This window comes from Centroberyx gerrardi, chromosome 7 (genome assembly GCF_048128805.1).
Source record: "Centroberyx gerrardi isolate f3 chromosome 7, fCenGer3.hap1.cur.20231027, whole genome shotgun sequence".
Taxonomy (NCBI): Eukaryota; Metazoa; Chordata; class Actinopteri; order Beryciformes; family Berycidae; genus Centroberyx; species Centroberyx gerrardi.
Genome location: NC_136003.1, coordinates 22,526,331 through 22,670,509, shown reverse-complemented (window position 1 = coordinate 22,670,509; position 144,179 = coordinate 22,526,331). Strand labels below are relative to the sequence as shown.

The 144,179-nt window shown below is 39.3% G+C and overlaps 1 protein-coding gene across 1 annotated transcript; it reads right to left on the bottom strand.

Annotated features, from left to right (window-relative positions):
* Positions 1–34,881: 34,881 nt before the first annotated feature.
* Positions 34,882–123,549, bottom strand: hs3st4 (heparan sulfate (glucosamine) 3-O-sulfotransferase 4). Its single transcript, XM_071920671.1, has 2 exons — positions 122,933–123,549; positions 34,882–35,536 (listed from the first exon to the last, which is right to left on the bottom strand). The coding sequence occupies exons 1-2, from the start codon at positions 123,547–123,549 to the stop codon at positions 34,882–34,884; spliced, it is 1,272 nt and encodes a 423-aa protein (XP_071776772.1).
* Between the last annotated feature and the right edge of the window lie 20,630 nt (positions 123,550–144,179).

Below are 144,179 nucleotides of genomic sequence, written 5' to 3'. Positions count from 1 at the left end.
CCCCAGCAAATTGATGATGTTTCATTTACAAGAAGTGAACACCATTAGAGAATGTAGAACAATGACTGTTTTGATCATAGTTTCACTGTTATCTCTCTATCTACAATACAGATAGTCATGGAATTCTGGACAAAATCATATCTGACAATAAAAATATTCTCAGATTTGGGTCTGAGAGACAAAATCTCATCAAATGGGGATCTGTGGCTCTAATGTGTATAAATTAGGGGTCCTTGATATGAAAAAGGTTGAGAATCACTGGCCTAAACAACAACCAGATAACCATCATAAGCACACAGACATAAATTAGCATTGCAGAAGTTAACTTAAGATAGTGCTGCATTGATGGTGTCCTTGTTGCAGCATCAGTCTGTTTTTTGTGTTGTCTAAATATCTTTTCAAGAGGGTTGAGGTGCAGAGCATTTTCTGTGATTACTGTTGTATGAATTGAGAAGTTGTGATTGTGATATAGCATTTTTATATTTTTCTTATGTTTATTGTGTCTCATGTTTGTCGCTGCTGTGACAATTGAATTTCCCTCTGGGATAAATAAAGTTCCTGTCTACCTACCTACTTACAGGACATCTATTGTTCTCTAATCCTAAGTGATTATTGACTTTGTTTATAATTCTATAATGAAGTTAACATCAATTGAAGGGGAACTCTAGCTTCACAGTAGTGTCTTTTCATACATATACATGAGGCTCAAAGAACATTACATTACATTTTGAATTTGTCACTGAAAGGTGATCATTATAGACTTTGTCTTATAACCCTGAGAAACTGACTAAATGACCTGCCTGCCTGTCATTATGGATCTGAGCACCGTAATCAACCAATCATTTTACAACTAGTTATTTTAAATTATGATGTACATTGTTTCAACGCAATATATAATCTTATACTGGAATGGTAGTCTCAATTCAACTATTTTACTTCAGAAAACGTCAGAAACTGTCAGCTGAACATTAGAGCTGAAATCGAACGGTGCAAATAAGAGGAGAGTCTGTAAAAAGCACCACATTGACGCTTTGTTTCATTTCCAGTCATCAGCAAAGATAGCTGATGGTCTTTGACATGAGTATTTCAGGAATAGTGTTCAGTGGATCACTTATTTATTTAAATTGCTCTACATCTAAGTTTTCATCAAGAGCCATGTGAGAATGGGTTATGTGAAGATGTGAGACACAGAATAGCAAAGCAGTTGTCCAAACCCTTGAATTATTCAAAACCCTACATCTAGTGATTATGTGTCCCAAAATTGTATGAATAAGCACAGAATTTTTTTAAACTTGTACCACTACCACTGTTTCTCCTCTATAAACTCACAAATTCCAAGATCCACCCTGGATCATGACCCTGAATCTGAAAGCTCTTTGACAGTGCAAAAGGCGGGGCCCATCAAGGCTGCGGTGCACATATTGTATCATTTTTTTCTCCCTTCAAATCTCCCATCCCTCTACCAGGGAATCTGCTACCCTAAGGCAATTAGAGTAGCTGTCAATGCAACAAACGGGACGGCTGATACCATTCATTTGGAGAGAGCTAAAAAAGAGAGTGAACGAATTGGAGCAGAGAAGGATACAGAGCCTTCCCAACACCAATACTGTAGTTTTACAGCATAATTTACTGTTTACTAGCAATAAGGCCTTTTTTTCTTTTTGTTTAATGTTTGTGTGCTTAGTCTTAACTACTGTATTTTGCTGCCAGAAAGAAGCTTAAAACAGTAGTTACTGCAGTCATTTACAATCAATACTGTTGCTAGCAAAGTATTACAGATCCACAAAACATTCAAATATTTAAATAAATACAACTGTTTAAAATCCTCCAAGTGAGTACTGTATGAAATCATATCACCTTATTTTCAATTCTTCCATCTACAAAGTGACATGTATTTCGTGAAGGTATTATTGCTTGTGCCATTATGGCGATTCATTCACCTTTTTTCTTTCTTTCTAAACCTTTATTCATCCAGGAAAAGTTTCATGTATGCTCATTTTCAGCAGCACCCTGCTTCATAACCTCAATCGTAGTTACACATCTACTCCTGGGAGCTGCAGTACAACCACAGTCTGCTATTGTTGACCTGTGAGCAGTTTGGGATTAACCATGTGTTCACACTGCGAGCAACTTGGTTCATGGGTTGCTCTGTTCTGACTGATTATAATCTCTAATTACAGAATAAAAGAACGTTAATCAGTCTTTAACTGAAATAGCATCTACAACATATTTCTTTACATTATTCCTTTCTTCTTTCTATGCCTTTATGGTATGTAATAATTTGAGAAAAACTAGGCATAAGTTCAAAGCAGTCTATTTACTGTCCAATTTCATCAATAAAAGTGAAAGACTTGACCTGTGCACTACACACGCTTTACACATGCTCTGAGTCTTGTACATTTTTTTAGGACGTACAAACAATTCAGACGTACGTAAACTTTGATGAATCCTGATTTTCATCTGTAAACGTTTGCAACGTTTAATGTGTAAATGATTATTTTTGTCAGCTCTATGCAAAGTGAAACCTAAATTCTAGAAATTCATTCCCAACTATGAAATTCTAATAACATAAACCTCTTTGTTTCCTTTGGACAAGGTTTCCACACTGGCAAAACATTGTTCAACAATACCTACCCAGACTCAAAATCGAATCAAATGTCTTTTATTACAAAACATCCTGACATCAGGTCCCTTTGATGCATCTTAATTGGACTTATGGTGGATTTTGCTTCAGAAGACTAGAGAATGTGTTTTTTTCCCCCCTCATGGACAGGGCCTCTGCACAAGACACTACATGCCCACTATCACCACCAGCAGCAGGCACTGCTCAGCGAACTCTCAGGCCTGGATCTAGGGCAAAAACCATTACCATGTGCAAGGGAAAAAATGAGGTCAGCACAATTTAGGCACTATCTGGGGCTTGAAACATGACATCAGGTGGAGGGGAAAAGAATATTTTTTGCAGATGAATTAAAGGTACACCTGTTTAATAGCATATCTACTGTGACAGTAACAAAAGCAGCATTCCTGACTCCCTATTCTTACACATGTTCATGTAATTTCAATGTCTTTTTTTTTTTTTTTTTTTTTTCAGATAGTAACGTTTTGTTTGTTCTGTTTCACTTCAGCCTGAAAATTAACAGCAAGGCTTTTTCATGACTTCTGTCATGAATATTGGTGATATAATAAATAGATGCCCTAAGTTTCATTGAGTTAAGTTGTGAAGATACTGTATGCCTAACATGCTTCATAAAAAATAACTTGCAGTGGTAAAAGTTAAAAGCTATAGACTAAATCTACTGCAGTGAAAAATGGGCAACCATTCTCTGTGTATAGGCATATTACTCCATTAATCGTTGAATTAAATATGAAACTTTAAGAGCCTGTCTATTTCTGTGTTGAGGATGAGAGGAACAGATTTTTTTTCTTCTACTTTTCATTTTAGGTCTTTTTCAAAAAGTGGTCAAGATAAGAAAACCGTCTCGCTGTCTGGGCCCATCCCCAGTCCGGAGAGAGATACATGATCCTCTTCATCTTTTTCCTCCTCCTCACCATCCTGTACATTTTCTTCAGCCATCGGCATCCCTGCAAACAGTAGAGCATGCAGCAGATAGCAGCAGGCATATGTGGTGCACAATGAAAAGTTAATAGATTTGTTTTATTGTCTCTAAATAGCAAATGCATCGCAAGGTTAGCGCTCTCTGGGTTATCACGAGTGATTTGATAATGTCCTCCTCCATTTTCGTGCCTTGCAACTGATGTGCTCAGTGTAAGGTTAAAGCTACAATATGCATCTTCTTGAGGCAGGAAGTGTATTGTTAATCCCACCCTCCTCTCCCTCAGTTTGTCAAGTTCATGCACCAACACTTGTCACTCATCTTGATGAGCTGTCTACTTTAAAACGGCATGTAACCTGAGCCTGAGGTAACTGGCATCCGTAAAGCTCAACAGAGGCGTTAAAGAAGCAGACAAGGAACACAGGCAATCTGTAATAAAAACACAAAACACAAGAATAATGCCCGCGTTAACACATTTTTTCGAACAGGCCTTTTCCGCCTCATGTTTAGCTTAGCTGCTCTTGTGTTTCTTACTGCTTTATGCCATTGTTGCTATGACTTTCCTGTGCTTGATGGGCACAACCCGGCTCCCCACCGGCTGCAAGCATTCAACACGCCCACAGTAAATGATTTACGCCCCAAAATGTCCCAAACATGATGGAAAAGCCAGTTTCGGCATGTACACACCAGGTCACAGACAGACACAGACTGATAATGTATATTCAGTCTATCACAGGGCAAACACAGATAGACAGACACTCACATTTCTACCTACAGGCAATTTAGAGCCTGCAATCCACCTGACTTGCATGTCTTTGGACTGTGGGAGGAAACCGGAGCATAGCTTTAAAAGCATACAAAGTCCTCACAATCTTCCATTTTGAAAAGAAAAGGATTAGCATTCAAGCAGCAAATGTTTGGTAGATCCAGGCCTCAGAGTTTATAAATGTATAAGTAGTTTGTCTCAATTTGATGTGAATACCCATTAATAAAACTTCAGGAGAACTCTTGATACAATGCCTGTAGCATTATTATACACACTCTGATGTATGTGTTGTGATGTTCTCAGATTTAAAGTAATTACAGCCAAGCTGAAAAGTAAAACAGACAAGAGAAAGACATCAGTTACTGGTTCAGTCTTTGAGAGTAGTTATTTATCTATTCACTCAACAACAAACACGATACATGTTTAGTTGTTGAAATGGCGTGCTAGTGATTCTTGAGGGGCGGATTTGACTGACTTCTGTTCCCACATAGCCTCTCCGAGAAACTCTGTCAGTTTCAATCAGTGGCGGTTCTGGCATTTTTGGTGCCCTAGGCAAAATCTTGAAATGACGCCCCTGGAAGACATCTTCCAAGACAACTTAAAAGTGCATCACAATGTGTTACTGCCACATGTCATTATATCACACATACAAGTTGATAACAGCAGAAATCTAGTTAGGCCTAATTAACATCAAAAATAAATGCATACAATGCTTTAACCTATCTATAAAACCTAAGCATTAGCCTGGGTCAAAACTTACCATGCAGTGTACAAAGATGACAATATAACAAAAAATAAAACATTTTCACACAATTTTTGCAGGTGGAAAGCACTAAAGGCTAGTATACTAATGTAGTAATGCTAGCTAACTATCAATCTCTTATCAAGTTTTCTACTTATTTTGATTTTACCATTTGAAAATATTACATTGGTTATTAAACTTAAAAAAATATTATTGACTTGCCTTGGTGGTAATTCATTAGATTATATTCAGCAAGGGTCATGTAGATTCACAGATCCCTCTCACAGCACAGCAAGGGGAGGTGGGGGAGGATTGTGTGTGTGTGTGTGTGTGTGTGTGTGTGTGGGGGGGGGGGTGTCGGGGGTGCTGCTATAGGGGTGTCGGGGCAGTTATTTTTGTAGGTAGGTGAAGGCTCATGATACATTGCAAACTTGAGCAAGCACAGCACAGGGATCTTCCCTCTTGCCTTCACCCACCTAAGAATGCTGTGTTGTTGACACTGCTGCTTTCAATTATGCAATTTTGGTTTAACCTGGGAAAAGAAACAGTATCTCAATACTAGAAGGAATGGATTCCAAAGGTCTAAGAGGAAAAGGCCAAGAAGCTGCCAATTGATGACAAGCCATACTCTATAATGTTAACTATGCAATCCCCAATAAGGATAGGGAGAAAATGTCAGGTCTTAATTTGAAATGCATTTTGTACCAACCTAAGCAAACCACTTAAACTATTCTACTTCACAAGACTCCATATACCTCATATAACCCAGGTCTCTAAGATAAGGATACATTATGTTCATGAGAAGTCGAAGAATACTGAATACTGCTTTCTCTGTTTCAAATAATGCACTGACTGTTCCTCTGAGCTTACAATACAATCTCTCATTCATCCCAAAATTCTATATTTGACAATTGCATCATCCCAACCTCTCCAGGGTACCGCCCTTACTGTGAAGGACCGGGTTGCGTGCTCGGCTTATGTTCTGAATGAATGAATCCTCTAATTGAACTCTTTGTCAACACATGTTGAGATGAAGTCCTGTAACTGAGGTGCTTGCCCAAGGCCACTGACCACTGGTCATGTCCTCTGGTCATGATGGATGGATTATAAAGAGCCTTAACCAAAAGAGATATTTTTATTGGAGTACAAGGCCAAGCTTGATAAGTGGATGTTAACCGCTAACCCAGGAGCAACACCACTTAAAATGCGCTCTGGATCCAGGTCTCCTTTGTTTGGGAAGCACAGATGACATGTTTCATGCCCTAGGGTTGATCACCTTATCACAAATAGTCTCCATAAACAGCTAGATGATTTTACAATTTGAATAGTTTATTGTATATTTAATGGGATATTAAGTAATAATAATGGGATATTTAGTAATCTATTACCTCTGTCGACAACCAATTGTATTCCTACACTCTACATCTGTGGCACAGCCCCCACCCCCCTCCCTCTCAGTCCTTCCTTCCCCTTGTGCTAAGGTGGCCTGTAATTGACACAAACTATGAAGTCACAGAAATGTCTAGTGAAGAGGTAATATACCATGATTTGTGACTGCTGTCTTGGCTTGAGAACAAGACTTTTTAACCTTCGTAGTTGATGTTCTTCTAGTGATGTTTGCCTGTAGCATGTTGCACCGTCCATCATGGCTGAACAGTTGAAAATCTGTGGAGAAAGCAATGTGTGGGGAGCAGGTGGGGCAGGAGACTGGGTCTGGGAGCAGTGAGAAGGAGTTTTAAAAACCCAGTGAGTGCGGGAGTTCGGGTCAAAAAATAGAGTGAGTTTTGAAACCAGAAATCTCAGCACCTGGTGAAGTTGTTGAGGCATCAACCCTCCGCAGATACATTTCCAGATATTTCCCCTTTTAGAATTGACCATGGGTCAATGCACACTACAAGATTTTGACAAGATTATACCCTAAATAAGCCCTTTCACAATTTAGACCAGTCAAAATCAAATGCCATTGTGTTATAACAGACAATGTAATAGACAATATTATCACTCACCCAATTCAACCTGATGGTTAAAGTCAAAATTCCTCCAACTTCAAATCTCATTCTAAGCTGGAATGGCTTTCTAAAATGTAGAATTGTATTTAACATGGGAACAAGTTTGAGCAATGTAAAATTAGCTTGGATGAAAGACTTGAGTGAATGTGTATAGCGTTAATTTCAGAAATGACAAATTGTCCAATTGTGGATATAGCTTCTCTAAAAAAAACACAAACCTACATGCACCTCCTCACACACAGCAACACACACACATACAAACACTCACTGTTTGAAGCTGTTCCTGTATCGCATAACACTCCAGTTGTTAGGATCTCCACTCACGCCACTGTAAGAATGAGTTCATTCTTTTCAAGGAGGTCAATATGAAGACAATTTTAGCCAATGATATATCCTCACCGGCGTTACCCCCGCATTTCTCAACTGTCATCACCATCCAGGCTCAATAACTTTGAAAGATTGTCCTGGGCAAGGTCAGTTCTCAGTCACTGTGTCCCAGTAGCTTCCAGCTGATCTTACTGCGATCACAGGGAGCCTAAAGGACCTAATGAGGCTAAAATGATCTAACACCTGCTCAGCATATTTTCATAGCAAGAAAACATGATTTGAACAAACAAAGCAGTTCTCTGCAGCATGTGTAGCAATACAGTATGCACAGACAATCCTCTTGTAGATGGGGAGGAATAAACAGAATATATTACTTTACTACCGTGGAAAGCCTTAATTTTTAATGAAACCATAATTGTAAACTAGCTGTAATGGTTAATCAGTAATGGGTTGTGGGCAAGTTCAGGCCCCATTTAAAAAGCTATATCATTATAATGTACCATGATATGCTCCTGTACTGTAATGATATTGTCCTTTTATTTTTACCTCTATATTAACAACAAAGTTGTACAGTGTGTCATGCTTTTTATACAATATGTTCTGCATGACGGTGCTTTATTTTGATATGACGTAAGTGTTCTTTGTTGAAAAATATAAAACCACACTAAGGACATGCAGATATTTCATTTTCCCTGAAGGACATAACATTGTAATATTTTGAAAATGTCTGTATGACCAACAGAAAACTGCTGGAAACAGATGTAACTTGGAATGTAAAATGGAATCACAACACAGCTACCAAAGTGGGATGTGGCCCTGAATACATTTCCTCCTTAAAAATGACAAAATACAACTGAAAACAGTGATTTGTGCTGGGTTTCCAAGAGGGAAATACCACTGAGTTTCAGCTCAGACTCACAGCCGCACAGGGCGGTCTGTATTCGGAAACGTTTAGTTCTATCTCCTTTAGCCAGAAACAAAAAAGATGACTTTGTCCCCTCCTTGTTAAATGAAAAGATAGCATTTGTCAAAAGCCTCAAAAGAGGGGAAGTTCAAGTGACCACCACAATTGCTAACTTCAGCCATTTCCCTTCAAAGCTGCTCTAGTCGCAATATTTGGCAACAACAATCCTGTAGCTGTACCTACTGTACCTCAAATATGTATTCCCCACCACTGGATTTATTGCTTTGGAATTGAAGAGCTACAGTGCAGCATACAGTACTATAGACTACTGGGGAAAAAAAATCATATTTCAAGAGAAATTTATAGGCAAACTTGCAACCTTGCAAATCTTTTTTGTGTATATCTTACAGTATAGAAGGTGACTCTCCATCAGAATACTCAAACACAACATGGGATTTTTGGTTCACATATAGATAGCATTCAAGTAGTCCCTGAGGTTTTAAAGAAAAAAATAATAATTATCATGCTCCTGTGATAATAAAAAAGATAAACAAAGTAGAGTATGACATTTCAGTGAGTGTTTCCTTTCTTATTTCACAATGAAAGTCAATGGAGAAATTGGACAGAAAATACCACTGAAATGGCACTCGCACTCTGTATTTCCACATGTATTGAAAAGAGGGTGGTGATTTATTTTTCTACAAGTCATCTCAGTTTGTGTATTTTTTGTTTTATATTCAGGAAACTTTTTTTTTACTTTTCACAACAACAGAGATGGTGAAAATGTCCTTGGTGTGCATTGCTAAAAGTTATTTCCTGATTCCTAAATACAAGAAATGTTCCAAATAAAACATATCTGCTAAACATCAGTAACCATGTTTCAGAGATTTTTCTGTGCTTCAGCGGCAGACAATGTGGAGCTGATCCATCACTGAACCACACCCTGAACAGGTCATGTACTGTACTTGCCGCTTAGTAACTAGGTTTCTCAATTGCCAGATTTTTTTACTCTTTTTTTTTTTTTTTTTTTTAAGTTCAACCATATTAAAATCATTTATGTTTTCATACCAGAAATGCTAGGCCACCAAAATATAAAAATGGTAGGGATATGAACAATTATAAATCCATTATTGGGGGAAAAAAAATCTTTTCCCACAGGGAAACACAAAATGGGCCTGTCAATCCAGTCTGATAATACCAAATGCGGATGGGCTACATGAAGAAATAACACAGTGCATAACAGAAACTGCCTTTAAACACAAAAAGGTTCCAGAGTTCAGCTCAGTGGGTTTGTGAAAAAGCACTTTTTCATTGGCAGGGATTACATTGATGGGACTTTAAACATGATTAACACACTAAGCCTCCAGTACAAAGCAAAACACTCAATTTCTCAGCAGTGGCTTGATGTGGCTTGTGTGTAGTGTGAATGTGACAATACTAAAGCCTGATGATACTGCCTATTGCTCTATTAGATGGATCCATAGATCACATACAATGATTTTCATCTGCATGATCAGCATGTCTTCTGCATATTACACTGGCAAATTAGCCTGCAAAACGGCCATACCTCGCCATACCATAATGATGCCCAAAGCGCCTCCTTTTCCTGCACAATTGGTCTCAAGAATTTGCATTGCTTAGAACGACCACAATGCTCTTTCTCTAATTTATAGACTGCAGGTTGAATGATTAATGCTCGATCATTAACGTTTTTCATGATGTTGTCGTCACCACAAGTAGGAATAGCATCCAAGATATTAGATTAGACTAATAGCTAATAGTCTAATCTAATAGCATTTATGAAGAGTTGGATTTAGTGTTGTAGGTTGTCATTTCATGTTTTCCTCTCACATCAAGGATTGCATTGGAAGTTGTATAACCTTTTTTGCCGTGCACCCTGATCTCTCTCTCTCTCTCTCTCTCTCTCTCTCTCTCTCTCTCTCTCTCTCTCTCTCTCTCTCTCTCCTATTTATTTAGAAAAGACTTGTTGATATATCTGACCACAGACTCAGTAAAACAATATTAATTTGGGAAACCTAATATTTATCGATGGGCCTGTGACATAATGTCTTTATGTTCCCTGAGTGATTTGCAATGTATTGATCAAAATATATTACAGTGGTATATACAGAACATTAAATACAAATTATCCCTTATTTGTAAAAGAAAAATTGTGTGTTGATATTTGGTATAAACTCAAACTAAGGACACATTTTCTTAGTTTGAGAATAGCTATAAGCTGGAACTGTATGTCACGCAAAACCCATTCAAAAGGCATGTGCAAAAATACGATCATAAGCATTACCAATAGCTACTTTATAAAAACAGGTAGGTTCAGTGGTATACCAGAGGAGGACAGACTTTTATTTGCTATGTGATCTGGGAGAAATTGAGAATGAAATTTAATTTAATGTTCTATTACACCTTATTTTATGAGCTGAGAAGTGCGTTTTATAGTAAAATCACTCCTATTTCTACTCATTTATTTTGGTCAGATGATCTTGAAAGACCTGAAATACGTTTATATGTGGCATACTTGATTTGTAAAGCCAGGATAAAGGAAATGCCAGTATACTTGAGCTGCGTATGTTTGTTACACACATGATGTATGGATTCAGAATCTCTATCAAGTCCAATGGCCTGGACACCCAGAGGACATGGCACTTAAATATAACTAAATGTCCATGCCAGTATACTTTTACTATATTGGTACTGTTTATATGGTACTGGTCCCCTATAATAGCTCCGGTCACCCCATGGCAATCTCTTTGTCGATACCAAAATGCTGGAATACACAACTGGATTGTTTCAGCTTAAAAAAAATGTTCACTAGACAAATACATCATTGCAAATAACAGTGGTGTGGCGAGCATTGTTTTGATAGACAATTGTCCAGCTGAATCTATTAAACTCATTTCTCTCCATTGGTACACTATACAGCACAAGCTTTTCTCTATGTGGTTCCCCATAATGTGAATGAGTGCACTCCTGGGATGAGCAGCGGTGATTTCCAACATATTGCGAGTACTTTTTTTTCCTGACATTGTGGGCAAAACGCAGGTGCATTCATTATCCTGTAATTACCCTGCTGTTAGTCTTCTGGTATATTATTCATTACATGCATTCTCCACACAGTGTTGTGACAGGAAGGGTAAAATGAATGAGCACCATAGATAGGATCAACTACACCAGCCTGCACTCCCATCATTAATACTGTGCCATAGCTAAGAAATAACCCGCTTTCAAGGCCGCTGCTAAGTGACCCCACACACATACACACATACACACACACACCCAGACACACACACACATACACACAAATTCGCACCCACACAACACACTGACTAAACCTTGGCAATTCAATACTGAAAGCACAAGAGGGGTTGTACAATATTGGTCTATGATAAAAATCTCTAAAACTTTTGGTTCACGTCAGTTCACACTAAGAAGATAAAACTCCAGGCTGCCTGTTACTGTGGATACAGGTGGCACTCCAGGCTTGGAACTTTTTCATTTTTGTGCAGGAAAGGGCCAACAGCTGGAAAATGTAATGTTTCCAGAAATGATGCTTTTCTCTTGATGGTGAACACGACGCTCACTGACTGATAATGTTTCAGGGGTTGAAAGCAGGCCAACTTAGCAGGATTTGGGAGGATGCAGGAGCGAGGACACTGAATCACTCCGCGGGGATCACTGCACAAGAAGAGCACTTACTCACATAGTAGCAAGGAAAACAAGGGAAGCTGGATCTCTGTGACTAAGGGAAGAATAAATTGAGATTGTATCGATCCTCTAGTGAGCGCAGCAGTGAGCAGCGCTAGCACAGCACCAGGAGGGGTCTCATCAGCTGTGGCGATGCGACACACTGTATGTAAGCAGGAAAAAGAGATGGCTTGAATGCAATAGCAAATGCTTTGCTAAATTCCTAAGCTTTCCTTTCCTTCATGAAAATGTTTCAGAACCGGTTTCCACAGAGTAGCCATGGGCCTGGTTCCTTGTTCCTACGATTCTAGTTTGTTGCCTATCCCATTGCAATAGACACATTCTCAATGCTGTAGACATTGCCTAGGTGCAGACTGCTGCCTATCCTACCATGTGGATGGTTGTACATACACTGTAAAATATTTGACTTGTATATTACTGGCTGATAGCAGGATGACTTTCACAGTATTTTACCATAAATATTTCACAGTAAATAACGTGACAACTGTATATTGTGACTTCATGGTCAACATAACCATGAAATTACCGATATATAGTAGTATGCTTCTGTGGAATTAGAGTAATCAGTTGTATTTAAATCACAATAATCACCTGTATTTTTTTAGATATCTACTGTAATAGTACTGCAACTCAGTAGCCAGTAATTTACTGTAAATTTACACTAATATTGTAAAATATTGTGAATTTGACTTGTTACCTGTCAATTTACCGCACCTACAAAAACATACATATTTTGCATCAAGTCAGTAAAAAAAAACGATCGATTTTATCTTTTTAATTCAGCAGTGTTCAGTATTTCAACTGCAAATACAAACACATTTCATGTAAGCAATAAACCAGGGCAGCATCTTCTAAAGCCCTACTCCAGGGATCATACACCATGCATTTCCATAGAAACATATTGGTAACAAGATGTGCACCAGTGTGATGTGTACTGTGTACCAAAACAATGAGACGTGGCTGCTTATAAGTGTTGCCATTACACCTGCAGTGGTCATGACAAAACTGTATTCCTACCAACATTCCTGCCAAACCAGTGGCTGCGACATTCACATTGCCGTCAATGCAGGGGACCCACCATGGCTCTTTGTACATGTCGCTGTTGCACAAGATATAGTTACATCAGATCCTGTGTATTGGTTAAATGTCACGAACCAGTTGTAACTACTGTGAAATAGATTTTATGGTTAGTGGTTAGAAACTGTGCCCTGTATTGAATTTGAATCTTGCACTCTCATAACACCATTCCTTTGCTGAAAGCCATATAGTTCAATAAGCTACTTCATATGTCAATAGTGTTTGGATTTTTGTTTGGTGTCTCCTAAGGCCAGGATTGCTATCTTTTTTTTTTATGGCGAGACAAAACTCACAATATTTTGTGCAATTCTTTGTCCTGGGCATCTCTGTATTCCGGGAAGATCCTTCTCCGCTTTTTCCGACATCCCAAATTTCAACAGCAATATTTTTCTTCATCAAAATGCAAAGCTTGAATAATTGAAAGAAATTAAGGAACTTGGGGGGGGGGGGGGGGGGCGGACTGCTCATCAGCGGAGTCATCCTGACAATAAGAAAATGAGTAGAGCATATTTCAGTGTTGGAAGCGTTTTTATGAATTACTCATGTGAATTGAATATCTTTGTGGTGCACGGCGTTATCACTGACTTGAGATCTTCTGCGTAGAATAATCTGAATGAGAAAACGTATCACATAATGACCAATTACAAAGACCATCTATGTTTACCAGTTCAGCGTGTGTCTGAGGATAACATTCAAAATTGATTTTGCTGCAGGCGATCCAGAACTGTCAAAAGGACTCCTCACCCTTGCCTTATTCCTTGAACCTGAACTCCCACTTGGGGTTTGATTCTGGCCCTCATCTTGTGCCTTGGTCTACCAGAGTTTCTGCAACACAGCAACATTTATATTTCAACGGGTGAATATGAATTATGCACAATAAGCAGTGAGAAGGAATTTAATGATGCCTCGCTGGTACAGTCTGCCTCGACAAACGAAGAGTGATTCCCCCTATCTTAGCTGGGGGGATGGAGGTGCTGATTTGAACAAATCATTGACCTCATCCTTCGTGTTGCTTGGTGTTTGCAGTCAATGCACAGGTTTGGAGTGGGAGATGGGAATGAGGGTACCTCACCCTGTCAGAATATTGATCCGCTCTGACGTCTAATGTAATGATTCTTTGTCAGTAATGAAATGACTGGACAGCCTGAATTTGGGTCGTATCACCAATGACTTTTAATTAAGACTCCTCTGCCATCTCCTTTTGACCTCGTCATCTATAGCGAACGCCAGCCGAAGCGAGTTGATCTTTTTGTCATCCAAACAGCAAGCGCTTCCTCCACAAAAATTGGATGAGTTATCCTCTGTCTCTCGGCGTGACCTTGGTTCGTTAGGCAGATGAAACCTCCGCCTTGAAATAAGATATTTCATTGTAACAGCAAAGAGTACAAACAAATTCTTGTCTGTACAATATGGTTTATTCACTCTCCCTTGAAAAGCTCTGCGCTCATGTGCGTCTCTAAGCTTCATAAATAACAGAACTGAAGATCAGCGGGATTGTTTGAGCCTCTTACACAAACAATCCCTTTAAGCTTTGGGACAAAACTTAAAGATTTAAAAGCCTACATTCATGTACGCCGATTCAAATCTATTTTCGTCTCTCACAGGGTATTTATGTAACATATTTTTTTTAAAAAGAGGTGGAATGGTGTGCTGACCAGTGAGACAAAAATGTCAAAGATACAGTTGTTCCTTTGACCAATACTTTGTAACTTCAAATCCACAGAAGTTACTTCATGTTCACCTTAGCTGCCATGGCCCTAACCCTATTTAGTCCATTATTTAATCTAAATCAAATATGTAACATTTTTTGATTCTTAGATTTATTTTTGATCCAATTACTATGACTTAAATAGAATATTATTACATTGTGGCCCATTGCTGGTTTCTGCTTGGTCAATTAGATATTTGAGGTTCTAATAAGTTTTAAGCAGGTCGACCACAGACAGCATCCTCAAGTCAGTTGTATTTTTAAGCAGGCAAAAATGGCCAAAGTTGTCCTAAAATTTTCAGAATGCCGTCAGTATCTTTTTGAAATGTTCTCAAGAGTTTTCCATGTAGTCATGAAATCCGGTGTAGTGGTGAAACTCATTCTGCATCATAGTGGTAAAAATAGATGGCACATTGTGGGTGACTAACTTCAGGCCCACTTCCTTTTGTCATACAAGTGCAAATGTGTTAGTCCTATTCATTACCCCGGGATGTGGAATGACTTCTCATTGCTTATGTTGAACTTGTTCATATTTATTTTTCAGCTATTAACATTTTGACCTTCACAGTTCTATGAAGGCCGTTTTGCTTGGCCTTGCTACTTAGAGAAACTAACCTGTTGACAGTTGTCTTTGCTAATTGAAATAGCTTGGCCAATATTTATGCTCATAAAATGCTTTCCTTCATATATTCCTAATTAAGTTATCTTTTCTGTGTGACATGGATGAATGAACACATTGCCCCCAGAAGACAACGCACCTCTTCTCTTCCATCTGAGCTCTCCTGCCAAAACTGACTGACTGAAAATAGTGCAAAGACATGACGTTTACTGAGACCTGAAACCACCTCTTTTCCACTGATATCTCAATTGTCAGGTTTGCATGCTATGAGGTTAATATATGAGATCTATCACCTCTTTCGCATGAGCAGTTATTGACATATATTAATAGTATACTATAGTGACATGGTGTTTTATCTACTGATAGCTGAAAATGACCCTTTTCTAATGATATCTCAATTATCAAGGTGGAAATTCCATATCACTCCATCTTCAACTAAAAATAAACACTAACTATATGGTTGAATTAAAGCATGTTACTATACATTATCAATAGGCCTATTACAAAGTCAAGTTTGTGATTAAATGTCAGGATTTTGTTTGTAATATTGAAAACGTGCTCAACAAATAGATACAGTATCAAATATCGTTAAGATTCAGTAACAGATTGTGTCTCTGATTTAATATATCTGTGGTCTGATTTTTAATTAGTCTATATGTGGTTTGTGTTACTTGACAGAAAATATATATTTCATCTCTAGTCATTAGGCCTTTACCACCCCAAAACCAGAAGACTGTAAGTTTTTGCTTACTTAAAGACACTTATAATACATGCATGATCAGCTTACCAAGAAATGTAATATTTCACTAGGACAACAAAATCAAATAATAATTATTATAATAAGAGACAATAAGAGAATCATTATTATAATGATTTGTTTATTTATATATATCAATTTTCAAAAACAAATTTACAAAGTGCTTCACAGCCAAGGGAAGTAAAAATGGACAATTGACATCAATAAAATAGAACACTGAGATAAAACAGGGAATCAATGAATAAATAAATAAATAAGCCTATTGCAAAAATACAGTTATTGCATTAAATCCTTTGACACTCCAGTTAACTCTCAGTTGGAAGTGGTCTCTCCATAAGGGGCTTTAAACAAAGATTAGTTAAGTGCTACTTTATTTTCTAGCTCCACTGTATTTTTCTCTGCTATAGGTGGAGAATGCCGCCTGCTGCTTTCACTGGTCTGAAGATTGCAGTATTTTTATCCTGAGCAGTTCTTGGAATTATGTATGAGCTATGTAAACAATAAATGTGTGGATCTTAATGTATTTGGATGCATAATTCATTGCTCCTTTAAGTTAATTTCCTGACATAGTGTATGATACTCGTATAAAACACATCTCATAAAACAAAAAAGGAACATGTAGGACCATACTGTAGTATGCATGGGTCTGTGCAGGTTCTGTACTTGTTAAAAGGTGAATACATGGGGTTTGATTTCTGGCCAAGTCAAACCATATAGGCTTAAAAATTGGATCCAATGCCTCTGCCTGGCATTCAGCGTTAGAATAGATAGGTTTGTTGGACTGGTGTCTTCTTAAAGGTCCCATATTGTGGAAAACGGCATTTCCCTTGCCTCTTTGATTATAAAGGAGTTGGATGTGCTATCTAAACATCGTGACTAAATCCACACAATCCATATTAGAAAACCAAGCCTCTAAACTGTTTGGACTTCCATAACTTTGTGGCGTCACAAAGGTTCGCTCATTATCATTTTTGTAAGAAATAATACTAACAAAGTGTTTTTTTCAAAGCGGTTGAGTGGTTGCCATTGTTTATTTACCGGAGAGTTTTCCCTACCTGTCGCTGCCGGGCTGTGGTGTCTCACGTTTTCACTCTTGAAACGGTTAGCCAATCAGAACAGAGGGTCGTTAATATTAATGAGCCTTAAAAACACAGCAACAGAACCAGCCTGTTCTTGGTAAGGCTCAGAGAGATGCTGGAAAATGAACATGTAAAAATGGATTGAGAGTGTTTTTGGTACATGACACCACGCAAACAGCTTTTAATGGACCTAAAGACAATAAAAAAAGAAGAAAATCAAGAAAATAAAACACTGGAAAGTGTAGAATATGGGACCTTTAATTTTGCAGTTCATAATTCCTATTTCAGATTTATTTTTTGGGCCACACCTTGTAAAAGGCTTTGTCATGCAATAAGCATGTATTCCTAATTCAGTGTTTTTATGATTTTTGTGTTTCATGATAATTACCCGCAATGGAGGTGAGCAGTTTTTTTTTTTGGTGCCTATTGTGTGATGTCTTAAGGTCACCCAATGAAAAATAGGGCTGTGATTTGATAGCTTAAAATAGATACATAAAAACCTCATTTATGTATTTTCTCACAGAATTGTTTAACTGCCTGTGCAAGTACACATGATGTGATACACACAATACTGTTTTCCTTGTACATCCATCCATCTATCCATTTTCTATACCCGCTTATTACTATGCATGGTCATTGGGGTAACCATTTCCAAAAATAGATCCTAGGCAGTTAAAAGTAAAACACCACAACAACATTTGGAGGGGTAAGTAAGGTTAACGTTTTTTTAAGGAGCTGAAATGGTTTCCAAAATGTTTTAATTTGTGAGTGTGTACATGGCCTAAGGGCTCCACTCAAATCAAGTCACAACACTGTACATGCCTTTGGACATTTGGAGTGGTGTGCTAAATTCACTGCAATGCCGACTGACTTTCTGAAAATGAACTTTGTCTCAATTTAGGGACAAATTTCTCCCTGCTGTATGTCTTGTCTGCATATCACTGGAACATCAAAGAATGTTTATGCTCAGAATGAGATTTTTTAGCCTGCTACCCTATGCATAGCAGATTTCCTCCTGAATCAGATCAGTGACTTTACCACTGAAAGCTATGCATGTAAATTATAATTGGGAGATGCACACAGTGTATCCCTGAAAACAATCTGCCCAATTGTCCACTTATTCCAGTGATAAATGAATCTGCTGTAGTGGAGTTTTCACCAGCCGCCTTTACATGCATCCCATGGATCGCACAACTTGACTTCATTCCCCTACCAGTTTTCTCCATTTGCATTGTCTTACTATCAGACCTTTATGGGACGCGGTTATTTTGTGTCTTTGCCACAGCATGCCTCATCGTACTATCTCCGGTGATTTCATATGCTGTCAATTTTCTACGCAATTAAATGATAAGCCTTTCTTGGCACCATTCAGACGATGGTAGGGTCCAATCAATTTTCCGGAATAGAACACGGTGGTGACTCTCACGGTTATTCTACTATAATTTAGGATCTTTTGCTCAGAACATCTACCTTTTAAACCCGAAACTTTTATTAGCACATTCAAGTGAAGAACATTGTGACTTCTTCTTACCCGTGATGAAAGGTATCGTGTCAAATCTGTGGTACTGTTTGTCTCGAGAAAAAGTTGAATTCCTATGTTTGTTAATTCTATACAGTAAATATCTCGGAGCACTCCATACGGGATCTCTGGTATTACAAATACACTTTATCTTTCTTTTCTGACCTTTTGGTTGATTAGAAAGTCAGTTTTTGAGTACTGGCTTCCACTGTAAAATATACAAATTGGTATATCCAGTAGACAGGAGATGGTCTTATTTGTTGAAGACATTAACATATTGCAGGTTGTTTGACAGCATGGACAGCAGGCTGGGAATACTGGCACATCGCAGTGTAATCCCAAGAAGGTTCATTACACTAAATCTACACAAGCCTTATTCCCAAGAGGACTCGCCTGAGGAACACACACACACACACACACACAGCTACTGGATATTTCAAGTTGTGGTGTCTTTAGATTTCTCCGTGTTTATACTAGAAATTTTTGTTGACTGTGTATAGTCTCTTTCTTAGTGTCATTCATTCTGTACCTCACATTGCAATCCATGACGGTTGGCAGAGAAAACTGAAATGTATTTTATAAAGTAGGATGCTGGATACGGTTTAAAAAAAAAAAAAAAAAGCAAGTCTAAAGATAAGCCAGCATCACTGTTGATGTGGGAGTCACTGATGACGTTGTTGTTGTTCACTGACCATACTTTTCACCTTGGTGTTGGTCTGTTTTTCTTTGCAGTTGGATTGCTTCAGGCACAAACCTGACGTGACTTTGACTACTGCATCATTTATGCATTGTCAGCATCGGGGTGAAATGGTTGCAACAGACTCAGTCCAGTGAACAAACGTATTGACAAATTGCCACCAACTAAAAGATTCAATCAGGGCCATGATTGCTCTATAACATTCCAATAAAATCAAATCCTATTTATTTAAAGTGCATTCCACACAGAAGTGTTTCAGCACATTTTAACCAGAGAATGAAAACAATAAAGAAAGCAAAGTGACGTTAAAGTAATATCATAAAACCATAAAAAAAAGACCCAAAAAAGGAGTAATACAAGCAGAATATAGAACAGAAAACAGGAAAAAAAAACAGCAACATCCAGGCACAAAAATAGCAGTGTAGTGGGGGAGTCTGTGTGTGCACATGAATGCATCTGTGCATGCTTATAAGTGATTGAGGCATATGTAGTGGTGGCGGTTGTGTATGTGTGTGTGTGTGTATAATTGACCATAGTCCACACAATGCATTGGATCATGTTTGTAGCAGTGATTACATGGAGAAATTGATCTCAGGGAAAAGAAACAACAATGCAAACAGACCAGACTTTCACCCCAGCGTGTTCTGTAGGAAAAAGTCCAGGTGAGTCTTTTTTTAAAACCCCGGAACAGCTAATAGACCAGTATTCTATGACTATAGAGTACGAACGGGCTGTCATTTATGTATAATGATGCAAGGCCAGTATACATAATAGGTTAGATAGGTATAGAAATACCTTGTCGTCGAACAGGAAGCCAGTGTAGAGATGATGAGGGTAAAATGTGGCAAAAACTTCCTTTGAGTCTGGTGGATGCATTCTGAACCAATTGCAGCTTTCGAGAGCAGAGAGTGGAGCATTACAATAAAAAGTCTTAGTCTAACAAAGGCATGTATAACTTTTTTGAAACCATCGAAGGAGAAAGAGCTCCTAAGCACGGGATGTCACTGCAGTTATGTGCACTAAGAAATACGTCAGGCGTTGAGTTTCTGCACTTTTTGTACTATAGTCTTATTTGCATTCAAGAGCGAGAAGCTTTTTGTCATAATACCAATGGGTAGTTTACAGTCGCTACATTTACATTTCTTGGCCATACGCCGCTTATGGTCTTATTCGGTTTAAGCTGTTTACATGCTCCTTTGATAGCCTGCGATTGAGGATCCGTGTTTCCATAAATAAACCAGGTGCCAGAATATTCCTGTCTACCTGAGGTGTCCGCCCACAGAGAGAACAGTCCGCCAGCAAAAAAATATGTATGCAATATGAAAAGATGCGGCCGTCAGCTCCTCCCTCCCTCTTTGACTGAGCGTACTTATAATACAGGGGAAATAAATGAATAGTAACAGTGATAGTAGCAATAGTAAGTACGGTTCGCCGCCGTGTTTTCAAAATGTAATGTTGTGCGAGTGTGAGTTTGCGAAGATGGTGAGGAGCAAAAGTGAAAGGAATAAGATGTTCACATGCTAAAATAACCCATTTAATACCGTAATTTGGAATATGAGCTTAACTGAGTTACTGTGACATTTACATGCATTGACCCAAAACAAGAAAGAAGAGAAAGAAGAAACAGGGGGGACGGCATGCAACAATCTCTAGAAGTTTTCATTCATATATTATTACATTAGCTTTCCTTCTGCCTTTTATATTTTTGCCAGTGTAAACAGGCTTCCCCTCCCTTTGGCTATTCCTGGAGCTCCACTCTACCACATAGCCATCATTCTCCTCCAAGTAATTATCGACATCAAAGTTTTACCCCCACTATACTATACTTCCCCTGGTCCTCCCCTATGGTATGCTATTCATGAATATATTTACTTTTATTTTGAAATTCATGAGATAATTCCAGGACACATTATTCATTAATATTTTACCATTATTAAATATATTAATTCATATTAAAATATATGAATATTTTACTAATCCCAGGATAAATCTACATAATATAATCTAATCTATAATCTACATAAGTATGTTTACTTGTAGTTAAAAATATAGACTCTGTGGTGTGTGTACATATAAGCAGAATATATATATATATATACAGTATATACAGTATACATATAGCACATGGGAATTTCAATTACACTCATTCTTCCATGACTTTTCTTAAATATTTAATATTTGGGCTTTGCATTCCTACATTTTTAGAATTTAAAAAAATCTACTTGGAAAATAAATGCGGACAGTTTTGACAATTTTTTCCACATAAAGTACCCTCATTAGTGCCACACAATGGGCCGCTGGGTGTTGGTTCCCCGAAGTGTGAAAGTCTCTGCCTCCCTTAGCGTTCTTGTAAAGCAACACACTTTGGTTTTACCTCCACAAATTATTCTTCCACCAACCAAACTCTGTCATCTGATTTCCATTACAACTTTTAACTGTGCAAATTATTTGGGACACGTGATATTATTCATCTCCTCAGTGCTTTGCATAGTTTGTGATATTTTTTATTGCTTATTATTCCACATACACATGAATGGTTGAATGTTCAGGTGAACTACAGTGGAGGAGGTTGATGACGTCACAATTCAGTCATTATGGAGGTCAATGTTCTTCATACAATTCCATTCTAAAGATGATAGAGCCTTTGAAATTGTGATGTAAGTAGATCTGTAACTGCAGATTAAACAATAATTCATTTAGGACAGTGTTTTACACTCCAGTCCTCACATATTCGTGCTAGCCCGGTTCAGGTAGATTTGTTTCTACTGCTCAACCAATCAGCATTAAGACCTTAATTGGATCAGGTGTGCAAAAGCAGAACTGGAACCAAAACTTGCAGGACAGGAGTTGGGAAACACTGATTTAGGATAATGATACTGAAGTTTACGACATTAAAGTTATGTTCTACAATTACTTACAGTGACATTAGTCGCTTATAATAGAGTGATTTCTATGACTGCTCAGCCTACTTTTCACAAACCTGCTAGCAACCTGCCTTAGGTGATATCAGATATTATGTAGCAAGCAGCCTAACACAGTATAGACTACCTACATTTTGAAGGATTTACCTCTCCACCGCCCACTCCAGTGGAAAAAACAGTGTTTTTTGTAATAAATAGAAGAAGAACTGGGTAGTTAGCATGAGCAGCGATAGCCACCATGGCTGAACAGACAAGGAAAAGAGCACCACCTACAGAAACTCAAACTTCGTCAACAGAAAAATCCAAAGAAAAACATATAACAGTACTGGACACACTGTTTGATTGACAGGTGATCTCTGGGAAGTGCAGTGTAGAAACATCACAGCAATGAACCAAAGATGTTGCCAAAATAAGAAATAAAAATACACAGATTTTGCAGATTAGCACGTCAAGCCTACTTTATACTTGTATACATTTTAACTACACTACTTTTTACACTAGATAGAACTCCATCATATATATACTATGAGTGCAAATCATTTGGAGCTCTTTAAAATTTCAGATTTGAAAATCCATTCCAATTACATGTTGCTACGTATCTAAAACATATTAAATTATAATATAACTCTATTCAGTTCCACTGATTTTAAAATGCCTCTCTTTAATTCTTTTCACTTTTTCAAATAGATTTTTTCCTCAAATCATACCTGATACTTGCATACTATGCCAACGCTTACTAAACTTGACAACAACAGCTACAAAGGCCCTACCATCCTGAGCACACAAATATACACATTTTCTTCTGGAAATTCACCATCGTCTCGTTTGTTTTTGCATTCCAGTCGTCTTGTTGTCGTTCCTTATGTCTTGTTTCTGTAAAACTCCCTTTTTGGTTGTGGATTTAGTGGCCCCCATAGTGGGTGTCTTTCAGAAAAGCCAGTAAAAATGAATGAGTGGGATGTTCTGGTGTGAAGGCCTATCCACTGAAGTGGGGATCTTGTGAGGAGCGCTGACAGGCAAAGACAGGCGGATGTGATTCACAGTGCATGTATTCACAGTTATTGTATACTATGTTTTAATATTATTTTCAATTGCAGGTGGCTACAGCAGAATGATTTCACAATTCCACTTGATTGATGACTGATTTGCAGTGAAGTATGGTTTGTGAGCAAAGATGCACACTGCAAGCACTTATTCACTCGGGTATGCAGACATAGAGGATTAGCCTTTGCCCAAGCTTGCTTGGTGTGGCAGCCATTCTTATCTAGCAGCGTGACACCGTGGCTGTTACACACAGGCCACGCACACTTGGGCTCTTTATAGAGTGAAATGAGTTGGCAGGGAGAGAGAATGGGAATAGATGTGGACAGAAGGGGAATTTCACGGAAGTCACTGTAGTGACTTTGGCAACTGTAATTACTATTATTCTCAAAATCACTTGCAAACCATTCTGTATCCAGAATATTGATGTAGTGACAGTAAGCAAAAGTAATAGCATAGTTTGAAAGAACTTGTATACAATTTTGAGAGTAAGGGATGTTTATTGAATTACATTATTGACTTGCAGCAGCATTGCTGACAAGTGCTAAGAGGAGGCTGGTGGCAATTTTTCAGAGAAACAGAAACTCTGGTGTGAAACTTTTTGTAACGTCCTGAGATGGAGCTTTCTGAAAGATGAGTAGGCTCGGCCTCTAAAAATCCTGATCCGTCCCTTTAAAGCATTTCCTATTTCCATATAAATTTACTGTGGATTAGAGGAAAGTTGTTTTCTGAGGAGATGAATAATCACTTGAAAAACTGGTCTGTATAATTCTCTTTAGAGATGAGGAATGAACCTGGGAAAACAATTTGGATGGACCTGATGGAAACAGATGAGCTAATAGCACGAGATTGATATGTGAAACCATGAAGATCATATGTCCAGTAGAGAGTAGAGTTTTGTGGAGATGAAGAAAGGAAAATCAAAACTTTTTCTTTTTGAGTTCTATCTTGAAAACAGCCCTTAGTGGGAGTTCATTCAGTCTATGTGGCACGCTGGGAAGCAGTGACCAGGTGCTACACAGTAATCCCTGATTGCCTGCTATAAAGTTATCAGTATTCAGAGCATGATAATTGCCCTCAAAATGCATGCATGACTAAACAAAACAACACAAATAATCCCCTTTGCCACTTTTGGGGCAAAACATAGTTTGTGTGAGGTGAGAGATTAGAATCGTTCTGGGGGAGATCAATGAATTGATTATTTGAGTGTAAGAAGTCAGCTGGACATCATGAAGGACCTCTAATGTCAGGAGTGTATTAATTGTTTTGTTTATGTAGCTCCAATCACAACATACACATGCCACACCTCTCTCACAGGAAAATTAATGATTACTGGCAAAAGGTTAATATCCACTCAGCTGAAAATGAATCAACAGTGAATTAATGAGACCATTACCTGCATGGATTGATAACGAAATTAGTCTTCTTTAGAAGCGGGACTTACTTGGATGTCAAGGTATTGATTGGAAAAATCCTGCATCTTTTATTGAAGTCCTTGACCAGATGGCCTTTGTTGGGTGATCCTTGACTGTGAGGGTCACATCCAAGGTAAGTAATGTTGTCAGGTTGGAATCAAAGGGAATCAAAAGTAAGACTCCACGCAATAGTTAATATGAAATGTGCATACCTCTTGTAAAGATATATTAAAAGTAACATGCTTTGCATTCTGATGTACTTGGATGAGCTTTTACCTCAGTAAACAAAATGGTAATGCAGTGTTATATCCAGTCATGTCTAGATTTGAATGAAATTGTTCTGTTTTCTGTAATGTTAGAATATAAATAGTATGTGACTTGTTTTGAAGAAATAAATTATAGCCTCATAGTAATTCATATCGTGGTTTATAAACATGGAAAACTGTCTCCATGGACTGGAGACTGTACTGGATTATTGATTCTTAGGGAATGGGACACTATCTGAGTATTTAAGTCCAGACTCTAGTGATGGGCCAAGTCACGTATCAATCGTTTATTTGAACGACTCTTTCAGGTGAACAAGTCGAAGCGGTTCGCCAACAGAACTGAATTGAAATTTCAAATGGGTTCAGTGTCTGTGGTTGGACTGAGTTCTGTATAGTTCTAAGTGAGCCGACACGCCTGTAAACCCAAAGCACGCGCCACAAATGCGTTGTGTTCATTTGGTCATCCTTACCTGTGCACAGTTACTGGGAGTCACTGTTTTCTTAGAGCAAGGTGAGACCCGTTAGCTAGCACTAGCTCATGCTCCTGCCGATCAGAATTGAGTTTACTTGTCCTGTTTTCCAGGTCTGTGTGCACCTGTTCATTCGTGTTGGCCATGTCTGTTTGGGCGAGAGAGAGTGAACAAATGAGTTCATCTGCTGTGTGTACGGGTGCGTCTCCTATCTGTTTCGGGCTGCGGCTGGGCAGCGCTGGCGTCCTTGTGAAATAAACAAAGACATAGCACAACAAATTCACCATGGTTGTCTGGTGCAGTACCAAACAGATCTTGTCTTCACAAGTCTTTCTCTCTCTGCGATGTATGAGTGTGTGTACATTTTCTCAAGACCTGGGGAAACTAGACACTCCACTGTCTTACATAGGTCTGCCCCACTTTCAAGGTGAAGAATTCAAGGTGACAGAGGACCGGCTTGTAGGAGCTTTGCTCTTGCCGCCAGTCATTCTTGTCGAGCGCTGGGAGCGCTGGGCTTTGTAACCATTTACCCTTGAGTATCACATAAAACAATTATTCTTAATTTCTCCCTGAAGAGTATGCACTTCATTATTGATAGGTTTCCGTTAACAAAAAAATGTGGCCCACTGGCCCTGTGCTGTTAATTGTTTTAAATCAAAATATTTAGGTATTCTATTTACATGTTTTTTAATCCAACAGAGAAAGCAGGATTAGGGCAGAAGACAATATATTACATTCATTCATTCAAGATCTTTTCTCCTTATTATGAGATCTTTTCTCGTTTGTATAAGACAAGAATCACAAGGCTGACATTGGTTTCCAATTCACAGCTTCTTATTTGCAAGTAGGGGCAGTGAGGGAGATTACTGCGGCCCCATAGCACAAAATGACCATAATATATCTGCGGGCTTGATAAGGTTGTTGATCAGGATTTCTGGCTTGAAAACTCTTTTCTGGCCCGTACTTTGTTTTGGAGCAAAAACTCTCCACTTATTGGAATTTCAAGACACTGGCCTTCCCCACCACACCTACTTGTATTTTAACCTGCTCAACAATGGACGGTGCTACAGGTGAGCGACTAGCATCGCAAACCTGCCAGATACCTGTAGATGTTGTTGCAGTTTCTACTAGTTGTCAGTCGAGGTCCATAGAAGTCATACATTAGCCTACTTAATGTACCTTGAAGGAAAAATTTAAGGGACACCTAAATCCACCTCTATCGTCACACATTTTTAAACTTTGTCTATGTAGAATATCATTGCCATTAATGCCCATGAGAAGTCTAAACCCACCAATATATTTGCCACAGTCAGAAGCTGCTGCTGTCTGTTCTGCTGCAGGTTTGCTTGACCTCCTGGAAGTCAAAGGCTCCCATTGTTTTCATAAATCCATTAAAAACAACTTGCAGAGACATACTGCTACCTTGACTAATAATACGTCAAGTTAAAAAGCATGTATTTTGCAGTTTTTCCAAACATGACTTTATCACAGAGCTAATTATCAAGTTTAATGGGGACTATTTTTACTTTTTCCATTACTGCACACTGTTACTTATTTCTGGTGGCAGTGAAAAGGCAAAACGAAACTAGGAAGCAATATGCACAACGATGATGCTAGTTTGATCAGGAGAGACACAACTTGTGATGCAAGAAATAATTCTTAATTTAGAAAATTGACTGAAAATATTGATTCGATTGTGGTGACTACCTATGTTACAGTTATTGATATACAGTATAACATAATCATGAACTGAATCATGTTAGAATATGTTGTCATGGCTGAAAAATTTGTATATTGGCATGTTTTACTGGGTTAGAAATGGATTTACGTTTCCCCATTTAAGTTTTCCCTTACCTTGCAAATAAGAAGCTTGAATGCAGTATGCTTATGTACATTCACAGTAAGTGGATGGTGAAGCCTTTTTGTGCAAGGAGGGGAGACAGAGATGCCTACAATCCTCTCACTAGGTCAAAGATATGGTGGAAGGTGAATCGTCCCCCGTTTGGTTTGTTGTGGTCCCCCGTGTTCAATGGATTTTTGCTGGGCCGCGAAAAATCTCCTCTCCTTCGTAGCTGGAGCCCCTCCCACCCCTTATAACTATTCAGACAAATATGACTACATTTGTCGTTCATATTTGCACCTGCAGAGGGTACTATTTCACACAAATCTTACATAGTATACCTTTAACATTGTTATAATACATTTTGTAGGCTTTTACATTTACACTGTGGCAGCAAGTATTGAATATGGTTGTTTTCTTTAGACTCAGACCAAGCCTTTTGTGGCTTTAAAAGAGATTCTGAATTTATGACAGCAAATACTGGATTGATAAACTATTTTGACTATTCTTGAACTGTCTGTTAGGACGTGCTATGTGGCAGTTACTACAAGATTTTCTTAAAAAAAACAGAACATTGTTATTTTTCTGGACTTCACAGCCCAAAATGTTTTCTCATGGGAATGTCTTACCTTGGCTAAAACCTAGGAAACATTTTTTATTAACAATGATGTTAAAAAAACACGGTTTATGTATACCAAGCAAAAGCACCCAGTCCCTGACCTGTAGGCTCACACAGTGATGTGGAAGAGGTGTGTGGTGTTCTGGCACACTGCAAGACACATATTGTTCTTTTTCCTGTAATATTCATTCTGATTCTTCTTTAGGACCAATCTGTGGCAGACACCTATTATTTTTTATACTTCTTCCAATGTCTTCTTCTTCTTCTTCTTTTTCTTAATAAATCAGCCTTCATAAGAATACAAATGCAGTGGTCCTGCCTCAGCCCATATTCCTGATGATAGAGGCAATGGTTGAAAGTTCAAAATATATATTTAAAAAAAGCAGAAAAAACAGTGTATGTACAGGTCTGTAATTTTCAGAGCATAAAGAAACTGTCTTGCACTTATACCTATGGGTAATATACGTCCACCAATCTGTCAGTTAAAAACAGCTAATCCAATTAAGATCAATTCCTTCCGGACTATAAGTTCAATCGCCATAAAAATCCATTCAAAGTTGCTGTTATGTTCTATTTTTCCTATTTCAAAAGTTGGACCCACACTGTTTATGAATGTTACTGCAATCTGAATGAAAATAACAGTTCTTTTGTGGATGAAGGGTGATTTTTTTTTCAGAATGTTATCTGAAAATATTAAACTGATAAATCTCAAACTTCACACCACATTGGAGATGTGAAATAATGTGCATTTCATGCCAAAACCTAAGGCTCTTCAAAGGCTGAGCAGATACAGTGCTACATTTTTGTTTTAAGCATTTAGCTGCTGCTGTTATCCAGCTAATAATAATTCTTGTGTCCCTAGTAAGTGATTATGCAGAGAAACACTGGCTAAAGAAATAAGAGCCAAAGAAAAAGGGTGGAAAGTACTGTATGTATTTTTTTCTTTCAACAAGAGAGAGGTGGAATAAGGTGAGAGCAGAGGAGGAACATAGGTGAGAGGGGCAGTGTGATTTAAGGGGGAGAGAAAGGCAGGGGGGGAAAGGGGGGAACATGAAGTACAGGATTTCTTGGAGAGAAGAGTTTTTAGGTTACAACAGACGACAGCATCCGACTCTGCTGTCCTGACTGGAATGGGAAGGTGATTCCACCGCTGGGCGACCGGGAGGGAGACGAGTCAAGGTTGGCTGGAGTGATGGCCATGTTGCTGCAGGGAGAGGAGAGCTAAGCACTCGGTAGTAGCAGATCACAGAGCTGGAGTGAAGGGCTAGACCGGGGCCTGGGGACATGGGGGTGCAGCTCCCTTAGCGCCGACACCCGGGTTTTACACCATTAAAAATTGAGCTGTTTATATGATTTATTAAGAGTCAACCTCCAACATTAGCTGCCCTCTTAATCTGTAGTTACAACAGGAATTCTGTTTTTAGTGTTCTTGGTGTTCTCACTTATTACAGGCTCATAGTTTGTCTATTTGACTAGGCTATGAAAATGAAAGCAAGTGAATGACACCACCATCGAACTAATATAGGTGGGTGACCAAACTCATAAAGGTGCATTTGTGCAAAAAAAAAAAAGAAAATCTTGAGCAGAAGTAACAACAGTTTTTTTCATGTAGGGATGAAAACATTCACAAAATCAGCCTCAATCACCTCGGAAATGGAATCTGAGAGGTTTTTGACAGACTAAACATAGTGAGTGAATGAAATATTAATTGCAATGTGCTAATCTATTGTGGACCGGTTCCTGTAGTTTTAACACACCTTAACCAATCATGCATGAGAATTGTCTGAATGGCTGATTCACATCCCGGGATCAACTCTTCCTTCCCACGCAACAAAAGTAGGCGTACTCACAGCAGCAGAATCAGTTCCTCTGTGTGTGTGTGTGTGTGTGTGTGTGTGTGTGTGTGTGTGTGCGTGTGTGTGTGTTGGTGGTGGGGGTGAGGGGGAGGTAGGGGGGGGGACTAGTAGTGTAATATTTGGCAGTTGCAACTGGATGTAACTGCACATTATCATAGCATAGTTTGGGTAGCCTATGTGATTTTCTGCCGATTTCATTACACACATTTACTGCTTTAATTATGTATGCCTAATGTATTGTTGTACATTATCAGCATGTTTATCTTTCAGTGATTACTGTTTAATTGGTTATTAGATGGTAATTGTGAGCACTGACACTGATTGACTTTTTTTGTGTTTAAAATAATCTTTGTCGAACTGGCCCTTTTAATATTGCACAGTCCCTGCATTTAACACACAGTTTCTCATAACCAAAATGGAGACAAGCGAATTGAGAGTAAACAGCCACAAGCAGGCTAAAAATAGCATAAAAATGCAAATACTTAGAGAGCTTGATTTTTCTGTGGCAACATTCACTTTCATTAACGATCCAACTTGTATTTCAGCAAAATTGTTGGCAATCAAACTGGTATGTCTTACTCATTTAGCTATTTTAATCTGAACACTTCCCTCTTCATTGCTAACATCAACAACAACAGTAATTATAATAATACTAATACATTTGTAGAGTGCTCTTAAAGTGGCACCTCAAAACACTCATGCCATGGCAAGGGGTTAGCAAAAACAAACACAAAACTACTTAAAGCTTCCTCACTGCACAGACTAAAGAGGTGTGCACAGGACTGTATGATGGAGAAGGCAGGATCCAGCGGGGCAGGGGAAATGGAGAGTCACGCTAAAAGCACAGAAGATACAGCGGGCTTTGAGTCGAGATTTATAAGGAGATGCTTTGCCTTTCCGGAGGTGGTTGGGGAGGAAGCTCCAGATTCAGGAGGGAGTGGCAGAGAGGGAATGATTGCTCGTGGTACTGAGTCTGGTGTGTGGGATGAGGAAATGGTTAGAAATGGTAATACTGAACTAGTACTGAGGTTACAGTAAAACTTTTTTGATCACAGTGTTTTTTAAGTAGGTAGTGGAGTCTTTACGGAGTTTGTAATATTTATAATAGCAACTTTTGTGATATTTGCATTCGTCGATTGGCAGCCAGCGAAGAAATGTTAGGTTGGGTGTGATGTGATCCTGTTTCTGTGCTTTAGTCTGTGGTCTGCTGCTCTTGTTTGCTACTGCAACCCTAGTTTCAACATCTTACAGGACACTGAAATTGAGTGGAATATCATTTCTACTCCGCAAAGCAGGGCAACACTTGAATGAATTGAAGATTCATGGAAAAGGTGGAGAATGTGAAAATGAGGGTGTCGGTGAAGAACCAGAGGCGATAGTGTTTATGTTTGGGCTTAGAGTCTCAATATGTTCAGTCACCAATGTACGTGTTGTCCTGGGCAACCAGGGGATGCATTGTCCTCAGCGGCTGACCCCCCCCCCCCCCCCCCCCAGTTGACTTGGAGACAAAGATATTGGAAAATAGAGAAAAAAGGATTGCAGACAGGGAGGAGAGGATTGTGACTGCAAAGGATCCTGAAACCTATTGGAGCATATTGTGAATTTGGTGATTAATGAGGTAGAGATAGGCAGCAGCTGGGTTCAATGAGTGACTAAGTTGCAGTCGCATTGGGTTCATTTACATGCACACAGTATTGAGATTATTGTGAATAAGGGGATTATGGCAATAGTTTGATTAAAGCATTTACATTGTTGGAAGTAAAACCAGTTTACATGCATTTATTTGATAGTCTGATTAGTTTACAGAGAAGGATGTGATGCAGTGAGATCCAGCCAGAGCCATCAGTGTTACCAAATAAACTGAAAGGTTGATGTAGGTGATATAGGTGTGTTCATTGGGTTATAGTTACACTGATTATGACCTTACTCTGAGTAAGGTAATCAGACTAAGGCGTTTACATGATATTTACTGTAATCTGAGTATCGCCTTAATCAGGTTAAGATTGGATTATTGGCTTGTAAAAGTATTGAATGTAGTAGTATCACTTACAAATGCCCAATCCATTATTGCAGTATGGCGATCCAAAATCACTGTTTACACAGTAATTTTGTAATTTTCCACGAGGATTTACAGTATGAGACTGTTAAATATGAGTTCTACATACAGTATATTTAGAAGCTGAAGAATTTAGAAGCGTCTCCTTGCACAGACTCTACCCCACCAACCAATATGAAAAACCTAGGCTGCAATTGCACGTTGCCAATTCTAGGTAAATTCAGACGTCTCTTGCCAGTGATTAGACATGAATCACTGTTTCAAATCCTTGCCAGTAATGAGTGACAAACATGAATTTGTACATGAAAGTAAAACGATGGCAGTTCACTAATGATAGTTGTTGAGTGGGTGATCCTCTTTTGTCATTTGAATTTTCTTTTCTGTACGCTGAAACACTGATGAACTGCATAACACCGTGTGACCCCCACTGGGAGACACATGTGGAGGACAGCTTAGCATGTCTTTCATGCGCTGAAACTCTCGCAGGATGTATCAAAGGACTCCACCTATACCGGTGTGTACCTGAAACAAGCAGGAGGTACAAAAGAAAAGGTGTGTGAATCTGTTAATGAGGTTGAATACAAGGTTTAACTTTGGCAAGGAATTCCCTCATGCGTGTGTTCTTGGAAATGCAAATGATGCCACTTTGGTGCACAAAGTGCATATTCATAGACGTTTGGCACAGTGGAAAATGGAGTCTTCAGCTGTCCTAATAACATTATAAGGTGTCTTCTGTGAATTCCTCTCAGCGTCTAAGCACAGAGTAGGAAGGATTGTGTGTTTCAGAGGTGATTATTATGCATATACTAAAGCTTTGAAACTTATAAAAATTAGTAAAAAACAAAATAAATAAATAAATGTAAACAAAAGACTTATCTTGGATGACTGGTAAGTTTTTTTTCTTGAATGTATGATTAGTATTTCTTGTTTGCAATTCAGACATCTTTTTAAAGAGCACTGTACTGTTTCATGTTGTTGTGAAACGGCCTCTCAAGCACACCGCATCAGCTCAGAGGATGAAATGAAGTGTGATGTAGAGAGAGAGAGAGAGGGAGAGAGAGGGGAGAGGGGGGGATAGGGTAGAGAGAAACAGAGAGAGAGAGATTGTCAAGAAGACACCATGGGATGGCTGCACACAACCGCCTCAAAGTGGAAGTTGTGACTCTGGGATGGTGAAACTCAGCGGTAAGTGTTCAGGCTTGGTGCTACAAAGGGCAGCATAGTGCTTACTTTGATTGAATCAATTGCTCTGTGTAAGTAGCTGCTGGTGCCGGCTTCCCCAGGGTGACAGAGAGGTCTGTAGAAAGTGAACCAATCCAGCCTTCTGTGGCCAGAAAACAGGGAAGATTAACAGTGCAATGCATCATAGCTGTAGCAACCACTGATGTGTAGCAGACTGTGTTTATTGACTCATTGACTGTATTGATTGTCTCAATTGATGAAAAGTCCAGAGACAACAGACAGACGCACAGCGAGTTATGCAAAAAGATGATCGGTCATGTTACTCTTGTCATTTCATTGGATGAAACATGAATAAAGTAGGATTTCTAGAAAGGAGCATTTAACTGCAAAACCCTGTTATTTTCAACTATGCTGTAGCATGTGTATCAACCCAGTCAGCACTGCTGGTCACAAGTAGCAGGTAATAAACCACAGGTACAGCACATTTCCCTGGCAGACATCAACTGATTCAAGTTAAGGACATACAGTAATGGCTTGGCAATTTACCTGGGCATGTATGTAGCTTTCCTTGACAAATTTTCACTATGACATTGACATTGTTCCAGCGGCAGGTTTCCTCAACAAGCCATTAATCTCTAACGACAGAAGACTGCGTCGCAGCAGATGTTTGTTAACAAACTTCTGCTCGGCCCTTCTGCGTATTCTTCACCCCCATTGACATGTATTACTCTGACAAGAGGAGGGTCGCATGGCAAACAGTTGAGGACTGTAAGATTTATCTAATCTGATATTTTGGGTGTGTTTTGGCAATTAGAAAATTGTTTTTGTCAGGATACAAAATTATTAAATGCACAACTAACCTTTGATATTTGCAGTAAATGGATTCATTTGTCATATTATGCCAAAACCACTGATACTGTATGTACCGCATCTGACTGCTTGGTCATCAGTATGCTAATTTAAACTATGCAGTGAAACAATCCAATTGTCGAAGTTGATTGATGGTCACTGTACATCCATTTTGTTATTGAATGTGTGTGCAATTAATGAGCGCAGAACAACTGAAATATTGATACTGAGTAAATTAACACTTTGGTAAACTTGACTGACTGACAAAAAAAAGGATTGTCTCCACTGAGAATACAAACACTGACAACTTAAAAGATGAGTGCATGTCAAGGGATTACTGTACTATATGTCTATCATTTTTCTCTTTTCTTTCTACAGCAGCAGGACAGTGTTAAAATAAATAATACATAGCACTTCATGGCCTTAGCCATTTGAATAGAATGTCTTTTTGTACTGTATGCTGGTGAGTGGGTGTGAGGGCAACAAACTGCAAGGAAAGTAAAGGGAGAAGAAACAGGCAGAGTTTACCCTTAGGGCTCATGAGGTAAGGACACTTAACTCATCGCATGCATTGCCATAGTCAACATGATTTTTATATCAGCTCTATGCTTTGAAAACAAAAGGAATAAATCATCTCCTTTTCACAAATATAAATATATTTTATGTATAATATATACAATAATGTTTTGCCATCATCAACAACATTAGTATTGAAGGAGAGAAAAAGCATGTCAGTAAACTCTTGCTTATGGGTACAGACACTGCAAAGACAGCCATGATTGATTGGCGTGCTCAAGCACTCTCTCTGAAGATGAAGCGAGACGATAGTTGTTTTATTGAGAAGGCTGGTGGTGTGGCTGTGCTGTGCCATGCCGCAGTCTACTAGTCCTGAGAGCTACGAGATTCACTGCCCTCCTCCAGCTCCCATTCAAAGTTCTGGCCAGTCATTTGGTAGAACATCATGTTAAAGGGTTTGTAGAACTTGTGCAGTCGCCGAATCACGTCGGGGTCAATTTTAGGATGAGTTCTCCCTTTCGACTTGCCGAGGCATCGGGGAGTGCTGCTGTCCTCTGGCTTCTTCAGACAAGGAAATCCCTTTGTTTTATTAAAGTAAAAGTGTTTATCTGTGACGATCCGCTTGAGTCCCAGGAAGTCCTGCACTTTGGCCATCTCACCTGCAGGATCAACAATAAGCCTCTCCCCGCTGACAAAGTGCATTTGGGAGAGAGGGAAGTACTGCATCCAGCTCTCCAAGTGGAGCGCATATATTCCGATACGCAGAGCGCTCCACGAGGCGTCTATAAGACCCAGCGTCCGGTTCTTAAAAGCCAGCACCTCGAAGGTCGGGATCTCAGGTTTCTTGGACAAAGTCTGCGTATAGTCTGAAATGGCTCTAGTGACAGGATTACGCACCACAATAATAAGCTTGATGTCCCTGGCCATGGAGTGGATGCGCTTTGGGGCATGGTTAGTCACAAAGTAGCTGGGTGTCTTCTCCATGGTGATCTGTCCCTCCAGCGTTGAAGGCATCAGGTCTCTGTGAACAGAAGCAAGCAGAAACAGCAGCTTAGCACGGCATTGTGCTCAACACCTATTGCAGCGCGGATTAAATACCCAAGGACACGGTACAAGCAAATTCGGTACATTTATTAAGCAGTACATTATTTGAAATTACAAGTGAAAATAACTGTTATTATCACTGGACATTATGTTGCGAGGAGAAACATACAGCTAATTACATCCGTGGAGTAATATGCAAGAGATAAAAGAAAGAAGATGAAACGGCAGGCAAGCAAGTATGCTCATTGCTTAATTGACTCCATCTGTGTTACTCCAGGAGCTGTTTTGGAACTTTAATAATGAGTTCACTGCATATCATTAATACTGGGGTGCCTGGGGTATTGTTTTGTCATACATTTATTATGTGCGCTAGGCTCCACACTCAGTGCAGGCAGTTTTTATTTCTTAGTATTCGCATGCTCTTCCCCAGCATTGTGTACAGGCACCTCTTTTCTCCTCCTGTCTGTCCTACGTTTAAGGTTAGAAGCTGTTCATTGAAGGGGGCAGTGATTAATTATGAGATTCAAGGTAATAATTTGTAGTAGAATAGAAATGTCCCCGTCTTGAGAAATTTATCTCAGGGATAACAGGAAGCCATTTGCCATTGCCACAAATATTATGTTCAACTCGGTCTCTGAGAATGAGTTGTGGGATAAATCAATGCAGTGGCAAGTATAATTCATACGCACAGAAGCGAGTCTTGTTTCTACAGTTTCTATTTTTTGTATCGATAATAAAGCATAGCATTTGCCTGAAGCAAATCCTTATCAAATGCTTACACTGATGTTCATTCCAATCCGTGCTGTTTTCTTTGTTTATAGGCTATGTGATTCTGTGCTAAATTGGTACATTAAATCCTCTGTGAGACACGACATTTATTTACTTACTGGCACAGGAACTCTAAGATATAATGTAAAAAGGAGTAGAATCCAAGCATGCAGAGTGTTTTTCCAAAATTAAGTAATCTTTGCTTGGAAATAAAGTTATCATTTAGAAACAAACAACCAAGTCCAAAATTATTCCATTCCCAGGCTTACACAGTTAGTGCGCAAAATTCCCTATAATTCTATGATAAAAGCAATTTCCTTCCCTTTCCAATATTTTTTCCATTAAGATGGCCGGCACAACAAACCTACAGTTGTAACAATATAGTCACATCAATCATTTGCATCTTGGACATATTCTAAATTAACTGTTCTCCAGCAAAGAATCCAATTTAGTCTGCAAAACTGTTACGCACGTTATCGACCACCCTCACACACATGCACCCATGGATACTGGGCTGCAAGTCTCACAAGTGGCCTGGTAATTGCATCTCAGTAACAGTATTGCATTCCTGATGGGTAATTTCCCTCCGGATTATGTTTGTCTCTAGACGCTATAGAACTGTGGTTACTTCTTGGTCTGTAATGGGATATTAAACATATCTACAGATAGCATAGTGACTGGAAAGAGTATTAGTTTTCATTATATTCCATCACTCTCCACACTTCCTCACTTACAGTAATGAATGGCTAAAGATTTTTCTAACCTTTCAAGGTCTTCAGCTGTTTGCGATTTAAGCCCAAATCTAAAGTATGGTAGATGGTACAAGGGTGTAACATCGGCGTGTATGGGAATAAAACAAGTCAGAGGGCGATCTCGAAAACATACCACGACAAATCACCTTGAAACAACCCATGCAGCGCCTCTTCAGTGCAGACCTACTGTACGAGCAGGAGCTGGAGTGTCTCAGTGGTAATGTGCTGTGCATCTTTGGAGCATATCCAATTGACAGGACAGATGAACAATGTTCAAGGTTACCTTTTTGAAGGCTTGCACATAACAAGCTATTGTCCTCATCAGGCTCAATGCTGCTCATTATATGTTTAATTATAAAAAAATGGAAATTGCACAAGCCAGATACTTTCCTATGTGATTGAGGTCCCATTTTGATTGGGAATCAGTCATGGATCACGTACATCTAAAATGTCAGAGGGACAGAGAGGCGGAACAAAAATCAAAATGCTGATAAACAAGCTAATTTCCCTGTGCATGGCAAATGACTCCTCTGGCCTTGCAGTCTAGTGGAACTGGAGTAAACAAGAGCAAACGGTTAACTCTCGCTCCTCTCCGCATCAGCTGTTCAGCTCAACACAGGTCATTCAGGTGGGTAGGTAAATAAAATGCATAGCGCTAAAGAGGCCCTGCTTACCATCTGCTGTTTACTGGCTCAAACCGACAAATACACCACATAACATCTACTTCCTGTATTTTAACACGCATCCAACCGTTTATTTACCTAGAAAACCAGAAAAACAGTGTGGAAATAAAGTTGCCTTGTACTTCTTTCAACTGTAGTACGGAGTAAGTCATAATGACCACTACTATGAAAAGCATGCTAAACTACGCTTGAATGAGAACTAACTTTGTTGTATGGAGAGACATAAATGAGTAAATAACATAGACTAATATAGCGACTCTTTTTCATGCAGAATGTGACTCTATGGAGCAGCCTATGCTGCACAGAGAACAGTTATAATGTGTTCTATGTAAAGACAAACATAATCGGATATATTCATTTGAATCATTTAAATTTCTTTGGGATGCTTTGAAGCAATGCAAGCTAATTGGCTCTATGATTTACACAAAAGACGACAATAATCCCTTTCAACCACATGTTTAGAACTTAAAGCTAAAATGTTATCCAAGCCTTCCAAATAAATAATAACAGTACAGATTCAGCCTCTAAATCTACCTTTTATCCAGTTGTATTTAGGTCATTTACAATTGGGCATCATTCAGAAGGTGCAGTATACCAAATCAGAGTGAATTTTGTGTTTGTTGTGAGAGAAAATAATCTTTGCAGATAATCACAATTCTTCATGCCACTGCATCCTAAATGCCCACTGCAAAAGTGCTCTGAAACATGCCCAAGCATTTAACTCAATGTTTCATTATGTTCTGACAAACTAGTGAAAGGGGAATATTTTGAGGCATGATGAGGTGAGGGATCATGGTAATTTACATCCCAGATACTAATAGGTCTGAGCTGTTTTTTGAAGCATAGAGAGAGCCTCTCCAGAGAAGCTTAGTTGTTTCTAATAAACACTGGCAGAGAAATAAAACTTCCCGCAATCTCTCATTTGGATTGATCATGGCTCTGTTGCAGAGTGATAATGCATTCAGCTTCCTCCACGTCATTTCAAATCCAATCAATTATTCTGGAGGAGACGGCATACAAAAAGCTCCTGTGTCCAGGGAAGACAACTTTTGGAGACACTGGCAGTGATGGGGGCACTGGGCACTGTGCCCCTCTAAATAATGTAGTTATAAATAAAATAATATTATGTTAATAATGTGAAAATGATGTGAAAAAGACTAATTTTTTGTTCTCTGTCAATATTGACTCAGTGACACAGAGCAATCCTACTGTCTTGGAGGTGTAGGTAATCTTTTCCCTTTGCGGCTGAAAGGGGAAATTCAGTTTAAATATAATTAATTGTTGTAGCAGACTCTTTCAATTCTATAAAACAAACACCGAACAATGCAAGCCTACAGTATAGGGACTAATGTGCTTCTTTCAGGGAATGTTTTTCACTGATCCTTTTCACTAATCACTGTAATGTCATGGAAATATATATTAAATGCCTACAATGTTACATACAGGTAAAACTGAAGATTGAAATTAAAAGTAGAACCCTATAGCAGGTTTTTTAACAGCTTTTTGACATTGTCGTGTTCGTGACATTTTGGGTAACAGCTACATAGTCACTGGAATTGTCTTAAATGAGTGCCTTAACTGCCAGTATGGACAGACAATGGCAACTGAAAAGTAATTGTACTGAGGTGTTTATTTGTAATCCAACAGCAAATATCAATCGAGGGCGTAAGCAGCTAGTTTCAGCAGCAACGATTCGTCAAGACATTTTTAGTGAAAGATACTGGGATCAGTTTGCAGTGAATAATCCCCCTTATTACACCTAGAATGACATGTTTGTGATTACAGTGGGTGCAAAGAACACAGGCAGCGGTTTACTGAGAAGTGGAGAAAAGTCACTTGGTCAAATGAGTCATTCTTCACTCTGCTCACAACAAGTGGATGCGTATATATGTTTGGCACACATGAAAATCAAGCCTAGAGGCCAGAGCAAAGGGTCCTGGTGGGTCTGTTATGGTGTGGGATGCATTGTTCTGTCAGGGTTTAGGTGCACCTCTTACAAGGAGCGCAAACACAAACACAAACACAAACAAATAAATTTCCATCGTATGATGAGCAGAAAAATGGTATGAACTCTGCCAGAGGACACACATCCAGTGATTGACTGGTTGATGTTGATGTAGGAATATTTGCCTAAAGGCATGTCTGAATGCTACAGATTCACCCATCAGTGTACAAGGGTATTCTTTTTTTTTTTTTTTTTTTGACTGCATCACACTTTACCATGGAGAGCCATCTTCCCTGCCTTCCATGTGTATTGATAGGATCTATCGCCTAACCTAGGTCAAATAGTCATTTTTGTAGTGTTTATTTTAACCTTCATGGACTACAAGATGGGTGGATTTTACTGCACAGACAATTCATATAGTGTATATAGAGTAGAAAACTGAATTGAATTTCAGGTACTTTCCTGTGATTGTCCTCTGGTAGTAGAAGGTTAAAGCAAATGCTAAGAATTATTTTCAAATGCTATATGACTGAGATCTGGCTGGTCGCCGGTTAAAGCCGATCTTTTTTCTTTAGCTTAAGTGGGTGATGGCATGGAAAGGAGCAAGGACACCAAGCAAACACATTTAATCGTGATTCTTCCTGACACTTTTCTATCTTTGGAATCTCAGATTAGATATTTCAGATTTAGATAGAGTTTAATGACGAGCTAAACATGACTGTTGAATGGCAAGTAGAATAAGATGGCGAGTTTAATTAAAACATAACACAGTCTCCCCACTGCAAACAAGCCTATTATACTTCTGCAGAACAGTGGGTTTCAACAGAATAGTTGAGGACAGAGCTGACAGCTGGTCCTGATCAAAACCCTATTCCCCGCTCTCTCCCTGAGATCCCCTAAAGACCATTCCACTTCCAACAGTGGGCGAGCCAGGTACTTCTCTACCCACATCACCAGACTGCAGTGCTGAGATCTGAAGCTATGTTCATATGCCCTTTAGACATAGAACATCATGAAATAAAGCAAAGGCAAGGGGGAAAACTATGAGCATGTTTGGAATGCCATACTACACTGCAGCGTTAGTCTATAACAGTGTAGATCGACTGGAAAATTAGTCTATTATTAACTGTATTAAAGCCCAGGGAGAAAATAGAGGCAATCTTATCTCAAATCAAAGATTCAAAGGATATTACCTGCTATTTTGAAGTTCAACAACTCTGTCAGTGTTTTAGACATTATTGGCTATAAAAAGGGAAAGTATCCCTCCTCACAACCTAGAAATAAACATACAAGCCCCATACCAAAAATAATAATCTTATATAATGGCTCATCTGTGCTCAAATAAAGAGAACAGCAGTAGCAATCTGCCACTCCTTTAAATAATGATTTTGGTATTTTTAATGTTCTATGCTTGTTTGTTTATTTGCCTTTGGATGAGCTGATGAGAGTGCTTCAGGCTACACTCACACAATTTGATCACAATTGCCTTCAATATTCTGTTATTGATGTTGCCACTACAAAAACAAGCAATCATGATGCGCTGTGCTCTCCTCTACTCAGCAATGGCGAACAGACTCGTAAAAATGATCACTCACCTCCATGTCTTTCAGTGTCATTTATTTGCAAAGTTGGAACTCTGTCAAAAAACTATTACCTTAAACAGAACATATAAACCGCGCGGCAAAAATGTTCTGATGCCACGTTCCATCAGCGTTCAAATAGATAGGATAGCAGTAGTAACAGGCTACTCTTTGGAATATTATCACTAATGCTCTGTGCTTTTGCTTATGTGCGTTTGGATGAGCTGATGAGAACATTTCAGACTACACATAAAATTTGATTACAATTGCCCTCAATATCCTATTATTGGTGTTTCAGTAAAAAAACAACAACAAAAAAACAAGTGCTGCGCTGTACTCGCCTCTATAAAACAATGAAATAATTGTCATTCACCTCTGCATCTTTCAATATTATTTACTCTGTGTTAAAGCACTATCAAAAATGTATTAGCTTAAAGAAAAGCACAAACAGTAATTGGAAGTCACACCTGAATACATCAGAGGCAAAGGCTAAAATTTACATCCAGGAAATGTTGCAGATTCAGTTCAGTTAAGCAGAACCAATTAATATGACAGTTTGAACATGATAGATTTCCTAGGCTGAGAAAAATGCCCAGCACTTATCCAATCACTTCAGGAGATTTTACTGAAGTTGACCACAGATACTCCACACTGACTGTAGTGCATGAAGCAGCACTTTACATGAATCCTGTTTTACTGCACATTCATAATGGTTACATGGCATATTCATGAATACTGATTCACTCCATATGTAGTTTTTATTAGGTGTTCATGTAATAGTTATGTTGTTTGAGACATAGCAGTGCAACAGTGTGCAATTTATTGAATACAATTTTCAAAATGAAAGCCTGCCTGGCAGTTGCCATTTCTAATTGAAAAATATGCTGTATGCACCAACCCTGCGGTAATACCACATCTGAGAAGATGACAAGAGTGAAGGGCATCTATTATTATGTGAATAAACATGTGGGTATGGAAGACATAAACTGCTTTACATCAGAGAAAGCCCATATGGCCAAAGCCATCCTCGGAAACAAGTGGCATAAAACCAGCCATTAAAAACATCGAATTAAAGAGCATCTGTGTCTGAATTCATTCTCTACAACAGGGTAGCAAGAATGGCTGTTTAGTTTTGGATATTTTGATTCTTTGTAGATATAGAATGTATAGAATGGACCTCTGATAGTGTGTCTGACCCTTTGTGTATGTCGTACTTAGGTATGCTGAACTGGTTGCATTGTGGCAGCATATACGTTATGTTTTGGCAGCACTATCAGTTAAACACCTGAACATGAACATTTCCAGAAAATTACCTATCACAGTCATTTTTTCGCCCCCATTTTTTCCAATTCATTATGGAGCTGTAGGTCAGTGTGACACCACAAAGAAGGAGGCTGCACAAACTCTCGCCTTTGTCTATGAGAGACATTAGTGGATATTCAGTAATACAGACAGAACCTGACACTGAGAATGAGCTGAAATTCAGTGATATTCTCCTTTGAGAGAAATTTAGGGTAACTCGCAAAATGTCAGGATGAATATAAGGGGGGAATTACAGGAGGCAAACTTGTTATTGTTGCCATTTCTCATATAGTAAAAACTGGACTGTGTGCCATAAAAACTGCTTAGAAATGTCAATGCCTGTCTCCCTCTGCCTAAAGCACATGACGGCTGCTGCTGGCTGTACATATTGTATCAACCTTTGGGCATTTACAATTTCCACTAAGGGAGGCCAACCATTGCATTTTTTTTTAACATTTACTGGTTATATTCATTGGCTTTCATTGTACTGTAAATGCACTTAAGTGGCTACTGACATTATTTAAAGCTTTCTTAACATAGAATACTACAAATCAACAATGCAACACATATAGCTGGCTAGCTGCCGTAAATGGAAAAAATAAATCAATGTCAATGAAACATAAAATACAGCAACACCACAAATGTACTTACTGTACCTTGCCAAATGGATAATAAATATCCCAGTATAGGTTTTGAATAATACAGAATGTGCTTGCTGGGGTTTATTAGCCAAATGGTGACATTGAAGTTCAAGTCCAATCTTGGAAGTCTGTATATGGTGTTTGTCTCATTGATGATGTTAGTCAGCAGCTAGCTAGCTTAGCTAACTTGCTAACCCACAACTTTGCCCTCCAGCTAATCCTCAGCACATGTTGCTTCCAGAGTCTCTAGCTACTGTCTCCCCAAGACACGTGTCCCATTTACTGTATATAGCTACATAATAGGTTGTGTAGCCCAGTGGTTCTCCATGTGAGGCCCAGGAGTCTGCAGGTTTTCATTCCAACCAATCAATACAACAGCTGATTTCAGTGATTAGCACACCTTCAACCAGAGAGGAGGAACTGATCGGTGAAACCAGCTCCTGCAGTGTTCGGTTGGAATGAAAACCTGCAGACTCTTGGGCCTGAGTGGCACATGGTTGAGATCCGCTGGTCTAGCCATTAGTTTTAAAAGTCTGCCTCCTTCAGTGGATGTGACTAACAGCCACGGTGTTAAATGACCATCCTCAGCACTGATGAGAACTTGCCTCTAGCATGTAACTCTTCTCTCCTGAGCCAGTGAGGAAGAGGTCAAAAGGTAACAACAGCTTTGGCCTTGATCAGCTGCAGATTCCACCACTGCAGGCAAAGGAAAGTCCTGGATAAATTTCATAATGACTTGTCTGTTACCTTGTTGTTATGCATACATTGCAGTCATTAAAAGATGGGCCTATATCTATATCGCTGCTGTTTTTAATATTCTACATTTTAATTTTAATTTTCTTTCTATTATGAATCGATGAGGTGATTTAATGGAGAAGAGTAGTAGACTACAAACGAAGTAAAACATTTTATGGAATTGTATTTCCTCTGTAATTCCACTGCAATAACAGCCCATCACCAAAAGTGCTACCAGTGCGTTATGATTCATGTTTGACCCCTTGTTATAATGGGTGCATCTGCAGAAGCCCACTGACATGGAATAGCAGTGGAATATATAATGATCCTGCTGGTGAAAAAGTGGTGGAACTCGATGCCGCATGCGGAGAGATGATGTTGGAGATGAGCTTTAAAAAGCAAAACGTGAAAAAATGATGTGATGGAAAGGTAGGTAAGCCACAGTGTTTGGTCAGCAATTAATGGCTGCAACTGGCCACAAACTAAAGTCAACGTGACAAAAGAAAATGATTTTCTCTCTGGAGGAGGGCTGTACTTATCTTTTCTAGAAGGTGAGTGTGGCAGCCTACTGGTGTGTGTAATCTTAGTCAGCTGATTTCATGCTATTCAAATTTTCTCAGTCATCATCATATTTTTTATGATGCTGAGATGATAGTTCATTCTAAACAGAGTATTACAATTCAAACACGGTGTAAATCATGTATGATAAGTTTTATCTAGAGTATTGGTGCCGTCAATGAATTGCTGGACTGTTATTATTATTGCTGATGCCATCCTCAGTATTGCAGTGTGAATATACTGTATGTAAATCAGGTGCTTTTCATATACAGTCCTAGCTGTATATGAGGAATGTGTGTCCTCCACATGTGCATGATTGAGAATATGTAGGTATGTGTGTATGTAGGCTGTGGGTCTTTGCATTTGGAGGTGGTGCAACATTTTTGTTCCTAACAGTAAAAAACAATTATGGGGAAATGCATGAAATGAAAAATTACATTAAAATTAATGAAAATGAGATGCTTGAACTTCAAATGAACACTAAAGTGGTTCAAAACGTTTTCCGATGAAGAGACTAAAGTAGAGACTAATGGGCAGTCAATAAATAGTGTATTTTTTGCCTTTATGTGAGGGAATATGAGCAAATTTTCTAGCTCTGTCTCCACCTACTTGATGAATATGTCTCACATACTGTGTGATACACACACAGGCAAACTCCTCCAACTGCAGTGTTTTTCCCAGAGTTTGTTCTTGGCACCTTAAATACCAATCAGACACTGTGGCAAAAGTTTATGTTTTTTTTTAGCTGGTGTGGCAGGTCATCTGGGCAGGTTGGCCCACTATTCACTATAAAATATTGATGATGGCTGTAGCAATAGAAGAGATAAAAGGATAAGCAAAACTGGAAATTGATGATGAAATGACAAAAACGTGACCAAAATAATTAACTTGAAATATTAACACTACAACAAAATCTGACAGTGCTAACAGACTCAGAGTTAACACATTTAACACAAATGTTAACGAATTAGCCTGAAATGCAATTCATCCGTCAGTCAGCATGAAACATTCGGCATTAAAGTATAAACTGCAGACTGTGGCGTTTCTTGTCTTCCAGCAAGGAAAACATTACCTCCTCTCTGGACAACATGCCAATAAAACTGATCAGCTATGCTTTGGGGCCATTGAGGAGGTGATGCTGAATCTGAGATGTGGTGGCTCTCCTCCTGTCTGATGCACCACATTCGCCTAATTCCATATTTTTATTTATACCTCATTTTGTTGGCAAAAAGGCTAACAGTGATTCATTTGTCATGAAAAGGTTAGCTAGCTGTTTAGCTCAGCCTTGAATACAGACAAAAACTCTTCAAGTAAATCTTCATTCCCTAGAAGGTCTTACTGTAATAACACGTATGGTGTTAACAAACAAACATACAAAAACAAACTACATATAGAAGTAAATATATACATTATTTTGTTATCAATTTTGTTTGGCATAGATTGAGTAAATTAACAGCCTATAAGGTAGCTAGGAAGTAGGTGATAGATTTCATGCAATTTGATCTATCAAGCACCTTGCAATGTGAGGGCAAACTCCTTTGACTATCATCATATTTCCATACTAAGATCAAATGAATCCAACCAGGCTTTATGTCTCAAACAGGCCAGCAAAGTTTCAAATGTAAACTGACTACTGCAGGGGTCTTTAAACATTTTTATGTCACAGAGCCCCACATAGAGGAAGGTTTTTGTTCGTTTAGTATTGAATTGTATAACTGTCTGCACTGCATGTGGTGAGAGTGAAACCTGAGATCAGAATACTCATATCTCTCTACTTTCTATTAAATTAAATCATAGTGAAATTAAAAATGTTTCTGAGGTCCCCCTGGAGCCCCTTCAGGTCGCACTTGGAGAATCACTGTACAACAGAGCAGCTGCTGAATCTCAAACTGGAGTTTTCATTTGCAGGAAAAAAATCTGAAAATATAACTGATAAATGGATTTTTATGGTAATCTACTTATTAACTAATTTCCCTCATTGACATTAACACTGCGGTCAATAACTTTTTCTTGACCTATAGCACATGTTTATTGATTGATTCTCTGAGAATTATGCCATGTACAATTATTGACGATTCTTAAAGTGATCACACTGAAGTTTACACGCACACAATCACACAAACATCAGTAATATCCGTGAAGTGGGAGGATAATTCATTTAATGATCAATGTGTTTCATTAGAACAGCTGGAACAGTCTAGAGGGAGCTCTAATTCACAGTGCAGCAATGAAACTGTTGAAAATGAATTGCCATTGAAAGGTTTGGGAAATACTCTAGTTTTGAAGTAGTATTTATGGCAATTTACATGCACACAGTGTGCAGAATGACTGAGCCGCTAAATGTCAATTAACTAATAGTCATTCTTTATATGCCAACATCTCACCATAAAGTGGCAGCGCGGAAATGTCTGGTGTATTCTGAAGTGGATAAGTATGTTTTTGGAGTAGGCCTTGGGGCGCTCTGATTCAGCGAACAAATGAAACATAATAAAATCATGTTTGAGGTAATAACATTTACAAAAGATTAAATGTGGCAAACAAATGAGCAATCAATAATATTGCTGAAATTACTAAGCATTATGTTTCCTCTCAAAACATATTTTATAAATGCAAAAAATAAGTAAATAAAAAAATAAAATGGTGCATCATTTTATTTTCATGTCATAAAAAGACTAAACTGGTATCGGGTTTAAAGGGGGGAGGCACTGATGTTTATACTGGAACATCTGGACACAAGGAAATAGGCTGCTAAGAATGTTATAATCATGCAGACAAGGCCTATAAGCTGCTCCATTAACGGCTAAGCTGACCTATCAGTGGAGCTTTTGCTAATCCAAATTGTGCTTTAGCTGGCAGAGATTGCTCAATTCAGACAGTCTGCTGGAAAAAAAACCCGCTAAAATAGTTCACCTGGCTTGTGAGCAGCTATCATTTATAGAGATATTTATCTCTCAATATCATGTGTGCACAAAAGCCGAGCTTTTAGTTTTTTCATTTAGAAAAGCTTATTTTTATAGCGGATATTCCATTTGCTTGCCATATAAATGCCAGCTATGACCAGTTTAGAATGCCTTAAGCATGCTTTCATTTGACACAAGCTTAATAGCCCCAGCTGCCGCACTTACATCATGCTCAAATGTGCTGAGTGACAGTTATATTTACAATTGTAGACGAGGGCAAGCACAGAAAAAGTTCTCTTATGTAAGAATGATTATGTTTACTTGTATAAGCACATGAATGCTTTATGTCAGACAAAGAGCTCTTTGAGGGTCCTGCTTTTTAAGCGTGTTGTTTCAAAGAATGCAGATGTACAGTTAGGCTGCTCAAATTTCTTGGAGTAGCCTCATTTCTGTGACTGCTGTATATGGACTAGAGCACAGAATGTAGCTCTATGGCTGGTATGAATATGGCTAATATCAGCGCCACAGAGTTGACTCCACAGATACAGATGCTGTTTTGGAAGGTTCTGACATGACACGGGGAATTCATTTGCTTCGGCCATATAATGGTCGGTTATGTGAACGCTGTTAGATCCGATCCAACACCAACATCCCAAAAGGTTGCTTCTCATTGCTTCTGGAATTCCATAACTGCAAAAGACTAAAGGGATTAGATAGAGTATACTAAGAAAAGGGCCCTTGTTCCATAACATGAGGACAAGTGGGCTGACAGCATTGTCAAAAAAGAAAACTGGAAAATGACTACAACACAACCACTCCATTTAATGTCTCTGTACTGCAGAGGCTTTACATAACTGCATCTGAGCTTTGTTCGATGTGGTTTCTATTGTCATGTATATTTGATGATTCTCAGGATCAAAGCATGGCATGTGCCTTTCCACTTTCACTGTCCCAAAGAACGCTACTTGCAGCCATGATACTGGAAGAACTCCAGCCAATGATCTCAACCCTAACCCTCACTGCATCGAACGCTTTCACAGGACCCTCTAAACTGTTTACTGTGGATGCTCAGCATTATTTCTGCTGGTTGCAGTGCCAAACCAATACAAAGATATTCTTTATCTTTGAGAAAATGGACAGACAACACCTCCGCAGTGAAATGGCTGTCCCAAGTCATTGAACAACTCACTGGTTTTCAATACTCAAGATGGGTGGAGATATGAGTGTAATCCTTGAATGGATCTTGGTGTAGCCCTTAGAGGCCTTGGAGCAGCTTGTTTAAGCACTTGCAGTAAACCCCTGTACACACCGTTAATCTCCCCAGCAGAGGTAGTCTGACACCGCAAGTGAATCTGCCGTAAACACACATCACAAATGCAGGATAATGTTTCAGAGATATACAGATTAACTTGTGTAATCCAAGCTGCCAAAGGGAGAGCTTAAAGAGAAATGTGTCAAATGTTTATGGGTGGAATAAAACCAAATATTAAACCTTCATCTCCAAAGGCTTCTTCTATTGTTGTACTCGCAAATTCTGCTCTCTTCGAGGGGCATATGAAAGATCAGTCACAATTATTCTCCCTCTCAACAGGTCACGATCTTTCTTGTTGATAACAGGATAGAAAAACAGAGATATCTGAGGAATTTTACTGACACAAAGTACACAATGTCCGCTGTGAAAAAGTTACGGCGAAAAATGAGACAGTGAGTAAAATCACTCCTCTCAAGCCAATTTGACTTAAGCTACCATTCATTCATCAGTACACTGCTGAACCACAGAATATTCTTCATTCTCATCATCAGTCTCATGGACTTGATGGATTTCAATTTAAATCCGCACAAATAGACAAAATGAATCTTTTTGAATGAATGCCGGCGATAAAAGGACGTTCCGTGAATAAAGCTACGTCACCCAAGTGATTTTTCCAAACCATTTTGTGCTCCAGTATCACACAACATTTCTTAATTAATTTAGCAGGCAATGGGGGGTTTAAAAAATGCCTGCTAATCAACACCGCCAACACTGCCCTAAACGCATAAACAGAAGATATTCTATTGGGAGATGTATTGCCTCTTCACAGCAGAGTCTGCTGCACGACTACTCAGTTGCAAGGATCGCGGTCATCCCATGTAATCCTCATGTAGCTGCAGCCAAAACACATAATAACTTAATATGGAAATAGTTTGCATGGCATGACTATCACAAGCCCCATGTTAGGCTATCTGTGCTCCGAGCTCAGTTCTTGGTCTAGGCCAGGTGTAATGTGGATGGGCAATGGGAGGGAGTGACTGACCTGGTAAAATGTGACCAATTGTTCACAGTCCTGTTGCTGAACCAATTCAAGTATAACAAGAGGCACATACTGCAATGTAATGTGACAATGGGCCTCATGCAGCAACATTCTCTTAAATTTCTCTTATATATTCTCTTAATTTTCTGTTAAGAGAAAAAATAAGAGAAGTCAACTCCAGATGCACCAAACGTTCTTAACCATCCAAATCTGCTCTTACCGAGGTGTGCTGAATGATGAATCCCACTTGATCATAAATTGGAGGCGCGTGGCCGATTGTTTGTTATTAGCATAGGTAACGCCCCCTAAACACCATATAAGGGCAGGTGTTGTGCCGTGTGCAAATACTCTGGCACATGGCCAAGAATTGGAGAGGTGCTCTTGGCAATCTGAAACGGCTCAGCAGCCATTCATCCGTCTCATCAAATAGATCTGTGCCATCTCTAAAAACGCGTTCTCTGCATAAGGCCTGGATGGCCAAAGCATCTAAGAGCAGTATGTAAGCCATTCAGAAGCTGAACGCACGCAATATCATCCAAGGGTTTTTATAGTCTTAATTGGGATGGACCAATAGTATTTCTTTAGCCCACGAATTTAATAATCCAATCATTATAATTACTCTAAAACATATAATAATCTAAATTTGATTATATGATATTCATGCGTTTTTTTATGTTCCTCAAATTTAAAACTTATGTTTCCTTGCGTTGGACAAACAATTTGTGGACTGTGAAAACGAGATGTTTTTTTCTTATCTTGGTAAGAGTGCTCTCGACCACTCGTAAAATGTTCTCTTACCTAAGAGAAGAGCAAAAATAACAAAACATTGGTGAATCCCAGAAATCAAATTTGTTCGTATATCGCTTCCTGCATGAGGCCCATTGTTTGTTTCATATTCTGTGGTATTTTAGGTGTTTAGTATTTTAGTATTTAGTATTCTGCATAGACCATTTGGGACAGGGCATGGGGCGGGGAGGGAGGGATGAATTCCAAAATATAACCGATGATTAACTCCTTGGCTGAAACGGTCACACTTCATTGATCCCACAAACTGTTTTGAGCAGTCATGAGGTTCCATTTCTCTGACAGCAAGTCAGAGGAATAAAACTCTGACTAAAAAGATTACTAATGTGTTCTGTGATGTTTTGTCTAAAAATATTAATCATAGCTGAGACCGGACACATTTTTCGTTTTCTCTCTTCTGAGGTATAACTTACTTTTGATACTCTGGTCCAAGTGATGTGTATAGTCTATTGTTTATTGCATGTCTTTCACTGCCCTATTGTACTGACTGTGAGGTCCTGTAGTACCATGTGTGCCTATATTTACTGTGTTAAAATGTAAGATGACAATATTTCTCTGTACCAAAGCCACCAGACAAATTCCTGTACATTTATAGTGCTTGGATAATAAAGTGGCTCTGATTTTGATGTAATGTACCTGGCTTAAATTGCTCTCTGTTGTAGTAAATGATTCACTTTATTCACACCCTCTGCCACATTGGTTGACTCAACCAGGGTGGTAGGAAGTGGAAGCACCCATGCACTACAGTGTTATAAAAATACCACTCCAAGAACTGAAGTAATCAAAACAGCAGCCAGACCACATTACTGTAATTATAGCGCAGGGTTTTTAACCATCGTAGTTTTCATGTTTTGGTTTTATGGTCAGTGATTTCATACCAAAGGGGGAAAACACCAACGAAATATTTGACTCGTGACTAAATGAAACGGTGACCAGTCTGCATGTAACCAGTCAGGTGTCATCAGCCCCATCAATATGGATCAGTAGGGGCCTACTGCACCTACTAGTAGATTCAGAGGGCTGCCATCATCCATTTGTATGCTCGTCTATGGTTGATGTCTATGGTCTATAGTTTTAAGTTTAATATTGGCTGGAACTTTTTAGCTTCCATCCTCAATAGCGTTGTGGTTGAAATCTCAGAAAACTAGTCAACGATTCAGCCAGCTGAATGTTGTGTGCAAAACCTCAAATTTAATTCATTCAGCTGGCATCTTCAAATGCTATTTTCTCTTTATGCTATTTGCATCAGTCTTTAGACCAGGGACGGGCAACCATGTGCCATGGAGGGCTGAGAGTCTGCAGGTTTTCATTCCAACCAAACACTACACCAGGTGATTTCACTGAGCAGCAGAACTTCAATCAGAGAGGAGGAACTAACCAGTTAAATCACCTGCCCTGTTTTCAGAACCGGATACTAACCTACTACACATACTAATCAGTATGTACTGCATCCTGTACACTCAAGTGATGGTTGAATATACTATTACCAGCTGAGTGTTCAGATTGCAGTATACTCAAACAGTACATCACATGACCAGGCCATGCAAAAAAAAACAACAGATGAAAATCTAAGTTTGCCTACTATCCAGTAATATGGTATGTGATTTAGAATGAGTATGAGTATGACCACTTAATTTTCCATATTTAAGTCCATATTTGGGCAAGGCTGACACACTAACCTACATCAGACTTATGAGGTCTATGCTATACACCTAACCATACATTTATATTTTTTTCGGAAATACTTGTTTGCAAATTCCACATTAATGGTGAATATAAACTACTAGTATACGAAAAGAACGGCAGGCTAACTAATCGCTAATCTCTATGGTGAATTACCACAAACAGGCTAAAAAGCTAGCAAGCCTGTGTAGCCTGTTCTGAAAAAACTGTGAGCGTTTTAATAATATCTGATGACACACAAACCATCTTAGTGAATTAAATATTGTTTACTTACATTTGTAGTCCTTTGAAACTGGACTGTCACCAGCAGCAAGCACTTTCTTGTCCGCTGCTGAAAGTGGCGCACAGCCACAGAGGTTACGCAGCAGCTGTGCATTATGGGACATCTCAGTACGTCTAGTAACACCGGGCAGCATACTCAGAAATCTTGCCAATGTAGTACATTCAGGCATCTTTCATGTGCACAAAATCAACATACTATGCAGTGAAAGCACACTACTTAGTATGTTAAGTACGAGTAGTACCTGGTTTCGAACACAGCACTGGTGTAGAGTTTGGTTGGAATGAAAACCATGACACTTAGTTGCCTTTACCTGATTTAGACAATTTGCAGGTTAGTGAAAAACTAGTTTCTATCTCACTAGGTCACATGGTATGGGGACAGGGAAACTACTAATAGTCAATCAGAAGTCAAGTGTATGACGTTTACCTTTCTTGAAACTCTAGCTATATTTAATCACTACCATTACGGAGAAAAGTTAACATCCCAGTCAACTGTTAGAAAATGAAACTGAGCATTTCCTCAATATTTAGTTGTTTGCAATGAAGGAGATCTACATGATGGCGTCAACCTACCAAAAACATCTCAGAAAACAAGAAAAAAGAAATCTGTTGTATTCAAACCGTTAGAAGGCACACAGTGACTGCGACCGATGCAGGAGCTGCTGTGAGTTACCTGAAAGTAATTAAGCGGGAAGTGCAGCACTCATCACTTTGTCACCAAGTCTACCCCCTTAACCATAGCTCACTGTCATCTGCATTGCTGCATAATTCTGTAGGCTGACAGGTGTGGATTTGTGTTCCGAGACGGTTTAACAATAGTTAAACACAAACGTATCTCTGACTATGAAAATGCCTTATCAATAAGCAACACACAACAGGTGCACTTTCAACAGGATAAATGAGTAAAAGCAAATGATTCATACTGGCTGAGTAGTATGTTTTAATTACTTGTGAAACCTGCCTCACTATCTCTAGCTGTCTGCCTTTCACATCAGTATTCAATTAGGCACTGTGATCAGATGATTTGGCACAGCAAACTGCATTGCGGCTTTCTGGTGCCTCTCCTAGTGTAATGTGAGGAATCTTACACTGATGCTATTTCAAAGACAGCACTTTTTATAATGAATTCGGAGGGAGGGACCTGATATGTGGGTACTTTACCCCCACCTGAACCCAAAAATCTGTTTCTTTTTGAAACATGCCCTTATCTATAATGCACGGCATAGGCTGTATTTATGGTTAACATGATGGTTTTGATTCTTTTTCTGTCTGTTTTAACCAGAACTATAAAAACATGAAATAGAAATACTAAAATCTCCCATAAAGAAAGAAACAGAGAAGCTTTTCTCTTATCTCTGTCAGTAACCAGGCCTACTTCAGCATTGTAGTAACTCTATACATCATTAACCACTATGAGGTCTTTACTGATTTATCATCCGCGGAAATCAGTCTTTAGTCTGTACACAAGCGGAGCTGACCAGTCTTTGAACTAGCAGACTGCATGCTACGGTGCTGTGGACTTGGACCCACCCCTTACATGAAAGAAATGGTTAGTTCATTGGAAGAATATAATTTCACTATCAATCCGCCCTCATAAATCCAATTGGACACCGGGGTGTGTAACGTTATACAATAAATTAATTGCCTAATGACTCTTGCACATACAAGCAATATATTCTGATGAGTGCAGCAGCAGCATAGAGGGCTTCTGAAAAGCCTTGCAGATGCTTTAGTAGAGGACTTACAAAAGACGTGAGCAAAAAGCCCTTAGTAGCTCCCAGTTAACAAGCATGTCTTGTAATCTTGCAATGACGGATCTGATATCAATCATGACAACTAGTGACGACTTCTTTTCATCAGTAAGGATGTGTTGAGGCAATAACTGCGTAAAGAAACCCCAGAAGAACCTAGCCGGAGGCCCTCTCCAGTGACTTCATCAACCCATTCGAATGTCTTAGCACCTCGCAAAACAGTTTGTCTCATAAAGTGATGTATGATTATCTCCACCAGTCAAAAATTCAATCAAAATGAGGCTCTGGTGTGAAGTAGAAGAGTCGGGGCAGGAATACACAGCTGTGCCTGTTTCCCTTGGCTGTGATAAAATGCTACTGCTATTTTTCTTTGGAAACCAATTTCCAGGAAGGCTTACATCAAAATTTTTGAATTGTTGGCGTAATCATGAAGAGTACTTTTGACTTATTTCCTATGTATTTATTTATTTGCTGAATCAGAAAATATTATTGTGCATGTACATGTATTAGTGTGTCAGGTACTGCGGTATATTCAAAAACGTTGCGTACACAACCCTACCAGTAACTACTATTGATACTGCTGTCTGCTGTTAATACTTACTCTTTAGAAATATTACGCAGTATATGGAAAAAGTGTTACATGAAAATTTCAACAGGCTACATTCCTTTCTGAAGCCCAAACTGATGCATGTCTACATCACTTTTGTTCTTTCACTGCCATAATTGTTGAACTTTACTGTTAGTCATCATGTTGCAAATGTTGGACTTTAATCTCCATCCTACATATGTAAGGGGTTCTGTTCCAAAACGCTTTTCAATTATTCATTTTGGAAAATAAATAATACATTTACCATTACATATCTCAAAAATATAGAGGATCCAGCTTTGTCAACTGAATTAGTAACAAGTATCACACTAAGTTTAGTTTGTCTTAAATTTGCAAGATCAATCATTTTGTAAGATTAGGTGTCACTTTCTTTCACACAGTGGCTATCTCATTTTGGAACAAAAGTCTCACTTAATGCATAATTAATACAAATTGTATAGACATATCTGGACATGCCTCTCACCTGAAATGAATGCCAGTTATTGTTATAAAAAAAGAAACATTGACTTTGGTTAAGATTCGGGGTAACAGGTAATATCACAGTTTATTCAAGTCACAGGTAGGCATTTAAATATTACAAAGCAACTCTCCCTGCACTTTTGATACATGCAAAATATCTTGACTGACATACAAATTGAGCCTGTTGTATTTAGAGCCACAGACAAAATTTGATACCATACAGCGTCTCCAGCCAGCCTGCCTCTAGGTGCTTCACACCATCATTATACATCTAACATGGTTGTAGTTGTTCCATTTTTAGCAGGAGGTTTCTAAAATCACGGTGCCTTCGTTTTTGCGAGTTCCGGCAGTTTCTTAGAACAGATGGTATGGTGATGAATACGATCGCATCATCCTCCACACAACAAGGATCTATGTTTCATCGTTTCAATCGGAAATATCAAATTGTTGGTCTTTCCAACCTCTTGGATCTTGAAGAAATTACACAACGAAAACAGGTTTCAACAGGGATAATCTCAGATGAACTGAACTGGTTATAGTTATTAATGTTTTTAATGGACAGATTTTATATCTGAGCACAGCAGTTAAAAGCCTGTTGCAGGGAATTTTCTACTCAATTAATCCTCCGCTCGGTTTTTCACGTGATCGCATTTCAAATATGCGTATTCAAGTCACCGGGCAAAACTAATCTATACACGCCAGCTGAATGTCGTATGCAAAACCTTCGTCAATGTGCATGATTTGTGTTAATATCCACACACTGCATAAGCATGTAATGTGCTGTTGGTTTTTCCAAGAGGTGCAGTGCAAAATGAGGTTAGGAAGAGTTCTGGTGCATGTCAGGGCAAGGTTTGTGAGCAAACAGTTTTACAGGGCATATTATGAGTAACAATATTATCACGAGGCCCAGCTTATGATTGCCTCATTATAAATGGTCTCCACATCGACTTTTACCTCACGGAGGCAGCAGGCTATTAAAAGATGCTTATTTCTCCTCCTGGTTGTTCATTATTTCTCACAGCAAAGGATGTTGACATCTCAAACAAAAACCCTGAAGTGACCAGCCTCAGGCCTGTCGGAGCGAGTTGAGATAAGCCTCATATACTTACAATTTTTTCCATGTCTATATTTCATACAAATGGGCAGTAATGGTGAGGTACCATTCATTAAAATATCATTTTCAAAAGCAAGAATACTGTGCTGCAACTCATCACACCTTCTAGATTACAGTATAGAGGTATCTTTCCATTTCATCAAGCTGACCTTTGATAGTCTAACCTGGCAGTGAAGAGGGAACAAAGTTCTCTATACAGCTGCTTCAGACATTTCTAGGACAATATGATGCAGTCATTTTGGTAAGTCAGAGAGGGACTTTTTATTATTGATAAAGATATGGCACAAGTCCCATTTGGACATCTCTGTAGTCAAGAGGACTTAATGCGCAGCTTGTGACAAGCACACACAATCTCGTGCCCATGTTGTCAGACCATCCCAACAAAGCCTGTAATTATTCATGTTGCTTAAGTGCTTCAAACCAGACATTGGAATAATTTGGTAGGTGAAACTTGCTTTAGTGAGAGAAGCAGGGACTGTTAGAAAAGGAATTGGGTTTTTTTCTCTTTGCAGTCAGAATCCTGATACATTTGAAATTGCTACTTGAGACAAGACCCAAAGAGACGCACTGGCAAGTTCAAGATGTCTAGAAAGGCATGAGGCGACGCCCCCTTTCCACTGAGGGCCAAACCTGTTGCTTGAACATAGTTCCAGAGCTCCTGATCCCTTTCCACTGGGTCGGCCTCGGCCAAAACCAGGCCAAAAAATGTAAAGATTGTAATTGTATTAAATTGGATAGCATTTTTAAACATTAGACCCGTCTGTCTCTCTGCGATTTTGCGACTTTTTCTATCGGCCATCTATCCGTCACAGGGTTGAAAGGGTGTTTGATTGATTCATACTGGATAGCCAATAATGAGAGTATGGTAGCGAAAACGGGTCCGATGTTTAAAAAAACATACTCAACTACCTTCGGGGTCAGGTGAGCTTTTATAGATATACGGTATGTGCAGGTTAATTCTGCCCTGTGTCTCAAATGAGGCTGGTCTGCCACACACTTTTGCTTATATAAGACTGTTATGAGTTTGAAACAACTTTTGTTTTAACCTGATACTGTATATTAAGACCGATATTGGCCTTATTTAGCTGTCTATAAAATGCCCCAATTACTATCACTCACTTTGCAAGTTTGACACACACAGTAGCAAAGGAACAAACGTTAAAGGAAAAAAGTGCCTTTGCCTGCGTGCCTTCAGTAGGCGTTTAAATCGTTGCCCAGCGATGACACTTTGTTTTCTTGATGTTGGCCTCATCCTGGAACCTTCTTCTCTTTTTTAAAACTTCCCACAAAGTAATTAAAACTAGTGTTAACGCATATACTGTACAGTTGACAGCAGCCTTGTCTGCCATGTTTGATGACAAGCACTTGTGTAAGTTAGTTGTCATGGTTACGCGGGGACGAGGGTGTTCAGTGGAAACACTTTAACAAGTTTAGCCCAAGTGCTTAAATTCCAGAGTTCCTGGGCCAAAGTGCTTGGGCTTTTGGTCTTCAGTGGAAAGGGGCTATTAGCCTCCTTTGTGGGGCAAAGACCCCTTTTAAGGGGAGCATGGTATATGACGTACTCCAAATGTTCCCAGGCAATTAAAATTTCTAAATACTGTGTTTGTACACATTAAAGGTTAATTTTATTAACCTTGGCTGTGTTTTTGATGTCCCTGACATTGCTAGTAATCAAATCCGACACTTATTATGTTGATTGGATTAGTATTTAGCAACTTAGTGCACCCATGATAGTTCCCTGTTATTTTCAGACCAGATGTTCAGTGCAATCTGATGTGGCAACCACAACAGAGTGAACAAAGCCTCTAAAACAAATGTCTTTTTTTTTTTTAAATGAAAGAGCTGTTCGTTTAAATGTCTGTAGAGGGTGTGCTGTGCATATGAAATACTGACAAACTATATCCTTTGCATGGAACTTTTATCAATCTATGAATCTATGAAGATCTGTGCAGCTTTTCCCCATGAAACTACAACGCCTAAGAGAATCAGACGTGACTTGTCAGCATTTTATAAAATGTTCAAGATCTAAAGGGATGGATTATTAAAATGCAAGCTCAAAACGAACAGATATAGTGGTTTTTGAGGCTTTCTATTCGAATTTGATTGCGCTTTTAATTTGCCCTGTCAAATTTCATTATTGCCATATTATTTTTACAGGCAGAATATGAGCTACATATTTTCCGTTGTAATGCTGAGACGCATTGCATACAGTGGATGTCAAAATTAGGTACAAGAAGATTCACAAGTTTCATTCATAAGGTCTCTGGCTCTAGTCCAAATTTATGTGATCTCACACTTAGGTTCAGAGTCAAGCCCGTTTTGTCTTGGCCATGTGTCCGTCTCAGCCACTGCTCAGTGTTGTTCAGTTAATTTCCAAATTGTATTTATTACATGGAATTAATACATCTTTTATAAAAAAAAAAAATAAAGTATATCCATATCCATCCAGTGTATTAGGTTATCATCCTAAATATTTTAATTGGAATGCAACGTAATAATGTATCACGCCGAATAAATACCGTCTCAAATCTCATCACAGACTCAACTAGACTTGTCTAAACTTAACCTGACCCTAACTAAATAGCCATTTTACTTGCCTAACCTCAAATTAAATAATTAGATGTTTCAAGTTGTCCATAAGGCCAAAGCAGCAAAAACCGGCACTTTACCATGCAATGTTTTGCGATGTTTTGATGATATGACTCCCTCCTGCAGTGTCTTCAAGTGCGTGTTTCTTGGCCTCAGACGTATCTCCACTGCAAGCTGAGTGACAGAGAGTCCCGTCTGGCTGTCATTCGGCCTGACCATGACAGAGAGGCACATGGCTGGGGGCTGCGCACACATTCCTCTGCACCGAATCTGCCTAAAACACTGACACTCTATCTCAGCTGGAATGAGCTGTGTTTGAAGGCCCTGAGAGCCAGTGCTGCTGTCTGTAATAGAGGTACTTTTGAGGAGGCTCTGAATACCTGTCAAGCCATATCATTGTTGTTCCTTTTGGCAATTTTAGGTGACTCTTAACTAAACCAGCTACAAAAAGCACACAAGGCTAACAATGAAAACTCATACAGCCCAGAAAGACCCCCCCCCCCCCCCCCCCCCCGCCCCACAACTGACAGACTCAACAGCTAGAAGTTTGATGGTTGTATTTTTTTTTGCTTATAGCAATAACAGTCACCTTCATGCCAATTATCTATATGTCACTAGAATTGTGCACATCTGAAATATGCTGGACATCATGCTGCACAAATCCACCTTAAAAACTTTCAAAGCAAATTGTCAGATGAAGTGCAAACAAATGTCATTCCCTTGCTTGCGTAATAAAAGGTGATAATCATTCTGGACCACAATATCTTTATGTTTGCCAGAAGGACAAGCATCCACAGTTCTGATGTCTCTAAGAGCCTGTAGTATTTTCATTAGGTCCTCGATGAACTGCGCATGTCTGACATGCCTGCGGTAGTAACCTTTATTGGCCCGTAAGATACTGCTCCTGGTGCGGAGTCTATTTTTCCGTTCAGCTGCATTGGAAGATTGCTTTTTCTGTTTCAAATTACTCTACAATTCAAATTGCTTGTGGAAGTGTTGTGGAAACTTGCCAGTAGAAGATTCATTTCAAGTTCCCTGGTTTCCTCACAAGGAAATCAGACAATAGATTGTCTGATTTAGGTTTGCATGTTGTTTGTTGGACCTCTTCAGTGTAAATGGGCTTAATCCTTTGTTGATGATGTGACGTTATCATAGTAGACATTGCTAAGTGTATGTTAGCAGTAATATTAGTTAAGTTGTAGTAGTAAGCTATTATTGGTGATTTGATTTGAATACATTATTTGCCAAGACGCCTTGCAGTTGGCAAGCAACTACTGCTAAGCTAGTTGTCACTTTTTTTGTTTCAATTAACATAAACTGGCCTAAATATGCTGAACAGTAGCCTTCTTCAATACCACCCCAGGGGCAATGCCTTAGAGAACAAAATAATTAACAGCTGTGCTGACACTGATATCTGTGGTGTTTTACTCTTTTCATTATCTGTGTCAAAAACATTTAGCTGTGTCATCTCCACTGAGAAAGAACAGGAGATTGTAAACATTTGACTATTTTGAAATGGCATATATTATTTTGAAGATATCTATCTTGACACCGTAGTTTGTCTCCTCGTTATCAGTAAGCTGAAAGGCCTTTGTCATAAATGAAACAAATGAAATGAATCCACAGCACAAGATATGATTGGGCTTGGGATTTTTGTCTCAAAAGTGAAAATATAACACCTGAAAGACACACACTGCTTGAACAGTTAGAACATAGATCACCGCATAGACATGACCTCTTGGTATGGAAACACATTGATTGTCTTTAGCATGTTACACCCAATACTAAACTACTTTTGCCTAATATCTCTCACAAATAATTAACACACAAGGTAAAACAGAATAAATTGTATTTGGGTCTAAAGTCAAATTGAGAAAAAATACTGGTTTTAACATTATGGCCCATGGAACAAAAACTGACAAAACATTTGCAAACTACTATTACTGCAGTACAGGTTATTAAGAAAGTATACCAAGAAATATGTGTATTGCCACGCTCTCCAAATACATTAGTGTCAATATTATGAAAGCCCTTGCAGTGGCCTCTGTCCAGTGTCATTTTGATTACACATGCATGTTTCGGTATAGCAATTAAAAAGACCTCCCAAACCAATTTCATCAGTTGTACTTAAATAGCCAACTGGCACTCATTCAGAGGCTAAACGTTGTAAACATCTTCCCTGGTTAATTGTAGAAGAGAGAGTTGTCATGCCACAGCTAAGAGTTGTGCACAGCATCATTTTCCCTGCTCCTATAGTTATTTCAGAGGATGGACTGCACCTGTCGAGGAGTCTCATAATCATAGAAGAAGAGCCAGCGAGACAGATCCACAAATTCAGGATCTCTGTAGGGAATAGTACTATAAAGTCGTGTAAAGGTATCTGAAATAGCCTTGCTGTTCCACTTAAAAAAAATTAATCCATGAATATTTTTAAATCTGTCAAAATCTGTCTGGTTAAAGGAAAAAATGCCCATTGTTATTCTTTTGTTTTAAAACCATGTGTTTAAGTGTATTGACCGTTGTTTTGCTTGTCCTGTACATGTTGTCTCGTGTTTTGTCTCTCTTGTGTATTAGAGGAACACAGCGGAAAAAAAAGTCTGACTTTTCTGTCTTCTTATTCTGGAAAGTTATGTACCACAATTTCATCCTGTGGGTCTGTTCTTCCCTGCACTTGCATGAACGACTTGTTGTATTTTAACTTAAGAATAAATCTTATCTAAATGGCTGTCATTCCCTCGGAGCAGAGCTATTTCAAAGGTTGCACAAAGGAGACGGTGGGGCTATTACCCACATAGGCAGCAGTGTTTTGATAGCTGTCTTGATAGGGTGGCCTTGTGAAATCTTGTGAATAAAAATGTGAAGAAAATGTCAGTCAAAGCAGTTAAATGTCATCTAAAATATGGCACAGATCAGGGCCTACAACTTCATTGCACCCAATTAAAGATAAATATGCCATGGGTTGATATGAGAGGCGTTAGGTTATCAGGTCACTTCCATTTTACAGCAATTAGTCTGCTAGAGAGTCAAAGTTGCTCTGAAGGCTGAGCTGCACAGCGCAGTGTGAACAGTTCTGCGGACCTGGCACATGACATCAGTTAGCTGGAATCAAAGTGTCTGACCTTTGCTGCCTCAAAGATTGTTGAGTTTTCTGTGGAGTACTTCCTCGAATTGTAGTGATTACATATCACAGCTAGGGGTGAACCGGTGACCTCTAGGCCAATGCGTGGGCCACTTTATCCCTTGCTTATTGATGCCCTTCATGCCCTACATCACATGCCCTTTATAAACAAGAAAAATAAAGAAATGCTTCGTATGACCTTTTGGATGTTCTACCATTACTATTAAAATTGACCTGCAGGCCTGTTATTCCCCTCCTTGTCTTCCGGCACATAAACAATTCCATTGTCTGGGATGATAACAGGTTTGGGCATAAAACAGCAGGTTGGGGTTGCTTATTGTGTCAATTGAGGTACAATAATTACAATAATTGTGCATTTCACAATAAAAGCAGCAAATTTAGCACAATTGTTATTTTACATAAAAATATCCAGACATCACAACTTTTTCCAATATGGTTATGCACTGATTTCAATAGTAATATGACATGTTAGGCATATTTTTTATCAAAGCACATTCAATTTCACCTTGTAGTTGTGCTGTCGCCTGTGCCAGTGCATATGATTAACCTCTGTTCCTGTTAAAAATATAATGTTAACATTGCTAATATAGATACAGCTTTACCAACACTGAATGAAAACAGTACTGAGTAGCAAGTAACACTTCTTTCATGCATAATTTGTTCCTAATAGTTCTCACATAACTTATAGAACTGAATGCCATAAAAGTGATCAGATATTTACACTGTTGTACCACCACATCACTGGTAACTATTACTATTCCCGTGCTATGAGTATATGCTAATTGATGGTTCCATTGAAATGCATTGGCCCAGTACTTTTCATTGGACCTATCACCTATCATCAATGTGTCATGACAATTAAAATTTTTGTGCCTGATTGCATGATATTTCTCGGCCTCTTCTGGCCTTTATGACACATAGGTCAAATATTTCGCCTTAGGGTTTAATTATATACTTGACCCCTTTATTCAAGCCTGTGGTTGTCTACAGAGCAATGTCTTTGGTGGGTTCCTGTAAAAATCCCTATTTTGGGGGCGCTCTGAATGCTCTAGATGTAGCATAAAAGAAATGTTAGCAATTTTTTGTGTCATAAAACTTGGTCTTCCCTGTGCTATATCGATGTCTATGTAATAGCTACAACTAGGCAAAGAACACTGAATCTCCAGTCTGTAACAAATCTCCAGGTACTGAATTATTGACACTTTTTGTCAGATTTGTGAGCCAGTCATCCCACTCTTCTTGTGAGTTTAACAGGTTGATTGCTCAATCACATTAAAGCATGTTCGCATACAAAGAATCTCACAGATTGACCCATAAAAAATGCAGTCGGAGTTGAACGATCTGATGCCGTACGTACTGCAAACTAGCTGAGATGGCACTCTAGAGAGAAAGAGGGATGGAAACAAACAATATCATTAAATATGGATGTTTGTCTCCTCTTCTAAAACAGTGTATTTGACCAAGTAATGGATTGTTCACATGGCAATCCAGAGAGATACAAAGAGAAAGGCCATTCAAGCAAAACAATACAGAGAGGCCCTTTGAGAGGCTATGATCACAGTGAAACATCTATATCTTAAGCATTTACTACTGTTACTGCACAACAGAGGTAAGACGGTAAGAGTGCCTGGGCTGTGGGAGTTGGGCTAAACCGCAGGATCCTACACCCACAGGGTTTTGATAGGCTAAGTACAGCGGGCTAGTCTACAGCTGTTACAGTTCTGATGGAGTTCTGATATATCTTACAATAAAAGAACTACCCCGTGTCCATGGAGTCTACTGCTCAAAATCATCCTTCACATGCTGTAGCTTGAGCTTCAGAGCATTTCGGACGTTTGATGGTTTGCCGATGGTTGTGTCAAAGGGACCTGGATGCTGCAGCCTTTCAGCTCCTTAGCAAAGTTGTAGGTAGACAATTTGAGTGCCAATCCACTAATAGAGTTGAGTTACTGTAATGACAGTGGTAGGTGTGAGTCTGTGATGCCTGCTCACTTGATTGAAAAGTAGAAAATACGGGCCATTTTGGGCTGCTGTAGCAAAATAAAGTGAAGGATATTGAATGTGTGTTTCTAAGAGCTAGTAAGGGATTCTGTGCACCACTGTCATGATGGAGCCTTGCTGAAATTCACACCGCACACATTCAAAATCCTGTCTGTTCAAATGCTACACCAGTGAGGTCAAAAGTCAATCGTCTCACTTTGAACAAGTCAATGCTCCAATATAAGTTCTTTGCAGGTTCGTCCTTTCTACATAACACTGTAACTGCTATGGCCTTCATGCTACTGGGCCACAGTAGCTTGAATTGAAAGAGGCTCAAACTGGATTATTTATTACCATTTTAGCCAACAATTACCCTGGAAAAAGTATTATCATTCACATCATCCACATGTAATAATAGTGAAATGGATTGAGCTGCACAATCGCCGACATGAATATGAATTTATCCTCTATTGGTTATCAGCACCATCCATAATACTTGTTTGTGAAGTTTGATTTCTGTCTTCCACAATGCAATTTAATATGCAGTAAGGAACAAGCCATATTCCCCCATCAAGTTTAGCTATAAATATTCCTCCTTTAATTTCATTTCTCAGTGTCAAGACAGAAAACAATGGTGTTCTTATTTTGCATTTCCTAATTTTATGATCAGCATCACACAGTTTGATGCAATATTGTTTTTATATAACATGTTTCCCAGACAAAATGAAGACTGGCTGCTTTCATCTCCGGGGGAGACGTAACCTCTGTTCAATTCTACTTTCAGACACTGTCTGAAGTGCATAGAGCTGCGGGGCTTATTTACTCCTCTCGTCCATCATCTACATGTCAGAACCACTTTTAAACTCTTATCACTTAATCTGGGGGAAGAGAAATGAAATGGCGCTGTAAAATGAAAAATGTGCTTGATAATGACAGCTACGGCAACCATGATAAAAGGCGTATGAGTACACCGCACTGACAGGTCTCCTGACAAGTCTGGCCTTGTTTAAAAAACTGTAGCTCGTGTTGAAAAAGAACAATATGTACATATATAAAAATATATAAACCTATTTCAAGCCTCATATCTAACAAGACCTATGTGAGGGACATGTTTGCACCTGCACCTGAGTGGTTACCATGGCAACAATAAGAAAGGATCACATCAGGGCCCTCTCCTTATTGGGAGAAATATTAAAAGAAAAGATGAAAAGTTATATTATTATGACCATGAGAAAAAATGGCAATACAAATATTCAGGGTAAAAGCTCTTGTAGGGCTCAAACTGGGGTGAAATCCACACTTGGTGCACAACACGACCTCAGGCAAGGGAAGTTGTTGTGAGATAACCACTGTTTTGAAAATGACTACTTTTACAGGATCTAGGTATTGCACTTGTACAGACCCTTTAGATTTTAGAGATGTTGAATGATTACATTTTGGTAATGACTGCTTTCCAAAATGGACATATGTTTAATTTTGGAATATAGAAATCAGTTTAAGTATTCAATCCTCTTGCTTCGTTTGGGCTAAACTCCCACACTAACAAAAATTGACTCAACATTTCTTATCATCTGTTTCTCAGATGTCATATTTAGGTTGTAATTAGTGTTTCTGAAAACTCATAAATATTTCAAATTCTGTATTTTCCCAAACTGATGGGAGGGCGATGATTTATATTTTCCCTGAAACTTCAAGAACTGGACTGTCATGTCATCCATAAATGAACCGTAGCCTATATCCCGTACTGTGCTTAAAGGAACAATGAAACCACATTTTGAGAGCATCTTGCTTCCTTAATGTGATGTATTTCCTGTTGAAACAGGATGTTGGGGCGGGACATAATGCAGGGAGGGATCATTGTAAAGTGTAAACCAATGGGAGATCAGTTAGGGAGAGAAAGGCAGTTTTATTTGAGGGCGGGATTGTTCAAAAATCTGTGATCGTTTCATTGGTTAGAATTTTTATGTACACCTACTGGTACATGATGAGGTCACCATTAAATATTTTCTGTTTTCCAGGAAGTAAAAGTAATGAGATTTTAATATAATATAAAAATACAATATATATATATATAGGTCTTTTTTGGGGGGTATAAATTGTCAAAGTAGGTGTATGGTGTGATAGTAAGAATGAGCTAAAAAGGCAAACGTTTCATTTCGGTTTGACTTTAAGTATTATGACTGAAGTCCAACCTGCACCCTAAAATCCCATTAAGTCCCATTAAGGTCTAACCTGTTGTCAGCTTTGTTAGCAAGAAAGAGAAAGTTAAAAAAGTACAACTTTGGAAGGAAAACATTGTTCAGAACAGCTAAATACAATCTGAGTAACAGATGATAAGAAATTACCAGGGTTGTGTGAGTTCAGCCATGCTTTTCACTTTTTATACCGACGATTGCCGTACAGATACCAAATCAATATATTTTAAAGTATTCTGATGATACAGTTCTAATATCTCTGTTAACTCAGGCGACCCTGGGCTGCACCAACTTGGCGTGAACAAAGTGGTCGAGTGGAGTGATAATAATGCTCTTGAGATTAACACAAAGAAAACGGAAGAGATTGTATTTGGCTCACCATCTGACTCTCATAAAGTTTCTATTGTTATCCATAATGAAAAAATCAATCAGGTATTTTCATATAAATACTTGGGTGTAATGATAGACCATCTGTTATCTTGGAAAGACCACATTGAAGCTGTCTGTAAAAGGACAAAACAAAGAATTTGGTTTCTTCGCCACCTTAGGTCTTTTGGGGCGAGTAGACAAATTCTTCTTTTGTTTTTTACTTCTGTGATTATGAGTGTTCTACAGTATTGTAATAATACATGGTACAAGTGTTTGTCCACTACTTTAAAGTCAAAACTGCTCCACCAAATAAAAATCTGCTCAAAGATCGTAGGCCAACCACTTGAGAAACTCTATGAATCAGCCTACCATAATAACATATTAAGGCTGGCCAACAACATTGTCTCTGACCCCAACCACGTCCTGAACAGTGAATACAAACTGTTTCCATCGAATCGGAGATATAGCGTTCCACAATTTAATAGGGTTAGACTGAAGCACTCTTTTATACACCAGTCAATCCTAAAATTAAATATAGAGCTTAATCCCAGATCAAATGTACGTGTTGAATATTGTCTTTTGTGATTGTAACGATATGTTGAATGTATGTATCTTTGTGTCCTGTCTTAATTTTTGTCTTTTCTGTGATGTTGCAAATGGAGCTGCTGTGATGCTAGAAAAATTTCAGACTGGATCTGACAATAAAGTATTATCATCATCATCATCATCATCATCATCATCATCATCATCATCATCAAATGGTTAGCAAAAATTTGCTAAACACTTCTCCTTTCCCAAACAAAGCAAAGGGGTTGAATACTTATGCAAAATAGATTTCTCTGTTATTTTATACATTCACATAAATTTCTCCAGATTTGTTTTCTCTTTGATAGAACAGAGCGGTTTGCATAGAATCTAACAATCCTGAATAAATGCATTTTGAAATACCTTAATAGCACAACAAAATATGCACAAAAGTGAAAGGTCTGAATACTTTTCCAAGGCACTGTATATCATAAATATTATTTTCAAAAATAAGTAAATAAATAAAAAATCGGAGACTCCAATGGTTATATGTCTATCAACATTAAATACAGCTCATCCACACCGCACACATAGTGTTCATCAAATCCAGTCCTAAGATAAAAACAAAAAAAAATGTTGATAAATTATTCTTGACCCTCTTGATCTCATGAGGCTTTAACTGTTGCTGGGTCACTGAGCGAAGCCAACCACCATATGGGGTTGAGGTATAAAAAAAGAAATCAACTGCCATTGGCATGATAAGCTAGCCAAAGAACATGACCTGAAAGAGCAAATACCTGAGTCCTCTTGCTTTGCATTTTATTGAAACTCCCTATCATTGAAACCTCCTGTCATGAATTTCAATCAGGCTTTACCAAAGCATGTTTACTTGGCAATTGTTACATTCTCACATCTGGCTGTTTATGCTGAAAACATAACAACAAATGCTAATCATGATGAAAAAAAACTATTTTATTACTTATCTCTTATAGGGTTGTCAAATATATCGATACTTCGATAAGTATCGATACTAAAAATTTGAAACGGATACAATACTCATTTGCAACAGTATCGATACCAGCAGTGCTTTCTCTTAATTAACAATCAAACATATTATTTCTCCGCCTCCACTAGCCACACACACACACACACACACACACACACCCTGCCCACAGCCCCTCCTCTCACTAGTAGCAGTCAGCTGGGTTGTTGCCTCAGTCAGCAAACGATGCTACAGAGAGGTGCCGACGAAGGGGGGTAACACGTCAAACTTGGCGAAGCACCTTAAGGACCGACACGCCAGTCTATATAAAGAATTTTGAGAGGTTAGCGAAAGCTCCCGTTTCAACATCACTGAAGCATTAAACATTTATCATAAACGTTAACGTACCCTGCACATCATCCGTTTTAGTTTAGCTAGCAAACCAAACGTTAGCTACAGAGCTAGCTAACGTTATCAAGTAGGTTTGCCAGATGCCCGGTTTTCGACCGGACTGTCCGGTTTTCAGATGCTTTGTCTGGGCCCGGTCAGAAGGCTCGACCGGACGATTAAAATCATTCTGTCAATAATAATCCACTAACTCTAGCCCTGCTGATTTTTCCCTATCATTGGTGGGTATCTGTTGCTTCAACAAGCTAAAAGTGTTCTGATTGGCTGATGACTAGAGCAGGGTAATCTGCTGTGTAAGTGCAAAGTTTTGAATGAGTTTTATCGGGCCTATGTTATGGAGAAGCGCGCGTCTGACTGTCTGTCCGTCCATCTGTCTCGTTTGCACCGGGATTTCTCCCTGCGTTGTCGATATTAAGGGACTAGTTTGGGTCTCTGTGTCTGTGTTTTTTTGCTTAGTTGCTTACAGTCTATGCTGCAGAGGCCAGGAGGCAATATGATGTTTCACATGCTTGTGCAGTATAAGCTCACTCCCCTCAGTAAAAAAGAGCAAATCATGACGGCGATCGACACCTGTCAATCAAAAATGTGTTGTTTGATCTCAGACAACTTTAAAATATTGTTTTCATGTTAAAATGATATTTTAACATGAAAACAATATTAAAAAAAAAAAAGATTGAAAATTCATTTTTTTCCCCCGTTGTATCGAAAATGGTATCGCATATCGATATTTTCCTGGGTATTGTATCGAAGTTAGAAATTCTAGTATCGTGACAACCCTAATCTCTTATGTGTGGTATGGATGATAGTGGGCCAACTTTATCTGGACCTTTAAATGAACAAGTTTAGAGCAATGAGAACGAATAATAAAGTGCCTATTATTAAAAAGTCCTACTTTTTTCATACATAGATGATATGAAAATGGCTCTGATGACCCACAAGACCCCAGCAGCCACATACCGGTACACTAATAACACCCAAACAGTCATCATGAGGGAAGTGGGGAGAAAACTTTATAAGCCAGCCTGCAATCAAACTCAGTGTGTAGCAAAACCTTGGTCAGCTTTTTACATTTTTTTGTTTCAGAGTTTGATGCTAATTAAAAGTTATCTGGATTCAGCAGAACACACTGAATCTTTTTAATATGTGCACTCGAGGTCTCTAAAGCTACAACAGTGCTCCATTACTGTAGCTTTCCGTCAGTGAGGAGCCCTGATCAGTGTGAGAACACATTGTCCTTAATTACTACAAGATTAATACTCATCTCTAAAGTGATTTACAATTGCTGGAATATTACTTAAGATAAGACCACAAAGTTTCCACCAAACATTAATGAGGAATAGTGTAGAAGAGACATTAGATGGATGCTTGTTAAATAATAAAAATCCAGGACTGTATTTACCAGTGGAGCTGTGAAGGATAATGTTCTCTATGTAGTTTAAGACATTTATTTAAAGTTTCTCTGCAAAGGATTTCATTCCAGTGGCCAAAAGGCAAAGACTATCATTTCCCCCCCAACTATTATGGAAATAATCTGTTTGCTTTCTAAAAAAGCAATTACTTTGTCATACAGCTGTCTCGTGAAATGATGGCTTACCATTTTAGAAGCAAAATCACAGATGGTTACTGTAACTATTTTACTCAGATATGATGGTTTTGTTAACCCATGCACAGGTGTTCGCTTGCGATGCACTGAAAAGCTTTTGGGAGGACGAATATTACATGAACCAAAATACACATTATTTGTATCTGTGTGTCAGTTGGTAGACTTCTCTTTCCCCTTTACTTCAAGATGGGTTTAACAAGAAAATAGCTCATATTCTTTTATTATCAATGCACTGATATATACATTTTCGGGAATGGGGGTTGCTTGATAACCTCAAAAGATTAACAGATATTAAAAATAAAAAGCACCCACAGATAAAAAAAAAGGCTGTTAATATCAATCATTGCAAAATCTGGAAATGATGGAGCACAACTGAGCTCTGTAGTCCCTATTAATCCTTTAAAACCCACCAAATTCAAGGAATTTAGGAAAATAATGCCATGCTTGACCACTTCCATGTGCCTCTGCTGCTTTAGCACGGCAGCGTAGCCAACAGTGCCGCTTTGACATCTAAATTGACATCTTTTGTCAGCAAAATGTGCGGGGAGACACTCAGTGATATTGTGCAGCCACAACAGTCTGGTGGAGAACACCAGACAGGAGAGATCACATGCGATGATCAGTTAAAAAAAAAAGGTAGTACTGTGTAAACTATAATTATTTTATTTGAGAATGAAGCAGACAATAATTATTATTAAAATTAATGACAGCAAAAACATAGACAAACTAATTGAGCGTGTTAAGTGTCCTCAAACCAAATGAGGTATGACTAAATGCATCCTTGGAAATACAATGCTGCATTTGGTATTGGGGGGGAAAAAAACAAAGAGTCATGGCATTCTTTACGGCGCGCTGCAGAACACAGAGGCACGTCGCTGCGTGCCAGCTACATAAAATCAGCAATCAGTGGAAAACCGGGTGCCAAGGAAAAATCCATGATGTTTAAATGTGCTGTGACTACGATGGAAATCCTAAATAAGCTGTGTGCTGTGTTTGCCTATTCTTTTCATTCCGCTGTGATGTGCCGGGTGTTAAGCTTCAAACAGCCATTGCCATTATGAATGCAATCAAACATACATAAGTTACGGCAATGAAAATACTATTACTAATTTACAGGCCTGATGTCAAACATCTGAGGTAGGTCTCAGGTAAGAAACACGGGACTGATTTTTTTCTTTTTTTTTTTCCCCACATATTTCCATACTGCAAAATACTCATCTCTTTATGTGTTCTATTAGTTTTACCTGGTGGTGACAATGAAAGACTGTAAAAATAGACACGGTGATCAAAGGCACATCTGGGACTGGTGAGAAGAAAAAGAATTCATCAGCAGTCGGAGAACGCGGTGTCTGTTCACGTGTGTCTGAAAGCAGAGTATAAACCGAGGAGCCGATCCTCACGCTTCTCCTCTGAGAGCCAGGTGCTCAGCATCACCTGAGGTCACCAACACTCTCCCCATATGGGCCGCCATGCTCTCTGCAGCTACTATCAATGTTTAAAAGCTCTATAGGCACGGGGAGGGAGAGAGGGGTTTAGAGGTAGAGGCAGTCATGTAAAACGAAAAGCAAGAAAAACAAACTGATATTGGAAAGAGGATAGAGAGAATAGAATAGAGACTGGAGGGAGAGAGACAGGGGATGGTCATTTTTGTTAACTTTTCCACCCATATTTCTGAAAGCTCTTATTTTTGAAACCCAAAGTAGGTCACTCATTTTGGACATTTTGTGTCCGACAGATCTAACAAATCGACATACAAATCCTCCTCTCTAGTTAAAAGCAGAATATGACACAAGTATGAAAAATTGATGGGAAACAAAAGACAGCACTCCCTGAATGGCAATTAAATCTTGAGGTTCTTGTACTGAGGAATTTATAAATAAAGGCATACAAAGACAAAGTGTCCCCTTAAAGCTGGACAATAAGGGCTAATTTTATTGTAACATCAATTTAGCCAGCAATAGTACTGCCTTGCAGTGTGCGACTGTTATAATTAAATACTCACTCACTAAATATGCCGAGGACTTAATTACTCCCCAAAGCTGTAGATGAAGAATGCACTACTGTATTTTTTTTGGTGATTTAGCAGGTTTTAGGATGATGCTCAGCTTTGGTATGTAGCCCAGTCACCACATAACACAATAGTCTGTTGTGTGGATGCTTCATACAGGGAGTGACTTTTAGCTGTAATTGAGATCCAGAAGCCTGTGGCGTAAATTACGACAATCACAGCCATCAGCTAAAAGTTGGCTGGGTGGGAAAGCCATTACTCTAGACACTTGAAGTCATTACAAAGTGCTAGGCATTCTTGGTAGTAAGCAGCGTGCGCGTGTGAATAAGTGCTTCTGATTTGGAAAAGCAATAAGCAAACTGTGACATTTGATGAGAGGGTTGAAGCTCACTGTATATTTTCTTTGAGAGAGCCTGAATCATCGCTTTGCCTCAACAACTACAGTATAATACACTGAAGACCTGTTTCTTCAGTTGAAAGCTTCATCTAAATAGTGTTCGCAACAAGCAAGAAGTAGTATTATCAAATGTCCCTTAATATTTGGTAACGATGAAGCTTCCTCCCACCCTGTTATGTTTATGGAATATCATTTTACACACTTGACACAATGTTTGAGTCCTTGATAGTCAGCTTGGCGATGTAAAAACACAACACTTAACATCAACTTCTGTTTATAAGATATTCATAACATCACTTTATAATGGCTACATGGTACATTCATAAATACTGACTTGGTCCTTATGAAGCACCATTTTGAAAATAAATGTATCCCTGGTAATTGGCATTTTTATCTGAAACTATGCCCTGGATTTAGTCATTAAAATGTGTGTTTTTCAGTATGCTGTTGGTTAAATGCACACATTTGCTTTATCCCCCTTTCCATACTGGCTGATCAGGTGTTATATGCATATACTATATGAATTAGATGTACAGTAAAGAGTTCATATTCACTGGACATTAAAAGTGGAGTAATAGTGTGCCATCAAACTCTGCCTCATTAATGGTAGCATCATTAGGCTGAAGGCTTAGGGAGCAGTACTCAGCCATGTGACAACACTGCCAGAAATGTGAGGTGCCACTGTGCTTAATGAAAAATTTGCATCTCAAAACAAATCTTTTCTATTGAGCAGGCCAGCACGCCAGCTCTCGCTGTGCTTTATGTATATTTCAAGTTGTCAGTATTAGCCATGTCACATTCCTGAGCAAGGCACTGTGAAAGCACCCACTGTGCTGTAAACGAGATGAGATGAGTCCCGTTGAGAGGTGGCTGCGCAATCTGTCCTTTTTTGTGCGCCTCTGACCTTCTAATGATCGAGTCATCGGCCCAGGATGGCAACCCTGTCTAGAACTGCAACTCAAGGCGGCGTCTGAGGAGGGAGATATGAACGCTTAAGACTATAGAGTACAGAGACTCATTTCCCACCGCCATGCAAAGCTGATAATGAAATCCCTCCGACATTAGGGAGGTAGTTGGCTTCCCATTTTAATTACCTGGGAAACTGCAAGCCAAACAGTATTACTATACCCTCCTAATTCATTGATGGCATTTGCCATTTTGGAGAGATAGGAAAAACTGTCAAGTAGGGCTAACCCCTCTCTAAACTGGCACATAGATTTCCTGCTAATCCGGGTGGGAGAGAGAGACTGAATGGATAAACACTGAATAGAACTGAGCAAGCAAACAATTTTAGCTGCCGCTCAAAGCATGCCTTAAAGTAAACACCCCCGTCCCAGCATGAAAGATGTTCCTAAATTGTCATACCTTGAAACAGAGGATGTACTACCAGTGATTTTAGCTCCGACTGGAGGGGGGGTGGGGGGGGACCATAAACTAGTATATGGTTTTATTTATTTATTGCGGTGTTTTAGTTGTTAGAGGATGGGGAACATTTTTACAGAGGACTCTTCTCATAATGGCTGAAAGTCTCCCTTGAAAAAGCCAGGGTCTATTTTTTTTTTTTATATATTTTTTTTTCTTTTTAGAGACATACTGTGTTCCGCCATTGTAAGCAATATGCCCCGGGTGAAAAGGCGCTAAAAGCTAAGGTCTGCTCAAAGCTTGTGTCTGATCCACAGTATACTTAATGGCACGGAAACATGTAAGGCCATGGAAGATGTTTGTGTTGGTAATGGTGGAGCGTCTCCAGTGGTATGGGCTAAAATGATTAATGAGGTCACAGGACAAAGTGCCTTTTAAGATTTTCACTATCCCATCCACACTTGGGCAATGTTGCTTTTAGAGGGGAATTCCACCAGAAATGCACATTTATGTTGTTATTCTGCAAAAGTGGACATTTTCCTAAAGCCTCCAAAAGATTTGCTTTGCATTGTCTTACAAGTTAAGAGTTATGAGATCTCAAAATGAGGGAAAATGCGACGTTACGGTATCATCAAATTGTACTTCTTGAGATGGTTGATCAAGGTTTTTATAAACTGTCATAGTCTTGCACCTGCATTAAATATTCCCAATTTAAATTTCTAATTTAAAATTTCCTTTATACTATCTCAAAATAGAGGCAATGCCTTTTGATGATATCACAGGATTGCTTTTTCCTTGATCTTGAGAACTCATACCTCAAAATTCATAAAGCACCAGAAAAGGGCAGGTTTTTAGAAATGCACTGTATCTGCTTTTGCAGAATAACAAGCTAAAAAGTCAGTTTTGGTGTAATTCTCTTTAAAAGTCCCTGAAAGAAAAATTAATATAGATATTTGTTGTTATAAGTTTGAGCAACATCCCATCAATTCACATATTTTGAAATGTTGTTTCGTGTTTAAGTCGGGCTTTTTAAAAACACAGATGGAGAGTGGTTTGCTGAAGGGGTTTATATTGATAACCTGGTATCAGTTACAAATGTTCAACTCTCAGTTCCAGAGGGAGTTATGTTATTCCTGCGCATAATGTTTCAACCGCTACATGTTCAGGAATGTGCTGCCTGTTATCAAAGTGATTGCCTGAAAGAAACTCTATAAATAAAGTGCTCACTGCTCAGTTCGCAGTGATGGATTATGCCGTAGGATTAATGAAGATCTCGGACACACAGAGGAATATTTATTGAGTTTAAAACTGAATAGAATCCAATGAGAGGAGGAATGTAATATAACTTTGAGTTACAGCAACACGACTATCTACATGCAGTCAAGGAGAGGATGCCATTCAAATGTCATCAGTCACTTAGCCTGATAAGCATGAAAACAATGTAAACCGTATGCTGTGGTCGTCTTAGTCATGAGATTTTAACCCAACTGAACAGTTGTGAGAGTTTCTGGAGCCGCAACCGAGACAGTATTTTCAACTACTATCAACAAAACATGAAGTTATGGTGTTTGTCATGGAAGAATGATGCTGCGTTCATACAGTGGAGGGCGAGACTCTCGCAGAATGTATCCCAATGTGCATTAAAGCTGTTCTGGTGGTTTGTGGAGCCTTAATGCCCCATTAAGAGACTTTATTCCAGTGTTTCCATTATTTTGTCAGTTACCTCTGTAGGTGGGTCCGCAGTAATGGAGAAATTATAGAGATTTTGAGATATACTGATACAATCATTTAATCATTCTGGTTTCATAGAGATAGTGGGCTCCAAACACTGTTATTCTAAACTGTAATCAGTGTTAAGTATTTGCCACACACTGGCATATCTTTTAGAGCCGTCTGGAGTTTAAGTAGCACAGCAAGGTGATGATGAACGACTCTGTAGGAGGATCCTATTTGTCTCCTTGATCAATGTTATCTTTCGTTTTTCTGCAATGTTTTCTGCACTCCGTTCTTGTCCACTTGCAGTAAGTCTCACTTGAGATAGTGTCACTGGAAGGGTATGGTGAGCACTTTTACTTCCCCTCTGTTCTTGAGACACTCTTCGTTTTTCATCAAGTACCCAACCAGACATGGACAAGCATGCTAAAAGGTTATCAGTGGTCTTCACAGATCACCATCAAAGATAACACCTCTAGCACTCTGCCAATACAAAGAACTCTAGCTGGGTGACATGGCAGTATTTTCATGAAATACAAGGTAAAAAATAAATCCATTCAGTTTGAAAAATAGAAATGTATATTTGTTTCATAAGATGTCAGAATTCTTCCCAAGGAGTGCTACTAACGCAGTAAACAACCCCCTCAAACCCTGACTAAACTGTATGATTTTCAGAAACCTGAAACAAAATATGTCTCAGGAGAGGAGAAAAAAGAGGAGTGTGCTCATTTGATTTACTGCAGAGACTGCAAAGAAGAAACTTGAAAGACACAGGTTTACTAGAGTGAAGCAAGGTTTCCCCCGGCACACAGTAAATTATCTTTTTCACTTTGAAATTTATAAGCAGAACTAGAACTAGCAAAACACCCTTTGGGGGAAAGATGGACATCTGTTACAGTTAAAGAGAGATCTAGCAGAGAAATATTGTGTATGTTTACATCAGTTGTCGGCCCATCATGCTTGAAAGCAATGACCTGAAAATTGTTTGCATATCTACAATGGACATTCTTCAAATGCACATGGAAACTCATACGGAAATAATACATTTCCTCATCTATGAAGCAAACGTATGTCATCACATCACCATGATCATTCATCACTTCTTATTGTGCACCTTCACCTCCTGGTGCATCTACTGCATCTCTGTGTATCACAGTCTTATTCTTCGTCCTCATGTGGCTAAGCTATAAAAAAAAAAAAGGCTGGAAAATGCACCTGGCAGGTTTGGGTAATTAATTTCTAATTGCAGCGGTGAGCTTGACTATGCTGCAGTGACTTTGTTTTAGCTACATGAGGATTTTTTATTTATTTACAAATAGCAGAATAGCTCTTACTCAAATGTACTTTCAACAAAAGAAATATTTTTTTTTACTCTACTATATTTTACAAGGATTATTGCTACTTTACTTTCTGATCATTATCAAGTTGAAAAGATCGGTGCTACATTCCTTTGGTCTGTAACAAATCCTTCAGTAAGTGGTCCACAAATAAATTGTGCACTGAGTAATGTCATTTGTGTGCAGTTGTTAATTACAGTTTTTTTGGAGGTTATTAACAGTCAATTGCCTCGTTACTAATTTTGGTTGAGCAGCGCAAACGCAGGAGAGAGTGGGCTATATTCTCTGTTAAAGTCTGGCCCTGGTCCAGAAAAGTGTCAGAGCTTGTAAACAACATTTATCATGGCAATAAAGATTTATATTTACCTTAAAGTTGCTGATATAGACTACCGGTCCTTTAATTTCCATTCAGCCGCTGACCATGATGACTGGAGAAAGAGCCTGAAGAAGTGAAAAGGCCTGTCCAGTAATAAATTAAGTTTGCCCTCTCTGCTTCTGACATGTAGTGACATAGCTCGCGTTCTGTACATTTAACACTTTATACGGACTGTGGTTTCCAATATGTTCTCCAGTAAAAGAGAGAGAGAGAGAGAGAGAGAGAGATTGAGGAAAAAAAGAAACCCAGCCAAGCATTTTCTAGCTAGAGCAAATGGCTTCCTCTCTTACCAGGGAAGTGAGCACATGTATACAGAGAGTAGCAGCACTTAAGTACATGCATGTTTCTGTTTTGTTTCAGCTGAGACTGGAATCAGTGTAGTTAGACAGGCGATACACTCATGCCAAAGCTGCTAAGAATTTCCCCTAGACGCCTCTTTAATATTTGAGGTGCAAGAGGCATACACTAGTGTTGCTCGAGATATCAGGTACTGCATCAAGATGCTTTTGTCCACGTTGTTACATAACGGCCTATATACTGTATACTGTGCTGAGTACAACGACATACAGCAGCTTGAACTTTCAATCTCTTGCTTTAATCACTTGTAGAGTTTACCAATAATGTGTCAATTGTTCTTATTTCACTCAAGTGTAAAATGTGCAGAATACATTTGCCGACTGCAGCATTGCATGCACTCGAGGGACGGAATGTTTGTGCAATGTTTCCAAATGTGTTTATACTGTGTTTCAGTTATGCCTTACAGTTTGCTTGATTTAATGAGCAGCATGTGCATATAATTACTCTAATTGGTAAGATCTTTTGACAGGATTTAATAGGTTACAATTCATAATAAATATTCAGCATATGCAAATTGCCATCCACAACTAATGTAAGACTGCACTTGGTATAAAGGGTGTAAGTTGGGGTTCATTGCCCAGACAATAAAAAATGTATGAGCACACGCAGACACAGAACAAGAGAGTTGACTGGAAAATAAAAGCCTAATCTCTACTACTATAGAGAATATATTTATTTGGCTGGGGAAGTACAATGGGTCATAGTCTCTTGTTTGACCTGCTGTTACACTTGTGTTATCCAAGTCATCACATCAAACTATTTTCCTCTTTACTAAATATATACAGTATTTTTTAAACAGTCTATGTTTCATTTTTTTCAGACTCTAGTTAAAATCAGTACTCACGCATTCAGTAACTGAGGCTGGACGATTGACCTTTGAAGGAGATAATCCCAAAGCTACAGTGTTGTACAAGGAGTAAATGAGGAATGTATTGATTAATTATACATTAACAGGGTTAATGTATTTCTGTGTGCAGTGCATGATGGTACAGAAGCCATAAAATTAAAGGAATCCCATAATTTTAAGATAAAACATGTCCCTCAAGGAACTGAGAGTAACTGATCCATGGCAGATTGGGGGGGCCAGAGGACTTCTGCCCCCCCCCCCCACGCTTTGGAGTCCCAGTCCTCATTTTAAAGGATTATGTTAAATTGATAGAGTTATGCCTATTACTGTCATTACAGTAACTTAAAATTGATATATTCGCCTCATTACGGTGCAAGTGCAGCTTAAACGAAGAATGCTTCAGAGTAGGAGGCTTGATGTTATTGATGTTACTTGATGGACCACCATAGTTCACCACAATTAAAAATTTAGCAGCTGTAGACTAGCCTACTTAGCCTATGAAACGCTTCAGTAGTGGCGTGTGTAAGTCATTTGAGATTTTTTTTTCTTTTTTATGAGTTCCCTCTCTCTTTGTGTGTCTTGCATCCCCAGCTTGAGAACAGGTCTGATCTCTTCAGCCATAGAGAGCCAGCCATAATGTTGTAGAGCACGCAGCAGACAACGGTAGGATCATTTGACACACAATAAGAAGTTAAGACACGCTCGCTCTAGACAGTAAATGGTGCACAGAATCCAAGGTGAATTGAATGTTTCCTGGTTTAGTAAATCACATGGAGAGAGTCATTTGAATAATCTCCTCCTCCATTTTTCCGCCACACAAAAGAAACCCACCACTATATATCAGCTATTAGATATATTAGGTGAAAAACCCCTGTTCACCCTTGTTCCTTCCATATTGTACACATGCAAAATGCCTGTGTGCCTGGTTAGTAAATCAGTGCAAAAGTATCTTATCTCTGTTAGTTAAGGACACTTTGACAAGGATACAATCGGGTTGTAATGGGGCTCAAACTTGTGACATAATAATAAAAAGATAGTAATATAGATACACATGAGCCACACAGGTAATTGTGAGGTATAATAATACTACCAGTCTCGCCTTACACTGCATTCACATCACTCCACTGGTTTGACGGAGACCGGAAGCCGTTCATTCCAATGGAGGATGTTTTGACAGACAGTAACGGATTAGTGGCCCAGCGGCTGTTGGCTACACTGGCCAACAGATGACGAATACTTTGGATTTTTCCCGAACTCTTTCCAAAGCATCAAAATAGCCGGAAGTGACAAAAACATAACTCTTAGCGCTGGTTTATGGGATAGCAAATTGTAAACAAAAATGTTTTCCGGTGTATAAATCAACAGAAAGTATTTTTAATATCAGTTTTCATAACAAAAAGTTTGTTGTTACCATATTGGTTGATGTTTGTTTGTTTGGGGTCGGAGATTGCATTGGGAATGATGTTACGCTAAAACAACGGAGGAAGATTTGAATGAAACGTTAGGCCTATTACCATTACAAAGTTATTAATTCTTAACGTTTTACATTCTGCTGAAAGCGGAAAAAGGCAAATATGTAAAAGCTGACATGGTTAACATCATAGGAAAATAAATAGATGTTTGGATTTAGTTCATGAACAATCTAAAAATATGTGATTTGGACAGAAATTCACAAGTTAGGGAAGGAGTGTCCACAGCAAGCAGGTCTTGTTTTTTCCTTCACCTACCCCCACTTCTCTATGTGTATCTATACTGACATTTGCACATATTTGGCATCATGTGCAAGGGATGTTAGAATCTGTTTTGACACCAGGAGAAACCATGTCATTGTAGATCAGGGAGATTGCCATATCAGTGCCATAACCATGCCAAATGCTAAACACTATAGAAAGAGAGCATGAGCAAATATCCTCCAGTAGGGAAAACGTGTAAAACAGCTCATCTTGCTGTTATGAGGCAATATATGAGATTGCCTGTTGTCTGAGGCTTTAATTAATTGTCGCAGAATTCCAACTTGGATGCCTTCTACACAGGATGAGAACAAAAGACAAAGGGATAACAGGGCTAGTTGTCTCCGATATTGGATATTACAGACTATGCCCAAGGAATCGCTAATGAACTTCATCCAGTTTCATTCTAATGGTTATCAGGGTGATTTCATTCCTCTGGCCTTTGTGTGTAATTATTGATTGTCCCAAGAAAGGTGGGATGCACAAAGCCCAGTAAACAGCAGGTAATTAGTATTTCTGGACCTTTGGCAGGATTATTCTCAGTGTTGCTTTTATTTGTATGCATGAAAGCAGAGAATGTAGGCATTCCTTTCACAGACTGAGATAACTGTGGAACAACCCTCTCAAGCTTTTACCTGCAGCTCCCTTCTTCTTCTTCTTTTTATTTTTTTACTTCTAAGACTTATTGTTTGCAATCGGAAATTAATGATGTTTTCAATAAAAAGTCAGTAAGATTAATCATCTGGGGGGAATTTGAACTTTCAATAATTCTAAGGGGGGGAAATTCCTGTACAGTGGAATAAATCTCCCTTTGTGGTTTATCTGTGCAACATATCAATATGCCTGCATGCCTGAGAGACTATTGTACCATTACATATTATTTCAATATGCTGGCATCGTCCCCTTTATCATTATTTATCTGCACCTGCTCGAGAATATGCAATGTGCATATCCTACCTTTGCTAATGGGGAAAACAGCACAAACGTGAAAATCAAATGATTGACACTAGGCAAATGATTATTACAAGCCAGAATTCTTTAACAAAGTCATATGCGCATCAGCCCGCCTCTTAGGGGGCAAAGGGATGAGCATAATTAAGCCCAAAGTTTGTTTCATTGCTGTTGAAGCTCCATTTAATAATTTCCATTTAATATTCACAAACGCTGATTACCAATCACACTGCAGGTGGGACGCACAGTGTAGGCTTTTGCACCAGAGCATTAATTCACCATTACGGCAATCCCACAGTACGAGCGCATCAGTCAGGCGGGTCAGTGACTGCGTTTGGTAGGAGAGAGAGTAGTCGCTTTGTCTGTTGTTTAATGCTCAGGGAAGTGGAATTATTACTTGTGTTTCCATATGGGAAAGTAGCCTTTTATCGACGGTAAGACATTTTTCACGCAGCGTCTTTCATGCAGAGTAAAATGGAAAGTTGATTTGTGCAGCCTGGCGAAGCATCGTCTCTGCTGGTATGGGAGGGATGACCTGGGTCAGCATGGAAGAATACAACAGGCTTGTATGAAAAGCAATACAGCATTAATGGGCATTTGTTGTGGATCACTCACTACAAAATGTCACCACAGTTGCAGGCTGCCACTTTTTCCCTTCCAGCCTTGGCACTGAGACAATGCAGGGTCACTATTAGAAAGGCCCTGCAGCTCTACATGTGGTATGCATGATTCATGTGCTGGCAAGGTGGATAAAGAATACACCCAAACCAAAAATTATTCCAGGAAAATAGGAACATTACAGCAGCTTGTGGAAAAAAGATGACTGCGTATTTATAAAACTGAAGGGACTTTACAGACCATAGTTTTGTACTGAACTGATAAAAGTATTATAATATTGCCAATCCAGTAGCCGGTTATTATTTTGACCCCTTGCCCTAGTGCTTTAGGTGTCTACAGTCTGTCCTGGACCTTCACTGCTGGCATAGCTCCCAAATCCATGAAAACTTGAGCTGCCTAAAGGAACTGAGTGCTTGTCCTCAGAGCAAATATACAGAAACACCCACACACATCAGGTTTCCACTGAAACTTTTGATTTTTTGACAGAAAGCTCTTTTTTTTCTACATGAGGTGATAGAAATTCATACAGATCATTTTCTCTCTCGTATCTCAAGATTCGAGGAGGTTATAATGTCTGACCTTTTCCATTGAAGGCCTAATCCCTAACTGCAATATGACAACCACCAGTGCTAGTATTGTTTAATTAGTGATTTATTGAAGACATTTTTTTGCACTTTGAATTTTCTATTGTTTCCGATAAAAGGATTGCAGCTAAACATAAATTGTACATGTATTTGAGGCTGTAAAAAGTTTGTTTACAAGTGTAGTATTTGGAAACACTGGAGTAAAAGACAACTGTTTTTAGTTATGATGCATTTAAAAGGTTAACTGCCCATCTACATGTCAGACTCAGACTTTGCAAAAAAAAAATGAGGATGTATCCAAAATGTAGGGTGTCATTTAAAGTTTGGATTGTATCTTTAATGGACTCCAATGCGGTGGAACACATACTCACTGAAAAGCAGTCAAAAAAACGTGGCTGATGTTTTCATTATCAGTATTTATTTCCACAGCTGCAGCTACTTACAAAATATTTGCATTTTGTGTTTATTAAATACAGATTTCAAAGTCAAAAATCGAGTGGAAGTTGTGATTGATTTAGTTTTGTGGAGTCCACCTGCAAAGACATATGTTGTCTCCGCCCTCCTGGTGAAATAAATCAAACGCAGAAATGACCACATTTAATGGGGATATTCTGAAACAGTAAAAGTGTGTAAAACAAATACCAATAATACAAAAATGAACAAGGAAACTGCTGGATGATTATCGGGTGTACAAACTGCTTATATTCTGAATATATCCAGCCTCATTGGGGTGCTTTAATGGTAAAACCCCCAAAAATTTAGATTTTTGTAAGAATAATAATAATAACTTTAATAATAACTTTATTTATACAGCACTTTTCTAAAAATGGTTTACAAAGTGCTTTACAGACCAGCATAAAATCAAACAAGACGATACAGCACTATGAACTAGATCTATGTGAACTACTAATATGGCCATAAAAAACAGTTCATATGAGTTCCCTATGGCCCCAATGAGGCCAAAACCATTCTAATGTCAAAAACTCGGAACAAACTGGTAAATGTTTCAGCGATGTTTGCAAATCCTCAGAGCGAGAGCAGCGAAATCTACTTTTCACTGTGTACCTGATGCATTATTTAACCACTTCGTAATGACACTAAGCAGTCTGAGAATTGAATAAACTTCAAGGAGGCACCAACTAATTAAAACAACCTTTTTATTTATGCACATAGCTGCGGTGCTCTTAACGAGGATGCCGGCGATGGAGGTAGTCTGGTGGCCTGGGATGCCTGCTCCCTGACGGACAGGCGGCCTCTGGGCTCGGCTGTCTCCCCCTGACACCGGACGACCTGATTGATTACGGCTACTGCCAGTCTTCCTGAGAACTGCCAATACCCCCTATCAAGAGCCTGACGAGGAAGGCCTTGCCAAAATAAAGGCATCAAGTGTGTATCTACAATTACCAAACTGAGACCCTCTGCGCGAGGACGGCAGATGGAGGCACCGGCGAACGACGGAGCGCGAGCCCCCGACGCCTGAAATTTCATATGCTCTGGGATCCACCATTCTCTTAAATTTGGGCCTCATTTCAGGAGATTAAAGTCATCAACAGCTCGATGGTGCTTTTAGTGAAGTAAGAAGAGAGAGGGAGATAAGCTGGTAACATGACCGGATGATAAGAAGCTATCCATGGAACACGGCGAGAGAAAATCTTTTCAGCTCTACAAGGTATAGGATAATTACTCCTCAGGTTTTTTCTTCTTTAGGTTTTTTTTTGTTCACCCGCTGCAGTGTTAGATACAATATACACAATATAGAGCCTAATCCTGGCATACATCATGAAAGGATAAATAGAAGTCACTCCTTAAAAACAGCGGGGACTTTCTGAGTGAAATATGAATGTGATTGTTATTTAAAACGCACTTCATTTAAAAGACATATGAGGAACAATGAAATGTGAAGAAAAAAGAGGGGCATGTATCAAGACAACACACCTCTGTCTTTAATTAATTCTGCCACACAGCACTCACCATTGCATCTCAGATTACAGCGAGCAAATTGCTATGTAATTACATGCTAAAAGTTAGACAATTACAGCTATGCTCTCTTTTCTACAGAAACAGCTGCATAATCACATGTAAATGAGTTTGGGGGGGTATTATTACTTACCTATGTGAATGGCATTCTGAAATCACTAAGGGGCAATTTCACTCTCAAATCACTTATTCCGCCATTAGGAATAACACAAGCTCATGTACAATATGAATGATAAAGAGTTTAAGCCCTTAATGCACCAAGCCGTTTTTAAGGTAAAATTCAGGGATGGGATTACAAAAAGGGTTACATCGTGTTCTCAAAGTTACAACAATGCATAATTAGCACTGATTTGGTTATTTGGTTAGTTCAGTTTGCCGGACCTCTTACTGTAGGGAATATGAAATTATGCGGGCTAGGTGGATAATCACTTTTTCTGTCTTTCAAGGAAAGGGACACAGTGGCCATTACGAGTGAGAGACCTAGTGTGGCAAATCCAGGGAAGACTTGGTTTGACTCTGTACTCTGCAGTACCTCCTGGTGATCACTTATCAGCAGGCAAATCAGCTTAGTCATTGACCCCGTGCCCTCTGGCACTCATTAGTGCAGCGTGTGACAGTGATGGAAGGGTGGGCTCGTCCCGGAGTATGCTGCTCACACCGGGAATACACGGGTCACAACTGGTGGGTGGCCAGATTAGCGTGTAGCAGAGAGCTCTCTGTGTACTCTGCCCCGGGCGAGCGAGCTCTTGCCTCCCGCGTGAGGGGGCCGCTCCAGGACTGAGGAACCAAGCAGCCCCCCGCGCCTTTCCCTCTTCCAGTAATCCCGTTCTTGTTACCCAGGATATCGGAGGAGAAACTAGAATCGGAGAGTGGCTGCACCGAGTGATGTCATGTAGCTCAGGCAAGCACTCAAGGCATTATGGGCCCACCGTGCTGAGTGCACTGAAATGAGAGAGGATCAACTGCAGCTTTCTAGCTATTTCCTCGGCATGGGCCATGCACAACAGTGTGGCATTCTGGATAACACCCAGAGTCATTTTGGCAATGCATATATGGTAACTGTTGACTAAAGCTATGCAAATAGCACAGTGTATTTCTTTACATATGTGACACCACACTAACATGGTAGATTTGAATCATATTAGGGCTATATTATCCTGATTATGGTTATACTATTCTTCAAATCCTGATAATGTATCTTCTGCTTACACTGGTAAATAACTTGCATCTCTGCAAAAATGAGTAAACTACAGTACAAAGCAAAAAGCAATTTGCAGATGCAAAAATAATACAACAATAATATAATTATGAAATATAATCATTTTCCATTTCAAATTTTGTACGTTCTTGTATTGCTTTAATGCAGTTTATTAGTAATACAATAGTTGTCTTGCTTTGAAATTAAATTCAAATTATTACCAACTTCAACGCTGAAACACCACAACTCAGATGGTAATCAAAATAATCTCAGAAACTTGAGTGAGCTCCATACATTCGTGAAATCTGTTTTTTTATACATCAAATGAATTATTTTCAGATCCACACATCTCCTCCCACCTTTTCACAGTTCCACCTGGAGACAGGATTTACAGTGCTGATACTCGGCACAGACACTGACGCATTTGGAAGATTTTCCCCCTTGCTTTGGGCTTCTGTTGACTGCACTTCTATAAATAATACAAAGTGCAGTGTTAACACAAAATGATTCTGCAATAGATATGATTACTGTGTGTGTTAGAAGGAAAAAAAATAAAAAAAGATTGAGAAGAAAGACTTCAGTATGTGGGATGTGTGGCTAATTTCATTCTTTAGTATAGGCGGGTGTGAACACTATGGAATAGTGTGCTTCACCCACATACTGTCCAGATTAAGCTGGTTGGACAGAAGCTCCCGTGGTATTTAATCAGCTTCCCCAGGCCATTACCCCAGCATGGGGGAGTGCAAACACCCAGTATTGTCTTTTCTCTAATTCTGTGCTATCTTTTATTAAACCAGCATGACAAGAGCAGGGATGGTGTGGGTGGTGTGGGTGGAGGGGGTGGTGGTGGTGGTGGTGGTGGTGGGGGGGGCGATAGTGGTGCTGTCGGAGTGGGTGGCGTGTGCTCTCGCGACGGCGTACGGAATGACAAGAGAAAGGGAATCCACACTGAGAGAAGGTAAATAAAGGAATATCTCAACCTCTAACAAGGATTTTAATTGGCTATTCAACTATTTAATTACATCGACTTTGAATAACAATTACTCCAAATATATGACCTTCAATTCTATTAACAGTAACCAGTTTGTCATATCAACTATATAGCTATGACATCCACAGAAAGAAATGATGGAATATTGAAATTATATTTCATCTGCAATGACAAGGAGCAGAGTTTCAAGCTGAGGAAGTTTTCCTTTTATTTCTTGCTAATCTGCACCTCTCGGCTATGCTTGCAGTTGCTGGTTAAATGCATCAGACTTAGCCTTGCTTGACTAGTTTTCTCTAAGAATGTTTGGAGTTTTCTTTGTTGGATCACATCTTCACACTATTCTTTGGGAGCACAGATTTTCTTTTCCAAAACCTCTGAAAGCATTTGCAAATGTAATGGCAGTAGGTTTTAGTGCAGAATGAACAGCTGGCCTCTCCTAAATGGACAGATGACCAGAAACAATATTTCATATAGTTTCAAAGGCATGAACTTCACTGTGCACCACGTCAGGAACAGATGTAAATCAAGGTGCACAAGTGTGTGTGCAAAACCTCATATTTTAAATAAATTTTAATATTACAAAACCTTTGGCTAAGATCAAATGTGCCGTACCAAAAACTGCCTAGACTTAAATAATTTATTGTATCAATGAATATTGAAAAGCAGACCAGCAACCAATCGAGCTAATAAATATTTGCTTAACCTTAACTAATGAATCTGAGGACAATTTGGTCTTAATTCAGACATTAATTGATCAAATTTGAATAATTTATAGTAGCAGTTAACATTAAGTGGGACAAATTGTGTTGCTTACAGTGCCGGTGACACACATTCTCAACCCAAAACCTATCTGTGGTTCTTTGGATTCCTTCAAAACAGACTCACATCTTGGAAAAGTCACAGGCAGTTAAGACTTATGGCAGAACTCACTCACCAGATCAAAGTGCGAAGCTTTGTCAGGTGTAAGATCAACTTGTGAAAATGGCACAGGGGTGAAACCACAGGGACTGTCACACTCAGCTCGATCCCTCAGCACTGGGTTAATGCAGTTGTGCACTAAAGCTGTCAGGGCTTGTAACAGCAGCCCAGATGTACAGCTGCTAGCACCAAAATGCTATTACTGGTGCTACAGTGGAACTCAAATATGTACAGCTACAAGCATGAAGCATGTAATGAGAGGTAAGGTTACACAAGGATATGAACATGCAGACAATAAGGAATGAAACTGTGATGGATGAAAAAAACATTTAACATGAAACTATTTTTGATGTGGAACATTGTATCAGTTGAAAAAAGCCCTTCACATTATTACTTTTTGCAGAAAATACTTGAAAAACACTTTCCTACAGTTGCATTTACAATTGCGATACATATTTATTATGTAAATATTTACATTATTCATTTGTATAGTATATTATAATAAACATCAATTATGCAATCACACTCGGTTGTTATCTTTCAGATCCTTTTAGCATTTCAAAATATTGAGGCGGTAATTTGCGGCGTATGCTTGGTAACTTTGGGCAGGACTTGCACACACACAATGTCAGAGTTACTTCAAAATGTTGCATTTTATATTGTAGGATGTTGTGACTCTATTCTAAAAACCAGAAGGACGTTTGAAAGCCATGTCATGCTTTCATCTCAGACTGTCTGACTTCACAGGATACGGCCAATGAAGCGTTTCAGTGTATATCCATTTCCATATCCAAAGCAGGGACATGTTAAGATATGACAGTAATGCAGGCAAAAGCTACAGAAAGATAACATACCCAAGAGCGTTTTTTCCTCCAACACCATTTTTTTTTTTTTATCCATTATGTTACTGAATCAGAGGCCCTCAGCAGGGAAAACAAAGAAGATTTACTTTATTCAATACAATGTAGGCCATAAGCCTTAAAGCAAGGGTCAAGCCCCATAGAGTATTCTCTGACCAGCTCTGGAAGAGAATCAAAGAATAAAACCAAACCCAGACTAGTCTACTGGGGTTTTATGCTCCACTAAGATATTTCATAGTAAAACAAACAAAACCACGAGTGGATGCACATAATTACTGTACGCTGTTATGTAAGAGTTTGTTGCCCCTTTTGATGACTCTCTTCTATGAGCTGCAGATAATGTCTCTAATTTCTAGTCTCTAGTCCATATCTAAAAGAACAGAAACAGCGTTGAGTGATGTCGGCGGTATTATATCCCTTTTCCTGGCATCAGCCCTTGACTTTGCAATGGATGAGTGGAGCGTGTAACTCAAAATAACTAGATTAAACCACCTATGTTTATATACAAAATTACGTTATACATCATTGCATGCTAACAATACTTAGTAAACCAATGTTCACACAGGATTTCAGGAGTTTTAAAAAGGTGTGTGTGTGCATGTGCATGGTTGGGTGGCCTAGATAATTTAAAACACACACAGAATGATGACATTTAGCTGTCAAAGGTGCGATAATATTATATATTCGTTGATTTCAGATTTGATCTCACATAGCTCCATGTTTTGCTATTTTGGAATATTCCCATATAGCCAGCATATGGCACGCACCTGTCAAGAAGACAGTGAAGACACTTATTTCATATCACACTCCACAGACTGTATTTCTAGTTTAAGAAACCAATAGGGGAGTTTGATGATGAAATTTGCTTTGGTGACCTTGAATTTGTCTTGCCACTTTAAAGACAATTAAAAAAGAATAACAATCATCAATAAATAATAATAATAATTACTCATCGATGAACAAAGTTGTAAAATCGCAAACTAGCATAGGCTAACTCAAGGTTTAGTTATTGGTTCAAAAATTAAAGTCATGAACTACAGGCCCATTAAATAATTGAAAAATATATTCTTTCTATATTATTTCCATCTTTGGATATCTGTTTTATTTAGCCAGACTTTGTTACTGTTTTTCTAAATGCCTTCAATCATGTTGACACCATGTATTGTCTTAATCATTATAGCCTAATCTATAATTACATGTTAATCCCTTCATGATTATTGTTTAATCAATGATTTATCAGTCATTGTTTGCACTGACATACTACTGAAAATGTATGTTTTGAACTGACTTTTTAAATATTGTGAAACCTCCATGAAAAAAACAAGCACCACCTTGAAATCAAACCAAATAACAGTAAATGGTTGTAGAAAGCTAAAAATAGCTTTAGAAAAGTTCAAAAGTTGAGCAACCTTGAATTTCCCCTTTCAATGTCAGAGAGATTAGAGGCAAAACTTAGCTTTATTTACAAATAGGGGAGACAGTCTGAGTCTTTTTTATTAAAAATGTAAGCCCTTCAATCACACTGTCATGTCTGATCCAATGAGATGCCTGATTTGGACATGTCACGTTATCTCTAACAACATTATCTCCAGGAAATTGTTTACTTTCACCGAACACAATAAGCATGCTGCACATCAGTAAACTAAGATGGAACTAGACTAGTGATGTCAGGCTGATATCAAATCTGTTTGATCCCAAACATTTTTGCCCAAAGCCCACACTGCATTGCATGAGTTTCACCTGGGGCCATCAGGAAACTGATACATTTGATATGGATAATGTCAGAGCATCCATCACTGCAGAGGTCGCTCTGAGCTGGTTTGATGGTACCTTAGTTGACCGAGTGATTCTACTTGTCACACGATTGTTAACAGCTATGCATATTCAAGAGGCACACCTGCACATTTTCTTTCAAAAAGATTAGTCATTATCAATGCTAAAATCAGCCTGTAATGGAGCTATCTAGGTGATTTATAATCTGAGTGAAATGGACTCGATGATATTGTGCATGTACTAAACAGATTTGAATAAGCAATCTTTAAAATTTGTAAACTGCTAGCAATCACTGTAATGTGGTTCAAATACAGAGATGGCACTCCACATTACATCAGAATTTGTAATTTTGTTTTTTCTCTCCCTGGTAATACTAATGACATCTGGAGAAGGCTTAGGACAACATTTTGGAATTTAATTTTCAGCTTTGCACACAAAGGGGGCTTCAAAATCTACACCATGGTCAAAGTTACATCAGTGCACTGTAAGATACATTTAAAAATACAGATTTCTGTGTGTTTGTAGAGGTAAATTTAGAAAGGAGATAGCCAGGTTCAAAAGGAGAAATTAGTTATTTTAGTATCAGTATTGTGGATTTTTATAGCATTAGTATTAAGCACACACACAATCCCAGCAAGTGTTTTCCATACTGACTGTATGAATAGTACTGAACATACATACAGTATATTGTAGTGTGCATAGTGTAAACAATATGAACACACCACATGACTGTTTTATATTCACACCATTCTGATTCCCTAATGCTTTTCCTAGGGTTATGTTATTGCTGTTATTTTCTGAGATTACCATCACTCATGCTACACACCATTATGGCCAGACTTTTACTCTACTAAACCAGTATAACATTGTGGTATTTTTGGCACACTGACGCAGAAAAGGCAACTACATGCAGCACTATCCAGCTGCCATCATAAAGTGGCAAATTACATTAACACTTTTCAGAAATAATGTAGCAAGCAGTAAGGCTCACTACTTTCCTTGATTGAAGGGTTGTTCTTTTGGCTAATCTGTTGTGCGTATCAAGAGCTGACTTTGATTAGCTGGCTAGCAGAGCAAACAAGGCAGTTTACTGTTGCCATGGCAAACTGGGTTTCACACATTGATCATCTCACCATCTCAAAAGAGGTTATCGTTCCAGTAAAGTTGTAACAGTACTGCATCAAAGTAATCCCAATGAACAAAGCCTTTATAAACCAGATAAACTGTACAAAAACAAAACAAAGTGCTAACACTTGTCAAACTTACTTGTATGATAACTGTATATAGACATATATCATCATTATTATATCAAAAACAGTGCATAAGGTTTAGTTTTATTTATGAAATGCTATATAAGTTATCTATCTAAGTTATAATATATAGATATATATAACTGCTATCTAAGTTTAAGGCTGGGTCATGTAGGCTCTGTCTCAAACCCAAGGAAGATTCCTATTAAGGTTGCATTTCTAGGTAGCATTTCTAGGTAGGATGCCGACATTTTCAAGTTGCAGTACTGTCTCATTCGCATACGACACATAAGCATCCTTTTATGGTGCCTTGTTTTTCCTGATTTTAAAGGAAGCATCCAGTGGTTCCTCAGGACATTCCACAACACCTTGCAACATCAGCAAAGAAGAACAAACCTTCCCCAACATCCGCTAAAATTAATGACGGATCTCAATGAACACTTTTCCAAAATTGACATATGACCATAAAAAATAACATACATCTAACATTTTTAATTCATACTGTCAAACAAGGTACCTTATTAGGAAAGTTCCTAGTTAGGTATCGAGGAAGTAGGAAGCTACCTTCCACATGAGACGGAGCCAGTTCTCATTTTATACTATAAGGCAGCAGTTCTTAGTCCTGGTCCTCGGGACCCAGAGTACTGCTGGTTTTCTATCCTACCAGTCAGTTAATTGCATTCACCTGGCGTCCCAGGTGTAAAATAGTCCCTGATTAGATGGCTGGAATGAAAATCAGCAGGGCTCTGGGTCCCTAAGACTGGGACTGAGAACTACTGCAGTATGGTAATATTTTCATAGATACTTTGGCAATGTGAATCTTAACCATAAACAGCAGAAACATGTGGTTTGCTCTTTGCATTGCATATGTTACATAGATAGGCAACAGCTAGCTTTTAAAGAAAAAGAAAAATCGCTGTGTTGCTGCAGAACATAAAGTGCAGAACATAATGTAAAATACTTTAATGTTATTTGTAATTCAAGATAGAAGTCAGTTAATACCACAATTCAACAATGCAGGAGACATTTGAATTTTTTTTTTTTTTACAAAATGTGACAATCAGCTGCCACCATTACAGTGGTATTGTGTTTTACAGTAACATTAGTGCCATGCTCTGCTGGTATTTTCCAGTGACACTACGCAGTGTAGTTGAGAAGTTTTTATTTCCACACTGCAGGATCAGCTTTGCCCTGCGAGGGGCCGGCTGCAGAGCTGCAACTGGGTGGCTGAGTGATTGACTAGATGATTTCTAGTTTCCCCCCAAAAAAATTACACATGTCAGGTACTGCACTGCTCTAAATTTGGGGGGAGAGGAAACCAATTAGGTCTCAGCTAGGGTAAGTGCAGTAGCAGCCATGCCTCTGGCTCTGCCCTGCCAGTGTTAGTCTAGCAGTGACCGGGCCGGTAGTTTACATCTCCGGCTTCTACCAGGAGGGATGCAGCAGGCACACAGGCAGACAGGTATCACTATACTCAGGATAAATGAGGACAAGGATGAAGGTGGATATTAACATATTCTCTCATTACCATATTAACTGTGTGTGTTAAAATGTGGCCCAAGCAATTGCCTCAATTAAACCAAAGTTAAATCCCAAGGTCACTGATACATTAAATCTGATCTTTCTAAATAGTCTAAATAAATCAAATGAAGAGTTGTTTTTTTTCCCAAAACAATATATACTGTATATATTCATTCTGGAAAAAAAAGGATTACTGTATCCTTTTTTTATTTCTTACTTTAAATCATTTCATAAAAGTAGGGGTCACTTTGCTCAGATGGATATCATTGTGGAATGCTCCTTTCAAATATTCACAGAAATACAACACAGAATAATCATACCCTCAAATGACGAGCGTATGATTAAATGCTACAACGCAGAGAACATTTCATATCATTAAGGGCGTAACAGTTAACAAAACACTATTGGGTTTTGAGCTATGTTTTGGTCCAAATTCAGAGTAGCAGGCAGATTTGGCTGCTCTCTGCCCTCTTTGCTATTTTGAACGATGCGACAGCACAGTTTGACAGTTGGCACAGAGACAGGGAGGACTGAGCAAAGGGGAGGTTAACAATGACTGGGGCAGGATTGTAATTTCCACATCGATATAGAAAGTATACACCATTGAATCATATTCTAAAGGGAGTTTTGAACCATTAGAGGAGGCAAAAACCTGTGATTTTACAGGGTTACGTTTTCCTTAATATCATATGCAAACAGCTCGCTCCTTTAATCAGTGAGTCATGTATAAATAAAAGGCATAAATATAAATATAAAGCATGCAGACAGGGTTAAGGGGTTGAATTACTGTTACACAACAGGTAGTTCCGACCATGCGATGTGATTGGTCAAGTAGGCGTTCTAACTGTGCTTCGCATCAGCATAACAGCACTCACCTGCTCAAGTTAAAAATTTTCACTGTGATATTTCTTCACCATTGATAAAAATTCCACAAACTTTTCCATGGTAACAGCGTAACGTAACGCCTTACATTGACGATCGGAATTGCAATATGTCTGAATTTTTTTAACTTTGATTTACTGGGCGGCATGAGCATTGACGAATGGATGCAAGAATTGGATGAGACTGAGACAAGAGAAGATAGGATTAACACAAGGCACGTGATGCTGTCATATGAAGACTGGACTGCCACCAGATTCTTCCTGTCTGACATGATTTCCTGTTAATAAACAGATCCATTTTTTTATACACCCTATCTGTATCAGTAGCAATTAAAAATCTTAAATAAATTGCTTCGCTGGCAAACTGCGCAGGTTGTTAGTGACTCATGTGATGCTAGGGATAGTAACTTTTAACGTGGTGTGATCACTGGGGCAGTTCTTTGGGTGAAACATCTCATTGATGAGAGAGTTCAGAGGAGAATGGCAAGACTCATTCAAGCTAACAGGCGGTCCACAAGTATACAAGTAAGCATAATAAGAGGCTCAGTATAGGACAGTAATTTGCAGAAGAACTCACAATTCATTAAACCTTGAAGCGGATGGGCTACAGCAGCAGGAAAGACCAGGTTCCACCCATATCAGCTAAGACCAAGAATATGAAGCCACTCTGTGCATGTGATCAACAAAACTGGACGAGTGAAGTGTGGAAAAATGTCTCCTGGTCTGATGAATCCTGGCTTCTGTTGTGACATGCTGGTGGCAGGGTTGTAAACAGCATGACACCTACCTGGCATCAACAGTACAGGCTGCTGCTGGTGGTGTAATGGTGTGCGGAAAGTTTCCTTAACACATATTAGGCCTCTTAGTACCAACTGACTGTTTGAACACCCCAGCGCACCTAGACATTGTTGCTGACCAGGTGCGTCCCTTCATGGCCACAATCTACCCATTTCAAATGGATACTTCCAGCAGGATAACAAACCATCATCTCAAGATGGTTCCAGGAACATGACAGTGACTTTAGTTTCCTCCAAAGGCGTGTGCTGTCATCAGATCTGAACCCGTTAGAGCAGCTTCAAGATGAGGTGGAACAGGATGTTCGTAGCATTAATGCCCTTCCAAAAACTCTGCAGGAACTGTGTGACGCTATCGACTCTCCTGTGGAACGTTTCCAGCACCTTGTTAAATCCATGCCTCGAAGAATTCAGGCTGTTCTGGAGGCAAAATTGGTCCTATCTGGTATTAGCTAGGTGTACCTAATCTCGCATAGCCTCACCTCCAGCTCAAAAGATGGAGGTCTGGAGAAATTCTCATCATAAAACATGGCATAACAAGATCTTGCTGAGACAAAGGCAGCACTGACTGGCTCTGAGTTTGAAACAGGATTCTTGCACAAGCTCCCAGAAACGGCACTTCTAGTTTGTTTTTCTGCATGGGTAGAAGAAGTTTCCATCGTTAGCTTAGCTACAACACTAGCTACTTCGCAAATTTTGTCTTTTATTACGGCATGTCCAAATATAGTACATAGATTTTTAGCTGAAAGAATTTTGAAAGAAATTTGCACTTTAGGAATCTCCTGAAGTTTCACCATTCACAATAGAAATGCAATGGAATTACTCTGGAATTACTCTATGTTAGTCTGATATGTAGCTTGAAGGTTATGGCTTTTATTTTTGTTGATTGTAATGTATTGCTATGTTGCTATGCTGTACTACTGCTGTATGAATGAAATTCAAAATGCAACATTTTACAGGCAAATGATAAGGATCTAGTACATTTTCTGACTTATTATTTTACCAATTAACAGGGGAAGTTGGAAAATTAGGTCTAATTATATGCTCAGCTTGGCAAAGAAAAGGCACAGTCTCAAGATTTAGGGGTTGCTTTTGTGGGTTGGGGAGCGAAGTAGCTGCAGAACTGTTCTCTATTACTCTTTGAAAATAATGTCAGGTGCAGTGCACATTGGATGAAGTCAAAGTGTTTTTGTTTTTCCTAACAGCCATGGAACCGACCAATAACACAATGTGCATGGTACATGGTCTTTTGTTGCCTCATGCTTGGTGGAAAATAATAACACCTGAGTTTAAATGTTTTGGTTCATACTGTGTCCTGACCCAACTGTGTCCTGTCTTCCTACAGATTAAGTATACCACATCATATGCAGAATGCACCTTTTCTTAGGCATATCTCAAGACTTTCATTATCATCTATCCAAAAGAAATGATCAGAAATAGAAGTCATTTTGCTATACAGTGCTTTCCTCGGCTCATCATATAAAAGGACAATAAAACATAAAATGAGTTTCATTTTCAATTTCTCCCTTCTCTTTTTCTGGTGTACAATGAGCCTTCCTGTTTCCATAGCTAAATCAAATGCACCTCATTGCAACCAGAGGATATATCCGATATAGACAATGAGCAGGTTATATATACTGTACATTACAGAATGTAGACACCTGTTAAAATATTGCATACCGGATCCAAATACACCTTATTTGTCCCAAATATTCAGTGAAATTGCACATTTTCGACATGTTGCGATGACAGGCTGTCAGTTTGAGGAATGGTTCGTCATTGTCATGCCCATGGGCAGTGCGAATTGAGTTGCACAGCTGGAGTTATGTTAAACGTAAGGCGAAGTGACAGAAATGCTAATCAAGTATCAAAACTGACACTGCATTCCCATCGATGCACATCAGACCTTCAATGATTTATTAGTCAAAGTGAAAGCATGTGTCAGTGTGTTGAGTGGCTCATGGGTAAACAGAGCCCTCGCCAAGGTGCACCACTTAGCAGCTCCCCCTTTTCCCCTCGAGCATGGACAGCACTTTCCACCGGGGCCGCTGACAGCACAGTTGAAGAGTAACTTTCAAAACAGGTAAGCCACACGCAATATATCTAAGCAACTCACTTAAGAGTGTACTAAAGGGCTATTATAAGAGCACAAGGTAGAGGGGGGGTACGCGCGTCTACTTCAAATGGGTTCTTCTGCTGAGTAAGCCTCCCCACCCCACGACTCCCATTCCATTCCTGTCCCCAGATCAGAGAGGGGAAGGAGAGCTCCAGCAGACCCCAATTATCTGACCGTCATTCACAATCCTTCATTTAGCTCCTCAATCGCTGCTCACTACTGCATTAATTTTAGTCAGGATATTCCTGCCAGAGCCTTGGGGAACCGGGGGTGGAGAGGTTAAACACTCCACAGCTCAACTGAATTTGGCGTAGGAACCAAGGGGATGAGACTTAAAAGACAGCTTGCTCTGCTTTTCCCATACTGGCTATTATTTGCATCGTGGACAGAGGAAGAAAGATATCTGTTTGCTGTGTCTCCACTTTGGTGTTGCCAATTAATGCTGAATTTCTTTGTGAGCAGAATGCTGGAACAGGGCCTGGCTTGATGCATAAACAATGCTTCAGTGCATAATTTAGTTTCGGCATGAAAAAGAAAACATAAGATCCATTCACTCTCGCTCTCCCAGTTGTGTTCTTAGCATTCACTTAAGTTGACTGCAGAGATGTAATGAGATTATTTCTATTGAACAACTGAGAATCTGATAATTGGATATTGTTACTGTGATACAAATGCTAACCTTTATTCAGAAAAACCTTGATAATCCACGATGTAGCAGCCATCAATCATATTACAGTATGAATGTGTAACTCATGTAATCACTACAGCTTCCCCATATGCATTAAATAATATTCACATATAGTGATAAATATTGGAATAGCTGGTTTCTGCATAATTTATGCATCTTAACATCTGAGAGAATGCCCGCCCCCGCCGAAGCATTTCATTGGTTCCCTTGCAAATCAAGACCAAGTCCCTGCTGCCAAGTATTGCAGCTATAGTGGGTTTGTTCATTTTTAATAGCAAAGGGAGAAAAAATAGAATGGCTAATGATGTTGATTCACTGGGGCAGACCAACATGTTAGGTTTTTCCTTGAGAAAAGCATGAATCATCAGAGAATCACTGACTATCCATATAGAAAATATTGTCCTCATTCAGCATAAGCAAAACATACACACACACGCGTGCATGCACACGTACACAAACACACACACACAATTATTCTCCAAGGATCCTATTTGCATGAAGTAACTTTGATGGTGTTTATCACCATTAACAAGATTCCTTTGTTCATGTATGTAATTAATGCTAAGTCTTTGATTACTTCAGCTTCATTTCGAAAAGAGGTGAAATTAATATTCTGCTCTTGGCAAAATTCATTTTCACAACATCATAATTATGTATAATAAAACCTCTCCAACCGCGAACAGTGATGTCCTGTGTAATGCTATGTTTTGAGACAGATTCCCTTACTCTTGAGAAGTACTTAGTCTCCTGTGAATATGGCCCATGCTTTTCAGTGCTGCAGTATGGACAGTATGAACCATTGTTGCATGAGAGTAGCCTGGAGCAATTTATGCTTTCATGTGAAAAGTGAAAGGGAGAATGCTGTGGGAAATTAATGGAATATAAACAATATAGATGACAGTGTAAGCAAAGAACTGGTGTCCTGTGTATTTCTAGGGCATTTTTTGTCACTGGCAATTCTGTAAATCATAAGCCCTAATAGAAGGCCTGCTGAGAGATTTACGTCCCCAATGTATCTGGAACTACAATATGTAACCTTGTACATGCAGACCTTAACCTCAGTGACTCAACACTGCGATAGATTTCTACCTAAAAATCCCTAATGGGGGAATATGTTGCGCTATGACATGTTTAATTTATGACCACAGTACAGCTGGACCTTATAAATACTTTCTAAGCATCTCCTGTCCATATATGAGTCCTTCAGATGTAAGTTTAGAAAAAGGTGAACATCCTTGGTTAAGCCATCTCTCCCTCAGTGGACTGGTGGCCCATTTCCAAAAGCTGTAATTTCTGATAACTTGAAGGTTACAGCAGGAGGTGGTGATATAAAACGATTGAGCTAGAGACTAGCCGAGCATTTAGTATCACAGCCGAGTCAAACAGTGGTTTTGTCAGTTGTGTCAGGATAGGTAATTTGTATGAAATGAAACAGCTTGTTTTTAAAGATAAAGCATGGATAAAGTAGTTAGCATTACTTAAAGCTAACCTTCAAAACGCATTCAAAGATTTTGACTGCAAATTTGCACTTGAATAAAATAAAATGTGCTTGCTGGGTAAAGTTGATTATTCCGGGCTACATCAAGATAAACACATGCTGACAACAATAATAATTATTCTGTCTGACCACATCCGTATCATTTGATGAAAGGAAATCTGATATGTTTGTGCAGAAATCAGGCTGCTGCAAAGCCATATCCCTGGCACAGCGCTGCTATCTGAGAATGACACATTTTACCTTTTGTTCCATTTCACACAGGTTAGGTTTCCTTACAAATCTGTTGAGTTGCACGTACTGTATATGGGCAGATTTACTGTTGTGTTAGTCGGCGTGTTACATGCAGCGCAAAATGTACATCCACCAAGGGTTGATGTGGGGTCAAGGCGCTTTTGATTGCATTCTGTCATGAAACTGAAAAACACAGAAAACAAAAATTGTTTTTTTTCCCACCAAAAGGAAAGAATCAGTTGTTGAAGAGTTTGCTCAGTGACTGAACATTACATGGGCTTATGAATCTTCCACAAATCAATTTGAGGCCCTCAGAGAATTTCTAATGGAATGCAAATGTAACTATCCCACAGGGAATAATACCTTTAATTAATTTGGACATGGACCACATGTTTTGGACTTGTGATTGAGGTGTAAACAGGAGAGTGTTCGGCGATATACTTCCTCTCTGTAATAAAGATGTCTCCATAGCATGTCCAAATAGCTCCAATATGCAAGGGAGAAAATTCACAGTGTGCCCCTGATTTATTTGCTGTTATTAATGGGGCAGTGTTGAAGGAAGTAGTCTGTGGCTGCCAGCACAATATCTGACCTCTGAGAGTGCATTAAATCAAGGCATTAGGGACTGCAGTAATAAAGAGGCCAGCTAAGGAACTGAACCCTCTCCAAAACAAACATACCGCACTGGCATAGAGGAGGCTGAAATCACACCCAGAGGCTTCTCTCATACAGAGGAAGCTATCATCAGTCCACCATCATGCATCTATTCTGTGGCCGCACAACACCAACAGCTGCAGCCTGCTCTTTCTCGAATATTGTAAAGTATTGCATATTGTGACACGAAACTAATGTCTCTGAAAACAACCGGTTGCCAGACCATTTTGTGTTCCTTCTGATGGTTGAAAGGAAATTGGAATTTTTCAAAAAAATGCGTTTCATTCATCGTAGCAGTGGATTTGCATTAATGACGACATCTGTTTTGGTTTGGGGTTGGCAGCAGTCGGTGAAAACCTTCTCAGCCCTCAATTGACTAGTAGCACAGAAATGTTTAGTGTGTTACTATGTGAATCAATGTGTGACTGGGAAATTTGTGATGTAGGGGCTTAAAGTGATGTTGAACTTTGGTAGTACCTTGGGTAGCTTCCTGGACATGATATAACCCCAAAACCTGCAATTTTCTGTTATCTGTTGCTCCGGTGCTCCAGTAGAGGCGATTGGTAGAGGCAAGTATTTTCTCCCTCCATTCACTGCCATTGTGTGGTGGAACAGGTCTCAAAATCACACTTCTAGCACATAAATGAACGCGAACAAAGCAGATTCTGACAATACATGAAAAAACTAGTCCTGTCGCTGAATTGTGGTTAAGGGTTGCTTTCTTTATTGTTTATTAAACCTTTCAGTTTGAACAAATGTAACACCGAAATTCAGTCGGAGGAAACTTATGCCGATGGAACAAAGAAAACAGTACAATTACCAATAATTGTAAAAAGGCGGAAAAAGTGAGAGACTCACTTTAACTTTCCAGTGATTCACTTTTGGGTTATAAAGATCATGTGGAAACACAATTGTCTATTAAAAGTAGAATCCTCCCTTATTCAAACAGTGAATATGGAAGGGTGCAGCTGTATACCACTGTATCAGTTTCCCTTAAAAATCATCAGTTTGTTGTGTTCATAGTCTTTTGGTCTTTTAGTTTTATACTGATAACGAAGACAGCATTTTCTCTGTGGTAAAGTTGTCTGTATTTTGAGGGACGCAGAAATAGTTAGAATTTGTGAAAATATAGACCTAAAATATTGACCTTTCGTGTCTTTTCATGTCTTTTCTCTTTCATGTCTTTACTTTCTCTCATCCTCTTGTTGTGAAGCGCTTTGTAAACTGTGTGTTTTAAAAAGTTGCTATATAAATAACGTTTTACTTACTTACTAAAACTCATTGGTGTCATGAAGATGTTCAAAATATCATGATCACAAACTTGAGATGCATGCAACAGGCAAAAGTTGGCAACCCTATCAAGTTAACTTACTTGGAACTTAACTTACTGGAGAACATAATTCTCCATAATAAGATAACATAAGATACAAAATTCTCCATAATGTTTATCTGTCTCCATTGTCCAAACTATTAGCTTGCCCTGTTATTGAGAGGATCTAGGTTTTCATGTTGTCAGCCAGCATACTAAAAACACAAAATCAAACAAAGCTGTAGCAGTTGCATGAAAAGATATTGAAAGAAATATTGAATACATGCGACCTACATTACAAGTATTGAGAACACTCAGTGGTATTCGGACTAGAAGATTGTTAGTGCATTGGACTATCTGTCTGGAAATAATTTTTTGTTGTCAAGACTCTATGTTGATTTGGTCAATTTCCATCCACAATGCACACCCAGACAACCATCTGCTCCAAAAATTTTCCTCTGGGAGACGTGTCGGCCTATTATGACCAAGACCATGTGTCACCTCAACAGTTTCTTCCCAAGAGCTGGCACTGTATGCAGCCAGCACTCCTAACACTCCTCATGCATGCAATCTCTTGACTCCTCCACACAACCCCTTGAACTGTCTGTAAACTCCCAACGTTTGCTCAAGCCTTTGCACACTACACTTTTATTCACTCTCAGAAATGATGCCTATCTTCTATAATGCTCATGGTTTATTTCATGTATCTTATCCTGTTCAGTCGAGTGTCTACTTCATGATATACTGATCCACTGCTGGAACCTTACCATATCTTATACAGCTGCAACCATACTGGATAACATGCTGCCTAAATGCACAGACTGAATGTTGAATGTATGCATATTTATAAAGTGATACTGTCTATTCTAAGTCTTGCACTCTCCATTGGCACTGTATGTATACATTCCCTTGTTTCCAGAATATAATATATTGGGTTTTCAGCACATAAAATATGCATGGATGCCAATTTTCTATCTCTATCTCCTGCTCAAAAAATAAAATAATCTGTGAGGTCATTTAAGGCAAAACTTAGACTCCACTGACAATGATTTTGAGACTTTCTTTGGGAACTTAAAGGATGCGTGTTTGAGGTTTAACATCAAAATGAGCTTTATTTCATTGTAATAACATATCTGAACAAGAAAACATGTCCATACAGCCAAATCTGGTATGTAGCCTACTGCCAGTCTGTCCACAAAGATGGTCGCCCATTCATTGTCAGTGGAGCAGCTCCATTATGTTCATGACATCACCAAGTATCTTCATCACATTATCAAGAGACTCCTGGCTTGCTTGTTTCTAGCTTTGAATGTGTATATGTAAAGTGATATGTATTGTCTACTGTGTGTCATATGTCTTGCAGTGTCCTTCTACCACCCAAGGCACATTCCTGTGCATTTGTTGTACATGGCATCACATATCGTTGCTGTCGGGTGAAAACCCTGCATCTCCAAAATGTCAACTTTTCAGGAACTTGACCACCATGAATTTTCATGAATGAAAGTCTGTCCAATGGGGTTTTGAAAGGGTTTCATAAGCCCAAAGGTCATAGAATTTTCTCAACCCATAGAGGAGCATGTAATCCTTCAAGTGAAGTTAAAACATGAAAATGACCCAAATTGGAGTTACAGTGTGAGGTTTTCACATGGCAACAGCGATATGTGAACTCTAGTCTTCGTATAATTCTTCTCTAAAGAAAGGTTCTAAAGTGCTAGCACCAAAAAGAACAATGATATTCCGAACACATTACAAACATGAAAATAAATACAAAATATAGTTGCAAGCAGCCATTAGCGGGGTTCAAGGTCATGGGCCAAACACACACAAATGCCTCAGACATTGCAATTTGTAAAATTAACAATTTACTGAGCACTTCGGGTCCCGACCCCCAGGTCTACTATTGGACTAACATACAAAATCAATCAGGCAACAACTTCTTGTCCAAACTACATCTACATTGAATACATAGACTATTGTATGGCATTTATTGAGTCTCAAAACCCGCGCACATAAAAACCAGGCGCGCGCACGTGATACGAGCGCACAGAACAGTATCCGCGAGCGGAAAAGCATCCTCGCAAGGGAGCACAGGGGATAACATCTCACTCCTTTGCCTAAACCTAACCAATCAGAGGCAGAGTAGGGGCGGGTCTTCTAGAAAATGGGATAGGAAAAAAAAAAATGTTTTGGCGGCAGAATCATGAAGAAGATGTCGGAGAAAAAAGAGGTAAAGTGAGGAACAGCCACATCACAAATAGCCTATGTTACATTTTGGTTATGCACGGTTTACTTGTGTTAAGGGCATTGTAGATGTGGCTGTTCCTCACTTTACCTCTTGTTTCTCCGACATCTTCTTCTTGATGATTCTGCCGCCAAAAAAGAGGTCAGAGACATGCATTATTTTTTTCCTACCCCATTTTCTGGAAGACCCGCCCCTACTCTGCCTCTGATTGGTTAGGTTTAGGCAAAGGAGTGAGATGTTATCCCCCCCTCCAAAGTCTCAAAAGTCAACTTGACGAGCGAGCGAGTGTTGAGCAGTTGCGAGCGCGTAGGGAGGGTCGAGCGAGCACTCATCACAGCCCCGTGCTCGCGGGACCGCATTTGTGCACGCGGAGCAGAAATGCTCCCTCGCGAGGATGGTTTTCTGCTCGCAGATACTGTTCTGTGCGGTCGAATCACGTGCGCGCGCCTGGTTTTTATGTGCGCGGGTTTTGAGACTCAATAAACGCCATACTATTGACTCAGCTTCATCTTTAAACACAAAACAAAAACAATTCAAGATTCAAGATTCAAGAAAACTTTATTGTCCATTAGTGCAGGCAATAATGGAAATTTGTCTTTCGCTGGTGCATAGCTCACTTAGAGATACAATACAGTGCATATAGGAACATAAGTGCACATAAAAAGACAACACAGTACCTGTAGTAAAATCTCATGCAGTTAAAAAGTTGACCAGTGGCAGTTAAAAATTAAATACTAAATATAAAGTGCTGTATGCTAGCTCAGCTCAGTAGGTCTGTAGGTTCCTTCTAGCTGTTGAGCTGCGCAATTGCAGTGGGGATAAAGGATTTTTTAAAACAGCACTTCCGTGCACAGGGGACTCTGAACCTTCGCCCCGACAGCATCATCTCAAAAGAGGTGTGAAGGGGGTGGGATGTGTCATCAAGGATTTTGTTGGCCATTCTGTTTACTGCTTTTGCATGATGTTCTGGGAGCTGAGTCTGTGTGCAGCCTGTGATTTTGGATTTTTGGATTGTTTGAATCAAAAACAAAAATAAATAAAGGCCTCAGATGTACTCCATGCTCACTTCACCAAAGGCAGGGTCTGACTTTGTCAGTTTTCTGATGTTGTAGTGTTACATGAATGAATCTCCCGTGCCTCACAGATCTCAGTTTACTACCAAAGCCAGTCCGAAGACATAATTTGGACAGCACAGTGAGAGAGCCTCACCCTAGTGTGACCAGTGTCTTCAACTCACATTAAAGACCCCATGAAATGGCATCTTTACTTCCTTGATATGATGCATTTCCTGTTAAAACAGGATATTGGGGGTTATTCAAAAGTCTAAACCAATGGAATATGAGTCAGGGAGAGAAAGCCAGTTTATATTTGAAGGGAGGCGTGCAGAGGGGCAGGATTGTAAAAAATCTGATGGTTTTATTGGTTAGAAATTTATTAGATTAGTGCAGCATGAGGTTAAAGATACTCTGTTTTCCAGGAAGTAAAAGTAATGTTCATTTCATGGGGACTTTAACTGAGAAATGTCCTCATTCACCAGATTTATCTTGTGAAATGAGTACATTTACCGCCCTGCTGGTAAATGCATATTTACCAGTAAATTTCATTTATTATTTCCCCAATTTTCCAATATTTACCGTAACAGATGTAACATACAGATTACTTCTGTTTATACAATACTCCTTTCCAAATAGCCTGCTAACCCAAATATCGCATGTTCAAACAACTTTATACATATAGAGGGATTTTGCTGCATAAATAAAGATGTCAAATCAAATTAAATTTTGTTTTCACAGATATTCTAATGTATAGTCAGAAGAGATGGATCTATCCCTGCTTTGCACGCTCATAACTCCAAGACCTGACATTCTTTTTGGTAATTGTATCTAAACAACAGGAGGTTGGATGATTACATTAATTTTCACACCATGATTTCTCTGGTGACTTTCAAAAATTGACAGAGCGTGTGGTGGACATTGATGTACCTTTCAATTTTTGATCTTGCATAGGTAAAAAAAGACCCATGACTCACAAAACAAAAAGCAATGAAGCCATGTGGAAAAAGGGCTCTGTCTGACTCTGTGGGTTACCATTTATTCAGGGCCGGGGGCACGGCCTCTCTGATGTCAAAGTTTCTGCACAACCCACTGCTTCATTATGATTCACATGCTACTTCACTACTGCAGATATTCCTCTGTAACTCTGTAAAGTCAACGACCGCAGGTCTCAGAGAAAATTAGAAAATACATTTTGCTGTTTTTTTGCTGATATTTTTCAGACCGCCTTTGTAAACAAATGTATTAAATAATTTGTGTTTTTAAGAGAAAAAAAAAACAACAGTTGATGAACTGTTGGGAAGAAATTAGACTAGATGTGTAGCTAAAACCTTGTGTTGGCAGTGGTTCTCGATCCTGGTCCTCAGGACCCAGAACCCTGCTGGTTTTAATTCTAGTCATCTAATCAGGGGCTGATTAACACCTGGGACACCAGGTGCATGTAATTTACTATCTGGTAGGATAGAGAACCAGAAGTACTCTAGGCCCCGAGGACCGGGATTTAAAAAGCACTGGTAAGGTAATGAACAGGTGAAGCAGGAGTCTCAAACATGTGCCATGGAAGACCAGGAGTCTACAGGTTTTCATTCCAACCAAACACTACAGTCATTTCACTGATTAGCACATCTTCAACCAGAGAAGAGGAACTAATCAGTGAAATCATCTGCTGTAGTGTTTGGTTGAAACAAAAACCTGCATAGTCTCGGCCCTCCATGGTCTGAAACCCCTGAGATAAAGTGAGTCACAGCAATGTTAACGATAGCAAATACTTCAGTTGGCCTGGCAATATTAGTAATCTAGCTAGCTGGCAGAATCTAATTGTTTGCTGCTGGTGAATTTTGGGCAGTGATTATCTACTATTCTGACTATCAATATTCCTCAATCAGATCAAAACAGTAGCTGAAATGTGCTACAAGAAAAATGGTGTCTTGGAGATGCTATTTAAAAAATATATTTTGTCCCAAAAACAGAAATATCACAACTGAAATGGATTTAAGACTTGAGTTACAGACTCTTGGCTATCATATGTATGCCTTGATATGTATGGAATCAATAGAGAGTATTTCTTTAGTTTTATCATCAACTTTTTTGACAGTATCAGTATAGGCTTATAGGAAGTGGTGAGTCTACTGTGCACATTGCTTATAAGCCCAGGACTTTAATCCTGATGTACTAGATATCATATGAGAGTGTATTACTTCATCCATGTACACAAAAGGCTACACTATATTCCTCTTATATATAAGTGGAAGCTTATATGAGGAAAAAGCTTTGACTTTGAACAATACTCAGAGAAAACTTAAACAGTGTAAAAAGTGTAGACTTAATTGAAAGTTGTGCAAAAATATAGACCTTGAGTTCTTTGATTGACTAACCTTCCCCATTGTTATGAAATATAAAAGAAATTCATCAAAGATGCAGATTACATTTGTGCACCAACTGCATCAGTTAGGAACTGTGAAACAATATCTTGGGGTAACTATTGAAGCTTTGTTGTTAAGGTTGCCTCATGTAACTGTATTTGCTGTATAATCTGGGAGAAGTGCAAGCATGCTATCAAAGAACTAACTTGAAATAAGCGTCTATAACAATCATGAGAAATAGAACCTAGATTAAAATAGATCCTTCCAAACCATCATATCCTGAAACAAATAGCTTCCATTGGGTGAGTGTGTGCTGATCCATCTGTTTAAGACGACAGAATGAGCTAAACAAGACTGGAACCATGAAATAACATGGAGAAACATATGCCCATTACAACCAGGCAAATTAAACTATATATTATTAAACTCAAGGTGTGAAATTCCTTCCTCTGGCATCGCTCCGTTGCTTAACTAATTATCATGGCACATTAATTTTCGAAACCCTGAAGCATTTGTTGAGTTTACCCAAGGTACAGTGTGTACATGTTTAGTCCTGTAAAAAGTAGGTGTATTACAAAACAGATTTAAGAGAAAGAAATGTGCCATGAGCTGAGACAACACAGCCAGGTGCTGCTGGGATTGCTTCATTTGTATTCTACAGATTGTATCAGAAATTTGGAAACTGTTAATTGGAGACAATGTGGCAAGAAGCAGATATGGTCTGATGTGTGACCACCAGAATGGTATTAAAGATTAATTAATTATAATAATATGCTAATGGTGAAAACAGAATGCCATACACAATCCATAGAAATACATAATGGATTGAAAAAAAAACATAGGCATGAATGTTAAACATTGGCCTGGCAAAATATGCTGGAGTGGCTTTTGGCTGGCACATTTGAATCAAAAGACATTGCTCTCTTGCATCCAGCGGTGGACATGTTTACAAAGCCCTCATTTATTACAGATTCCCAGCCTAGTGAGCATAGCCCCAGCGTGACGCTGATTAGAAGGCTTGTAAGAAATAAGCTTGAGAGCCCCATTTCTCCACAAACCTATATTCATTTAGTTCTGCAGATTTATACATCCCGCTATCTAGGCACGAAAATCCAGCATGACATGAGAGTGTATTTTGCCCTTTTGAAAAGGAGGTTAATCTCTCTTTCTTTCATGAAGAAACCTCAATCTTACAGTGGCCAGCATGTCTCATATGATGCAGGGGCTGAAGCAATAAATTGAATTAAATAAACCCATTAGTTACAGCAGCTACCTTCTCACCTCGGCCCAGATGCACTTTCATGGTAAGTTGGTCCTTTAAAAAGACCACAGGACACAGTTTAAGACTGCGATGGCAAAGTGACCTTGAGTCAAAAGACAGAAAGCATGTCCTTGTTCATTACTCAAATCAATTAAGATAGCCTGTTTGCGGCACAGCGCAGCGCCCGTGTGTTCTGCAGGTGTTTAAAAGTAAATGTATGCTTATTCAAAAATCAATTCATACTTAGGATTCTGCCTCCTCTTGTCTTGTAGACATGAAACAAACTAGAGGTCGATTAGAGTGGAAAGCGACTATTGGGAGAGTCACCCTGGGCATACTTAAAATGCATGGAATGAATAACCAAGTGCAGCTCATATCCTATGAAAAAAAATCAGACAGACAGAAGACAGGGAACAACCTGAAAATGGACTGGCATGTTTTCATTTTTTGTCTCTGAACTGCACCTCAACAGAAACCGATACTGAACACTGGTCATATGTAGTTTGCTTCTTATCTATATTTACAATAGGTGTCTTTACAGTAATACAAAAAATCAGCTATTATAGGCTGTACAATAGCAAAGTTCACATTGATTGTATTTTTCGGTAACACTTTACTTGAAGTGCACAGTGATTAATGACAAGCAGATTGTGAATCCATTAGAAGCACAAACATTTTTTAATTATAAAACATAATCATCAGACAGACCTCATACAAATATCAGAAAATTGCATTCAATTTATTATCATGTCATTAATTATACAGTTGCCCCAAAAAGTGTTTATGCATTGTGTGTATTATATGGCGCTCTGATTATAGTAATTATCTTTGTAATAATGTCATAATGTCTTTATCATGTGTTTATGATGCCTTATAGTCAGCCCCGCCCCTCCCTAAAATGGCCTTGGCCTTTGAAGCCAATGCAGAAGTCTTGGGAGAGATGGTTCCTCTATTGCCCTCTATTGGTTGGCTGCAAAACAACTTGAACACCCACCTTAATGAAAGTCAGTGGGACCACGGCCCATCGTGTATTTAGAAATATAAAGTTAATTCACTGTTTCTACCAAAAGTTATAGTTGTAATAGCTCATGTATTTTTTTCTTTCTTCCCCTTGACCCCTCATGGTGATTTTTAAGCAACTGTGCCGTTAGGAAGATATTTGAGTGAATTTCTCCGCATGTAAGGGGGCGTGTCTGCATAATCGTGTTGGCAATGACAACAGTCTGGACTACATACAGGTTTTGTGACCATATAAGGTAAGATCAGCTGGCTATTTCTGCAGCTGTGCGCTTCAGCCTGGCTCCACCTGCTCCACCTTTTTACTCCAAAAATACAACATGTTATTGTATGGCTTTGTTGAATACTCAATTCTGATTGGCTGATGAAGGCCTTCTGAGGTTTCTTATTTCTGAATAACAGACCGCTGTTTCAGATCTACCTGCCAAGTTTGTTCGATTTGTTTTTCTAATTTCTAATAAAATTATTAGCGACACATTGAGTTTAAAAGACGTTACTCCTGCAGACAAACACTCGGCTAACCAAGGTTAGAAACATATGGAATATTTTTCCAATATCACTTTTAATTCATTCAGGAAGCGCAAAACTTTTGATTGCTGGTTAGAGGCTGAACAGCAGTCTTACTGAATTTATGTTGCTATGGTTACAGTTCTGCTACAGTGTTGCCCATGGATGCTACCTACAGACGTTTCTGTGGTTGCAGTTCTGCTGAACTAATGTTTGGCGGAAGCTTATAAATTTCTTTATTTTGTAATAAAATAATTTAAATACATATTTTGTGTCAAATAATCAATGTGTTTGGTCAGTAGCCACGTAATAAGTTGGATAATATGCAGGGAGCTGGTCATTATGCAAAATAAGCCCCTTAAAGGACAATTCAAGCGTGACTTGAGTTTTTGCTCATTTTTACATTTTCCATCCCTTTAATGTTAACAGTTTTTACATGCATGTGCCACAATTAAAGATATTTTAAAATCAGTTTTGCTATACCTCTCAGGCTCATTCACTCCCAGTCAATTCCAAACGGCATAGAAAACAACTCTGGAGACTTTTAATTTGGCCATAAAAGTAATCCATCACTGTGAATAAGAAGCTAACAATCGTGTTTTGAAAAGTTGCATCAGAATGCTACCATCAGGATATAAACTTTTCATTCAGGAACAACGCAAGAGACGAGACAGCAGGGGGCGTCTTACTTCCACTTTCTGCTTCTCTGATTTCTGTGTTTTCCTTTTCAAAATAAAAGTTTCTACCACTAGATAATGTTCTTTGCGGTTACGTTAGGACCTGCTGTCAATCACAATCCAGCCAAGCAAACAGACAAACCAAAGCAAGACAGCTATAGTCCGTAAAATTAAAGGGAAAATAAAACTAGATTTGACACAATTGTGGCTTGAAAGTGGCGCCCTCTTACTGCAGGGAATGAGCAAAAACTCCAATCACAATGGAACTGTCTTGCGTCAGGGTCTTGATTCCCTCTGTCGGGTCTTATTTTGAAATAATGACTGGCTCACTGTACATTATCTCTTCCTTGGCACCCAGAAATCCTTCTTCCCAGGCTTCAAACAGACCACTTTGTCCATTATTTTCTGCAGTCTATGTACGCGCTGCAGACAGGACCCTGCCTCCCACAAGAGGGCCCCGTCTTGGCAGCCGAGCAAAGTTGTTGTTTCTTTTTCAATGAAGTATTAATATGAAAGCATTTCATTGGTAATGAAACATATCAATTTACAGCCCGCTAATTAACCCTTGTTACAACTCATTAACGGCTCCGTGATTGTTGCTGAGAACTGAGAACCTCCAATCTGGCCTCTCTACATCTCCTTAAAACCCTAAATGGAGACTACATGCAGACATATTGCACGTATATAACATAATTAGTATTGTACTGTTTCTCATTTTGCAGTGTTTGAGACTGGAAAAACAAGATTTAATTAATTTATGTATTTATTCTCATTTTATTTATTTTTTGTTTTTGTTTTTTTTCCAAATCACAACCATAGTGTTACTTATATATTTTATTGTACATTACGGTGGTAAATCTGGTTTGTGAATGGCGGGTTCACAACCACAAAATGAAAAGAGTTTGTGGGGCCCAAATAAAATTCTGCCCATTAGGCCTGGGGTAGCTACCAATTTTTCTATCTCTCTGAAGCACATTTTATTGTATGCTGATTTGTGTGTGTGAGTGTGTGCCTGTGAGTGTGTGTGTGTGTGTGTGTGTGTGTGTGTGTGTGTGTGTGTGTGTAATCATGCCACAGATCATATGAGACAAAATATCACAGACATCAAAAACCCCATAAGGTAAGAGTTGGCTTCACATGGGGAGAAGGTACAGTAGCAGCCTCATTTGAGAGGCAGAACACGTCAACTCTCTCCTAAATCTTTAATGCCAATAATCCAAATTATCCAGGAAAAACAATCACCTCCTGATACACCAATTAGTAATTAGCATAATCCCTAAAAGCGTCCTTTTGCATTTCATTGGCTTAATCCAAGTCTCAAGGGAGTTTGGCAAATGCCACAGCTTGTATAAAAACGACTTCCAACACACCAAGAGCAATGAGAGTATTTCTGTATAGCAGGGGGCAGATTAATAAATGCTTGATGGTGGAGAAACCAGAAATACATTTCATCAGAGTGCTCTAAAATCAAAATCACTCCGCGTGAAGATTTCCTCTTCAAAATCCCAATCAATCCACAACAGCAGCGTTTCTACTGTTTGTAAGAACTGTGTTGAGTGCAGTTTACACATCTAATACTCAACTCATACACTGTTTCACACTGTGCTAAAATTATGCTAACGGAATACCCCATGGTGATTTCAGGGAAAGAAAGAGCATGAATAAATAAACAACATAAAGCGATGAGAAACTTCAAAGGCGATGGGACAATCACAGCAAACAAGCTCCTGGAAGCCAATGAATGTGTTTGTCTTTGTTTGTGACAGTGACTCAGGGGTGTAAACAGAGGAATTAGCTCACACCTCCGGAGTCTCAACACATCACACTGCCATAATTGAATTAAGTCTGTCAGGTTGTTGCTGAACTGTGGATGGCATGAAGAACACAAGACGCATATGGCTCAAAAGATCACGTCTGCATCAGTGGTAGGACTTTGCGTTTTCATCACTTGAAAAATAAGAGTGAATCAACAAACAATGAGAATCCTCAAAAAAATGCTTTCAAATCGCTCATTTTTTTTTTACCAGCCAACATCGCTTGGTAATTTCTGTGATAAAATGTTCAAGTTCTTCCTGTAGAATAAACCATATATATAGCATGTTATGGGCACACAGGCAGAATGATAATACCGCTAATACTGGAGGGAGAAGCTACAATTTCATACTCCCTATCCCTCGGCGTGACATACTGCTGAAATACATATCAGCTCACGGACACATATTTGAAACATACTCCCCTCCCAGCAGCCCCTGCATCTTGGCTCCATGGCCACTGCTGTCAGGGTTTTCCTCTGACTGAACAAATGCATCAGTCTGCTTTTGGGTTTGTGTCATGAGACCGTATTCCTCACAGCCAATAAGCAGCATGCGCAGCGCAAGTGCTCCAGGAGATGCGAAAGGAAAATTGGAATCTTGACAAGTATGATTGACATGCTTATTTGTCCCAAGGTAGTCTTATTTGCAGAGATTTAAAGACGTCTGTAAACCAGCATTCTGCCGAACGGAATCATTGTTCCTTTAGACTGGGAGCACATCATGGCAATTCTGTGGCACACAAATAATCTTTTGGGAGATACGAATCCCTTTAAGCTTAAAATGACTTCAGCTTCTACTTTATTTTTGGTCCAAAATAAATAATTTAAAAGGCAAAGCTGTGTTTGTATCATTTTGAGGCGATCCATCCGTGTCACAGAACAAAAAAAAATGCAAAACCCAAGTCGCCCCTTCTATCTTAGTGACAATGGAGGAGAAGGCAGATCTGAATTTTATCCCGCTCTTTTGATGGACACAAAAATAAAGTGGATATGAGCCTTGATGGTGAACCATACCCCACGGCCACTTCATAGCAATGGGAAAAAAAATTGGTGAATTAAATTCTAAGCATAAGTAAAGTAGACTTCCACTTGAAAGCATTGAACTGTAGCTACAACAGGGCAGGAGAAAGAAACGGACGTGTGTGTGTGTGTGTGTGTGTGTGAGAGAGAGAGAGAGAGAGAGAGAGAGAGAGAGAGAGAGAGAGAGAGAGAGAGAGAGAGAGAGAGGAGGAATGCATGTGAATTTTGAACAGGACCAAAGGCAGGATGAAATTGGCTATACTAACCCATTAACTGCTCAAGAGGGTTTTTTTCCCCGTATGCAAAAGAGGATGGAGCAGTATTACTTCTTCCATAATTCTTGTGTTACAATAGAGATAGCTAGAGTAAGATCAAGCCAAAGCCTGACCCTGGAATGAAATGAAAAACGAGCCCACATTCTCCCAACACAAAACACCGCGGCAAAGGAAAACCTCCCGTAAGGTAATACAGCGCTGTGCTGTGTGTGTGGTGACCCATTGTATTATGATATCTGCTGCAGAAAATATTAAACTTGAAAAATAGCATTGTATTGGTTGTGCCCACTGAGTAATTGTGCTGAAATATTTGTAGCTTTGTGGATATACTCATGGAAATTTGATATTTGAATCTATAATTTATTACAAAAGAGTCTCGGTCTTTCATCCGAGAGCTTGAAGACTACAAACCTGATAATGTGGATAAATTCTACAAAATCTGTGGTAGGCCATCAGCAGAAATTGCTTAGTTTTAATGGCACAATTGATTTTGTCTTTGGACTGGCTGTCGCTGTGTGTTTGTCAATATCATTTATTGCATAATGTTGCTGTAAGTAAATGTTTACATGTTTGCTAATAATCATGTTTTTACTGTTTCTTCATATTGAGTCCTGATTTGTTGACACTGTGTGGACACTGCAGTCTTTTCCTTGTATGTGTACACTGTGTAGATAGAAAAGGGCCAATTTCCAAAAGAAGAAGAAGAAGAAGAAGAATTTGAGTACAATTAATGATCTATGTGACTTCGCACAAGTGCATCAGGATCTTTGTGAAATTCCCTATACTTATACGAGAGACCACTGACATTGTGAGTGTAATTTTAGTTAAATATAAAAGAAATAAGTGAACATGCGGTTTTACTTTTGCAATTGCACAGGCACTCACTTGTACTCCACTGTTATACTTGACAATCAAGTGCATGTTTGATAGTCACAAAGGAGTGGGGAACTCACTTCATGCACATAATGTGGATTATTTCATCATATTGTACATCCATCAGGCTGGGCAGGAATAACATGGAAGCATAGTACTGAGGCAATGAGTATTGTTCAATACATTCATTTATGTGAGGTATGGCACCAGACAAAAGCTCTACTTTACTGTGCTTTCTGGCTGTTGGGTGTGATCTGGGTCATTTTCCTGTGCTACGCTTGCATCTACGGAGAAGCTCAAGCAGGAAATAAACATGATTGCTCCTGTGGTCACTGGTCGGACCTCGGAGCTCTATGATGCTTGGGAGTTTAATCAAGTGGAAAGGGGGTGGGCACCGAGAAAGACCTGACTGAAGCGGTCCACTCTCTCGACAGGCGCCGGGGTACGCTGCTAATTAAAAAGTTTAATTCCACAACTGCTGCACTGGCATCAGAGTACTCAGAGGTGCGTCCTTGTGAGTCTTGGCGCCGTCTTATCAGGCATAGGCAGATTCTGCCATGTTGGGGAGGCGTGGGACAGGGAGGCACTGCAGCAGCACACAGGCCCAGCTGGAAGATGCGGGGATGGCATCCTGCCTACTCAGGGATCTGGCCCACCTCGCTCTCTCCCATCTCCCTGCTGACTGGAGTCACGGGCCCCCAGTCAGGTGGCAAGAGTCAGGGGCTAAGCTGCCTGTGGAGCAGCTGAGGGAGGGAACGCAGGGCTAAACAAGGGATAAACGCTGGATTTAGACTTTCTGCTGCCGGGCTCGGCAGTGGATCCATGTCTCCATTACAAACTTCCTGTCAGAGGGTCCTGTCTTACGGCTGAAGGTTGTGGGTACGGTAAAGCCTGTGCCGGAGCACACATTGTTCCTTCTTCAAAGTCCCACAGCAGCTGAATCAGACATGATATATTGACACTCCCTCCACGAATAGAATTTAATATTTCAAAAAGAAAAGACCATGTGAAATTCTTTGCAGTAGCTTTTCACAATGCTGTGCAAAAAAAAAAGGGATCTTTTTCTTTGATAAAATAGAGAAAGGAGCGTGAGCACTTCATTGTGTGACCTTGGCTGGGATAAAACTTTGGTACGGGCGTGAGAGCTGTGTAGGTTCTATTGATTAGAGCACATTACAACTCGCACAAAGAGAACAGTCCTTGGAAGTGGCAAGGCTGATTCTGTGACATCTTTCTGAAGGCCACATCAAGAAGAGAAGATTGAAAATGCTCGCAACAAAAGTAAAATATTTTGTTGAACGTGGAGTGTGCTGCAATATAAACAATGCCTACTGGGACGAATCGCCGCAGCATTGTAGTACGGCATTGCCTATTGCTGAATCCTTTTTCAACGCGGCGATGTAGCGCTGAAAGGGTAAGAACAATGCTCCAAGAGATTTATAGACACATCCCCTCTGCTTTTATTGCACAGGGTTAAAGTGGCATTTTAATAACACAGAGACATTAGTGCCTGCACACTTTAAAACGTTTGGTTTAGAGTTGCCAGACATTTCACATGAACATTTTCCAGAGTAGACAAAGGAAAGGATACACAGAAAAACATTATGCACATTCAGACTTGTGCAGAGCAGGTTATTACCTTAAATTTGGATGTTGCATCAGAGATATCTAAATATCCTGAGTATAGCATCTTACCCCTAGATCAGCTTTTAATGCACTTTGCACATCACCATTTAAAAACCGCCTGTCTTTAATTCTGCAGTTTAATAAAAGCCATGCCAACAATTAAGTATTAATAGGCATATTTGCCCATTCTAAACTGTATTCGGCTAGTCCATGGCCTACTGTTCCTCTATGAATGACAGGAGGTGATAAATTATATTATTTTATGGCTGTTGTCTTTTTCCACCTGAAATAGCCTTATTTTTCCTAGAAATTAGGTTAGCGCTGCCCAGCCCGTAGGACTACGATTTTGATAAATGATGTATTCACTTGATACAATAGGTGAGCTAAGCAATAAATGTGATCTTTTTCTATCGGGTCAAGCCCAATGTCAAAGAAGGTGACAGCTTCAGTGTGTCAGCAGTAGGTTGACAGACCAGCGGGTTATTCAGGGCACCAAACAGAATCTACCCTGCCAAAATTATAGATTTATATTTTGTAGATTTGGATAATTTAGTATCTCAAGTTTGTGCATATTTTCTCTCTATCAGATTCTATTGTCTGTGTTCTGCCTCTGGCTCCTGTTATCCATTTGGATAGCTTAGGGCTACTCTCAGTGATTTGTGATGACAGTTATAAGTATATGGATCTATTTTATATTCTGTGAAGTCTTACAGTGTGACATTTTATGTGTGAAGGATAATTTATGGCAGTTGGTGAATTACTGTGAGGTTGTGCGTGTTGGCAAATCATACAAAACGAGTAGCATTTCACAGTTCAAGTAACCTATATTATTGTCAATGATTGTGAATCAACCAAATAGCCTTGTTCATATCCATAGGTCATATGGATGGACAGCTCATTTTAGTGTATTAAGTAGTAGGGATTGTGTTTTCTTTGAAGTACTACTAGCTTCACTATACTTATTCTGTTTCTTCCAGAGCAGAGCATCAACAAAAGGTGTCAGTACCAAAGCCTGAGCTCAGAATACCAACGCATACAGTTTCGTTATTAAATGCCCTTTGTACTAACTTTAGCTTTGAGTCAGAGCCTTTGCACTGTACAGCAATTGCATAGCTGTTTGATGATACATTCATGAGTGGTCAACATTTTGAATGACTTTATTACACGTTTCTGGGACTTTTATGTTGATTGATGATTACGTAGTATATATTTCACAAAGCAATTATTCTTGACCAGGTGTTTTGAAAGCCTGGAGAAAGGCATTCTGATACCCCCCCCCCCCCCCCACACACACACACACACACATATTAGGTGTCAAACGATTCAGGCAACTAACGTCAAAACGCCTCACTAGCGTCTAAGATCTAACCAAACCTCTAAACGCACGCCAGCAATTTACATAGACTCACAATGGAGACACAGGCGTTACACACATGTGATGTAGGTGTCGCACTGGCGAGTGTCGTTTCATTTAGATGTGGCCTTCACACACACACACACACACAAACACACACACACACTCTGGTACGGTCACTGTTCAGTTCGGATAACAACACAGTGCAGAATTCTACTGAGCCTCAATAGATGAGAAATTTCATGCAGTCTCTTGTATGATTTGTCCTTGTCACACATGCTTTTTAATTGGAATTAAGGGTGGAAGACCTCACTCTTTTCAAAGTTGTTTCACTTTTAAAAATTGCGTATGCTTGTATTGCCATTGTTAATGCGCCACTTAACTCGAACAAAATAAAGTATATTGCTATTATTATTAATTAAATATTTTCAATTTCCCATTAACTACTCCTTTAGAGATTTTTGCAAAATAATAAAAAACAGCTTCACTCTGTCAAACATCGTTCCTTTATAACCAATCGTATGTGATTTTTCATCAATCTCAAATAATTATTAATACATTGCAGAGTTCGCCAGGTCTCATGCTGTCATGAAGCTGTCATTTTAGCCATGGAGAATTGGTGGATTTTTTAGGTGACTGCCTATGCTGATGTTTAATCAAACCAGTGTGTAGGCTTTGTTTTATTTTCATACCTTTTGGATCCAAACGAATGAAGGAAATAAGAATTTTTGGTTCCTTGGAATTTACAGTTCTCAGAAGACATTCATTTTGAAATCACCTATACAGTATTTAGACAAAGTTTTAATGAGACTCCTGTAAAACTCGACTGCCATTTGGGGCGGCAGGGAGGCCTAGGGGTTCGTGAGACCGTCCTTCAGCCACATGATGGATGGGTCCGAGCCCGGTGTCAGAAAGCATCTGCACTGCTGAAGTGTCCTTGAGCAAGTCGCTGATCCCTACCAGCTCCAGTGCTGCTGCTCTGTAGCTGAACCTGACCTCTGACCTCCCTGAAAAAAGACAATTTCCCTACTAAGTCTGTTATGGATGTACTTTGTGCATCCATTACAGAGAAAAGTGTTACTTCTTCATAGGTATTGAACAGTTGAATCTGTTTCAGTGTCCATTAACAGAGCATGATTTCTACACATTGTGAAAATCCAAACAATCTCAAGTAGATAAAATTATTATATTCAAAATGATGTTCATAAATAAGAGCACAATTTAACCTTTATCTTGTTTAACAGTACCTATTCAAACCAGGATTGGTGTTCCAGTAGTGCAGTTCCTCTAATGATAGCAGATGGATTAATCATTCATTCATTCATTCATTCATTCACTTTCTTTACTTTTTATCAAGGCATAAGTTTCCCCAATGAGCCTGTTTTGATGACAGCTGTTTACTTGCTGTCATCTTGAGAATGCAGCACAACTTTAGCTGTATGTAACTTTTTGTAGCATGGCTGATGAGCATTTACATTCCTTCAAGTTATCTTTTCTTCTACCTAAACTCTGGCTCTTTTGTTCACTCCTTTGAAGCCGTATTTGTTAAGACCAAAAATTTTACAAAGTAGTCAACCTCAATCTAATCCCTCTGTAGACTGGTTCCTGACCAGTATGTAACCCTGTGGAAAATGCCTGTATAGAGCAAGCATGAATCTTATCTATGATCAATAAACAATGACATTCCTTTTATCACAATTTATGAGGCATATTATCTCTCCACTAAAGTATGTGGACCACTGGCACAGAGCTGAGCACAGCTAACAGTGTGCTGCACTCAATTGGCTATTGTGACAATTGTCCTAAAAAATGCATGAGCTTTATGCCAAAAGTTTCCCAGGTCAGGACGGGGGTTTGCAGCAGGTGGAGAGGCGCTCTAGAGAAACAGATAACTTCAAGCCTTGTTTTGGAGGCTCGTCCTCTTTACTCAGAAATGGAAGCAGCATTAGAAGCACCAGTTGGCTTTCATTGGTCCTCTGTGTATGGTGATGATGGCTCTACATTGTTAATGCTTGTTCAGTTAAGCCCAAAACACACTGGAGGAACTGTCCACAAGTGCTAAAAATGGGCAAACAGCAAGAGGCAATTGCCAATCTGGACCGGTCTTTGGAGGACCGTACCAAACTCACACCAACCTGTGAATCCTGATGTGATTGTTATGTGGTCTGAGTTTGCACAAAAATGAGCGCTTTTCATCGACACAGAACTTCCTGAAAAACTTGTTCATGCCACATCCAGAATTGATCACTGTAAGACATAAATGTTTTACAAATCGTATGTTTATCTGTCCAAACCTCAGCCAAAGCCAAGTGGATAGAATTCTGATCAGAAATTATATACAAGGTCTGAACACATCATTCCCATCCCACACTTGTTCTACATAAACAGGCATAGGAAGATAACTTTCAACGTGTAATCTGTTAAAGATTATGGATTACCTGCTTAAAATTGCAAAGCAATAACCAATCTATTGGATTACTCCAGCTCAGTATTGCAATCTTACTACTTTCAGTTACTTTTGCTTGCTTTGCTTCAAAATGCCCCCAAGCCATCAAAGGTGGCAGTGACAGGCCCATTTTCCAGCGAGTATATTATCTATATACTTATTTTATCATTAAGCATTATTTCAAATTGTATAAAATGGTGCTGTATGTATCTCCTCCCTCCACCACCACACACACACTCCATCCCCCCCAGAAAGCACTTCAGTGGCAATTCTGAGAAATCCAATATATAATCACCTTTTTTCTGACAAATGTCTGCAATTTAATGCTTGATACAGGTCAGCTATGTAGGACCAGTTCTTCCCTACTGTACATATCAGACTTACTGTAGCCTGCGCCACATGCTCCTGAAATCTGACCATCCACACTGTGTCTTTTCATTTCATGACAGGTTCTTTTAATTTAGAGCACCAAACTCAATTGAACTTCCCTTTTTCCTATCTTCTTTCCTTCAGAGTATCAGACAAAGTAACAGCCCTCAAGTGCCCCTCAACCACATACACACACACACACACACACACACACACATATACACACACACACACATGCACACACAAACACCATGCCAACTCCTCTTATAGATGGTTAAGCACGTGATTATGTGAAGCATCACCATCATCACTGTCACATAGTATTAGCACCAATCAATACCATCCACTACTCCACGATTCTGAAAGCATTACAGACATCTGTAGATTCGATGTGTTGTGAATTGGCTTCAAGAGCAGTCGAGTACATCTAAGCGCTTACAGTATGCTTTTGCATATTTTCTCCCCCGCAGTCTACTATATCATTATTATCCATCAAAAAATGTAACAAGTGTCACTAACACAGGTCCGACATTACTGGCCTCATTCATCTAAACCAACATCAAACGGTCGTGAACATCAGTAATTGATCAAAATTTGACTTCCAGTATTAGGCGCACATTAGCCAGTATATCACAGACAGAGAGGAGAGACGCAAAGGAATACAGCTTTCAGAAACAAACAAAAAAACATACGATGACAATGAATGTCTGGATGAATTTATATAGCTGTTCCACTAGCATTGTCTGGTATCAGGAATAGTGACAAGACACGTAATTACGCATTTAACTATTTTCCATGTTGCACTGTAATTATTTCCTCACTGGCCAACAGAACAGGCAGATATCCTGCCTGGGCGCATCCTCCCCATTGATGCAAAACCCCTGGTGCCTGAATCTTTCCTTCCTACACCAACACGTCATTCTGAGGTTAACGTTACACCCCGGACAATCACAAATATAAAATTAAGGGTGCTTTAGGGATTTTTTTTTGGCTCAGGGGCACTAAAACACACAAGCGCACTTATTATTATTTATGCAAGCCTGTCATCTTCCTGTCTAATGAGCCTTGCGCCATAAGTGTAATGAAAGAGTTCACATTAACACGGGCTAAATGAACAGCCGAGAGCTCCCATCTCTATGCAGCAAGATGAAAGCAGATGCTCTCCAATCCAAATTCCAATGTAACAGACCTGGCTCTGTGGAGAAACATAAGGGACTTGGAGTCGGCGTCATTCTCATCAGCTCATTGACTCCATTAGAAATCTTCAGTCCCCCTGGTCAGGCACCATCATGCGAGAACAACGCGTAACTGAGCCACTGCCACATTGACCATGATTGAACCCTGGAATTGATTTTGCTCCCATAAACACGGTACTGATAAACAAAAAAAAAAAGGTTCATTGCTGGTCAATATACCTGGATGAAAATTGAATGTCACCAACACGCTGTTGTGAACTGATGACAATAATATCCACTCCTTTGTGAAGCAGATAGACAAAACATATTTCAGAAAATGGCGCATTTATAGGACTGTGTTATTCTATGTTATCAAAATATATGGAGTTTAAGTAACATATGTGTGGAAGTGGTGTGCTGGTAGTTGGATGTACTGCTGAGACGGAGGAGAGAATACGTTGACTTCCATCCAGTATGAGTCACTGGTAATTAGGCTGATAAGAGAGTATATACTCCATATAATCCTTACACCTTAATATACCTACAGCTATACCAGAAGATATTCAATATACAATACAGCACTTATCACATACAGACTTACTGCTATTTTAAAATATAACAATTCAATCTATCGCTCTCTGTCTTTATCTGTGAGGGCGCGTTCATGTGTGTGTGTGTGTGTGTGTGTGAGAGAGAGAGAGAGAGAGAGAGAGACGAGAGAGAGAGTGAGAGAGATAGATAGATAGATAGAGAGAGAGAGAGAGAGAGAGAGAGAGAGAGAGAGAGAGAGAGAGAGAGAGAGAGAGAGAGAGAGAGAGAGAAGGAAACTAAAACAGAAACTAAACTGAGTAATCAGTCAGTTTCAGTTTATGGTCAATGTCAAGGGGGTCATCTAGAGGTTAATATATCCAACACTTCCAATACATAGATACTCTCTCTATATATATATACTATGAACATCCTATTGGTAATTCACCCACAATGTGTAGATGATTGTGTGTTTCTCGTGGATACATGAACAAGCCAAAACCACACATTGTCAAAATACTCTGTCATAAAACTCAAATGAAATGATGCATAAATAAAATAAATTTCTGAATAATGGGAACTAAAATGACACTGTCTAGCCTTATCTGAAGTCCTAACTGAAACTAAACAAACTGGAATCAGAATTGAAAATACATCTAATGCAAATAAAAAAAATGATAACCTTGTGTCTATCTGTGTCTACATGTGACTATACATGGGTGACATGTGCATGTGTGTGGGTGTGTGTGACACCCTAATAAAGGTCTAAAGGTTTGATCTGTGATAGCAGGTGTCATGCTGCATGACAGGCCTGTTGCACAGTGTAATTCTCAGCATCACAGAGACCAGACTGTGGATCCAGGATGGGGTTCAATAGACTAGAGGCACACACACACCTTGTTCCATTATTGGTAATGGTTCAGAAAATAAAGCTTCCAGTGAAAAGTGCAATAGGTTCAGTTGGTCAACCAGGTCCACACTAATAGAAAGGCTAATGGAGGTATGTTGTGATGACACTTTTCACATTAACTGCTGCTTTTATGATTTTGCACCAAGACTCTCAACAACACTAGATAGTTTGTTTCCTTTATAACAGCGTAGTGTTATGATAATGATGATTCGTTTTTTTTTTTTTTCTAATAATAGACTAATAAGAATTCAACAAAATTATACTAATAAATTGGAGCTCACCTGTACCAGTCCAGCCCCTTCTCGTAGTTCCTGTCGAAGAAATGTGGCTCATTTCCAACGGCTCTGACGTCCGGGTGGACTCTCAGAGCCTCCAGCAGCGCCCTGGTTCCTCCTTTTTTCACCCCGATGATGATGGCTTGGGGAAGTTTCTTCTCCCCATAATCCGACGTGCAGTTCACCCTGAGTTCGCTGTCCGTGGTGCTGAATTCCTGGTGCTCCCTCTCCAGAGCGGTGGTAGTGTGATACACCGACGCCGATTTAGTTGGAGACGCCTGAGTCCTAATCCACTCCACTGTCCTTTGTTCGGCTTCGGCATGATCCTTTACGGTGGAAATCGCAGTGGTTTTCTCAACGGCAGCGGCCTCGGTAAATTCCTCCTCGGCGAAGCCCTGGGATGAAGCGGAATAAAGTTTTTCCCTTAATGTCACAAAAGTTGTCTCCTCCGTCACCAGCCTCCCTTGATACACGTAGTTCTCTTGCAGGGGGAACTGCAGCGAGTTGTAGCAGCTCATCAAGCTATAGAACAAGTAGGTGACGGAGAGGGAGAGGGTGAACATGAATAAGATTTTCCGGGGCACTTTAGAGGTGAAAACCGAAGTGCTGGACCAAAATGCCATCTCTGATAGCAGTGATCCCCTCAAAGAAGTGGCCAGACATGTTTCCACCCCGAGTCTTGCATGGACAAATCAACAACAATAATCAGTCACTATCAGCACTGCTCCAGCTGAAAAGGCGTGAAGCTGGACCACAGCAACCTAATCCAACCAAATCGCATATTTATAAGGATAGTGGGGAAATAGATCGTTAAAATTCCGGAAGAATATCGCGTCCCTTTTCTTGAGTATCGATTTCTTATTCCAAGGCTGACAGACAATGTCACAATTTATTGGACTGAACTTGCAGATTTGAAAGGCTGGGGGTCTGGCGTCCTTCCAAATGAGCAGCCTGGTTTGAACTGGACAGAGTATGATGGACGAAGTCCTGGCATTTTATGGGGGAAAAAAAGAAAAAGAAAAAAAGCGAGCAGCAGAGTGTTTGAAGTAGGCTGTGTGCTTGTTTTCATCAGCCGCTCAGCTCGGAGTCCAGTCCAGTCCTCGATACACTGGCAAGCACAACAGTGGATTCACATCCATCCAGCCAACCTACAAATCCATTGGATCTTTCCAATAAGGGACGAATGGTCACACAATCCTCTGTCTTCTCTCTACTTACTTTGTGCAGCCCGTGCACATATGCAGTCACTCTTCTGCTGACTACCAGGATGCTGCTTCTGTCCTTGTGCCTTCTCAGATTGGTAGGATCCTACGATGTGCGCATCGGCTGGGTGAGCTCATCTGAACTGAAGCACTGTGGAGCCACACAGCACAACTAAAGTGTACACCCACTTTTTCCTCTATCTGTGCACAAGTAGGCTATAAACGTCAGATTTCCAAATCTAAAATAGTGGAGTAGAAAGCTACTCCTCCCTCATTCGTGTGATACTCGGGAGAATGGGGAATGTACTGCTCACATTTGTAGAGCTTATTGTATTGGGAATTGTTTCATACACTGTAAAGTTCGCTACAAAAAAAAACTATATCTCGGACAGATTATGTTGACAGATATGTTACGTTTCTACATGAAGCTCATGTCTGCACCCTACTGGTTTTCTACGGCGCATTACAGAAGTTAATCAACAAAAAAAGAGAAAATGAATTTGATCTGGGTGAAATGAAAGCAGGCTATAGGAATCACAGTGGATAATGAGCTACAGTATGTTTTAAATTGAAATGATGGGTCATGGGGGTTGTGAATTCTCCACTCCACAAAATTGAATGCAATAAAGCACAGGCTTTCCATGCAGAAAACACTCCATATAAAGGATGCTCGGGTATATTATGCAGTGAATTTATTAACCATGGTTATAGACTGCATTTACTGATGAGAATTTCCACTAGACCTTAACTTGTACACTTTTCTGCATCAATATGAGGATTCAAGATTGCATGCCACTGAGAAATGTCTCCCTGTATTAGAGAGTCTCATTCATCATACACCTCCAACACACCACAAATGCCAATGTCACACTAAGTACTAGGTCACAAATAATTTGCAATGCTTGGCTCTCAGAACAGCATGCTACTGATAAATTTAAAGTTCTGTGTCTGAAATTCAGAAAAAAATAAATTGTTTGACCAAATTTGTGCTGTTTCAAACTCCCTTTAGCCATCTTGGCACACTAACAAGGGGTGACATAAAGTCATTTTATTATAGAGTATTGCACACTGCAAGCTGTGTTACTAAACCACAAAAATATAGTCATATAGCTCTTTTGCATTCATTCAATGCACTTCCACAGAATCAGAAAATCTATGCCATCCAATGGAGCCTGCCTGTACAGAGAGAAAATAAATCGTTCCCTTCCTCATTTTCCTAACATATAGTCAAGATGCAGCCTTTTTACCCAATGCAGGTGTAGAATACATTATGTTTTGTTAGGACATTTGCATTTCCCAACTGTTATTATCGCGGACATTGTCTAAGCATAAAGAAAACATCTTGAAATTAAATTAATTATTTTCTTCTCAAGTAAGGCATGATGAATGCTGCTATTATGACTTGTGTACAATTGTGGTTATTTTATAGGGCTGCCCCCACTTAATCAACTGATTGGCCGTTAGTCGAGTATGAAGTTTTCAGTCAGTTAGTCAGTTTTAATGATTATTTTTCCCTAGATATATGAGTTATTGCTTGAAAAATTTAGAAGTACATCTCTTGCATTTTTCACAAATACATATAATTCTTCTTTTGTGAACACTTGATCCAAAAGTCAGTTTGTATGACTGCAATGATTTGCAGGGGGAATATAGGAAGAACATTTTTGCAAATTTGTCTATTAAAGATACAGTGTGATTAGTCAATAAAATCTCATTACAATTAGTCAACTCTGATTTTTTTGAGGTCCCAATTTTATGTCCGAACCAATATCAAATTATTGGCAGGGCCTATCCAGCCTCCACAACATTTTCTGACACATTTAAATAAACAAAACCTAGGCCTTGTGGATAGGTGTCCGGCATGAGGGGGCATATGAAACGGCACAGGTAAGGGGGAGGAAAGCCGGGACAAGTGTATCGAGCATAAGCTGAGCTACAATGGGTACTATGGGTGTTTGGCACTGCAGAGAGCCTGGGAGAGCTCAATGGGCTTGTTGAAATAGGTGTGATCGTAAATTGCCACTCCGAGAGCCAGAGTGCTCTCTGACACTAACTGCCCTGTTTGTAAATTCCCAATGTTATCAGACTTCCTGCCTGTCTGTGAGAGTCACCCTCTCGGAGGTTTCTGAGCATGCTCAGACACTCTGGCCATGGAGTAGCTGCAGCAGAATGTTCCAATGTTAACAACAGTAGTGAAATGGTATCCAGATAGCTGCCAGTCCATAACACTGAAGGTACATTTTTGTTTGAGCACAATTGAAAATGTATTGACTCTTTTTTATCTTCCCTTTGTCACACCTGCTACATGAACCATCCATAAATCCCTCAGATATTGTCTGTCCCAATGGAAGCAGGATGCCCAGATTACGTCTATTTGCATTTACAAGCATACAGTCAGTAGGAAATAAAATAAAAGTTATTGTCTGGATGAAATATATTGAGGTGTGGGTTTCTTGTTGATTTATTTTTCAGTCCAGACAGCTTTTCTGTTAAGAAGAAAATCAGGTAGTAGAGAGAAAAAGTCAGTATTAAGTGTGCATGTGTATTGCACATGTACAGTACCTGTGGACAACAGGCCTACTGTACATAGAATGTTTGCCAAGCAATGTGTAATAATGATTTAAACTTGTCTGTTTTTCAAATAAATCCCAACTCAGGCGAACAAGAGAAATTCACTCAATCCAGGAGGTTAAACAGTAACGTTTGTTTCCAAGGCAATCACCTGCTAATCGTCGGTTTAGCCTGCCTTGCATAAGCTAATACAGTGCTTTTGTTTCTCTCTGTCCCCTTGTTTCTCACCCTGCACACTGTTGCATCTCCCCAGGCACAAACCCAACCACTCTGTCACAATTTCCAGCACATAGTCATGGCAGTGTTCATCACGGTGAGACACCCTGAGCCAAACAAAGCACACAGTGGGCCTCTTAACACCTTGCATTAACATTCAACTCATACCCAGATAGTATCCAGATATGATATTACACCTTGCATTCAACATGTGTCTGAATCCCCTTGCAATTATGCATTTCAACCCTAACAACTTTCTCACACAGTAAATGCTAAATTATTAATCTCAAGTGTTAGAAATATAATCTTACAGGCTTTAAGGAGGTTACAATGCTGAATCCCCTTCCTTTACTTCAGAAGTTGTCTGCAATAAGCATACTGCAGGCAACATCTGGTCCACCATGTTTCAATGCTCTCAATTTAGCTGCCAGCCATTGTTTTTCCTCTGCAAGTTTGAATCATTTTTTATTGCAGAGAAGACAAATCCCCCCCAAAATCAACTGAGGCAATACAGCTGAGTACACAATAACAAAAAACACTTATGTGAGTACATACGTCCACCTACAGAGGCCCCCGTCATACCTGGCATTAACATGTCTTTCAAATCCGGGCTGTGTCTATGTACAATTTCACCAGATTACATTTACACCTGCCATTAAAGTGCATCTCCAGTGTCCACACTGAAATCCGATTGCTTTATCCCGAATGCAGTTTGCTTGATCCTCTTGTAATAGTTTAATATTTTAGAAAGATGGCAAATGTTTGGGAAACTGCGTTGTTCTAGGCAATTTTTCTTACTTTTAATATCAGAGGAAGATGGCAGCAGGCACTTGGTCTTTGTTCCCCATTCACAAGTATTCTGACTGTTAAATCTAGCAATTTTTGCAATTTTGCAACTCTTTTAAAGTATATAGCAGACTACTATACATGTTCTATCAGTCAGTGGGGCCAGCACACTGTTCTTTGTGTTGGTGTGCTGAAGTCACAGCACCAAGGCCGGGGAGGCAGGCAGGATAAACAAACTGGTGAGAAAGACTGTGTGTGTTGTAGGGCCGAGCCTGGACAGCCTGGAGGCAGCAGCAGAGGGGAGGATGAGGACTAAACTGAACTCCATCCTAGACAATCTCCCACCCCCTCTATGGTGAGCTGATGCAGCTACAGAGCACCTCCAGCCTCCGGCTCAGCACCCCAAGGTGCAACACGGTGCGCTTTAGGCACTCTTTTGTGCCAACAGCCTTCAGACTGTACAATAATTCCTGTCCAAATGGCCCCAGCCAGGAAGGTGCTGAGGCGGGTTTGCCTGTATTGGCAATACGGATTCTCATAGACTCCCTATGCTCTGGACTAATCTATACAGCTTTGATTGGACAGTTCATGGGCTCTATTTTTCGTGAATCAATGGCGCACGGCGCTAAGCGCAGTCAAAGTTGCACGACACAGGGCGCACAGGACGTGGCGATTGATTTTTAGTAATTTTGTGGCCAGAGGCGCGGTGCACCTGCACCACATAAACAGAGTGGAATTATAGGAGGAATACATTATCAGCAGGTGTGGTAGTGGCTGCCATCTGTCATAACCAATCAAATTACCTCTTTTTCTCCCCTGCAAAAGCAATACGCTCTGCGCCACACCGCTCTGACAATTTGGTGCTGGAGAGAAGAGTCCGGAGCGGATCTGCTACCAAAGATTCTCTCAAGAGGAAACTGATGTCCTTGTGCAGGAGGTACAGAATTGCCACAAGCGAATATACTGCACCTTAAATTAAATTAGCTTGGGAGGAGATAACACAATTGGTTAATGTGTTGCTCTGGTCCTCGGAGAACCGTTGCCCAATGCAGGAAACAGTTCAATGACATTAGGCGAAGAGCCAAACAGAAGTTGGCGGTGAACCGCAGGGACAGTTTGGCTATGGGAGGAGGGCATCCACCAGCCAGTCCCTGACATCTATAGAGGATGGCTCCGCCTCCACAATCCCCACTCCGTGCATCATGGTGCATACTGACAGTTCTATGTTGGATGACAATCATTCACACCACAGCCACATGTGTATGTAGTTAGAATGAAAAATGTTGTCTCATATTTTTTGGCAAAAAGGGTTGGTAAGGGTTGAATAGGATCTGTTCATGGGTGCAATGCTGAGAAAAGCCACAAAAATAGCACAGAACACAAGTGAATATACATATATATATATATATATATAGAAGGTGCATAGTATTACATGCCTTGATGTCAACATGATGTAGGCAAGAATAGGATAAATTGCCAAAAGCCAGCAGAAAAGGGATTTCCACAACCAATATGTTTGTCCATTGGAGATTTCTCTTGGCTCAGGTGAAAGCTCAAAAATTTGCTTTGCTTTGTTTTGGTATCAAATCCTGACTGGCAGGTTAAAATTGATTTAGTTGCTAGTGGCTGGTACTGCATCGATAGTTACTATGATTTGCCTGGGGGCTCAAATGTAAAACTTTGCTTTCAGCATTAAAACCCAGTCTACACGAAACGGTGGAAACAATCATATGCATATATAAATCACTGTGTAAGCAAGGTCCATGTTTGTCTTTTCTTCATAAATCACACACAACGGTGGATTTGGTGGAAGTGAACGAGCGTAATATCCACACTTCAAAAACTCTCACAATTCACCATAAAACATTGAGTTTAGACAGGAAAAAATAAATAATGCACAGCAGCAAACCTACAACAACTGAACCTTCCCAAAAAGCAAGGGCATTTATTGGCATTATAAATTTGTCATGAAAGTTGTGAAGTAATGGTGACAGTGATAAAGGAAATTCTGCAGGGAAGCTGACCAAGCCTGGGGCCTTGCGTATAAACAAAATCTAGGAGAAATTTGTAAACACAAACTCAGTGTGCAAATGCGTCTACCTCTATGCATTCACTGTACCTACTGCTATGCACATCTGTCACGTGAAAACCTTGTATCTCCAAAACTTTTCAGGAGCTAAAAAAGAAGCCATGTTTTTTAGCTTGATCACAATGCATTTCTGACATTATCAAATGGGTTTTGAAAGGGTTTTGTAAGACCAAGAGGTCAGGGAATTTTCTCAACCCATAGAGGAGCATGCAATCCTTCATGTGCATTCTTACAAAGACATCAAAGTTGCTTTTAATGAACCCAAACTTTGCCTAGAAATGTGCAGCATTTTTCTGCATAGTGTGATTGGTACAGTATCCCACACCCACAAACATTAGTAACTATGATAATTCATGACTAATCAAATTATGGAAAAAGACATGGGACTGTAATATTGCATTTGTAATGAATTTGTTCCTCTTGAAATAAATGATATAATATTTGCAAGCTAAGACTTTGTGCGAGAGTCTCATCACTTCTTTGGTGTTAAAGCCTGTGAACTTTCTCTTTTTATCCCACTATAGAGCTGGAAAGTTCCTGTCATAAGAGATGTTGAAAAACCAATCCCCACCTGGTCTCTACTTACAATGTCAGAGTTAGACACTGATTTCATCTACCATAGTAGAGTTGAATTGTGTTCATTGTGTTCACTGAATTCTAATGGTTTTATCAAATAATTTAAAAATGAATAGACTCACATTACTCTCACATCAGCTTAGTTTTTCAAGACATACAGTAGGTGCGTGTTTCCACACATCTGATTTAGGGTTTGAAGCTACAGCAACTGAAGGGATTTGGCATATACTAAACATTGTCATTATGAAATAACACCAAGAGCACTGCTTCTTACAGCCGCATAGATAAGCTCTTTAACACATTAGTGTGGATACATGAACATGGGTTGCACACTTCAATCTCATTGTCTTCACTACTTGAGGGTATTTTCCTCATGCATTCCTCTGGAGAATTTATCTGCAGTAACACGAGAAAAGCAAACATTTCTTACATTGTGGCAAAGAGCAGAAGGATTGAAAAAAAAGAGAACATCTTTTTGGTTACAAGAGAGTTTTAGCTTTTTAATGTAGAGGGACAGATCTTCAGTGTGGTGCAGAAGATGCTGAGAACGGAAGAAATCAAGTGAAACACAAGCGCAAAAAAACAGGAATACCACATTTTTTTGCGATGCTTGTTACACACCACTTCAACGACACACACCGCACGCCTCAAATTCAGCCAGCCAAATGAGAGATGCAAGATTTCCATGCTTTATTCCTGGACCTGGCAAATGCATTTGGTTCAGTACCACACAAACCTCTGTGGGAAGCATTTGGTTTCGTTAGCATACCAAACATAATCAGAAATCTGGTTAAAGCATATTTGAAGGCAAGCTGAACAACAAAACAGGCCAAGTAAAACCATGAATTCCATGTATCCAGAGACCTCAAGCCCGGGGCCTTGCGTATAAACAAAATCTGGGATTTATAAAAGTAAACTCAATGTGCAAATGTGTCTACCTCTATGCATTGACTGCACCATGGACATTGTCACTATCAGGTGAAAACCTTGCATCTTCAAAATGTCAACTTTTCAGGAACTAAAACAAACAGCCATGTTTTTAGCTTGATGACAATGCATTTTTGACATTATCAAGGGGGTTTTGAAAGGGTTTTGTAAGACCAAGAGGTCAGAAAATTTCCCCAACCCATAGAGGAGCATGTAATCCTTCAGTTGAAGTGAAAACAAGAAAATCAATCAAATTTCAGTTGCAAGGTTTTCACACGACAGTAACACTTTAAAGGGAATTCGGGTGTGTGATACGACAACTCCAAGAGTTAAAGGTTGGCTAATGAAAAATAATATATCATACAATGCATCCGTCTTAATTTAAAGTGGTCATTACTAACATGCTAAAACTGAGTTTTGTGGTGTTGCCTTCAGACAGTATTCATCCCCCTTGACCTTTTCCCCATTCCATGGTGTTGCAGCCTGAATTCATTTTAAACTGACATTTTTTGTCAACAATCCACACAAAATACTGCATCATGACAAAGTTAAAATATGTTTGTATTAAATACAGAAATGAGTATCCAACCTTCTGAGTCAATACTTTGTTGAGGCACCTTTGGCAGAGATTACAACTGTCTGTGTCAGCTTGGCACATCTGGATCTGAGGATTTTCTCCCGTTCCTCCTTGCATATTTACTCTAGCTCAGTCACGTTGGATGGGGAGCAAATGTGAACAGTTATCTTCAAGCCATTCCACAGATTTTAATGGGATTCAAGTCTGGGCTTTGGCTGCATGGGCCACTCAAGGACTTTGACATTCTTGTAGCGTTATGCTGAGGGTCACTGTCCTGCTGGAGCAGAAGTCATCGCCCCGATCTAAGGCCTTTGCCACTCTGAAGCAGGTTCTCCTGAGAAGCCCATACCCCCACCCCACCCCCCACAGCATGATGCTGCCACCACCATGCCTTACAGTAGGAATGGCATTGCATGGGTGATGAGCTGTGCCTGGTTGCTGACAGATATAACGCTTTGCATTATAGCTCAAGGGTTCAATTTTTGTTTCATCAGACCACAGAATCTTTTGCCTCATACTCAGAGTTTTTCCACATGCCTTTTTGCAAACTCCAGGAGGGCTATCTTGTGCTTTCTTCAGGAGTGGCTTCCTTCTGGCCACTCTGCCATACAGCCCAGATTTGTGAAGTGTTGCGCTGACTGTTGTCCTTCCAGATAGATCTCCCACTGCAGCCAAGGTACTCTGCAGTTCTGTCAGAGCAGCTCTTGAGTTCTTGCTCTCCTCTCTGACTAAGATCCTTCTTGCCTGGTTGCAAAGTTTGGTCAGTCGACCAGCTCCAGAGGGACTCTGGGTATAGTTTCATATTTTTTTCATTTCCTAATGATGGAGCTTACTGTGGCCTTGTGAAATCGCAAAATAAATTGTTTTGCACCCTATCACAAGTTCTCTGACTCCTAACAGTTCTGCCTCTGAATTCTCTGCTCTGATATAAACGGTAGAGCCGTCTCTACGACATCTAAAATAATTACATACATTTTTAATTTTGTAAATAAAATAAAAAATAATACATTTTGACATGATGGGTTATTGTGTATAGATCAGTGACAAAAATCTTAATTAATTTTGAATGCAGTTTGTCGTACCAAAAAATTTGGAAAAAATCAAGGGAGTCAAGGAAAGTGATGGCTTGCATGGCTCACAACAAGATGTATCATTTTAAACAGAAGTAAAAAGGGCCTAAAGGTAAAATTGAATAAGAAAATAATGTATTATATGGCTGGCCTGATGCCTTAGACACCCTGACTGTCATGTAAGTTCTATGTATTTGAGATTATTTTAATACAGTTGTTCCTGCATGCAGGGCTTCTCCTTGATTTGGACATTTTTAACTCAAACTGTAATGAATTATGACTTACTGGCTTTTACGACAATAAAGTAAGCCTCAACATTTGTGCTTGTACTGAAATCAGTTGTCATTATGCTGTGTTATGTTTGTGAGTAATAATGTGCAATGACTGCTTTGCCACACTTGGAAGACAATGGCAGAGTTTGGCAAGAAAGTGTAGTTAGAGATCATGCTGAATTTTCTTGGTCCTTCATAGAGACAATGTGGACTCTCCCACTTGCCTTTCATACTGCCACCATCACTTTGACAAATTTGACAAATTTTGGAGCAAATTCATAATACCACCAAATAATGTTTTCTTTTTTCAGGACTCATATCTAATCCATAATAATTTGGTTTATAGTCAGCAAAGGTTTGGTTATTTTGGATTGCTGCTCTGTGTTATTTCCATTTTGGTGACAGAGAAATTAAGGCTAAAAAGGTGAAAGTTGGGACATTTTAAAAAACATTTACGGCTAATTGTAGGAGCTGACAGAGTGGGCATTAAGCTTGCTCCTGTGTCTGGAAACTTTGAAACTTGAAGGAATGTCAATAATTTCATATTATTCTGATTTATAACAAGAGTGATGGTATCAATTTGGAAATCTGAGAAAATGTGCCTGTACGGTGTTTGTTTTGTTTACCCATTTTTGTGTACACAGGTCTTTATTGGTCATTCCACGCAAAGTTTTATACCCAAGGCCCCTGATGAATCCCCTGATGACGCATTAAATAAAATTGCTTTGGAGCACAGTTTTGCAGACTATGCACATTTTCCTACAGCTGGACTGGATAGTTTTACACTGTCCACTGTCCTCTTGTTGTAAATGTTGCATAGCTGCAATACTGTTACTCTACAGTGCAGAAAATATCCATCTGAGCAAGCCAACTGATCTCATGTTGAGTCTTAAAATATCATTGTTCTTACAACAAGTGAAGAATTCTGCCTGAGGTAATTCTGAGGTAATTCTACTTGTTTGCATTGAAGTTTCACTTTTTTCAGGAATTTACTAGAAACAAGTGACAATATTTGGAAACAAAGCAGAATATGGAAGACTATTCCATTCGTTTCAAAAATGCAGTGCAGTGTTTTTGCAGTGTATTGTCTGATGATGCAATGTGGACACTGAATTCCTGAGTGGGCGGTTTGAAGCAAGGTTACCTGTCGCTTTAGCCTCTAATTGTTGGTAGAAAGCAGTTACTGAACTGCTAAACTCACTAGTACAAGTCAGCAGGGTCAACTGTCGAAATAACTCATTGATGTTGAGATTGACAATATTGATTTTTCAGCGTTGTTTTGTTCAGTGTTGTGGCAGGCCTAAGTGTAGGTGACTGTGTATGTCTTATCATGGCAGGGAAGGGTATAGACGAGGTGGTTACAGGATTATAGAATTTGCTACCGAGCCTGGTGGAGGAATTGCAGGCCTAATTTTAAAGAAAAAAAATTCTGTGATAAGAGGTTCCCACTCATCCTTTTCCTTCATCCTCTAAGCAAGGTTTCCCAGCATTCACCATAGGTTATGGCATAAGGAATACTTACAACAGATCATATGTGTTAGTAATTGCCCAGTAGTGGAAATGTGTCTGCTGCTGTTAAATATGATGTATACTGTAAGGCAAAAATATTGACCAAGGAAATTATTTAAGGTCAAATTGCATGTCCTCATTTGTGCATAATGTCTTGGGAAGGACGTTTACTGCACTTTGTTGCCCACAACAACATAAAGATAATTTACCAATGTATATAAATATACACCTAAAACATGTTAAATATAAATGTTTTGAAATGTTTCTGCATATGCATGCTTTTCTTGCCATGTCTCACCTCACCACATCCCACTGCTCCCTACAAGATGTCCATCATTCAAAACAAAACATCATACCTTTTCATCTCATGGGGTTGCTATCAGACAGGCAGTCAAACACTGTAATATGCAAGAAGGAAAAACCCTTTATTTATGGATGTAATAGGGAAAAAATGTATTGCCTGAGGGTAGCCATAGACGATAGAGGGCTATGAATATCAACAACCCTTTCAACTGTATGAACTATTATCAGTGACAATCAACAAAAAATGTGATGACACGATTTCCTTGTATATATTTCTCTGCAATTACCTTGTTCAACTGGAAGGCATACTGTGAATATCAAAAACTGACGGTGATTTTTCAATCTCAGTGAAATTCTACAAATGCAGATATTTATAGTTAGACTGATAAGACTACAGGTAAGAATATTTTTCTTAATCCCATAGTTATGATGGTTATTATTACATTGGTAGTTGTTTTACTGCAAAACCAGTGATTGAATTGCATTAGTCGGTGGCAGCAGGCAGAGACAGGATGATTACCTATCTGAGGAGAACAAATGGCCGCTGGTTTGAATGGCACTTGTGATGCTCAGCGCACTTTGCTGAAGCTGTAATGTTGTCCCTCTGTTCAAATGGCTAGAGTGTCGATGCTGAGGTGAAATGATAGATACTATCCTTGACTTGATCAATAATTCTGCTTCCTTCCAATGTTGACCAGGCTGCCACTCTGCGGACTAATTAGATGATAAAAAGTGATGGATGCGTATTAAATTCAGATGGCCCTTAAGGAGAACTCCTTTGGGCTTTGCCCCATTTCCAGTTGACCTTTTAGATCCTTACTTTATTGTATGTGGATGCAATTATATCAATTTGTTGGAAGTTTGTGGTGCAGTTGGCCCTGAGATTGGATAGATTGGAAATGCTTGATTGTGGCTGAAAAAAACGTATGATAACACACAGAGCAATTAAAAGAGTGGTTAATTATGATGAATCTAGCAGTAAAATGAGACCAGTGCGCCAACATGAAGATAAATAACTTTGAAAATGGACAATGGGTCAATTTCCACATCCCACCTTTATGAATAAAACAAAGGATAAATCCCTATTGATCCTCATTTCAAAACACAAGATAATGAGATTTCACAAATTTGCCCCCAGATAAGTCACAGTGGCTTTGCTGCAAGAAAAGGGACAAATTATCCATAGTGGGGTTTGTTGTGCTGGAGAATCCAATAACCTCTCTGAATGGGTCATATGTTCAATAGCATCCTATGAGGACATGAGGACCAAGAGACCATTACTGGAGGGAAAATAGCAAAGGTGTAAATCAAAGTGCCTTGGAGTTAACATGGATTAGATATTCTCCACAGGATCAGGAAGAGACCACCACAAGGCTCTTAATAGTAACTGCAAAATTTTTAACATGGTCTTTTCTTCAAGGTGATTGTCACGGGCTCTGCTGCCTAAATTTTGACAATTTGAGACATATTTGGTATATATAAAACCAATCTGTCTTTAAGCAACATATTTCATCCTTAAAGTTTTTTTTTCTGCCCCACAGCACAAAATGACCATAATACATCTCCAGGGGGTTGATAGGGTTATTGATCAATACCAATGACTCAACGATTTCTTTGCCAGGTGCTGAGATTTCTGGCTTTCAAAACTTACTTTCTGTCCCGTAATCTGTTTTGGAACAAAAACTCCCCACCCAGTGGCATTTCAAGACACTCCCAGTCTCCTCCCCTCGTCTACTCCCCACGCATTTTCAGCTGCTCAGTGATGGTGGACGGTGCTTCAAACAGGCGTCTGGAATCTCAAGACGTTTCACCTACAAAGGATAAAAAGCCTTGTTCTCAAGCCAAAAAAGCAAATGACAAAGCAGTATTATTATTAGAGTATTTTGCATGGTGGTATATTACCTCTTCACTAGACATTTATCTAGGATCTCTGCCCTAATTAGCTAGCTTACTCATCTCTATTGTGAAAATGTGACTTTATTTGTTTGTCAATTACAGTCTACTGTAAGGATTGGGGCTGCCAGAGACTTGTGTAGGAGGAGATAGGTTCTATCAATGTTGTTTCAATTCCTAATGATGGTCGATATAGTCGATAAAGGTCATAGATTACTTAATGGCCCTTTAAAATGAAGAGACCTACAGTAGTATTTCTATGGGATAAAATTCTATGGGTTTAAAATAGATGGAACAGCTGTGGACTTTGGTTTGGAGGATGGTGTCTATCTCCTTTTCTTTGGAGTGTCTTACCAAATATTTTGCAGAAGATGTTGTGTTTTCTTTTTCCCATATTATGTTTAGCCCAGTTTTGATCACATTTTCTTTTTCATTCTCCCTCACATTGTGCCTGTGAGCTATCTTTAGGCTGTCGATGTGAGGCTGATGCAACACTTGGCCTGCTGTGCTCTTTCTTTAAACATGTCAAAGCACTGCCAAATAATGGGGTGCTGTTAGAGCCGTGGTGAAAATGTTCTGTTGGAAGCCTAATCACAGAAAAAAGAAAACTTGTGAATGAGTTTCCTTCGGAGCTGGCCTAAAAATCACTTCCCTTTAATGACCTATCATTGGAAAGTGTCTTGAATTGATGACTTCCATTTGCCCTTTCCTCAACTTGTGCTTGGGAAGCCAGTTCCTCCTATAATGCCCTCTGTGGAGTTGTTGTATAGGCTCACTTCTCCCAAGGTGGAACAGTGGAGCCTGGCCTGTGCAGTAGCTGCGTGGAGCGAGCTGCCTGTGGACTGCAGACCTTCTCTTGAGTCGTTGTTCCTGAGTTTGCAAGACGTCCCCCAGTGCCTCCCAGGTGTGGCTCCCTCAGCATAATTAAGGTGGGATCTGCCAGGGCGTCTGGGCCAGGGTCATTCATCAACTGGATCACCCGCAAGATTAATGTGCACTTGCTGCAGCGCTGCAATGGATTGCTGCCACTTGCTGAGATCATTAGCGTTGGCCTGCGTACCACTGCAGAGGGCTCCGCTCAGTGGAGGGGGAGATTTGCAGCTTTGCATACTAAATGAATAGTCCATCATCGCCTAATTAAGGGATTATTGGAGACACTTGTGTCCAGTCCCCCGGACAGTAAACCATAACTGAAGGGCAAACTAGATAGATTAGCTCCACCTGCTTAGTAGCAAAGTGCAAAGTAATGAAACTGCTGACAAAGGTAAGCTCAAAGGAGAACGAGGAGGGAGTGCATCATTACACAGCATGTAAATCCCAAAGGGATTCAGAGACACTATTTAATAACCCAGAGACTCCGCGGTGTGAGGAATCGAGATTGCAACATTGCAACATTTCACCATTCAACCACTTGAACATTTTTAGCTAACATTATTCCCCCTGATAATTGTGTACTGTCACTTTAACATGGACACACTTGGCTTGGGAGTCTGAGATAAGAGTGATACCTATTGATCATACAGCGGTAGCCATCGTAGAGATCCCCCATCATGCATCAGTCCTAGATTACTACCCTGGTGCTAAAACAAAACCATATTTCTCTCCATTGACTGATTGCTAGACCAGACCATGAATCGAAATAAAAATTTGAATTTTGACAGTATTTGTGAAGTGAATATACTGAAGGAACAGATCACATTGAGTCAGATTGAAATCCTACTGTTTATTATGAAGTTCTTAATCTAACTTTTATTCAACTGTTTCAGTTTAGATTAAATTCGAAATTTTAAGTTTAACTCTGCCAAATTAATTTAATCAACCTCATCTGTTCAATTTCATCCTCAGAGATTAGATCCATTTCATTCAATAATATAAAGCAATTATTTATTTAGTATAAAATTATAATTAATTTCTGCAACTACACATTTGGATATTGCTTAAAAGGCTCTGATTTTGGTGAGAATATTTGTTATCTTTCCAGAATTGATTGATTGCACTGAATCCAAACCAAATTTAAATTAGCTTAAATTGAAGATGACCTATGCCATGAAAATAAAAATGATTGGAGCATCCACTTGTTGTGTAAACCATTATACAGTTTCACATTCAGAAGCAGGGGGAGGGCTGAGCATGGCTTTTCTGGCTGTAAGCCTCCCTGTATATGAGGCTTGTTTTTCATTGACTGTGTCAGGAATCAAGAGGGCTAATCCCTCAGAGACTTCAGATGAAAGTTTCAAAAGAAATAATGAAAGGCATACTGCCTGAGGGTGCATATCAGGGTGAACGTACAGCAAGCTGGAGAGAACAGCAGCGGCGCACGACAAGCAGCAAAGGAAGAACATAACAGCTTCCCCTGCCGCCACCCCCACCAGTCTAACTATAAATCACATATTCTGTCTCCAAGACATAAACAAATAAGCAGCAGAGCACATCAAAAACTTGGCACGGCATGAATACTTAAAAAACTTAACATTTTTGCAGCTTGTACTTCAGAAAATCAGAATGATCCATAAAAATGACTACAGACTATAAATGGGAACTAGAGACCACTGCTTGTTGCTATTGGCTATGCACCAGAATGACTATCTTCCAATATAAAGTATTTGCATATTTTATGACTCAGATATATGTAATTATAAGAATATGCTCCATATGAAACAATACCAATACCAGCTTTGGTGGCCAATTTCACATGTTGTTTGGCAAATATCCTGTGTGTGTGTGTGTGTGTGTGTGTGTGTGTGTGTGTGTGTGTGTGTGTGTTTATTTGTGCCTGTGTGGGTGCATGTATACATGAGTGTGCGGATGCCATGTGGATTCTGTCCACATTCCTCTGTCGCTACATATGGAATTCAAATATTATTTGGCTTCACACTTTGGGAAACATAAAAACAGTTTACAGGAATTTAACAGGATTATACCTTATGAGTTTCCTGTTAAAACAATGGATGTTGTTTTTAAATTCATGTTCATTTTAGTTTAGCTAAGTTTAACTGTTACATTAGAGTGATAAATCTGGCTTGTGATAGACGACCACGGGGCGGATCAGGTGGGCGGCTCTTCCACTCTTCCATCCATGCCTAACCTCAGCAGCATGGCTTTTGACTCCATGCCTATTCGAAATTTATTAATTTATCAGAAAGATTTTTATGTCGATCCCATTGCTGTTTCTCCTCTCAGACTGTCAGTGTTACCCCTGTTGGATGAGTGCTGTTAATGCATGCCATCTGTGGAGTCGCAGCAGACCACAGAGTTGCTCAACAGAGGAATAGGCTTTGGGGTGATTGCATGTGATTCTTTGGCAAGCTGGCCCTTTTTCAACCTTAGGCTGGGAGTCCTACAATTGTGTGTGTGTGTGTAGGTGTGTGTGTGTGTGTGTGGAGGGGGGGGGGTGACCATATGTTTCTTTCATGACTCCCATTGGAAATACAAGATGAGCCACCTAGAGACTCAGACATCATCAATTTTACCTTGTCATTACTTGTAGTTTCAGAATTGTTTAACAAACAATTAATGCGTGCGCCCTCAACTGCTTTAGGAGATGAGACATAGAGGCTCAGATTTGCTAAGGGCTTGTGTTGCATAGAGCGTGCACTACACCTCTGAAACGACCGAATTAGAATGCCATACTGTTCACGAACCATGTGCAGTGAATGGAGAACACCCCTAATAGCACTGGCAGAAGAATGCATCTGCATTCTGCTGGTCATGCATATGCAAAGCTCTTTTTTTTTTTCCTGCACACAATACTGATTTGTAGGTGGGTCCATGCAACATGGCCAATAACTCTTGCAATTATTAAAGTGCAACTAAGATTTTTTTTTTGAAAGCTGCTAAGTCAAATCCGTTTATGTAGTGAGATCAGTTTGGCTATTCAAAATGGTTGCTATTCCTGGTGTAAGAGACGGTATTCTAACCACAGGATTATCTCTTCCAGCTAAAAGACCCCATGGAACGGCATCTGTACCTCCTTGATTTGATGCATTTCCGATTGAAACAGGATGTTGGGGCGGGACATAACGCGGGGAGGGATCATTCAAAAGTGTAAACCAATGGGATATCAGTTAGGGAGAGAAAGGCATTTTTATTTGATGGGAGCGGTAGAGGGACAGGATTGTTCAAAAATCTGTGATGGTTTTATTGGTTGGAATTTTTATTTATGCCTGCTGGTGCAGTATGAAAGATAAACTGATTACCAGTAAGTAAAAGTAATGTGAGTTCATTTCATGGGGACTTTTAAGCTTAAACTATTGCTCAAACCTGCATTAGGTCTCGATTTCCATGCGACACAATAGAATAAGTAGTATTATTATAAAATAATAATACTTCGGATAAACCATTATTGCAGTGTGCAATGTATCATGCCTCTCCAACTTCAACCATCTTTGCCTTATAATAATAAGAACATTTTCTGCATTATACTCACTCTATATAATTTGCCTTCTACCCAGCGTTCAGTATGCAGACGGCTTGTAAAGCACAACAGGCAATATGTTTTCTAGTGGGAACAGGTGCAGGGTGACTGGTCAAATCAGCTCTAAAAGTGTTTCTATAATTGCATGTAACTGTATGAATACTGGTTTTGACATTTAAACATTATTTATCAACAATTATTTACCTCCAAGATCTCTGAACCTGTAGGGATAATCACTTCTTTGAGTGGTCTGCTGTTGCCATTTTACGCCCAATAGGGTGGACTAGGCACTTGCTATACAGGAGATGTTATTGGAAAGTCTGCATATTGTGTTGGCATCTCTGTAGCAACAAGCTGTTCCAATGAATTATTATGGTGGTTAATTGTTGCATTATCTTCATTTTACCCAGGACCCAGTAAATAGGGGAAGCAGCACAAGAGCTGGCCCCCTTTTTAATGATGAATTATATCCACAGTATGTATAATGGACATCCTAAAGTGTTGTTTTTGGGTGTTTTGGGTGCGTAACATCCAGCTTTTTTTACAGAATACCTTTGTCGGATGAGTCAGTAGAGAGTCTTAAAGTCTTACAGACCCAGATCAGAGGAGGGAAAACCATTCCCATGCACAAAAAGAATACTGTTTCTTATTTTCTGCCTGATTTACGAGTAAGTGACATGCAAAAGAGGTTAACACAATTTTAGTGCTCTGACGGGCTTGGATTGTGTTTCAAACATGGCATCAGATAAGGACACACAGTATCATAGATGCGAAACACACAGACCAAACAGTGATTCTCAGCACCCTGTGTGCCATGCCTCCTAATGGCCACTAGGGGCAGATAGGCTAACAGTGAGTGAGTGAGTGAGTGAGTGAATGAATGAATGAATGAATGAATGAATGAACGAATTAATGAATGAATGAATGAATATGTGAGTGATTTACTTTCTGAGGTGCTTCGCATCTAAAAAAAAAATAAAATAAAAAAGAGAAACAATGTTTTATTGCAGGCATCAGAAAATTTCTGAATCACATCTCCACTTGTCTGCCTTCCATCCCCAGCCTGACATAATCCTCTTCACCTCAAACCACCTCCTCTACACCCTGCTTTCCATAGGCATTCCTCCATGTAATGCAGCACTGCAGAGCGTGAAGCACAAAACAGTAAGCAATTTTGACACGTTGAGAAGTTTTCTAGTCGTCATTTCATGAATCTCCTCCATGTTGTGCGCTTTACAACTGGACCATCTCAAAATACATATTAATTAGGGTTAAAAGTGCAAAACTCTGTGCCCCAGTTTCTTCCAAAGAACTGGTTAAGACTGATGGATGATAGGGCTTTTGCCGCGGCTGCTCTGAGACTGTGGAATAGCCCTTTCCCAAAGCATCAGATCAGACAAAATTTTAAACTCGTCTTAAAACCTATTTTTATTCATTGGGTTTTCACTGTGTCTGACATGTTCTTCTATGCTCTATCGCTCTTATGTCATGCTTTTAACATCTTATTTCCCTTCTGTCTTCATTTTGCTTTTAGTGTTCCATATTCTGCTTCCTTTTTTCCCTGTTTTGTAGCCCCCCTGTTTTTTGAAGCACTATGGTATGTACTGGCTTTGTGTTTTTAAAGTGCTATATACTGTAAATAAAGCTGACATGACTTGGCTTGTATGCCTGCTTTGTAGATCCATATTTTCCATTTTGATGAGTGCAAAAGCATTAGAACTTGTCTGTGCGTGTGCTTGCAATTTGAATGGGTGCACAGTGCTGTTTTGGGGGCATGTTTGCACCACAACCTCGATCTGTATAAATTTTTTGGTAAATAATGCAAAGCATCTGCGCTATTAGCTTTAGCAACTGAGGAGCACAGATTTGTGCGGTTCGCCCATGCTACACAATCAGGGCCAGAAGCTTTACTTTTCAGCAGAGCCGGTCTTTCTTCCGCAGATTTCCTGTGTGTATAGGGAGAAATGTGAGTATAATTTTGTTTTACTCCTCATGAGCAGGCGTGCAGTAATTTAAAGTATTTATCATCACAGGCAAGACACGTTATGTGCAAAGGGAACATTTGTCCAGAGATTCAGGATATACCTCTCCATTTAGAGAAGACCAGAGGGCACGGGCAAATGTTCACATGGACTAGAAATATGGTCTTGCTCACAGGAGTTTGATAACACCCACACAGAGGTTGAGTTCATCCACTATGTCAAGAGATAAAGATTCTGGTTTGGTTTTTCCATTTCTTCCAGGATATATTGAGTTCTTATCACTAAAGTGTGACATGGTGTAATTTTGGAAAGAAAGAAAGCCTCCTAAAGTTGTCGAATTGCAGTCTTAAGGCAGTGAAAGCTGTGATTATATAAACAGATCATATTGCTCATGACTCCGCCAGGATCACTGCGGGTTTGTTCTTTGAAACATAAAAGCCCATACCAGTGCAATCCCACCCAAGATGACAGATTTTCTTTTTATAAAATCGGACATAATCACTGTGTATTAAGGTAGCACAGGCAATATGACTGCTTGTTTTATAATAGAATGTTCATGCAAAATTAAAGCCAGATCAGAACCTTGGCTCCACATTTTTACTTTACATGTTTGAGTGAAGTGTACCGAAAAGGCCATTTCCCAGTTTCTGAATGGCACACAAATTAAAAGGAACCAAAAGAAGCCAAACAAAAACATTATTCCGAAGCACACTGAAGGTCACAACGAACCCGGAGAAGCTGCAGAGGGACCTTTATCAATTCACGCCACGTTTTGAATGAAAAGCAACTCAAGCCATACCATCAATTCATGAGCCTCTCAACTGTCCAATTAGTCTTATCTGTGCTTTGCAAGAACAAAAATGTGT

Excerpts from the sequence above, each read along its gene's own strand:
- hs3st4 (XM_071920671.1), bottom strand. The coding sequence starts at position 123,549 with ATGGCATTTTGGTCCAGCACTTCGGTTTTCACCTCTAAAGTGCCCCGG. Across the intron at positions 35,537-122,932 it reads AAGGGGCTGGACTGGTACAG|AGACCTGATGCCTTCAACGC; the intron begins GTGAGCTCCAAT and ends TTCTGTTCACAG.